We start from the raw sequence: 121896 nt of genomic DNA, 5'->3' as shown, positions 1-121896 counted from the left end.
AACTGAGATATTCATATTCTATTATTTGCAGTGGACAAAGATTCCACATAACGTCAATGGAACTGGGAATACAACTTCTATATTCTCAGGTTCTGCATCTCTAAGAGACTCCAGCAAAAAAATTATTATTTTTTTGGAGAAAACCAAGAACAGCCTCTAGGAAAAAACAAAACAAAACAAAACAAAAACAGTCTTCTAGAAATAATTTTCATTCTTCACATTTCAGAAAGGTTTTGGTTTTTTGGTTTTTTTTTTTTTTTTCACATAGATACGTTTTTCTTGTAACACCAAATGCTCAAAATATTTTCTTCACAGACTCTCTCAACTCCTTAGTGTCCCCTTTCTTTTTCTTACCAAGACAGCAATTCCCAAAATGGAAATCTTTGTTTTTCCACTGGGCATAAATAGGGTGAAAGACGTATGAATATAAATATATGCATACATACATATATATGTACATACGTAGATATAAAAGCACATATATATACATAGATATACTCATATATGTATTTTTGGGGAACAATGAAAAAACTGAATGCAAGATTTTTTTTTTTTATTTTTTATTTATTTATTTATTTTTTTTAACTTCAAAAACTTCCCCACTGTTAAGAAAAGCTGCTTATCAGCAGTTTGTGTAGTAAATCTGAGCAAGGGAATCCTGTTTGGAGGGGACCCATTTATGTCCCATATGGCAAGGGTCCACATGCAAGGCTCTGATTTATTTGTGGAAAATTGAGAGGAACATTTTCCTGCTGCCTCTGTTTTTACATGCTTTTACATAGACAGTAGGTGGGTGCATGGGATAAAGAAATGGTTCAAATTAAGGCAAAACTTTTCCTGAAGTGTTTATTTTTGTACACCCACATGTCGGAAGGCCAGCCTCGTGACTTTAAACAAACACCAGTGCCATTGCTTCCATGAAGTTAAAATGAAGTGCAATAGAAGAATTACAGTCATTTTGTCTGTGATGGAAGGAAGGACAAGTCTTGCTATGGACTGAAGTTAGCCTCCACAGAACAGCACCAGACAGCTGATACTTGACCTTTAGATTCTCCTGAGTTGCCACAATTTTGGGGAAGTGGCACTTGTCAGATGGCCAAAGAGGGTGATGAAAAGGCCAGGCCAATGGCCAAGGGGAGTCACAGGAAGAAAGGTGAGTTTCCCAATTGGTAAATGGTCTTCCTTTGTCCCTGACACTGGGGCAGGAGGAGGCCTGCTGGAACAGCCATCGGTGACACTGGCAGATGAAAAGCTTGACACAAGTGTGCTTGACAGCAGTGTGCACTTGCAGCATGGAAGGCTAACTGTATCATGGGCTGCATTAAATGAAGGGTGGCCAACAGAGTGAAGAAATTGATTGTCTCCCTCTGCTCTGCCCTTGTGAGGCACCACTTGGAGTACTGTGTCCAGCCTGGGGCCCCAGCGCTGGAGGAATGCAGAGATGTTGGAGTGGGTCCAAAGGAGGACCACGCAGATGATCAGAAGGCTGGAACACTTCTCCTGTGAATAAAGTTTGAGGGAGCTGGGCTTGTTCAGTATGGAGAAAGCTCAGGGGAGACCTTAATGTGGCCTTCCAGTCTTAAATCAGGAGGGAGACAAATTTTTTACGTGGGCAGATAGTGATAGGAGAAGGGGGAATGATTTTAAACTAAAAGAAGGGATATTTAGATTAGATACGTGGACGAAATTTTTTACTCAGTTGGTGCTGAGGCACTGGCACACATGGCCTGGAGAAGATATGGATGCCCCATCTCTGTAGGTATTCAAAGCCAGGTTGGATGGAGCCCTGGTAAGCCTGATCTGGAGAGCGGCAACTCTGCCTGTGGCTGGAGGTTTGGGACTGGATGATCTTTAAGATCCCTCTCAACCTAAGACAATCTGTGATTCTATGATTCTATGCTGCCTTTGAACAGGGTGAAGGGGCAGGTGGAGAAAGGGAGATGTCACAAGGGGAGATGTCCAGAAGAAGGGAAAGATTTGTTCTGGCTGTAGGTGAGAGAGCAAAAGGGCTGCAGGCCAGGATGGAGAAAGGTGAAGTTCTGAGTGACTATGCAGCAGCAGGCAAGGACCCTGGGACAGCAGTGGGGGACCTGGCCCGTCCGGTACTGGCCCTGAACTCCGGGAGGGACTGCGGGAGGGACGCGGTGGGGGGAGGAGCGAGGAAGGAGGGAGGCAGGCAGCGGTGGGAACCCTCTGCCTTGGGCCGTCTGCGGGGCGGGAGGGGAGGCAGCTCCCGGGGAGGGGAGGGGGAGAGGAGGCAGAGAGGATATGTTGTTGAACAGTTTCTTACCGTAAGAGGGAGTTGGGACCCAGATCTTTCCAGTTAATCACACAACAAACTTAGATCATCGCAATAAAAAGCAGCTCGGCTTGCTCTGACTCCTTTAGTGACCGGCTGTGCACAGGGTCCTTCCGAGGAGCCATCTCCTCCCCGCCAGCCGCCGGGGGGGGCCGCCAGCACCATGTGGGCTACCCAACTCCTGCCAGCCTTGCTGCTCCATCAGCTGCTGCTGCCTCCCATCTCCATCCCTGCGGCAGGTTAGTTCTTCTATCACTTCTCTAGCGACATCCCCCACCCCTCCCCAGCTCACAGCTGCATCGCTCCCCTCTCTCCCTCTCTCTACCCTGCGCCCCTCAGCTCTACCTTAGCTGCACCAGCACCGGGTGCGGCTCGGGGTGAGGTTCTGGGTGCCGGTGCCCGTCCCGGGTCGTCTCGGGACAACCTGTGCTCGGCGGGGACAAACTGGGTGGTGTAGAAGTGTTGCTGCTTCCATCACCTCCCCTCCCAGTGAGGGGCACTCGGGAGTCCCTCAGGACAGAGAGATCGGAGAGCGGGAGGAGGACGTTTCATCGTTGCCTATAATCAGGGTATGTGGAAACATCTGCCTATAATTTCCGAGTGCTAAGATAAATGTTAATTTAAATAAATTGACGAGGAATACCCAAAGCATAAGATAGTATGCTGCTGAAAGGGAAAGCCCTTGCTAGAGTTCAGCAGCACAAACGTGCTATTTCCAGACTGAAGTACTTGTAATTTCATTAGACGTTCCCGATGAAATCCGGGAGCGGAGGGGGGTGAGTGAGGGGGGAAGGGACAAACAATAAGTAATCAAGTGCTGGAAGCTCTTTAGCTGAATTTCTTTCCTGAAGTGTCCCCCTTGGACTGGATATCTGGAGAGCTAACTCTGTGTTTCTATTGGCCCTCTGGGGAGACGCTTGAGGAAAAAAGTTTGCAAAGGTTCCTACAAACCTTTCCTTCCTTCCTTCCACCAACATTGTTAGGGTCAGACCTTTACACAGACAGAAACAAAAGGCAGCCAGAATTCAGGGAAAGGATCTGCCAGGAGAAAGCAGAGCGAGAGCAGGCACACACAGTGTCTGGGTTCAGGGGCAAGGCTTGAGAGCACCAAGCAGAGGGTATGGCAAGTGATGTCAATGGCTTCTAAGATACAATTAGATTTTCTAGTATAAAATATATATATATATACATATATTTTTTTTAATAGTATTTTAAAGTGGAATAGTTTGTTATCTGAGTGTGAAAAAAAATGTGTAAAATCAATGGGTAAAATCATGTGCAATAGACATGTCATTTTTCCCCTATAGTAAGAGTGCAGTTCTGTCAGGTGCTGAGCACCTCATGAGAGCTTTTGTGTTCAGTCTGCTCAGTGCTGATTGTTTTCATAGGCACTAGAAGCAGGTGAAACAGAGATATAGCCACTACAGTACTACATTTTTCTGAACTCCTTTTCCACATACATTGCAATTTCCATTCTATGGACATGTGAACTTTCAGAAAATTTGATGACTAGAGCTAGTTAGGAGTTTTCTGAGGAAATATTCTGGTGGTTTTTTTTTTTTTTTTTTTTTTTACTGGAAAATGCTGACCCATCAAAACTTTTCCTTTTAGAAAGAAAATTTCTTTGGCCTAGCTCCCTCGTATCAAATGAAAGAAATTTGCATCAAGAAACATTTACAATAGCTTGGAGTACAAAATGATGGTGAGCAGTTCCCACCTGGGATAGAAACTCATCAACTGATGAGCTTGAAAAAAATCAGAACTCATGTTACTTCATCTGACCAACTAGACAGAAACTGGTGTATAGCCAGGTTCATAAGAAGCTAGATTGTGCTTAATCCCTTGATGACTAGGACACTTTCCTTGAAAGAGTCCTTTTTCTGCCTGCCAGTAGTCAGATCTGCACTTTCCCAAATTCAATCTAATATTCTAATGGAAGAGATTGAGAGATTGATACTATGAGCATCAGTAGATTGATGATTATGGCTACATCCTAACCAATGGATTCTTCAGTTTAGTATATGGTTCATCCTGATGTGAAAGGAAATTAGATTTCCTAAATTTCAGAATTTTTCTTGTAGTGTAACTTGTTTTCTGGCCAACTTTCATAGTGACAGTTTCTTGGCAATACTACCTTCCTTAACTTTCCTTCCCCACCTATCTTAATATTAATCAATCCTATTGTTTGTGTTATGGACAAGAAAGATGAATCTTACCACACACTGCCATTGCAGTTACCTTGGTTTGTAAAAAGAGATGATCCTCAACAAATGTTCCATGATTTTTACAATGAAAGGAGGGGGGAATGGTTTTGGATTATTTTTACTGAAAGGTTTTCAAGAAAGATTAATATATCTCTATGTATTTATTATTTTTATATATGAAAAAGCTAAGTGATGAAAATAATCAAATATATGTATAAGAACTATTTTGCTAATACATTCCCATACATTTTTCTACTAATGTTCTATCAAAGTTGAGTTTAAATTTACCTAATAATGAGTCTTTTTTATTCTGTGACTGGATCTTTTAGGTTGGGCTACAGTGTCCTAAGTTCTGTATGAAGACAATGTTTCTATCACTTGCAGAAATAAATTAATCTGAAGCTAATAACTTTTATTAGAATTTTCTTCCTCACTCATTCTTAATATTCAGTTTTCTTAGTATTTCTTTAATAACGTTAATCTAGTGAAACTGAGGCTAGATATGTAATGAAACTGGATTGTATGTTGCAGAAGAATGAATGCTAAAGATTAATCTAAATTAAAGATATTTTTCTGCAAAAGACTGGCATCTGAGTGTTTCCTTACCATTATTTCTCAGCATTTTCTGTAGTTCAGATCATTTGAAAAGTTTATAATGAAGATGTGGGAGTTGCACTTAGTTCCTATAAATAACTTTTGCTTCAAAAAATCCCATACCAATAATCAACATCTGAAAGTTGTGTATTCCTGTGGTCTGCTTAGCTACGTGTATTTTAAAGTTTAATGTGATTTATACTTCCCCACCCCAGCTGTAGATAGTCATTATTCTATATACTGTCAACAGAGCAAAATGCTACTCTGCCAGTTGGAAGACTGTATTCCTTCTGTTTAATGGAATCCTTTTGGTGCTCAGTGCCAGGGGTTGCTTGTTTTGCTCTCGCGTGTAATACGCTCTTACCCTGCTTAACAGATTTTCTGTTTCTATTAATGCCATTTTCATAAGCAACCTAGCAGGCGAACTTAGAGTTGAAAGACATGAGATTAAAATGTTGCATAAAACTCTGGAAAATCGTGCACTGAAGTCAAGAAAGGAAAGCCTCTTATTGGAGGAGTTCATCTGTCATTATTGTAATACTTCAACTGAGGCCAGAGTTGGAAGGGAAATTCACAGACTCCCTCAGAGAGCATAATATCTCCCTTTTGGATCTTTACACTGAACATTAGTTTGCCACTTAAGCATTTCAAACTTTTCTAAGGAGATTCGAAAGCAGGATAACTGGGCCTCTTGATGGGTAAAAGCTTTATGTAGGGAGGGGAGAATTGCCCTGAACTTTTTGCAATTGTATGTCATGAATGAGTACTGGAATTTCACTTTCTCCCATCAGTCTTGAGGTGGGAGTAGAAGGGTAGAGGCTGCAAGGAAGCATGGAGATGAGAAAGAATTGATTTCCACACCTGCTTGGAAAGCTGGAATAGTAGAATTGGCATCCTCCAGATGTTAGCAAAGTTTGTTCATTGCAGTAAGAAATTAGGGCAGCTACAAAGCATTGTGAAGGGGTGAGGATTAATTTTCCCTCATCTCTTTTCCATGCGTTTCTTTGGCAGTCCCATTAGAGGATAGTAGAACTATTCCTGTATGTGATTAGTACCCACACGTAAAGCAGTGTTGCAGTGAAGGAGAGCTAGGAACATGCTCCAGATTAGTCAGATGTTCTGGCAAAATCTAGCTACAGGAGATGGAGCTAAATGAATTGTGGGCCTCCACCCATGTGCTGCCTGATGTGCCTGGCCATGCCTGGCAGTCCTCAGTGCTGCTGGCACAGTGTGGGACTGGCTGCTCCATCCATCTCCCATCAGCTCCAACTCTTTCTATGACTCCTTGCTTTGGCCAGCAACACATTTTTTATGTACACAACATGTAGCAAAGCTCTTGTCACTCTTCATGCCAGTCGGTCTTTGTTTTGCCTAAATCACTGTCCTGTCTGTGCTTTTCTTTTTACTCCCTCCTCCAAACCCAGACGCACTAAGTTGTGGCTGAGACCCCATTGCAAATGGAGCACATAATGCTCAGGGTGCCTTGGAAAAAAGCATCACATATTTGTAAAGATTGTGGAATGCAATGCAAAATAGAAGGGATTTAATTCTTGTGCAGATGCATAGGAAGAAAAATCCTACAAGGGAAAAAGTTCTCTGTAATTTAGCCAGAGGTTAGATACAGCAAGTCAGAGTACAAACTGCAGACCGTTTGTTTCTGCCAATGGGTCTCAGCATCCTGCTGTGCAGATAACCTTTTCCTGGAAGAGAAAGAGCTGTCCTTTTGCATCTACCATCCAATTATAGAACATGCTATCAGTTGTTAGCGTTATCCTTTGTTTCTTGCGTTTTCATGCTGACTATAGGAGAGTTACAAAGAATGGACTTAGCAAAAACTTGAAGTTGGATTCCAAAGAAATTGACAATCTTTGCAGCTGCTAATGAGGGATATATGTGCATGGGTGTGTATGTGTGTGTGGGCGTGTGACTGAGAGCAACATAAAGCCAAAAAGAAATATATTCTTTGCATTTCCTGAATCTGCTTAACAACTAGACCGAAAGCCAATATAAAAATAAGGAAAAAATTATCCCTATATTATGTATTGCAAACTGCTTTCTAAAAATTGCAGATTTTTTTTTCTGTGATGACTCTTTTGCCAAGAAAATAAATTTCGGAAGTTAAGAATAATTACATGATCCTCCAGACACCTTTCTGAGAAACTGTTCAATTGTGACAAGCAAGAGATGACTTCTTGGACAGCTGGTTTTATTTTGGTGACATTCCATTTGTATAGCTTACTGCAGTTCTTATGGGTATGGTTTATAAACTTTTTCATGCCAAATTATTGTTTTATATAAATAACCACATTAAACTTAATCTGGCTTCTAAATCTATTCAATATAAAAAGTTATTTTCTTGGGAACATTTCAGAATTGTTTCAGTTGTTCATTTTATGTCTTTCTTTCCTTCTTTCTTTCCTTCTTTCATTCTTTCTTTCTTTTTTCCTTGTTTCTTGCATTTCTTTTCCATCCTTCCTTTCTCTTGCTTGCTTGCTTGCTTTTTCTTCCTCTCTTTCTTTTTTGCTTCCTTTCTGCCTCTCTTTCTATCTCTCTTTCATTCTTTCCCTTCTATTCCTTCCTTCCTTCCAAATGACAAGTCATTTGGAAAAGATGTTCACTTTTTGCATTCTAGCCAGGAAATTGGACATTTCTGATACTGAAACATGCATAAGGAGAAGTCAAAATAAATGAAAGCAAGTTGAAACTAAGTTAAAAGTAAGTTAAAATTATGAGTATTAATTCACGTTATCTAATTGACTCTTCTAGACTTAAGAGAACAAACTGTCTTGAGTGAATTTGTTTAAAAAACTGCTTCCTAACTATTCTCATAGATAGCAAGTATTTCATGACCCAGTAAATGATTTTTATATCAACGTCCACCTTTTTTTTTTTTCAATTTTTACAGTGACCGTGCTTTTATACAGTGAATCACTGTGAGCATATCATATCTGAAGCCATCTTGTGATACCTACTTTCAAGTTCATTTTCTCTTAAAGAAATCAGTACATTTATTGTATTGTACTGGGGCCTGTGTCAATACACAATTTACCCTTGTTGCTTTATAGCCTTTGAAAAGCATTATCCTGAAGATACATTGCTGAATTTAATTCAAAATATTTCACAAATCATATTTTGTAAAGAAGCTAAAGAGCTCAACACATTTACATGCTATTATTCAGTCCAACTTTGCTGAGAACTCTTGTTTTACTGCAAACTCTACTCAATGATCTTTGCTTCTACACAAGGATTACCAAGTGCACTTCTATGCATATAATTAAAGCTTGTTTTTTATTTTATTTTTAATTTGCTTTTATTAATATTTATTTTCACTGTTTTCACTGAGATAAGGTTTAGCTTTGATATCTCTTTCAAAAAAACATTTGTGATAGTGAGATAATCCATCATTTTGCATAATTGGCTTTGTACACTTTACCAAGTTCTAAAATTTGCTAGTTTCTTTCTTCCCCGCCTACCAGATACATAGTTATGAATATATTTTCTTGAGCATAACCTTGCTGTTTTTTTAAGTATAAGTTTCCTAAAAAAAATGGAGACATTTACTGTGTTGAATACTGTGTCTTCCTTTTATTTCAGATGAAGTTAAGCTTTTTATGCCTTTTTCCTGAAGGTCTTTCATATGATGGTAAATTTCTGATTTCTGCCCCTGCCCCAAGTTCCAACAGCATCTTCCCTTCACAAATTTCACATAAAATTCAGTTATCATATTTCTTTTCTTTTCCCTTTATCAATTGAAAAATTCTGTAAATTCTGTTTACTTTGGCTTGCAATGATGATTGTTCTTTAAAAAAAATAGCTAATTTGACTTGATTATCTGTTATTTAAAAAATAATTGAATATCCTAACTATTCCATCTCTTAACGATTCAAGGTCATTTCATTACAAATATGATACAAAAAATAATGAATATCAGTGTAAAATGCCTGCTGATGCTACAGAAAGGGAATATATCTCTTCTATATATCTGAAACAACACTTTTAAAAACATTTCACTCAAACATGTTTTAAATCTTAAATTTTTCTGAGTTTTATACACAGCATGTGGACAAATACCCTCTTTGCTATTTTTCTCCCCAGTGGCATCTTATTTTGCATTTATTGTGCTATTTGGAAGGATTGCAATCGATACCTGAAATTTATACACTAAGGTATCTTTCTTTTCTTGATTATTTTTTTTTCCCTCAAAAATATAGTTTATTTCTGACATCCATCGAACATCCAACATGAATAATGACTAGTGGTACTGCTATGGGGATGTTATTTTCTTCGTAACTAAAAATCGTAAACATCTTTTTCCATCTACCACATGAAGATCTTCATCCAACTTACTTACATCAGTAGCTATCGTAATAGAAGAAAACATCTTTCATTATCCTAGCCAGTTGAAAGTTTAACACAACAAAACAAATAACCACTTGGGAAATTGCTGAAGTTCTGAAAGATATAATCCAGCTCTGCAAGTGTAAACAAGAAGAATAATGAAATAAAACTCCTTTCATAAACAAGATTTCATTGACAGTCTTGATTAAAACATAAACCTTGAATTTAAGTTTATCTTCTCATGGAAAATTCAGAGGCATTATGTTTTTATTCTTAGTTAGGTTAGTGAAGTGGGATGCAAAGGTAGAAAGAAAGGAATGAGGCTTCTCACATTATTACAAGTCTCCATGATGTGGTTCTTTAATAAAGCATGAACTTTTGCACAGATTAGAATGAGACTTGGAAACCCTGAAAACTGACATGTTGAATACATCACCAGACTTGATTAATAAAAGCCTTGTGTTGTCTATGACATGTCCATAAAAATGAAGATTTTTCAAGGGAGACAGTAGAATGTTCCAGTGCTCAGTAAGACTATAACTCCTAAGCCTATGTATACATTTTAAAAAGTTGGACTGGTAGAGGAAGGAGAAAATGATTACCATTGAAGTAGATAATGTCAGATAATTTAACTGTAAATTTTTCCTGTAGACAATACAAGTAGTATTTTGATCTCATTGTGATGTGCAAAAGTGATCTTTAGGCCTTTTGGTGTCCTATATGCTCTTGATTGCCACAACATTGGTATAATTTAGGTGATAATAGCTTTTTACTGTGAAACAATGATTGGGAAAACAAATCCTTTTTGTGGTCAGACTAAAATCTTAGAGTCTGATACTTGAGTTGCTAAAGTATTTGAGCACTAAGTGACCTGAAATTAAATTCAAACTAAATTTCCTGACTCTGTTATAGCTTACTATCAGACTTAGTATCTTCTACTGGGTGTAACATTTTCAACTGAGGTGTCAAACTTATTCATGTAGTTTCAGGACTGAGTGGTATGGTGATATTTTGAGCACAAATCTCTTTTTGGTGTGGGAAACAGATTCAAAAGAGATAAAGAATATGATTCTGCTGCAATTTTCCCACTAGTACAGTCATAGTGGTTAAGTAGGTTGTAGAATACAGGTGTGACAACCACCTAGTGAGTCTTCTAAGTAATTCTGCAAAATGATAATTTTCTTTATCTCTGTTTACTTATTTGGCGTAGTCCGAAACTACTCCAAGACAAGGTATTTCTTGAAATATTTTCCTCCAGATGTGATATAATTTGGGTAAACTCATTTAATACTTTGTATCTCAGGACACTATACAGAAACTTCATATAGAAAAGGTAGTAAGAGAACCTAAGGTTTTTTCTTGTAGCTTACAGCAACATGTCTTTCATTGTGAGAAATATTTATTTTAAAGTGAATACTTTACACACTTTTAGATGGTGGTAAATGTTCTAGTGAGAAAACTATGAGGATCCTAAATGAGATGACAACATACTCACCCACTGCAGATCCTACTAGAGTCACTATGGTAGTTTCCATTTCCCTGTGCCCTGGCTGAACTCTCTTTTTTTTCTGTCTGACCATGGTTTCTATCATGTTAAGAAGAAGAAAGAGGCCCTGCCCTCATGTTTTTCAGTAATACTTTGAGTCAGCCAAAGGAATATATTCAGTTAGGGGTTGTTTCTGCTGAGGAAAAAAAAGGTGATTTGTATTTGAGTACGTTCTTTTATGCTTGAATTAGCTGCTATTATTTTCAAATTTAAGTGGAATGTCAGACTTCTTTACTAATATAAATACAAACACAAGAAGCATCAGCAGGCATGGCCCACAGACTAATGATTAATGAAAGTTTAAGAAACTGAAATAAATGTCCATCACAAATTAGAAGAACTATATAGATAATATTGCACAGTAGACTTTAATGGAGAACATTTATCAGACACTATTCTATTTGAGATCTTCAGAATTAAAGCACCTGGTTTGAACCAATAAATACTATTTTTTCTTTTTGTTGTTGCTGTTAGAGTTGTAAAATTAATGCTTTGCATTATTCAGATGGTTCTAACAAAGTCACACCATGTATTTGGCACTTCGCCTTTGGATTATAGGCAAAGTCATAGAATGTTGTTTGAAAGCTAAAGTAAATCAGGCTGTTATGAATTGCTAAATGCAAGATCAAACCCATAATCCTCTTTGGACAACTGCTCAGGGAAAATAAAAAAGCTTTACTGTGAACCATGTTTTTCAAGTAGAACAGCATTTCTTGTTTTTTTTTTTTTTGGATGATGTTCTTATTTTTGCATTCTACTTGGTGAGTTTGAGAAGCTGTTATCATAGGGAATAAAGATAATGACACTTATCAGTAGATGGAAAATGTTAGCATCAGAAACTAAAAGAAAATACTTTGATATTTCTGTACAGATTCTTACCTCCACTGGACATAAAAATCTTGGCTGAGACAATATAACAACATCTTATAAGAAAATAGATTGAGACATTCACCACAAAAGCTTAATGGTAGACTTGTTTTTCTGTGGTTGTCTTAAAGAACAGATGCAATTCTTATTACAGCACTTTGGCTCTTCCATAGGTACATTAAAAATAATAGTAATAATAATAATAAATACAAGCAAGCAGTGCAGACAAAATAGTTTCCAGTAATGATGCTAATACTTTAAGTCAGAGTCCTATTATAACAGTTCTCAAAGTATTATGACTCATTTGGGATATATATGTGCTGTGCAAATTCAAAGCTGAAAATGCTTACAATAACTGACATGGATCCCAGACACAGTACCAAAACTGTTAACATTTGAACTTTTCAACAAAAACTTCTTCCTATAAAAATAAGAGGCACTGAAACGGGTTGTACAGAGAAGTTGTGAATGCCCCATTTCTGAAGGTCTGCGTTGGATGAGGTCCTGAGCAGTCTGATCTAACAGGAGGCAACCCAAGCCACAAGGGGCTTGGAACTCTTTTAAGTCCTTTCTGGCCAGAGAACTTTTAGGATTCTATTATTTGAAGGGAAATTAATAATTTATTTTCTGAAAATACTTGTGCTTGGAATTAAAATTATAAGCTATTAGGTGCAGGGGAATAGCATTGCTCACCTTCAGCAGTTCTAAAAGAGGAGTAGAATGGATGAAGAATTTTTTTATAGATACATTACAGCTGTGGTATTATTTTACTTTGATCTTCTCTTTCTCACTTTCTCTCTTAATAACTGAACCTTGATTAATCTACTTTAAATATCTGTTCTATTTTTAGGTGTCTTAGGGCTAACTCACCACTGAGAGGTACGATTTAACTGAATCCAGTAAAAATGTGATCCCTTAGCAATCAGAATGGGAGTTCTGTGAAGGAAACACTTCTGCTTCCTCAGCTTTAGGTATATGCAACTGTCAGTAACTTAGAGTCACAGGGACCTCAGCTATTGGAGCTTTACAGTTTATGGAGTTATTCTGAAATTCTGTGCGGAGTATACCAACTGAAAATTTACTACCTATGTGCACGTTTCACCTGTGTAAGAAATCACCTATTCAGGATAGCAGAGTGCTATGGTGAGGATTCATACATTGGCAAAACTCTGGCAAAATTTAATACATTAGTCCTGAAAATTTGTTTGCTGTCATTGTGGCTGATCCTTTGGAGAAAGTAATAGAAGGACAGATGTGAAAATGGTTACATGGAAAAATGTTATGAAAAATAGTATTACATACGTCTTTAATTAAGGAATTCATTCTTTTTTCCTTCCTTCCTTCCTTCCTTCCTTCCTTCCTTCCTTCCTTCCTTCCTTCCTTCCTTCCTTCCTTCCTTCCTTCCTTCCTTCCTTCCTTCCTTCCTTCCTTCCTTCCTTCCTTCCTTCCTTCCTTCCTTCCTTCCTTCCTTCCTTCCTTCCTTCCTTCCTTCCTTCCTTCCTTCCTTCCTTCCTTCCTCCCCTTCCTCCCTTCCTCCCTTCCTTCCTTCCTTCCTCCCTTCCTCCCTTCCTCCCTTCCTCCCTTCCTCCCTTCCTCCCTTCCTCCCTTCCTCCCTTCCTCCCTTCCTCCCTTCCTCCCTTCCTCCCTTCCTCCCTTCCTCCCTTCCTCCCTTCCTCCCTTCCTCCCTTCCTCCCTTCCTCCCTTCCTTCCTCCCTCCCTTCCTCCCTTCCTCCCTTCCTTCCTCCCTCCCTTCCTCCCTTCCTCCCTTCCTCCCTTCCTCCCTTCCTCCCTTCCTCCCTTCCTCCCTTCCTCCCTTCCTCCCTCCCTTCCTTCCTTCCTTCCTCCCTCCCTTCCTCCCTTCCTCCCTTCCTCCCTCCCTCCCTCCCTTCCCCCCTTCCCCTCTTCCCCTCTTCCTCTTCCTCTTTCCTGAATTAACTATCTAATTTAAAAGATCATCTTGGATCTTTGGGTGAAAAAGGAGAAATAGAAGAAACAGATCAAAAGGGCAATTTATCCTTCCTGAGTTACTCATGTAACTTACAATAATGAGAAACTTCCTCCAAAGATACTCATCCACCTTCACTGATGATGGAAAAGCCTATAGAAGCAAACTGCTTTGTATGAGAAAAACAAACATATACATACATAGAAAATGTATATTTTTTTAGAACCTTTATAGAAAATCTGTGTTTTTCTTTCTTGTAAAGTACAAAGACTTTTCCTCTTGCACTTTAGCCAAACTTCTCTAGACAATCTTCTCTACTGCATATTAAACACCTTTTCTTGAGTCTTTCAACAGAGATATAGGAACAGATCTTTCTGTAGAAATCTTTCTGAAGTGTGGAGTATTTACACACTCTGGCTTCTGTCTCCCCTCCTTTTCTTTAATGTAAGCTAATAATTCTCTTTCATTGACTTCTAAATCCAACACAATACAGTGAATCTTCACTGGAATAACAAATGACTCAAGTGACTATTTTGTGTTACTTCTGGGCTCAAAATCTGTTATGAACTTGTGATTAAAAAGTTTTCTGTTTTAAAACAGCTTATCAGGTTCAGATTTACACCCATCTCATTCTGATTTTAATTCCACTCTATCCATCAAAGAAAGACCTTTGTTTAACTTTGTCACTTTAGTTTTTCATGGAATTATTTACATGATAGAGTTTTCAAGAGCTGGAACAGACACATCTCAGGGCTTCTGAAAAAAATATTCAGATGAAAAACTTTCCTGACATTCAATCCTAAATTTGAAATGAGTTTTTCTGTTTTTCCTACCACACCAGCTTTTAAGAATGGAGATCACTTAAAATAGTCAATTTTTCTCATGTATCTACTTGCACCTTAGTTTTGTAAATTTCACTGTGCTTTAAGTACCAGTACAGCTATAATTCCTTAATAAACGTTATTCGTTTCTAATGCCGTCTGTAACCTTGGGACTCTTCTTTACACTGTTTTTTTTTGTTGTTGTTGTTGTTTTTCTTCCTTGCTTCTTTCTTAGAAGGTAAAGGAAGAAGGAGAAATCCTCTTCATGACTATAAAAAAACAGGCGAGTTGATGCTCATCAAAGTAAACAAAACACTGGAAGTTAAAACCAAGCTGTTAAATACCACTGAGCAGTGTGCCAAGAGATGCAGCAGGAACAAAGGCCTTTCATTCACTTGCAAGTAAGTAATGTATCTCTATTGCTATAACATTTTTCCTAACAGCTTCTTACATAATACTCTTTGGCTGAACATCTTACTGTAATTTTTACCAGCTATGGCTTGTACTGAGGACAACTTAAAAGTTTCACTTAAAAACAAAAAATCGGTGGTGTTCTACCTGCCCAGAGAGTATCAGCCCTTTCTGAAGATTTATCTATCTGAGTTGTCTTAGCTTGTTCGATCTGTGATCCTTTCCACAGTATTGCTGAAAAAATGTACTCATGTTAAGTTGTGGAATACTTGTGCTGCACTGTAGCATTGAGTGAACATTTCTGGGCTTTTTATATCTCTTATAAAATGGATATTGTCACACATCACAGCTGCAGTACTTCAGCACCGCTTCAGACCATATTCTGTCTTCATTCCTTACACATTACTCCCACTGAAGTCAATGGGAACTTCACACATGGAACACAGATACATGCGCTGCTAAACTTCACTGGCAAGTACTACAAACCTGATACAATGGAATCAAACCTTCTCAGCTACGTAGTCATTACAAATACATGCTTGCTATTCTACAGCATCTGCTGTCTCTTACAAACACATAACACAGCTGATTGCTTATCTGCCTAGTACATATTCTCTACTATATTTTGGAACATATCACTGTTACTTTTTTTACGCATTAGACTTGAATTGTCCCCTTGGCCTCTTTTAGACTAGACCATTACCAATAAATGAATAACACGAACGCAGGAGAATCTTGCAGAGAATGAATGGCTTCTGTACTAGTGAGCACTGGGCTAAATGTCAGCTTTATCTTAAAATATAAGAAAATGTACTCTCACTAAAATTGAAGCTAGATCAAACTGATAATGAAAGCTTTCTGATTCTTCTTCAAGCCTTTACTTCCAATGCTGTGAGATCTATTTTATATCGTTTCAGACTGCCTATTTACATATGTAAAAAATAAGCAGAGTTTACAATTTTTTGTTAAAAAATATTTTCCAGGCACTAATATTTTTCACATGGTGCATCTGACTCTTTTCCCTATTGGCAGACCTTTCTCTGATACCATTGCCAAGTGGATCAGGTTGTACTCAGTGAACAAGAGATCCTTAAGTTCTGATGTTCAGCAACAAGAAGTATTGTAAAATTAGATTTCACAGTATAAAAAATGCTGAATGATGCCATGCAAACAACAATTCTATATTCCAACATCTGCTCAAAGAAGTTGTTTGAAGCATTTTGTAGTTGCAGCTGCTCTGACTAGTACATTTATTTTTTCTGAAAAAAATAAGTAGGTTAATATATTCAGTAATACTACTTCATATGAATAATAATCCAGAACATCTCCGCTTTTCCATTAGTTTCTCATTTTTGAAGATTTTTTTCTATTGGGACAGTCAGTCCCTGCTACTGCCTGACAGATTCATTTAGGGGCAAATTCTGCCATAATCAGTCAATAAAAGAATAAAGAGAAACCACGAGGGACCTTGGGAACAGAGCTTGGAAGAATAGTACTCACAGATAGCAGTATTGCAATCAGTCAATAGCTCTTTTGAACTGAAGATAAAAAATAATTATAGATCTGACTGCTCATGCTCTGAATTTCACAATTTTCCTTGCACTTGTTCAGCAGCAAAGCTAGCAACAGAAATGTAGTTGATTACTCTGGGCTGTCACTATGCAGAAAGAGAGATTCTCTGTAACTGGGAACATTATTTGGATTTCCATTTGGTACCAGATGAGTCCTGTTATAGTGTGCATGGTTCTTTGATGCTACTGTAAACACATATTTGACATATGTTCTCATTTAAAGGAACTAGTAGTTATTAATGTTTCCATTTCATTCTCAGGATAGCCATTCTTTAACTTCTTACCAGTATATGGATATTACAAGGTGAAATTTGTTGTCAAATCAAATAAAAATCAACTAGTTTACTGGTATCTGTGGGAATATTAAAAAAAAAAAAAAAAAAAAAAAAAAAGACATAAAATTACTTTTTATGTATTTGATTTTATATACCTGCATTTATTGACATTTTTCATGGCTTGATTCTAGTGATAGTACTGATCCAAACAGTAGTTCTCAATCACTTAAATAATTGCACTTGTTTTGTCACTTCCTTACTTACAAAGATACAGTAGTCTTATATACTGTTATCCTCTTACCTTCTGGTTTGTATTTATATTTCACATTTAGACAGCAAGAGATTGCATTCTAGACCACAAGACTCCAGTACCTGGTCAGAAAGTTTACTGATTATCTCAGTACGTACAGCAACATAAAAATTGTGATCGATAGTATCAGTAAAAGAAAGTCCGAGAATTTGACTAAATATGTTGACTCCAGAACTGTAAAAATCCTCAGGATTTGTGTCCAAGAAAAGTGTGGTAGGAACTATCATGTGCAGAAATAGATGAAGCCAAGCTGGAAGGAAACCAAAAGGCAACCGAAAGCAAAAAATGAAAGAAATGTTTGTAAACAGTGCATTCTGCATTCCCACTTTAAAAGGGAGGAGGGGAATGGAGAATGTAATCGGAAAGGCAGGAAAGGTCAAGGTTATTTTTGTGAAGCTGGAGTTGGAGGCACTTGGATATGCTCAAATTTGAGAACTAGCCAGAAGAGAACAGAAGGCTGAACAAAGGCAGAAGGATGAAGGTTAGCAGGTTGGAAACATTTGGAGTCAACAGAGTAGAGAGAGCAGTTGGATGAAAAATCTGTTTGGTGATGGAAAAGATAATGAAGAGGATGTTTGAAAGAGGGGAGGTTGGATAGGATCTTGTAATATTTTAAACTAAAGCCAGCAAGATCTCACACAGAAAAACTTGTGTGGCAAGAGGAGAATTACAAGGAAATCAAGAGCTATAAGTTGGAGTTGCAGTGCACAGGCAAAGTAAGGATAAAGTGTAAGAATCCATGTGTCTTTTGCATACTATCAGATAGTGTTAAAATGCCTTCTCAAATCAGAACAAAATAGCTGAGAATATTTGGGATTACTGATGGCTAGTACAAAAACTGTATTGCGGTTCATAGACTACAGTATCATGAGAGTGATTTTTTTTTTTTCCTATTGGAAAATTCGGGGAAAAAATTTCTTTAGTTCTTTTATTTCTTTTTCTTTTTTGATTGTTAATTGAAATAAATGTTTCCTCCTCCAGATAATCCTTTAAAAGCCTTTAAAATATTTTGCCTACAGTTAAGAAAACACCTTTCAAAATACTGTTGAGAGAAAAACTCTTTATATTGATAAAAAATAAAAAATAATATTGGCAAAAAGTGGTCTTACTGCTCTGATTATTGTTCAGGTTTTTTTTTTGTTTGTTTGTTTTTTGCCCCTCCTCCTTGACCCCCAATTCTGCTCAGTTCGGCACACTTTGTACTCTATCCTTGAAGACTGTTAAAAATAAGAGAAAAAAAAATGAAGCAAAGCAAGGACAAAGTTTGGTATACTATCACAGTTCAGATTATTTATAAAAATAAAAAATAATCTTGTTTTCAAATAGCTCTGTTGTTCTGGGCAAGAAAGAGATCTTGTGCTTGAATTTTCCTCATGCTGTAAATGTGCTATTAGTGCGAGATAGTTAACTCTTTCACAGGCATATTTTAAGAAAACCAAAGATGTTTTAATCTTCCTTTTTTTTTATTTTTTTATTTTTTTTCCTTCCCAGAAAGCAATGCAACTAGGGACACAAATGCTGTCTCAATCACATTTATCTCACTTTTAAAACAAAGATCTTTAACAACAAGGGAACTCTTAGATTAGTGTGAACAACCAAGCTAGTATTTAATGTAATGGCCACATCAATTTAATTTCTTTGTTTCTTTGTTCTTGTCAACACAGTTGTGGGTTTAAATAGTAATTTGGGCTGTTTCTCTGACTTTCCCAGTAAAAATAAATCTGATGTCATTGCAGTCATTGCATGCTCCTTGGCAAGCCATGTGTCATTATTATAAACCACACAGAGATTTTTTTCTCATCCAGATTTTCTTTGCAGGGCCTTTGCTTATGACAGAGTTACAAAACGGTGCCATTGGTTATCCTTCAACAGCTTGACAAATGGTGTGAGAAAGAAGCAAGACCATGCGTTTGATCTGTTTGAAAAGAAGGGTAACTGACTTATTTATTTATTTTATTTTTCCAACTAAGGGTGGGGGATAAAAGCTGAGGTCAGTCAGTGACTTTTTGGCTGTAGATGTACCCTGGGCATAAGGTGCTTATATGCATTCTGAACATCTTACAGCTTTGCTTGCAAATAACTTTTTTTTCCTCATTTCTTTCTTTTTTTTTTTTTTCTGTTATGCAAGGGTGGTGATGTTTGCATTCTTGTTCATGCTGTTTTCCAACCTACGTATTTGCCTGATATTCCATGTAGTAGTCTACATCATCTTTCTACTTAGAATCCCAGTTGTATGACTTAAAATTATTGAATTGCTATTAAATTGTTATTGCTTTTATTTTCCTAATTAATGAGTGGAGATGTTAAGTCCCAAGTTATGGATTTTTGTCAGTCAGACACTTTGGTAATATTTTCAGTAACGTCCTTTGTCAAGATAGTGTTCACAAATTTTTTAAAATAATAAAAGAGACAAGAATGTATATGGACAACAAAAGTATGTTTTGAATAATGATGCCTCTAAAATGTATTAAAAATGTATTCTTTTTATGTGAAAGATGATGAAGAACTCTATTTTTAGAGACACCGGTAAAGTGTTTAATGAAAGTCCTAATTTTGTTTCCTTTTCTTTCAATAGACTACGTCAGAAACTGTATAATTGGAAAAGGAGCTGAGTACAAAGGAACAATATCTATTACCAAAAGTGGTATTCAGTGTCAGGCCTGGAATTCAATGATCCCCCATGAGCACAGGTAAGAGTTCAGGAGCAGAGACAGTGGGAGTAGTGCTCTGACAGATTCCACAAAGCAAAGCTTGACTTATTAGCAGACAAAGAATTTATGAGAACACTGACCTTAAACAACAAAATCTCTTAGGAGTAGTCTTCCCCGAGAGATGCCATTCTCCAGGTTCCAGAAAAAAAAACCTTCTCAAACTTTCTCCAAAGAGTTCTCTCCAATACCAGCCTGTATGTCTGGATCCCCTCCTCTCCTGCATTGGATTTTTCAGCTGTTTATTTCCTTTTGATCTCTTAGCTTCTGGCAGTAGCAAAACAGCTGCTTTACTTCAGCCCAGAGTCTGGAAGTTTATCACTGTTTTCAATGGACTCCTAGGAAATGGGTCATTTAAAAAAATACATCATAGGAAATGAAGGATGGTAAAAATATCAGCCCACCTATTTGATCAGTATATAATTATTGTTACCACATTTTGCACAGTTACTATTTATTCTGTTCTATTTGCAGAATATATTAAACTCCATAAAGCACTTAGACCAGGCAATAAATACATGAAAACACTAAGCAGATGATTTAAATCCTTTCCTTCATATCGCACAAGCAGTAACTAAAGACTGATCAGTTAAACTTTTGAGTTTAAGATCTGGTATAGTGAGGAACTGACTACAGATTTTACATTCTGAGAATAGCCCCATTCCAACTACATTAGGTAAAGAAAAGAGAAGAAAACAAAAAAAATGGATGCCAGCAAGAGTAATGATAAAAGCAGATGGAACCACAGCAAAAAGTGCTGGAAACTAGCAAAAAAAAACCAAACTGAGGCACTTGTATACTCTTTGACTGTTTCTGTTTGACTCTTTTCATTTGGGTTACAACCATTTAGATGATAAACCCTTCAGAGGCAAAAAAAAAAAAAGTTTTCTCTCACCCGATAGTTTCCCATTCACATTGCTGACTTTTGATCTCTTCTTCCAACATCAGCACTTTGCTTAGCAAGAGCCAAGCTGGAGACTGCTAATGAGGAACTGGGCTGTGTGCTGCTCAGTCCTGTCCTGACCAAATCTATCTAGAGTGCAAGACGAGAACTTGGAACAACTTTAAAAGGCGAAGGATACTTGGGATCTCTCCTCTTATAATGTGTCACAGAGCTGAGCCTCAGGCTTGAACTTGACTGGACTTGATTGCTTACAATATAGATGGTAATGTGTCTGATTTTCAGTGTTGGACCAGACCATGCTTAATTGTGAACATATGATAAATGCCATCAGCCCACACGGCAATGACCTCTCGAGACTCAACACTTTGAGGTACACAATATTCATCTTTTAGAAGTGAAACAATTCTCAGTAATCATGGAATAAGCAGGGATAAGCATTAATTTTATATTATATACTTGTGACTATGTAATAAAATTAAGAAATATGTCACCAAATTACATTTTAATACATAGCAAACATGACTCTATATAGTAGAATTGGAGAGCCACTCTTCTGTGATGACTTTTATGAGAATGACTTTTCTCCTCTCTTGTGCAATAAGTTTAATTTTTAAAAGGTCACTGGATAAATGAGGTGGCTGCTTGCTAATTTTGTTTTTCAACATCAGAAAATATGATTTCATCATCAGAGACATGAGGGAGATGGGAAGAAGCTGACAGTAGTGGTGTGTTTGGAACTTATTATTATGAAAGGCTTAGATTTTTAGGTCAGTTTTTCTCAACAACTGATTATCACAAACTGCCAGTTAGAAAATAAATCTTTTTCTTTTTTTCATATTCAAGGAAGAAATATAATTTACTGATTTTTTTTCTTGATCTTTCCTGCAAAATTTGAAATAGCTTCAAACTTTAAACTTGTGTTTAAGTTTAACTAATAATGCATTTAATTATTTTTTGTTCCAGTAACACCCAAAGACTCCTCATTGAAATCAGGATCAGATTATTTTAGTTCCTATCCTAGCACAGATTACAAAACTCTCTCTCAATTTTTTTTGTTTCCTAATCACCTAAATCACCTAAATGGCTAAATCCATTATAAAATTGGCTAAACCCAATATAAAACGAGTCAAAGAGAAAAGGTCTGAGACTGGACCAGTACTTCACAGACTTTTTGCTAGTTTCCAGCTACTTTAGTTGTGGTTGAATCTGCTTTTACTATTACTCTTTTTGGCCTCATCTTCTGGCTCTGTTTTCTTTTTCCTTGGCTAATGCAGTTGAACTTCACCAATATACAAATTTAAGAGTGGCTCCATTGTATAATTCTGGGTGAGCGCTTAATGTTTCATCTCTTCCTTTTTCAAGAATATTACTTCCATACCTGTTGAAGCCAGTTGTCTATGTGACCCATTCTGACTTTTTAATGCTATCCTTTCACAATTTTTTTTATGTTTTAACAGTAGATCTGACATAATTTGAGATGCCAGTATTTTCTTATGTTCATCATTTTTTAAGCTGAAAACTTTTCCAGAAGCAAGATTAAATATTTTTTTTCTAACCTACATTGACATATCACATGAAAACCTACACAGGTTGTAACACACCATCAAAAAGTTGTTCAGGATTGTTCTTAATTAAAGTTTTTTGAGAGTTGCAAGACTGCAGAGGGAAAATAGAAGCAACAGTTTAATAAGTAGCAGTTAGGACAGAGAAATCATTCTCTTCCAGCAGCAAAAATGATAAAAGCACTTTTAAGTACTACTTCCACATTGCCTAGGCTAGAACCACAGTGTCTTTAACAGAGGTATTTTCCACCTCAGTTAATTCAAAGATTACATTAACTAGAATAAAACATGATTAAAATGTCTGCTTTCATATATTTTCTTATTCATTCATAACATGGCATTTGCCAGGGACAACAGACAATATATTTCTCATTTGCTTTTGTATATAAACTAAATCAGTGTTTGTGTATAAAGGCTGTCCCCCGTGCTCTGCTCAGATTCCTGAGCTCAAGTACCTGCATTTATTCAGAGTAAGTTTGATTAAATTGTAAAGCATTTCTTTCTTCAAAAATATAGATACTCTTGAATTCCCTTAGGGAATAAAAATAATATAAAAGAAGCCAAAAAATAAAAGAAAAAAAAAATTCATTAAAAAGGGCATTTTCAGTATAAAAAGTGTACTTTATTTGTAATGCTCCCATTTTAAATGTATTGAAGAAAAAGTGGAATAAATGTTAGAAATCACAGAAATTAAACTATTAACTATTAAGCTAAATTACAAGCTTTTTTCTGATCCAGAATTTATTTTTCACAACTTTTCAATTAACCAAAAGAAAAAAAAAATGAAAAAAAGAAATGTTCATGCAATTAAGTGTAATTCTGAATTGAATATGGTGGTTGGTTTTTTTAAACTATAGAATTTAGCTGGTGTTTAAGCAACACTGCAATGAATCTGTCAGTGAAGGAGCACTGGGTTTGTCTGCAGTGTGCAGACTGTGCAGTGATGAGCTCTTAGGTTGGGCTCCTTACCATGGAGTTAGCTTTTTTGTGTGTCTTGATCACATAATGTTACAGACAGTCAAGAAGACAAAACCTTGACCCTGGAGAGTTCATATTTGTTGGACTGGGCAATAATAGGAAGGTACCATACTGAAAATATCTGTCAGGACAAAAATACAGTATCAGCACAAATTTCTATTCAACCCCTTCAAAAAACCAAAGTGCTTAAGGTTGCCCTGAAAACCTCTAATGTAATGGAATAATGTTATGTAATAGGCCTTTACACCAAAAGAAGAAAACACAAAGAAAGAGTGAGAAAAGCTTTTGTTAGTGAGGTAGCTCTTAAATGACCCAGTTTGACCCACTGACAAGTGGGTCTTTATTTAGCAGATCCTATGGTGATGTCAGTGGGACTTGTGTCAAAACATGTGGCAAGACATTGAAAGAGGGATTTGGGGCACTTCTGGTACTGGAACAAAACGCAGGCATGGTTTCAGTTAGTGAAAGCATCTTGGCATGGTGTGATGCACTCATTGCTCAGCCATGTTCACTTGGTGCTCAATTCTAGCTACTACCTGACCAGGTATGGGACTTCTCTGTGGTCTTTATGGTGTAGGTGTGCACCAAGCTGCGCTGAGCCTGCTGCATGTGCGCACAGAGTACCTGAACAGCAGGTCTCACATGCCAATGGATCTTACTTCCATTCTTGTAATAAAGTTACCCTCCTTATCCTTCTTCTACAGCCAAATAAATGGCTCAAGATGCCTGAGGAATAGGAATAAAACTTGCTAGGGCAAGCTACAGACTAGAAAAATTGTCCCAGACGCAGGCCATTGGTTGAGTAATACTGACTGAAGATGTGTGTTTGTGTATGGACAGATAGATTTTTGGAAGTGTGCATTTGTGTAGGCAGGTTGGAGGGAGAAGGAAGCAGAAATGTGATTGTTTCTAACTGTTTATAAAAATAGTATGATTAACACTGAAATTTGCATGCTCTGATGCTGTAATGATTGTCATTTTAAAACTAGCTTTTTGCCTTCGAGCTATCGGGGTAAAGACCTGCGGGAAAACTACTGCCGAAACCCCCGAGGGGAAGAGGGAGGGCCATGGTGTTTCACCACCAGCCCAGAGATGCGCCATGAAGTCTGCGACATCCCCCTCTGCTCTGAAGGTAAGGGAGGGCTCATGCCAAAATGTATCTTTTTTGTACATAGAGCAGGTACACAGAACTTCCATTAGCTTCTCTAATACTCACCTATGGACTTTGCAGTAAGGAAAGGCGACTTCTTAGCTAGAATGAATGCTGCTGCACGAAAACTAGTTTGAGGAAAAGATCTTGAATAAGCTTTCAGGATCACTAGCTCTTACTCAGGTCATAGAGAATTTAGAACAATGCAGTTGTGCTGATTTCATAAACATATCTCTTATTTCGTTGTCCAATAGAGTGAATCCATTAACAATTTCACTAGAACTTCTGATTTATCTTCTGTAAAATCAACTTTTCGTCTTTTTGATGAAAATATGTAAGTAGTGAATTACATGACAAATCCTTAAAGTAAAAACATGTTTTGCTTTTCAACTGAATTACATAAATTAGGAAAACATTTAGGAAAGCCAGTCACATTTCACTTTCAAGTCTCAGAATCTGAAATTGAATTGATGTGCCTCATCACATCTGACTTTTATGTTCTGTTAACTTCCAAACCAAGCTCTTACATCTTGCTAATCAGTCAATTCACTTCTAGTCAATCAAGTCATTTAAATTCTCAGGATAGGATGCCTTCAATTTTCCTGCTAATATGTTATGTGCAATAGATGCACAGTGCAGGGGGAATAAAAGGGAATGGAGAGAGGAAGAGAATGATTTATAAGTAGTTTGAAAACCTATTAAGGGCTGACATTTAATGATCAATTTAAGGGAATTCCAAATGGGTTAAGACCTGGAGCTCACTGCAGGACCAAAACTTTGGCAGTGAATGTTTTGACTGAAGAATGAGATATATAGTTGCATAAACTATTATCTACTAAGAGCTCCTTAATTACAATTAGTCTAATTAGGGGGCACTTGAGAAATGTGTCTACAGTTAATTAGGATGAATTTGTTGTATTTTAAGATTTCCATTCCAAATTATGCAGCATATTTTGTTTAATTGCAATTTCAAATCCTTTTTATAGCTTTTAACCACTCTCCCTCCACCTTCCCGCTTTCCTAAACCACGACTGAAAATGTATAATTGCTTAAGTTACCAGAATGAATTAGTATTGAAAAGAAACAATATTATACATAGCTGAAAGTGGTATGAGTTTAAAGACTGTACCTCCTGAAATTTGTAATTCAGGCATTATTCTGCACCTAAACTAGTGCTGCTGTTCTACAGAGCTGTATGACTTAGAGTGATTTAGGATTATGAATACTACTTCAATAGAAAATATCACCTCCAAATAATGCTCTTTCCTTAGCTGTGTCAGTAATCATAACACTTTCATTACAGAGTAAAATCAGAATTCAAACAAATCTCTGTAATAGGTAAGATTAAAAAGCAACTAGGAACACAAATAGCAGCTCACATCTACCTTCTTCCAAACTGTGAGAGTCCTATAAAGTGGTAACAAATTCAGGCATCTGGATTAGATCTGAGAAAGAGATGCAATTCAATTCCGAATGAAATTTCTCATTCCAAGGAGCCAGCCCGTACTTAAAAGATATCAATTTTTATACCTCTCTAAGTTGGTTTCAATTTATAACAGCAGGGATATATATATATATATATTTATGCTGTAATTCACCAGCATAATAAATGACTAGAAAACTATATTTTTTGTTGCTAGTTGAATGCATGACCTGCAATGGAGAGAGTTACAGAGGGCCAATGGATCATACTGAGTCAGGCAAGGAGTGTCAGCGCTGGGACCTTCAGAGACCACACAAACACAAATTTCGTCCAGAGAGGTAACATCCTTCTCATTGCCATGCAAATATGTGTGGTTTTCATTTGAAAATTGTACAAATTCTGGAACTAGCTGGGAAAAGAAGTATTAGCTTGCTGAGATTAATGGAGTTGGACAGTTTTAGTTGTTTGGAGATCTGCCCATGGTGTGTGCAGGTTTGTTACAGTCATGATGGAGATGCAGGATGAAGACTAGTGACTGTTTTGTGCAGCAGTGACTACATCCCAATTCTGTACAGTGCAGTGGCTTGTATGTGTCACATTAGTTCATGAAAATTTCCTCCCTTGCTTCATCATCAGTAAAAAAATTCACCTGTGAATGTTTCTGGATATATCATTATGCAGCTTCAGTCAGCTTAAAATACCTTAAAATATTATGGAGTATATAAGTTTGATTTTTTTTTTCTTTTTAATACAAGAGTTGTTAACATGCTTTGTGAATATAAACTTGCAACATTACCCAAAGATCAATACCTTGAAATATGGAATGTTTTTAAAGCTGTTCTATTCAAGTTCAAGTATCTGCCAAAAAGGACTTGGGGGCATTGGAGAATAGCAAGCTGAACATAAGCCAGCAATATGCCCTCTCCATCCTGGGCTGCAACAAAAGAAGTGTGGTAAGCAGAGCAAATTAAATGATCCTGCCCTTCTACTCTGTTCTGGTAAGACCTCACCCAGAGTAATGCATCCATCTCCGGAGTTGCCAGTACGTGAGAGGTGTGGACCTGTTGGAGCACATCCAGAGGAGGGCCACAAAAATTATCCAAGGGATGGAACGCCTATTCTTTGAGGACAGAGACAGCTGGAGCTGTTCAGCCTGTAGAAGGGAAGGCCTTTCAGCATGTCCTTTCAGCATCTAAAGGGGAGCTGTAGGAAAGAAAGAGACAGACTCTAGCAGGTTCTGTAGTGATAGGACAAGGGGAAAGGGTTTCAGACTAAAAGAAGGGAGATTCAGTTTGGATATAAGGAAGAAGTTTTTTACAGTAAGGGTGGTGAGGAATGGGAACTGGCTGCCCAGAGAGGTGGTGGATGCCCCATTCTTGGAGGCATTCAGGAGGCTCTGAGCAAAATTATCTATCTGGAGGTGTTGCGTGAGAGGTGGACTATATGACTTTCTAGGGACCCTTCTAATTCCAAAAATTCTGATGATTCTATGATCCATCTTATTTGACCAAAGTATTTGCCTACTGCGTTTTACCTGAAAAAGCTGTTCATCTTTCAACATGGATTTATGTTTTAGTAATATCAAGAAAAATTCCCTTCCACTGACAGAAATCGTCATATAGAAAAAAAGATATATTTTCATATATTCTGAAGTGTTCCACTACATTTATTCTGATTTTATGCTCAGAAATACAGTAATGTAGATCACAGAAAGTCTTATTTTTCAGCAAAACATTAAGGACCTACAGTTCTGGAGTTTCTGAAACATAAACTCTTTTTCCTCTTTGCTAAAATGATCAGTTGTATGAATAATTAGCAGAGTCTCCTGTACTTCTGCTAAATTAATATTTTGTATTAGCAGTATGGGAATGAAGATAATCTGTTTCTGAGTTTTGCTATGCACATGCTTTATACCCTAGAATAAGTCACAAAAGGAATTTTGTTCCTTGGGAACAAAACATCTATAGAACTTCTGGGTACAAAAAATAATAACTTCACTGCCTGAAGGATTTTTTTCTTTTTCCACAGATTTTGTTTTGTTCACAAACAAACTTTTCAGACTAGCTGCAGTCTCAGTCATGATCACCTTCCTAATTATAATTCCTATAGTAAACATGTTCTTGATTATTTTCAAGCTGTAGTTTTATTATTATTCTTTTAAATGAAAACCAATACATATTAACTGAAACATCTATCAGTGCTTTCACAACTGTAATAAATAGCATCCAGGACATTTCTAGTATACTGTTGTTAATTCACTTTAGGAAATGGTACTAAAGGTAGTGCCAATTACACTTGGATAATGGTAGCTTTTAAAATAAGGGAGGAGGTTTGGAGCAAATGATATAGCAATTTCTAGAGAGGCATACAATTAATTTAATTAAAATAATGAATACACACCCTTTTCTGTCATCTAAGTGAATTGTTCTAGAATTTTTCCTGTCAGAGTTTAGAGAACAGAAGAAAACTGATAATATCTGTTAGAAGTGATTGAAGCTAGCAGTAGGAATACCCTGAAACAACTCAGGGATGACCCAGTTTTAACCTTTAGTGGATGCAGAATTGTCTTCTGTAGCTCCAGGTCCCTGATCTGAGGGAGATTTATGCCTCAGTATGAAAGAAAGATCACTGAGGATAATAGCTTAGAGAGACATTGAAGGGCATTGAGAAGCAGCATTTCTTCTTATACTCATTCTTCTACAAAGCAATTATGTTGTGGAAATAAATACTATTATTGCAGAAAAGTAGGATTTATGTGTAATATAGGAGTTTAATAATTGTAGATATTCTTTTGTTAAAATACTCTGATTTGTACCCCTGGTATAAAAATTTGCATTATAAAATAATCAATTTTTTAGTTCTGTATGTCTTACAAGGTGACAAAGAGTTAAGTAAAAAGAAATTCTGATGAAGTAAGAGTTTCAGACACTCAGTTTTACTTTAGAAACATCAGAGCTAGACACTGGCATCTGCTATATAGAATAAGCACATCTTCATCTAACATCCTTTTTTTTTCTTTTTTTTCTGAGAAACTGAGAAAAAGTCTTGATTTTGACACCAGATGTGTATCTTCATGCTTCATTTCAGTTTGAGGAGTAAAGTACAGACACTGATGTTTCAAGTGTTCTGAAAGATTTTGGAAACCTTGGACTCTTAATTGGATCCAAGTAAGAGATCTGTACCCAAGCATTCTGTGGGGTAGGAGAATCTGCAGAGCAAATGGACAAGATCTCAGGGAATTCTCCACTATGGAACTGAGTGGAATAGTTTGAAGCCTCATTGTTTATCTTATATCTTATATTAAGCAAAGGCAGGCCTGAGAATGTTGAGAGGAGAAGCAGACTGGGAAGGTTGCTGTTCACATAGATAAGACACACAGACATGTAGATTGAAAGATCTGGACATCACTGTCTGACAAAAATTGTCAAAGATTTATCCTTGAAGAATTATTACATCTATACTTAAGTTCAGAATAGTAAATAACATTTTTGACATACTATACAATACTAGGAATGATATTTGTCTTCTAGAAAGTAGATTCTTTATGTACCCTGTTGTTCTGAATGGCTTTAGGGAGCTATGACTGCAGAGACCTTGCCATTCCTGGACTTACTCTGGTTCTGTGGACTGTTTACGTTACAGAGAACATACAATACCAACATGAAAATTCATCCCTGCATGTAGCAGGTGTCCAATAGCTGTAGTTATACTTTTTGCTTCTGAAATCCTTAGATGCATGTCTTTTCCTTCGCAAATTCTTTTACCTAGGAGAAAAGGAAGTGCTGCTGCTAGGTCTGAAATGACTTTTCATTTCTGTGAGGTTTCTCTCTTTTCTTTTTTTTTTTTTATTCTATTTGAATCCTGTTCCCATCCCTTGCATACATGAAGGAGAGTGTTTTAACCATAAGAATGGGAGATCACGTTGCAAATGTATGAGTTGATATTAGGATAATTGTTTGATAGAAAAAACATCTTAGGAAAAACATATGCTTGTAAATCATATCTTCCAATGCTTGTGTGAAACACATCTGCTTGCAGTTGTAAATGGGTTCAGGTTCCCAGGTAGTTCTTTGTTCGCTTACAATCTTTTCATGTTTCCCTCAGGGGCAAATCTACTTTTTGTTTCTTTTACAAACATGTTTCCTTAAAACTGGAAAACCAAGACAATTTGTATATACGGGAGAAAAAAAAGTACGCATTAATCTCCTTAAGTTTATAGATGTCTGTATAGTACTTTTATACAAAGCATACAAAAAGAACCTCCTTATCTCAAATCTCTTCCTGACAGTTCAATGATGGCAGTAGGAACATGGAAATAGTTAAATGGCAGAATGGTTTCAAATCTTAATGAGATAAACTGAGACGGAAGTTAATTCCTTATTTTTCTCCTTTTTTCTCCCAATGCTCAAAATAAGGGCATGACCTAGAACAAGCTCTGTTACAAAAATGGAGCTATCATTAGTAACAGAGCTATTCAAAATAGATTCCAGTCTGAACCCAGGGCTGTTGCACTGAAGAACCTGCTTTCTTAATGAGTCCGGTCTGCCAGGCAGTGTTTATATAATCCACACTTAATTGGGCTGTTTCAAAAAAATGAGTGGCTTTAGAGTCTGGTCATCGATTGACAGACAAAGAGCAAGAGTTTAGCAATTAGCAGAGTTACCCCATCCGGTGGCCTGTGCATTAGCTCAGCAGGGAAGCCCCTCTGTGGAGGCCTGATTTTGCTGCACACTTAGAAAGAGATTTTATGTTATTAACTTACTAATAGTGTTAAAGACTATTTGCATCCATCTCACAGGATCAGACCGGAGGTTAATAGGAACCGGCTCTTATTTTCTTCTGCTAAAGCCAGTCCTTTATGTACCTTGTACAAACCTGTGTACTACTGCCAGGAAGGCTTGCCTGACACTTTTCGTGTTGTGGTTTGCAGATATCCTGACAAGGGCTTTGATGATAATTACTGCCGCAATCCTGATGGCAAGCTGAGACCATGGTGCTACACTCTTGACCCTAACACCCCCTGGGAGTTCTGTGCGATTAAAACCTGTGGTAAGTTCAAGCAGAATTTATTACTTCCTTTTCCCTTTCAAAATTTGGACACAGACCGTTCAAGCAACATAGGAGCATAGCTATATTAATTGCACTTTGGTGATGGTTTTCAAAGAGAAGTTCCTACAATGACATTATATTTATTTTGGATAAGAAATAAAAGAGATGTGAGATACTTAGCACTTGAATATGTATATGTGCATATCTTATACACAGAAAAGTGTTTAAAAATGTAGAAAAATCAAGAATTAATAAAATCAGGCAATTTAAGCATGAAGATGTCAAGAGCAATAATAGTTTGGCCATGTTGGTTCTCTGCATTTCAGTTTTGGTGTAGATTCATGCATAATACTTTGGAGCAGACCTCCTTCCCTGCTCTATCAACATACCTTTGTTTTACATATTGTGTGGTTCTAGATCTTGGTTTCTGCATGCTATTCAACCTTGTGCTGAAGTTAGAATTATTAATTTACTCATGTGTTTCTCTGTGATGTCCATCCTTTCAATAATTGCCCATAGGCAATTGATTTATTTTCATACTGTAACTGTGAGATGGCTGCTTTTGTTATTTTCACTTCACATACAGAGGATTAAACTGATACTAAGTGATATTAAGATATGCAAAAGTTAGATGTCTACTCTGAGATGCTTTAGCTCAAAATTTGTCAAGATTTTATCTCTGTGGAGTTCATGCTGTGGTCAGAGCCCAGATTCTGCTGATTTTTGTGCTCTGCCAGCTCTATTCTACTGATAATTAGGTAGTCTTAATTGAGAAATACAGGGACAATGAGGAAGGTAAACTTATTGGACTACTCTTAAAATTGTGGTAATTTTTCTAGAGCCTTATGGGAATGTTGGGGCAGAGGCAGCTGCTAAAATTATGTTTTGTAGTGACAAATTTTTATTAGGAAATCAAGATTTGCATCCTTACTTCATTTGCAGAGTGTAACTTGTGCAACAAGTGAAACGTACAGGTGATAATCTCCTCTCTTGTTTTCTATACTTTTCATTACCAGTTCTGGGATACAAATTTTGCTCTTCTAGAACTACCATCCTACAAAGTAATCAGTATGTAAGCATAATATTAAAGACTATCTAACAGTACTCAAAACAGTTTTATTTATTTGATTACCCAAAATACTGTGTTGAAAACATTTTGAGAGTTGAGGCAGTCTGGAAACAAGACATAACTATCAGAATCCCTACTACTTCATGTGCTCAGCCTTGTGGCTGAGCTGCAAGGAGCACAGGCTGGAAAGGAAAACAGTCTTTTCGAATTTTCTTTAGAGTTAAGGTGTAGCTTCTAGGTGAAAATCTCAGTGTCCTGTTAGCTCATGAAAGAGTCAGTTTCTCTGAGGTCTGCAAAGTTTGGGAAATTACAAATTCCTTTGTTGTTCTGCTTGATTTTGACCAAAATTAAGTGTTAAAAAAAAAAAAAAAAAAGTCTTAAAGAACAGACTTTCTGCTTTTCATCTAGCTCATTGAGCTCTAAATGTCACTTCAGAGGACATATATCACTGTAAAATTAATTTAGATCTCCTAGGTGGAGGAGAGAAGACTAGATTCTATAAAAAAGAAAATTATTACACCTAGAACTGAATTTACACGATAATTCAAAAACGAACAAAAATAAAAGTCATTAAAGGAGTAATTTTCATTGATTTTCAGTCTTTAATTCTCAAAGTTTTCTGTATTATTTTTTTTCTTAAAACAAGACAAACAGCTACTAGGATATCTCAAATCTAGGCAAAATAAAGACAGTAATGGACCTTAAAAAAGTATGTTTTCATAATTTAATACTGCTTTTTTTTCTCCCTTAATGTTGGATATATATATGTATATCACAGAATCACGATGTGACTGAGGTTGGCAGGAACTGTTGTGTACATCTGGCACAACTCCTGGCTCCAGTAGGGACACCCCGAGCAGAGCGCCCAGCACCACATCCAGGTGGCTTCTGAAGACAGCTTAAGAGAACAATCTGCAGCCTCTCTGGACAACCTGTGCCAGTGCTTCATCACTGGAACAGTAATGAAGTGATTCTTGATGTGTAGATGGAACATTTTGTGTTCCAGTTTGTGCCCATTTCCTGTTCTCTGGCACAGAGCACCACCGAAAAGAGCCTGTCTCCATTCACTTTGCACCCTCCCTTCAGATGTTTGTTGACATTGAAGTCCAGAAAAACAGTATCTTGCTCCTTTCTTATCCATCAGGCTTGTGATTTCATTATAGAAACTATCTGGTTGGTCAGACATGACTTCTTGATGAATCCATGCTGACAACTCTTGAATGTTTTCTCTTTTATTTTCCAAGAAGGACTTTCCAGGATTAGCTATTCCATCACCTTCCCATGGAGGTGTGGCTAACTAGCCTATAGTTCTTTGAGTCTTCCTTCTTCCACTTTCTGAAGATACAAGTGACATTTCTTTTCCTCCATTCTTCAGGCTCTTCTTGCAGTTGTTACGATTGAGCAAAGATTTAAAGAGTGTCCTCACAGTCATATTTGTCAACTCCATTAGCACTTGCAAGTCCAGTTTGCTTAAATATTCCTTGACCAAATCCTCTTCTACCAAAGATAGATCCATTCAATCCGGCCTCTGGGACCTAGGATTCCTGAAAGTCAGTCTTGCTGGTAAAGATTGCTGGCAAAGGTTTCATACCACAGCCTTTTCAATATGCTTATACTGGGGAGAGAGAGAGAAGGAAGTAGCTCTGGCATGAACCATTATGTATGAACAATGTCAAACTTACAGTGGAAGTATGGGATTCTCTGTTTTCACTCTGTAATTCTTAGCAAACCAAATTTACTTTTTCTTGTGCATCCAGCATTCATAGTTCAGAGTATTCTCCTTGCTAGTTCTTGGCTTAGGCCAGTGCAATGTCTTGGGATGTCAGTCGCTTCTTATCAGGAATGCTTACAATACAAAGTTTGAGATGAATACTCTGAATTTATTCCCTGTCAGGGAGTAAGTGAATTTATTCCTAACTATCATAAATCATTATAAATCCAGTATAAGATAGTTAAAATTAGTAAAATTATTCCACCATGAAAAAGTGAAGATAATTTGCCACTTTGGGTAATGTCTGTAACCAGGCTCTCCAGAGACAGAAGAAACTTCACAAGGCACTACTGCTTGTTTCGTGTTAGGCAGCCATTAAGCTACACTCATGTTGAAGATCTTGCCTGTGAACTACAGTACTAAATTAGGTAATCACATATAGATTTTTTGATAATTTGAACATTTAAGTTCAGCTTTTTCCTACTATAAACATAATCTTGTTTAGCTCTGAAGCTGAATTGTCTTTCATTAAGGAATTGTTTATTTTTTAATTAAACTGAGCTTCCTACTTTGTTTTATTACTATTATTCAATAATACATGAGTCATACATAGCATAATAGAGCTATTCTTTTCCACTGGTAGAAGTGAGTTTATTATGAAAATAAAAATATTCCTAAATTACAGCTGACTGTTTCACAAATGCAACTTTTATAAACCTTTATCCTTTGGCATTTCCTGAGCCGATGTGTCAGTGTTCTGAAGATTCACATCTGGCTTTGCTGGTCACGTAAGCTTGCAGTCCATGTAACTCTCAGTATCTACAGCCTGGACTAAGCTTTTCATTGAGTGGGAGATCTTCTGCAAACTACTGTGGTGTTACCTTTGTCTATATCAATCACAGTTAGACTATAGTTTCAAAGAAAAAGTAATCCCCAAACCATTATCACCAAAATTAAATTTTAAAAAAAATTCCAACATTATATTTATTTTAATGTGTTGAAAATTTTTGTCTCTTTTCAAGGCAGTGCTGATAGCACTAAATGCGAATCCTTTCTTTAAACTTTTATATTAAGATCAAACTATAGGAGAAGTCTCTTTAGTTAATAGAAACTATTTTAAGATGAGTGGAAATTTCACATGTAAAACTGCATTTTCACACCATACAGCATATACAAATAAGAATACAGAAGTAATGGTCTTGAAAGTGCATTATGTAGCTGGTATTTTCAAAGGATACACAGGTTTATGGCCTTACCCTCTACACAGAATGCAGTGCTTTCACTCCTTTCTTTTATAAACTCAAGGGAATTTATTGCAGATATTACAGTTATATCATCAACTCAATGACTGAAATGTGAATATAAAATGCCAGAGCACTGTTTTGAGTTTTGTCATTCTTGAAGCACATAGAAAAACTGTTTTCCCACCTCCTAGCAGGGAGCCCAAAACACTAGACCATTCTGGGTTTCAGTGGCTGCTCTGTTTTCTGAAGCTCTGGCTGTGTACAATTTCGGTACACTAAAAAGAGAACATCATGTGTTATATGTCTTTATAGCTTTGTGGTTTGGATTCCCACACTGATTTTTAATTCTTATGATGAGGACTGTTTATATATTTTACAAGAAATACTAATTAGAAAAAGTGCTCTGCAAATCCAAACCCTTGGACCCCGTACAAAAACGTAGGTGTCCTCTCTTCGGGGGAGTGACCACAAGGCAGCATGCTGTTTGTGGTTTTAGCTACATGTCATGAGTGTTAGTATGCACTATAGCCAAAATGCTGACAACAGCTCATATACAAAATTTTAAGCAAAAAAGTCACTGGAAGGAAGCATTCAGAAAATAAATATGTTTTTAAGACTAAGGAGACAGGAGGGCATTGTAACTTTATTTCCAAGCACAGAAGGCAGCATAAAACATGGTGGCTTACAGCCAAGGCTGTGAGAAAGAGATGACAGGAGCAATTAGGGATTAGAGATGGCTAAAGCTGCAAAAATTGGATCTGGATTAAGACTTCAGGGACCCCAGGATTGGTTTGAAGTTGCTCACATATGTGTCTGTGGTTTTGGCTTGAGACAATTTTTAGTTAGAAGAGAGGATAAAAGAACAACTATAACAGCAATAAGAAGTGTAGGATGAAATGAAGAAATGGAAGCAGTGACAGCAAATAAGAAATAAAGAAAATGGCTGTTACTTTGGCATGAATCATGATATGGGCTACAGGAAAGATAGGAGTGTGAAAATAATGCTGCTTTAAAAAAAAAAAAAAAAAGCTATATTTCTACAGATGAACTAAAGGGTAGAGAGATGCTGAGGCCCAGAAAAGGAGAAAAATGCTTATGTCTATCATTTGAGAGATGCAGAGCTGCATGCAATTAGTATGTTAAGGAAAGTGTTTAGTTGCTGCTTCTGTGATTTCCAACCAACTCAATTGACTTTAGCATGGATTTTGCCTTTGTTGTCACTGCTCATAAGCAATAGGCATGGGTGACTGGAGGCTGTTCTAAAACAATTCAGTAGCAGTCTGGATTCTATGCTGGGTTTGATGGGAGGGGTCAAGTAATGAAACAGCAAAGTGAGAAGTCTGGATGTAAAAAAAAGTTGCAGGTTTGAGGAGTCACAGAATCACCAGTATCAGATTGCTCATATTTTAAAAACAGAGATTTAAATGGACCATTTGAATGTGAAATTCTGATTAAGGAGTTATTTCTTGAATTAGAGTGTGTATACAAATAAACGTAATTTAAGCTTAATATTTATTTAAGATAAAGATGTTTATGGAACAAACTGAGTGAGAAGAGACTGTTGTTTAGTGATAAATAAAACATTACCTTCCACTTTGCTTTAAACAGAAGTAAATAGAAGAGCTCAAGCATGCATTACAACTGCATTACTGTGCATTTCCCCAAATACAGTCTTTCCCTCAGAGAAAGTCCTTTTAAATTTTTCTTACATAGCTTTGACAGTGAGATCTAAAAGCTTTCCTGAACCTGCTGAGATTTAACAATGAAAATCTGAATCTAGGCAACAATTATGAATGAATAAAAACTATATATATGTACATAAATATATCTATATTATATATATGTACATGTATGGATTTAAAGCTTAGTTGTTTGCGTTGGAACAACTCAGAAAGGTCTCTCTCTGTTCAAGGTGTGACTGGTAGCTGTGCAGGTCCTTGGTAACAATGTATTCTTCAGTACTGTGATTCTTGAGCTTGAATCTAATTTATTTCTTCACTTTCCTTTATGTTCTCAGTGAAACGGTACAAAATGAAACAAACTTCTTTTTCTCCGAAGCTACAAGTACAGCATTTGCTCCTTTCTTTGTTTTCCCATGTTTTGCATACTATGAGATATTACACTGAAGGAAATGGAAAGAAAGGAGCTGTCACATTAATACCTTGAACTGCTTGATGTGGGGATGGCTGGAAGCAACCTAACTAAGCATGAGCACCTTATTCCCTGAAAATCACTGACATGCAGAACTCATTGGTCACGGGGGCATTATTGTTTTCAGAATTGTTTCTGGATTATGCAACTCTTTTGAAATCTACCTTTTAAGATCTTTACAACTCTGAGCACATTTTCATTTCATTATGTTCTAGGAAAAATATTGCAACTAGGTAAGCTATTGTAGATTTTTTTTCCTGACAAAATCATTTGGGACAACGTTTCTTTTCCAAATAGATCTTTTCCAACAATGCTTAGATAGCATTACCATGACAGAAGAGTAGTAGTACAGCAAAATCTCTGCCTTCTTTTAAGTTAGTAGGAGTTTATCCATTGACCTGACATTTGTGCAGGATTTGCATCTGGCTGGTTGCTTCAGCTGTAGAGTGACTCAAGGGCCCTGCTGATTCTCTCATGCTGGCATTACTGTGAGAACCAGTACTGAGAAGACTGTGGCTTTGCACATGAAGCTCTGGATAACATTACGGCTCTTTACTCAAGCATCTATGAATATATGAGCTGTTCATTATGAATAGTTATTGAGGTTAAGATATCAAAATAAGGAAGGTTTTATGGAAAAAGGGTACATCCGATTACTGAATTTCCACTGAAGATGTCAGCGTGAACATGTCAAAGTTCAAATACAGATCTGTTTGAATTGCATGGTTAATTTTGGTCTTGCAGAATTTAAAAATAATTACATCAAAATTAAAAAGTGGAGAAATGCTGCTGACATTCAATAAATTCTTCAGTTCATAATGTAGTTTTATACAAGAATAAAATGTGACAATCAATAAAACACAAATAGCAGTTTTTCAGATAATGATTTGTATGTGATCTGCCTTTGAAAGCACTTTTCCTCTCGGTTCAGAATGTTGAACTGGAACAAAAAAAAAGGTATTTTTGATGTGATATCAAAGTACCTGTCTGCATAGAAATTGTGTATCAAACATGAATTCATCTTCCAACTTAATAAATAATGGTTTTCTGACTGAAAAAAGCCCACGGTGTTCCAGGGCCTTACTTTAGAGGAATTTCTAGGATACGGATAGGGTGTCTTACTGATTTCTGGTGTCATTTTGCATCCTGAGAAAATTGGTGAGTGTGCTCTCAGAAGCAGGACTCATTTATCAGTGCTCTGCATGCCTTGTATCCACGCTTGGAGTTATTGTACTTGGCTGTGTGTGTGACAGGAGTAATTAGCCTCAAGATCAAGACCAGTATGAGCGAAGATGACTATTTAAGCTGTAGTCTTAGATAACTTGGACATTTCTTAAAATTTGGCAACTGTACTACGGTCTGCTGAACACCTCTGTAATGCCTAGCAAGGCAATCATTTTTCTCTACACTGTTGCATGTCTCTGTGTGCGTCCAGTTTACCCTTTTTTCCCATGAACAGAGACACTGTTCCCATAGTGTCTGTGGAAATCACCAGCTCAGTTTGTTGAACCTTTTTTGATCATTTCTCAGCTTGTTCTGGGATTCAAAAGAAAGAATGAAAGAAGTTGTTTCTGAGGATCAGAGCCATGAGAACTATAGATTTAAATTTCAGAATTATATTTCATAATATTTTTTGTATAATTTCTCATATTTGAAAACTAGAAGTTTCTAGGAAATAGAGGTGGTCTAACAAGAAGAATTTAGAGAGAGTTCTGTAAACCTTTTTTGAGGAATGATAGAACTTATTTGTTAACTCAAATTTAAAATATTTTAAAGATGCTCTGCATTACTAGAATTCTCACTGAGATGTGCCACAAAGTAGTATTAGCAGCTAATCCATCATGCATTATGGATCCTGAAATAATTTCTCTCTTAGCCATCATAATGTGAAGCATTCCAGCAATGACTTGGCTTTGCAAGTATTTAAGTGATAATGGGAAAGACAAGTTTGTCTGGTTAGAAGTTCATTTAAAGAGAACATTTTAACACAAATTGATGTAAAAGCTGTTCTAGAGATAGAGTTAACTGTCAAGACAGTTATAGTAAAGTTAAGCTCTGTATCTTTAGATGAATGAGAAGAAGAAAAACTCTACAAAATAGTGCTGTGGCAATGCTTAAATCAATTGGTGCATTAGCTGTTTCAATTAAGGCATATAATAAAAAAAGGACAAATATATATATAACCTAATCTAATTATTTTTTTCCATGGCATGACACTACAGAGTAGTAGATGTACTACAATATATAATTAGAAAATTACAGTTAAAATATTAACTTCATATGAATAAATAAGCTCTTTGTATTGAGCTTGCTTTGAGTAAGATAAACTTGCATTAAATTGAAATTTTATGCTATTAGGAAGACGTTTTGCTAGAGTTATACATTACTAACTTTGAAAGTATTGTGCAGCCAGGATGCCATATGTATGCTGAAATGTATCTTGGTGACTGACTTTCTTATTCCAAATTGTACATCATGGCTTTTTTTTCATTTTTGATGAAAGAGATGAATATCTTTTTTCAAAGATAAATAGGTTTTTGAATGTGGTACAGTGATGTTCAGTCTAATCAGTTTCAGAACTCTGTTAGAATATAATTCCAATTTGTTTTCATATATTAGTGACAGTAGAAAACTGGAATATGCAGCTATGCATTTCTAATAGATGTACAAATGTGTCCTTTGTTCTTGTAGTTGTTGTCCAATTGTTTATAAAATGAATACAAATGATTAAAGTCCGTTTGATGAACCCACCGGAAAGACTGCATTTATCAATCTTCAGAAGTCTGCTTGCGATGCCCTTTCCATTTTGGAATGAATTTAGAATTGACAATTCCATTGAAACAGGACAACCTTTGCAAACAAATTAAATTGGAAAGGAAGGACAGGAAATTAATCTGACAATGAAACTCTGATGTGAAAATATGAAGCAGATGAAGAGAAAAAGGAAAATTTTCTGTATCATGTAGAAATGTATAATTCAACTGCACAACTTGACGTTATCCTCTGACAGGGAAGTGGTCTTTAACATAGAAGATTAGACAGCAAATCAACCAAACCCATCTGTTACGACATTTGGTTTCCTGAAAAACCATATTCTCCACAAGTTCACAGAACTGGCTGAAGTTAGTAGGCATGAACTGTATATGAGTAAAACACAGGAATATTTTTCTAACCACTGGACTGTTTGCTTAAAAGTAATTTGAAAAGTTTATTAACATGCTTATTGCTGACAACAATACTTTAGGAAAATTAATAAATTTATTCTTGTGAACAACAGCAATTACCAAAAGATGAACAGTTACTTTAAAAAAAAATTGTTATGGTGGGAGTTTCTGGGGACATTGCAGAAGCATTATTGTAGTGCATTTAATTTTGTACTACTTTGTATATAGCTGATGCAATATCTGTGCCATTAATTTTCAATTATGGAAATTGCATAAGAAATAGAAAGACTTTCAAGTTATGTGTATGAGTCACTTTAGAAACCACTGTTTTTCTGAATTTAGTTCAAGACAACCCACACCAGAATGAATGCAGAGTATATCAACATCTGTAAAAGATCTTGAGTCTGATGAATTTCTTGGTCTTTAAAACATTTGTCCCTGTTTAGAGAATAATGATCTTTGATTTCCAAAAGCAGGACTATTTTTTTCTCCAACTATATGAGGCATACAAAGAGAAGCTTCAAGGAATATTTAGCATGTTACTTTAGAATAAGATTTATCTTTTTTTTTTTTTCCTTATTTTCTGTGACTTGATATTCTGGGAATTCTTTGGAGAAAACCAATTAGGTCATTCTTGTCCTTCAAACTTGTTTTAACATATTTAACAGTGTGCACATGTGTGGTCACTCAATTTTGTAAAGCTAAGAAACAGAGAAAATATTTGCTGAACTGAAAACAATAACTAAGAATATTTCCTGACTTTCAGTGTTATAGAATGAGTCAAGTGTCTAACAAAAGTTCCTAAGTATTACACAGCTTTTAGATTCTTGGCCTACAAGCGGGGAAACTAGCATAAAGCCGAGACCCATTTTGATTTCATGGATGTAGTCAGTGGGGAGACAAGATCATTATTCTTTAAAAGACAGATTGAAAAAGGACTTCAATTCCACAATTTGGACTGCAGTGTAGATTTCAAACCCTACATCCTGACAGTTCGGTTTTATGAAAACAAGACATCACTTCTCTGCATTTGCAGATGTTGGCATTCTGAACAGCACAGAGGCAGTGGCTGAGACAACAACATGCATCCAGGGGCAGGGCGAAGGATACCGTGGCACAGTCAACACCATATGGAGTGGGATCCAGTGCCAACGGTGGGACTCCCAGTTTCCTCATCAGCACAACATCACTCCTGAGAGCTTCAAGTGCAAGTGAGTAGAGACAGTGTGTGTTAATGCTCTGGACTAAGAACAATTCCTGCTATTTTTTTTAAATTCATGCTGCCAAAGTAGGCTGTGGGATCCCTGTCCCTCACTCTGCACAGTGATACATTTCCTCTGCTTGCTGGAAAATATTTGAATATGGGAAAATAAATTATTCCTATCTCAAAACATTAGCTCTAGGTGAATTTGGGTAAAAATGCCAGTGTTTTTGTTTTTCAGTAAACTTTGGCAATACTTTTTTGATATTTTTTTTCAATAAATAAAAATTGATAATACTTGGTATTTGCAATATTTGACAACACTTCTTTTATTTTCAAAAATTTTAATCCTTTTTCCATTTATTTACTAAATGTACTTGCACAAATGAAACAGATTTTACCTGAGGGAGCATTGGGCATCTAAGCATCCTGTACAGTACATAAAAGGAGAGAGACATTCACAGCATGTGAATCTACTTGTTTTTGGCAGTTATCTTAATCTTAATCTTTTAGTCCTTTTTTTTTTTTCACTAAGTGTAGAAGAAACTTAGCTAATTAGCAAAGTGTAACTTTGAATCTTTATAAATATATGTATGTATAAATGTATTTATCAGTGGCTGAATGACAGTGTGGACTTGTGTTGGGATTTAACAGTGCAGAACTTTCAAGGTAAAGAAAAGACTTCAGTTTTGCTTCAGATTCTCATTCTAGCAACACCTCATTTGAGTAGAACAGTTAGGTTTAATAACTTAAGCTCTTTACTATTGTTGTTTGGCATATTGGTCAAATATTGTGTGTAGTAACAAATCTACTGAAAACGTGACAGCAAATAGGAAATTACCCTGAACCTCCTCTGTTAATTGCAGGACCATCTTGCCTTTACTTGTAAATTTGTGCTTGAGCCTGACCCGACAGGCAATTATCAGACAATTTACCATTTAAATCATTTTGTGCTGTACCTATGCTGCAGGCTTAGCCCTTTGTGGTTTTAACAGTTTCTCTAACACTGTGCTGGATAAAAACATTAGGACTTTTTATTCAGCTGGTGTCTGAGTGCATTGTAGCTATTCAGGACAATAGATTGAGTTAAATCAATGGAACCACTTATATGGATGTTCAGAACTCAGAGGAAAAATTACAGCATTAGATCAATTATTTCCATAGTCTGTTATCAGTAAGTGATGCAGATGGAAAAATGCAGTGAAATATGGCATTACAGAGAACATGGCAATGACTGTCAGGAGATGAAAAATAAAACATTTAAGAGGTTTGATTATTTAATTCAAGCTGCAAGAGACATTTAAATATGTTCCCTCGCGGCCAACTTTAAATTTAACAGCTGTATAGGATTTCAACATACTTTTTTTTTTTTTTTTTCATTTCTAAGATTCAGTTTCTTAAGTGAATCACTGACAGTCACAAGGACTTTGTTCCTCTAAGCTCAGCAGAACCATTCAGGCACAGGGAATTTTAAGCACTCTGGTAATGTTTGTGTTTAAAAGCACTTGTAATGGATTGCAGGTGTATCCAATGTCAGATTGCATGCAAATTTTGATGGAGAATCCTGAATAAAAATAAGCTATATTGAAAAATATATATACCAAAATATTGGTAATCTTCAAATGCAATCTTATAGCTAGTCAAAACATAAGTCCACTGAAAATGAATTCTCATAATCATTTTCTCATTACAATTACTACATTTTCTGGTATATGTAATCTTACTTGTTCCTCAAATCCCTGCACTTGACACTGATCAAGTTCCACAGACCTTTAGGAGCCTATATTATTTCTAATTCATAATAAAATCTGATAGAATGCATCAGTGGTTTTAGGAGATCCCTGCTGCGAGCTAACATATTTATTTTTATAGAGATTTGAGGGAGAACTACTGTCGAAATCCAGATGGATCTGAATCACCCTGGTGTTTTACTACTGACCCAAACATCCGGATTGGTTATTGCTCCCAGATTCCTAAGTGTGATGTATCAAATGAACAAGGTAACAGAGGGAAAAGTGATAACATAGCCTTAAGTGAACACTGTATTGTTCCAAATGGTAGATAGGCAAGCATGAAAACTAGAAAAGCTGATCTCAGTACATCTGCATTACACCTGAGTAGTTATACTTCAGTGTTATTTGCATACTTGGGATTCATCATGGTGTAAATGAGATTCATTTCTTAGTTCATGTTTCAGTTCCAGCAGGGAAAGTTGCAGCAAAGATTTGCTGTTGGATCTGATTTTCAGACTAGGTGAATCTATTACCACTCTTAATTTGGAAGAGCTTTCCCTAAGCTGAGATGATTTTTCATGATTTCTTGGTTGACTACTTTTTTTTTTTTTTTTTTTGTGCGTGAGGCCACGAACCCTTGTTTTTTTTCCCCATAAACCCCGTTGACTAAAAGAAGTTGAGTTGAAAAACCACGAGGGATTTTCTATATAACCTTTTATCTTCAAGCTCTCTGTCCATAAAGTCCATACTATGTCTTGGTATTAGTCTAAGGAGTATTATTGCCTCCTGAGAACTCATATCAACCAAGTCACTACCTGAGTTTCAAACTTGCTATTTATTACCTTACTTCAGCATATATTAAAATCTTCTTTAGATTATAAAGAATTTATCTCTTGCAAGAATTCAGTTAGAACAAGGATTATGCTTTGACTTTCATTCTGTGGTGTTTTTTTTTAAGTATCAATTATCAAAAAGTAAAAATACTGATGAATATGAAATGAAATGCTTAATACAGAAGTCTTTAGAGTAATGCTCATTTTAAATAATCCTCTTGAAAAGTCGCAGAAAAAAAGCTTGTGATTAAAGCTTATGAATTAAACATGACTTCTATTGGAGGCAACAGGCAAGATTCTGAATTACATTAAAACTGAAGTCATGCAGATTTTTCAATTTTGCCAAAGTAGAACTTAAATCAAGAATTATGTGCGGTATCCAGAGTTTACATGAAGGTAGGTTGTTGATGATAGGCAGACTGAAAGCCTGTTTTTGAGGAGAAAGGATTAAAGATAGGGTTTGCTTTGTTTTGTATAAAACAGTTCTTGCCAACTTTTAGAACATTCGGTGCAACCATTATAAATTATACACAACCTAACTACTTATGAAAGAAAATGTCCCAGTTTATCTAAGCAAGATGACGTTTAAAATGCTACTGTACTGAGAACAAAGGCCTCAAGCAAGGGATTATGTATCTAAATTTGAAAACTTTCTCCCTTCTTCTTTCTGATTTGATTTATACTGATGCCTGATTTATATCATAAAGTGTTTGCTACATGTAAAACTTGTCTTTAATTATTGAAATTAGTGATGGAAAGGAAGAGTTTTCTTTTCAGTGTTGCACAGTTGCCCTCTACTTTTCTTTGTCTCAACATTTCATATTCAGATTGTTATCGTGGCAATGGAAAGAATTACATGGGGAATCTGTCCAAGACGAGATTTGGACTAACTTGCTCCACATGGGACAAGAATATTGAAGACTTGCGTAGGTGAGTAAATACAAAAGAGATAGTTCAATGACTCCTGTTACCTCCAGATGGCATCTCAATTTCTTCTGTAGTGATTCTAAAATAGCCCCGTTTACCCTGGAACTCTTCCCCTTCCCCTTCCCCTTTTCCCCACCTTTCCCTTCCTCTTCCCCTTCCCCTTTCCCTTTCCCTCTGCTCCCCTCCTCTCCTCTCTTTTTCTTTCTTTTCCAGTCTTTCTTTTCCTGTCTATTCCTGTCTTTTCTTGTAGTGTCTTTTTGTCTTGTCTTGTAGTGTCTTGTTAAAATATATTACACAACATGTCTTTGTTCAAACTAACCACTAATTGCAGGCTTTGGGATGTTTCTTAGTGTTTAGTTTACTGGTCGCGTTTTCCTCATTTGTCCTTGAAAGTTGTTTTTTTGTTTTGTTTTGTTTTGCTTTTTTTCTGTGAGAGAATAGCAGGAATAAAGCAGGAAATGGTTATGTTACATTTGCTCAATATTTATATTTGCCTTTTTCAAAGTTCTGAACACCATAAATTCCTGAGCAATTTGATCTGTTCCCTTAGCTCTTCCTGTTTGAAGCAGGATGTTGGACTTACTACCACCTGAGGTCCCCTGCAAACTGAAAGTGGATCATGAGTCTAAAATCTAATGACACTGACATCAAAAGCCATTAAAGCAAATTACAGTTTCTATTGTTTATCAATGCTTTAGTTTCTGAATTCCAAGCAGTGGAAACAGCAAGTTTGTTTAACTTACTTGTTAAGGTAAGAATGATTCAGCAGAAATTACGAAAGATTTTCTCAGTCACTCCAGGATCCTCAGTGTTCTCTCTGTTCAGAAGTGTAGATTAATAAAGTTCAGGAGTAATAGGATCACTGTAAATCTGTAAGTGAACCTTCAGAGAAGCTGTATTATAAAAAACAGATTTCAGTGACACTGTCTGTAATCACAGGCTGGACTATGTGTTATTTCCCCTACCCAGGGTCAGAGATAGATATCATATATATTCCAGCCTACTTTCTATCTAAAGCAGGAGATTTAAGATCAGGACTTCAGAGAGCTCAGATAAGTCCTCAGTTAGCTGTGAAGGATACAGCTTGAGCCTTGTACCGACTGGATGCTTGATGCAGGTGAATACATGAATACAGATCAGCCTTTCTTCCTTTGCTGCAGCTAATTTTCCACCCAGGAGAGACTGGGAAATTACCTGTCTTACCTCAACAATTATTCTGGTTTTGGGAATGTCAGAAACAGTACACCTGGTTGGTTATGAGCTCAGAGGGCAGCACAGCTTTAACAAGTAACCTGTATGCTCCTGTCTGGCAGAACAGAAATAAACAGCTTTCTTCCCTTCAGATTGTCACCCTGGATTTTCACCTTTAGTTAAATGCTTTGTGTAGGTCTGCTGCTTAGGTCACCTATAACTGGAATTTGATCAGTTCAATTTATTTTTCTCCTAGCCTACTGCTTTGTCTGGTTAACTTCCTTGCATTTTTGCTTCCTTCAACCTACAGTTTAGCTTTCTTCTATGCAGAATCAGTTTTCTCTTCTGCTACCCGCTAATCAGGATGGAGAAGATACCCAAGTTCCCAGGCAGATTTGCTGAATGCAGCATAGACACTTTTCAAATCAGTTTAAGGATTTTTCCTGGAGGTATCCGTGGATTTGAGTTTGAGTGAGAGATCTAGAAATCTCCCAGCTGTCCACTGGACTCAGTGCTTAAAATACTAACCAGAGGAAAGTTGGACCCAGATCCAGCAAATATTTGTCTCAGCTTCCCTTTGATTTTAACCAGCTCTAAACCCTGACCTGCAGGCTCAATCGTCTAATATTACAATGCAGAGTAAAGCAATATTTAACCTTTGAAAATCTCAGCTATAGCATAAAGTTTTTCAGCACTTTGAATTTTTTTTCCCTATAGGCATATACAAATCTTCAGAGAACCAGATGTTAGTAAACTGAAGAAAAACTATTGCCGCAATCCAGATGATGATTTTCATGGTCCCTGGTGTTACACAGATGATCCTCTCATTCCTTGGGATTACTGCCCTATTTCTCGATGTGAGTATTTACTATGCCTCAGGCACTGTCAGCTGTATTCTCAGTGAAGACGTGATGTCACATGCATATGTATATACATTTCCATTATCATTTGTGGCAGCAGAAATAATGTAACTCCAGAATCAAGAATCAGTTGTGCGTGATTGAGAAGGAATGAAGGAAGCTGCTTCTGAAATATATGAACAAGAAGTCCTTTTCCTTAACCAGCTTGGAGATTTCAAGACTTACTTATGCAGTAGGAGCATAAAAGCTCTATTACAGATGGTCATTTTCCAGCAGATCTAGCTATTGAATGAGGGCTGGATGGAGACAATTGTCTAATAGTCAGAGTGCTGGCTATGGCCTTAAGAAACCCAGGGACAGCATTTGTCTTCTGTGCTTCAAAGCTTCATTGTCTGTCTGTGTGTTCTGTATTTGTGTTTAGAGTGAGGATAGCTCACTATAGATATGCTGATGTGTAAATGTCTTATATATATTAGATCGTGCTTCTGGATGTTTGTGGGATGATTTAACTCTTGACAAAAATTAGGAAGATCACTCCCTTAAAGTTGCATATTATAAAACTACATAGTTTACCTAAACAGAAATAAAAATTATGAGGAATTCAGTATTAAGCTGGAGCTAGGTAGAAAAAAATATATTTATGCCTGAAAATGTGCAATTCACATGTAGGTTCAAGATTTTCTTCATTACTTCCTATTTCTAAATTACTTAGCTGTGTATACTGGTAGTAAATTAGGATAGATAACTTAGGATTTTAAATTTATATGTCTGTGATGTCTAGAGTTTGGGGATAATGTTAATTCCATTCCTAGCAGCAATTTGCTGCATTTCCTCATATTCTGAACTACAGTATCTCTAAGAGATGATGTAAGAAATCATAGGTTTTTGTTGTGTTTTTTTTTCTCATTTAAGTAGAGTAATTAAGAAGAGTAAACAAATAATGTTAAATGTTACATAGACAAAGAACAATAGCTGAAAAAAATATAAATTTTATTCACTCATTCTAAGTTCTTTATCTCAATTAATCTATTCCTAAGGAAGAATTCACAAAAGCCATTTGTAGAGTAATGTCAATATTGTCAGTAGAGGCATTACGATTTCTGGATTCCAGTGCCAAAGCTGGAATATGTCTGTTTTAGAACTGTAAGTTGTGTGGACTAGTTTTTAGCTATGAGTAACTTGCCTTCATACTAGTCACCAGTTTAACTGATACAGACAAAACATTGGCAATTGCCAACTCGGTGCCTTTAACCATGTGTAGATGTACAGATACATATACATACATACATACATACATACATACATCTTCATACTAACTATATAAATAACTATATATGTAACCATAACCTTTACGTATATATACAGATGATGAGACAGTCTAACATTTGTTCATTCAAAGTTTCAGCAGCTACACCATACGTCTAGCTCATACCACTGGGCCACATTGTAGACTTTACTGAAATCAAAATTTCTGAATAAAATTTAAGCAATCTTGTAACTGCATTGAGACTTGGACTATATGAAAGAGCAAAGAGAGTTTGGGGAACAAATACTGATAAAGGACAGTTAGAAAATTTCTTCAAAACTGATCTGGGTTAAATTGTACTACTTCTATAGTTTCAGAAAACTTAGAGAAAAATTGTGATTTCCTTTCTCTGCCTTGTCATGTTTAACTGAAATGTGGAAACTGAACATGACAGATAGCCTGATGTATTCAGGATTCAGCCAAGAAACAAAATGCTTTAAACTCCTTTGCAAAATGTTTAATTCTTATTCCTTTCTATTGGAATGAAATTCTTCCATCTTGCTAAAATTGAACTTTTATGAAGTATTAATGAAATTACTGACATTTTAAACTTAATGGAATATTAAAAGTAACAGTATGCCCTTTGCTGTTTGTTATGACTGTATTCAAGTTTAAGATGCGTTTTAATTTTGTATTAAGGATATTTTATTTGTCTGTCTAGGTGATGGTGATACAACTCCTACTACAACCAGTTTGGATGGTAAGTTAGTTTGCTGATTTGCTGTGCATTGCATGTATTTCATCTTCCAAGACTAGCCATTTATTTCCTACTGGGAAGGAAGAAAATGGACAGTTAAAGATATAAAATATGCGTACTAGGAAAAAAATATTTTTACAAAAGGCAAATGTAGAACAGCTTTATTGCATTTTTTATTCTCACGTTTCTGTCTTGCAAGGGGTGAGATATGGTAACAACTTTCATTATTTGCTTTGTAAATATGGAAATGTTTGTAAAATATTTTAAAAGATTTTTTTTTTTTTTTTTTATATTCCTGACTGAATCTATGTGGACTGAACCCAACTTCACTGAAGTAGTTTTGATGTTTTAGAAATATACTTCATTAGCTCAGGAAATAATATCCTATCCTTGATAAATATTGACCTTCTTGTGGTCCTTATGTGTAACTGTACAGGTTTCCTACCGCTGTTTTTAGTAAAATGTGATCTCTGGACCTGCTTTCAGATACTGTCATTCCTTGTGCTTCAACAAAACATTTGAGAGTTGTAAATGGAATCCCAACACAAACTAACGAAGGATGGGTGGTTAGTTTGACATACAGGTAACTATCATTTTGATAAGAAGAACAATTCATCGAGTAAGATGTTTATTTTCAAACTGTAGAAAACATTAATTGGAATAAGGATACTTCTAGACTGTAGTTTAATCCTGTAAAGACATTTACAAATTAGCAATCCTGGAACACCTGGTGATTCCATCTTGTTACATATTGCTCCGCCAGTGAAAAGGTTCTATGTTCATTATGGCTGAGTTACACATGTGAGCTTCTAAAGCATCCATAGCATTCTGCTCTTTAGATGGGCAACTGCATACCTTTTCACATAATTGGCTCCACATTTAGCCTTAAACTGTTTATTTTATAGATAGTTACAAGAAAATTGAGTTTCACGTCAACGTTTACTTTTCAACAGCAGTGCATTTAGGAAAGGATTCAGGATATATACCCATATCTTTTGCTTTCTGTTCATATCATTGCATGCAATTAAATGGTAATTTGTATTAAAAAAAAAAAAAAAAAAAAAAAAAGGCCTTTAAGGAGATCCGTTTTTCACTCTGTAAAACAAGACCCTAGCATGTACATCTGGAATTGTGTATTACATTATGTCACATCTTAGTTTGCTACTGTGTAAAAGCCAGAACACAAAATTATTGCATATTCTATTCATAACTCATCAACTAGAAGTGTGAATTAGTAATGAATAACAGAAATAGGTCTCATGCATTTTTTTTTCCTTGTCTATTAGTAGAAAATACAGTGCATGTTATTACTATTAGCTTATGTAATCACTTTAAAAACTGTGTAGGTATCTACCAATATTCTGGGGAGAAAGAAAACAAAAAATTTACTTTCTGCATTACTTTACTGCTGAAGAAATCCTGGGAGTTGTTACCAGCCCTGGTAATGTTTCCAGCTCCTGGGCTCAGATCAGAACTAGAATATTCTAAAAGTTTAGCAGATTGTCCAGTAATAAATATCTAGAGTAACATCATTAGACTAAATAAACAGGTGGGCTGGAATGCTGAAACTCTGTGGAAAAGATTATCCTGCCACTGTTTTTAAAGCAGCCTTCATGGCTGGGGAACATTTTGCAAGGAAGGGGAATTATACCTGGGTGCTTAAAATTTAAATAGCTAATGATAAGTAATGTTAAGCTAACTGAAAATGGATTTCGTGCTATACTACAGAATTCCATTAAGCAGATGAATACGTAAAAACTGAAGATTATTTTATGAAAAAGAGATTCCTGAAATAATCCATCAAAAAATATATATTTTGAAGTATTACATATAGGCATAAAAATATACTCTTATTGTGTATGCTACCAGGGAAGCAGATAGCCTTTTGTCTGAAACAGTATCTTAATAATTCCATGATTTTTCATGAAGGATTTAAGAGTTTCATAAATGATGCTGTATCCTATTATTCTGAAAAAAAAAAAAAAAAGCTATACATCTTAAACTGGAACTGCAATGGCAAATTATTACTTATGCTTACAAATTTGTGTTCATACTTGGCAACCGAGGTCCACTTCAGAATATTAAATTAATTAATGATATATTTTCCTAAATATCTGATGCAGATTCTGTTATCAGGAATATTTAAATATATTTGGAGAAATTTCATTCATTTCAGGAAATCAGTTCTGGATTTGTGATTTGTTTAAATGAGTGCTTAATATTCTGTATTAGTCAGACTTGTAAAGCACAAGATGCAATCATGTGAAGTTATATTGGTAAATAGTGAAACAAACAAGCAGGAACACACATTTATACTCCTTTTTTTTTTTTTTTGAAATGTTTATAATAAAATTGGGAATCACAGAATCATGGAATCATTTGAGTTGGAAGGGACCTTGAAGATTATTTAGCTCCAACCCCCTGCTATTGGCAGGGACACCTCCCTCTAGACCATGTTGCTTAGAATCATGATTTTATAAAGAATCCAGCCTTTTAGACTACATAGATTGTTCCTCAACTAAAATACAACAACAACAAAACACATTACTCCAACCCCCACCTCCCCCACCCCCACCCCAAAACAAAGAAACAAACAAACAAAACAACCATGACAAAACAACAAAAAACAACAAAACACAATTAAAGCAGTCTAGCATCTCTGTTATTCTGATTTCTTAGAACTCCATGTAGGATCTGGGCTCCTTCCAGCATTTCTTGCAAAGTTCTGAATATTTGTTGATTTTAATTTATAAATTGTGATATTTTAATTTTTTTGTGATTCATTTTTTAAAGAGCTGTAGAAAATAAATGTGACTTTGGAGACACAATGAAGGAAACTAATTAACCTGCATTCCACAGTCATCTTTATTTCTGAAAGAACTGCCATACTTAACTGTTTTAATTTTACTTGATATATTACGCTGCAGATTTTCTATAATTATGTGTAGGATGTCATATACTGCAGATTGTTTCCAACTGAAGTATGTGGGGACAGAAATCTCATAGGACTGGTTACCAAATAGTAACTCTCCACCTTGAGGTCAATGCTCTGAATAATACCTACTTGAAAAATGTTGTTTACATATGGTGGCAGTCTGGGGACTTGTTTGAATGTTTCAGTCCAATTGCTATTAAAAAGAGGCTCACTTTTTAAGTATTATTATATTAATTATATTAAAATATCTCTCATTATAGATCCAACTCTGAAACTAAAGGAACAGAGTAACTGATTTTCTCTTTTCTCTTGGCTCATGCAAATTGGAGCAAATTTGCAAAGCTGTGCTACCACATGTATTCAAACTGTGAGGCAAAGGGGCAGCAAAGTGTTTCCACAGCCTATCATTCAGCCACCTTTCCCTGCACCAGGGGGTTTCCTAAATGAAAGCTTACACAAGTAATCTTTAGAGATTTTGTCTGGGTAGGAAAAAAAAATATCCTTGTTTATGTATGTATGTATTTATTTATTTTACAGGAATAAGCATATCTGTGGAGGTACTCTGGTAAAGGAAGAATGGGTTCTCACAGCAAGGCAGTGTTTCCCTTCTCGGTACAGTAGTCTGTAGTCTTGCAATATTGAAATACATGCATTTTCTGTAGCTTAATAGTACAACACTTTTATTTAAACGCAGCAGTTTTAACTCCTGTTTATCTTTAACGCTGTTCTTCTGATGTCAAAATCCCTGAGAGGCCTTGGCATTTTCAGTTTTTATCATTGTTAATCTAAAGGAAGTCTGGTGGTTTTACACAGAAGTACGAACATGTTATCCAAGTGTAGTAGTTACACAGTTGCCTCTTTGTGGAAATAATCTTATGCTTTTTCTGAACTGGACAGAATAAATTAGAAGTTTTGGGCAAACTTTGAAAAGTTCGAAGGTTCACACTTTCCAAAGATTTAAATGCTTGCATTCTAGTAGAAAACAAAATCACATTTTAGTCACAGCTAATGATGAAATTATGCAGTGGCTTCAGACCAAAAATTTATATTTGAGGATGTTGATTTTGGATTAGAAATTGGCAGTGTATGCTGACTTCTAGTGAAGTGCCGGTTAAGATCTTGTACTGTAATTATGTTAAGCAGAGCTTTTTGGGGTTATTTTATTATCCATGCAGCAAAATCCTAACTTACTTTGCCTAATTTAGTTACAAAGATCTGAAAGACTACAAAGCCTGGCTTGGAGTCCATAATATTAAAGGAAAGGGAGAAGAGAAGCACAGACAAGTTCGGAATATCTCCCAGCTGGTATATGGTCCAGCAGGATCAGATCTGGTTTTACTGAAACTTAGCAGGTTAGTAGCTCTATTGCTAATTCCAGGATTTTCAGCTACTGAATGAAATTCATCCTAAATAACAATGGCAGATTTAGTTCTGTACGGTTGTGATACTGCAGATGACATCTCTATAGGATAAACTTCCAATTATAAGATGTTCATGTCAGTTTTTTCTGGGCACTGGGCACAGCATGAATATATTAAGAGATTGGGAGAATTTCACTTCAAATATCCAGAAATGGTGGCTCTTTTACTCAGAAATCAGATGTTACTTCTGAAAAATTATGCCTTTTTCCCGATTATGACGTTTAGTTTATTTATTTATTTTAATATTCATTGATAAGTATGTGATTTTCATTTATAGAGCAAATAGTAGATTGCATCTAAGATATCTGTTTACATATAAACTTTCAAACTTTCTCAGTGTTAAAAAAACTACACGTTCAAATGAAATGCTGTCATTACTTGCTTTTAAGATGAAAAGCCAAGTTCAACAGCATAAAAGTAGAGACATCATTTCCAGAAATCTCTTGACAGTTCACAAGTGTAATATACGCAAAAAAAGTAGAAGAATCCATCATATTCTCCAAAGATGGAAATGAAAGGAAAAGAATTGGTGCATTTTTTAACTTCTGTGAACATAATTTTAAGGATAGACTCTAGAAGGTATAATAAAATCTATCATGTGTATTGTTTGTTTTCTCTTTACAGACCTGCCATATTGACAAATTTTGTAGAAATAATCCGATTGCCCATTTCTGGATGTACCATTCCAGAGAAGACCAGTTGCAGTGTTTATGGATGGGGATACACTGGATGTAAGAAATTATTTTTAAAAACTAAATGCATACGTTGACAGCTTACTTCCTTCCTCTTGTAATTATAGGTGAGGCTGCTGGTATTACCTGATGCCACATTTGTCCAACACTTTTCATTATGAAATGCAGTTTCAACTTTCTTTTTATTTTTTTTGATTTTGTAAATCTTTATGCATTTTATCCAAGATAAATTAATGTGAAATATTTTTTCTATTAATCCATTCTTTTTTTTTTTTTTTTTCCCCTTGAGAGAAGACAAAATGATTCAAAAATTTCAAAGAACAAACTGCAAAAACTAAATGGATTTACATATTTAAAAAAATCTGGCATAGTTGATTTAAAAAGTTCTAAGCCTGCTTTGAAAAATTCCGATTCGTCTTCATGATTATTTCTGTATCTCAAAGCAGGCCACCTGGTGGAAAAAATAATACAGAATCATACAATACAAAATCTTAAGATAATTAATGTACACAAAGATAGTGTTAGTAAGGATTCACAGGTAGCACTACGTCTCGCATTTCCTAACTGTTGAGTGTTTGACCTTACTAACATTTATAAAACACAGATTTTGTGTGAAGTAAATACAAACTTTTGGTGAAGAGACATTTATTTAGACTTGGTAAGTATTAAATCTGGCTAATGATATGTTGATGATAAAGTAAATAGCTGCCAGTTAACAATAATTACTGCAGTAATTATTGTGCTCAGATTCCATTTTGCCACAGATCCTTAGTGAGCAGCAGTAACATACTCACACTGTCCTGAAAGCAGAGCAGAAACATCATTGTAATCGTAAGGTTCTCTCCCTTGCAAGCATTACTTCAAACATTTCTTAGTGGAAGGCAAATAATCAGTGCCAACCCTACTGTAGATGACTGTGTTTAATGTTCCCAGCATGGCTGTATTAGATATCCTCTGGGGAGAATGGCTGTCTAAGGGAAGTAGGACTGCGGTATGGTGCAGCGTCACAGGAAAGCTTAGTTTAAGAGAACAGATAAAGGAATTTGTGCTATTGTGGAGTTACATAATACCATAAATACATAACATCCATCATCCAAGGACTTTGTACCTTATTTTATATGCTACTTAATGCAATCCTCAAAGCATCACAGTCAGGGAAGGAAGAAGTGCTACATTCATATTTGTACTCAAGTAAACAGGATAACAATTCTGTGAAAGGCAAAGCTGACACTTTTATTGATCACTGTACAGAGAATGGACAGGTCCAGGCCCTCTATTTTAATTCACAGCTTGTACATACTTGTCTTTTGACATGTGAACAAGAAAAAGCTCCATGGGGCTCCTGCTTCCTGACCTTCACAATGATGAATGGAGATTGCATAAAGCTGTGGATCTGCTCTTGCAGGTACAAAGTCATTCAGTGTAGCTGAGCCAGTGCTGAACAAGAAAAATCCTGTACTGCTATGGTATTTTTAAAGTTACACATCCTTCATTAGGCTATGGCAGCCACCATTTCATGTTAACCCTTGTTTAAGGCAGGAAGTGAAATCCTCGCTCTGCTAACAGGAGTGACATTTCACACTTTCCCTGATTTCTGTGATATGCCAAAGCAAGCTGGCAGTAGAATCTCTCTCTTTCTTCCAATACTAAAAACCTCTTCAGATATTCTCAGAGAACTAAAGAGAAATGCACATCAAGACTATTTATTGCAAATTTTGTTTGTAGCAAATATAAAAAATCCTTAAAGGACAAATTATTGATAAAAGTGAGGATAAATGAAAATATGAGTACTGGGGACAAAGTACACTGAATTAACATATAAGAGTAAGTTCATCCAGATTGCATCTTTAATATCTTTTTTCTTTTTTTTTTTTTTTTTCCCCGCAAAAATAGAATAAAGTCTTTATTCTCTTTTCAATCCTAGTAGCTAACTATGATGGTCTTCTCCGGGTAGCAAACCTGTTTATTTTGGCAAATGAGAAATGCAACCAATATCTCAAAGGGAAGATCACTGTGAATGAGTCAGAAATCTGTGCTGTGGCTGAAACCATTGGTTCTGGGCCTTGTGAGGTAAATATTACATTTTCTAAGAATGTATTAAGAGCCATCAACCTTACTTTTTCTTTCTGAGAAATAATTTACTTGAGTTTTTTTATAATTATTCTCTCTGCATCAAACTTGTACACAAAAAAATGTACATGAAACTTCTGCACTGGAAAATGATTAGTGTTTCTAATTATGTATTTGCTGATGAAGTGTGGGAAGAAGTTTCTTTCCATGAGTTACTTTGTGCTACTACTCATGTTAAATATACTTAGGTGCCCAAACACCTCTCTAGACTGAAATAAATTTGTCTTCTGTATAATAAGGCCTACACTGAGTTGTGTGCTAGTAGCACCAATTCATTTGGATTGAGCAGCAACTAAAGATTTGAGCAAATTGAACTCCTTAGCTACATGAGGATTTCCATGCAACATCCAAAAAAAAAAAAAAAAAAAGTTCACTGCTCAGTAGAGTTAATAAAGTTATGAAATAAACAGAAAGATCCAAAAATGTACTGAGATAAAGTATTACTCAGAGGAGTGAGGAGTTTGGTCTACCTAAGAAAGCATGAGCCATATCTCAGTGAGTGGAGGAGAAAGAGATGGTTTGATAACAATAGAGTTTAATACAGTTGGTTTTCTTGGGACTAATGTTGTTGGAGAAAAGACACCTGACACAAGACATTGTTTTATGAGCAGCTTTGATGATACTGACAATTGTTTATTGTTTATAATCTGCTGCCAGCTAGAAAAACAAAAATCAAATCATAGAATCATAGAATGGCTTGGGTTGGAAGGAACTTCAAAGTTCATCTAGTTCAAAACCCATACCTCAGGCAGAGTTTGCCAACCACTAGATAAGGCTTGTTGCTTGTCTGCTGAGCAAGAGAAGAGTGCTAAGCATTAGCTTTTATTTTTTTTGAAACAGCGTATCATTCTGTGATACAAACATTACTGCCTAATTTTGCAGCTAGTTTGCTAGATTCAGTATAAATTTCATCTGGATTAATACTGCAGTGTCTGTGTTCAAGTCCCAGATCTATGTGAATGTATCTAAATTACAGTTTCATAGTAAAAGCCCCAGTATATGGCCTACACCTATGATCCCTCCAAAGTCCATGTAGAAGCTTCCTATTGCAGGCACAACACTAATCACTACTCTCCTACACTAATTAGGAAAGTATGATATCATACAGGCTACCTTACTAATAGGACCCCTATCAGACCATCTAAATTTTCTTTTTCTAAGCCTAGACCTAGAAGGCACACTGATGACCATCTCAATCTGTCTATGATACAAAGACTGCTTATTCATCTGTATGCTACATGGGTTTAGTCATTGCTGCAAGAATAATCCAAACCTTCTGATAATTCTCAGGGCTATAACTGTGATAATCTCCCATAGATTGACCTACTTTGTACTATTTTGCCTAGCCAACACAAACTACAAATGCACACAGCCAAATTCTCGTCCTCACATGAGGTCTACAACCACTACTACTCCTCAAGAGCTAGCTACCTCATGATTGCTATCAGTCAAATCAAACTTCTGTTTTTTAAAATGAATAAAGGTCAAGCACCGTCATTTCTCTAGTGATCCAGAGGAAAAAAAGAAAAGCCAACAATGTTAATTGTTAGCTTTTATCTTTTGACTCTCTGTCTCCCTGTCCAAAAATGTCTGTGTTAGAGTCTAAAATCTATGTGAATATGACTAAATTACAGTTTCACCCTAGTTTAACTAGATGGCTTTAATGCTGAATGTGCCCTTGATTTAGTTGGATGTACACCAGATTTCCACTAAATACATACAGTGGTGCATACATGTCTCATTTCCTCAGAATACTGAACATGACTGTTAAAACAAATTATGTCTCTTTCTCTACAAAATGTTACTTTTAAAAAATTTATTCTGCCAATTAGTTCATAGATTCTCATTGTAGTGTGCTGAAATAGAATTGACTGCCAGATGCATAGGAATAGTAATTACTACTCTCAGTAGTCTTTGAAGAAAGACTGTTATCACAAATAATATGTTTATTTGTCATCTCACTTTCTCCTCATTATAAAAAAAATCATAGAATCATAGAATCACAGAATGGCCGAGGTTGAAAAGGACCGCAATGATCATCTAGTTTCAACCCCTCTGCTATGTTCAGGGTCGTCAACCACCAGACCAGGCTACCAAGCCGGGCCTTGAATGCCTCCAGGGATGGGTCATCCACAACGTCTTTGGGCAACCTGTTCCTGTGCATCACCAGCATCACCATCCTCTTTGTGAAAAAATTCCTCCTAATATCTAACCTAGACCTCCCCTGTCTTAGTTTAAAACCACTCCCCCTTGTCCTATCACTGTCCACCCTTGTAAACAGCCATTCACCTTCCTGTTTATATGCTCCCTTCAAGTATTGCAAGGCCACAATGAGGTCTCCCCGGAGTCTTCTCTTCTCCAAGCTAAACAAAACCAGTTCCCTCAACCTTTCCTCACAGGAGAGGTGCTCCAGCCCTCTGATCATTTTAGTGGCCCTCCTCTGGACCCGCTCCAAGAGTTCCATATCCTTTCTGCATTGGGGTCCCCAGGCCTGGACGCAGCGCTGCAGATGGGGCCTCATAAGAGCCAAGTAGAGGGGGACAATCACCTCCCTCTCCCTGCTGGCCTCCCCTTTTTTAATGCAGCCCAGAACACAGTTGGCCTTATGGGCTGCAAGCGCACACTGCTGGCTCATGTCCAGCTTCTCGTCTACCTGGACCCCCAAGTCCTTCTCCACAGGGCTGCTCTCAAGGAGATCTTCCCCCAGTTTGTATAAATAGCTGGGATTACCCCAACCCAAGTTCAGCACCTTGCACTTGGCCTTATTGAACTTCAGTATGTTTGCATGGGCCCACTTTTCCAGCCTGTCCAGGTCCTTCTGGATGGCTTCCCTTCCATCCAATGTATCAACTGCACCGCTCAGCTTGGTGCTGAGGGTGGACTCGATGCCATTGTCTGTGTCACTGATGAAGATGCTGAAGACCACCGGTCCCACTTGTGGCCACCCTCCACCCTGACATAGAACCACTGATCACAACCCTTTGGCTGCATCCAGCCAGCCAATTCCTACACCACTGAACAGTCCATCCTTCAAATTCACACCTCTCCAATTTAGAGAGAAGGATGTGGCGAGAGACCATGTCAAAGGCTTTGCAGAAGGCCATGTAGATGACATCCATAAATATTGCACTTAACTGTATCTGAAACAGGAGAATAAGAGCTGGTAGTCTGATGGCACTCGAATTATATGTAAAGATGGATTACTTGCATATGAATAAACAAAAGATTACTTTGATATTGGTTCATATAAGTTCTGGTTGTGAAGAAGATGTCAGAGGCTAGGGTTTGTTCTGAGGTAAAGATAATTTTATTGCCTGTTCGTTGAGCTGTGTACAACCCAAGAGAAAGCAAGCAGTAGGGGACAGATGGGCACTGTATCTTGAAGCATTTTAGGTGACATTCTTTTTTTTTCTTTCTTTCTTTCTTTCTTTTTTTTTTTTTCCCCTAGCGTGATTATGGTGGTCCCTTGGTTTGTGAACAAAACAGGCTAAAAATAGTAGTGGGTGTCATTGTTCCTGGCCGTGGATGTGCCATTCGAAATCGTCCTGGAATTTTTGTTCGAGTCTCATATTACTCCCGGTGGATACACAAGATTATGATGACCTACAGAAAACCCTGAAGAAAACTCAACAGCTTCCATTTACAGAGAGATTGTGGACAGCATAGAATTAAGGTGTAATGTAAAGATCAACCATTTTTAAACTACTTGATAGTCAAGTTTGTTGAACTTCTTTTAATATTTATAGGTGTTATTGGTGTTTTGTCTATCAGTGTTGTTTTATAAATATTGAAGTAACTTACAGTATATGCAAGTATGGTGACATATCTCCTGAAGATACTTGAATGGGTAAACAATTTTGCAAAGATATTATTACTGGATGATTAATGGTTTGTACAAAAAGATCACATGAGCTCTTTTTTTGCTGCTCTTCAGATTATCTTAGAAGGGGTAACGTATTATAGCTTTATTTAACACAACTTATTCTTTCTATGAGCCGCACACTTCTCTTCAGATATGACAATAGTTCTACTGAGAGAGATATACATCTATCAAAGACAGCATATATCACCCTATTTCTCATACCCCCTTGAGAGAGGTCAAAAATGTCAATATTTCATTACAGAAACATCCCTTTTGAAATTAATCTTCTCATTGTTGACAAACTTTGACAAGCCTTCAATCAGTGAAATTCTCACAGAAGTCAGTATCACTTCCTATTACAGTACTTGTAGGCTCTTCCTATACTTGGTTCCTTTAGTGTGAAGGTGGTCCCCTAAAAGATATCTCAAAAAATTCTCTAGATAGGCGAAGAGAAGTAGTAATGAACTGGTTAGCAAACTGTTGATCATTTTTTCAAAGTTTGTCATAGAACTAACTGTGAATTTACAATGTTAGAAATTGTATGTGATTGGATTGAAAAAGTAGTCTTGATTTGCCACTGATGGACATTTGCCATTAAAAGTATTTAAACTAAATATGTCCAAATCCTTCTCAAGAGATAAGTGTTAAAAATTGAAAGGATCCTACATATTGATTTAAAAGTAACTTTGTTAACAGTGGGGAAAAAAAAAAATAGTTGAATATGGCACCTGGATGAAAGACAGCAGTAGGAAAATAAGATATATATTAATAAACTTTTCAGAGACTTCAGATATTTAGTAAGATCTTACCTAAATTTGGTCCAAAATGTGTCCCTCATATAGTCTCTTTCAGGACAATAAAATTATTTCAGGGAGATGATCTTGTACAAAATGGAGAAAGTATCACTAGTAGTTAAGCACTTTGTGTTTCCTGCCTACATGTGGAACTATCATTTCCCTTTAGGCTGATTTGGAAAGGGAACATACAGTCAGCATCTGTGAAAAGTGCTTGTTCCCCTTTAGATATGTAACTGTATGTCTGGAATTATAATACATTTAGCAGCTGGCAGTACGCTATAGGTGGCACCAACTACCCTGTAAATTCTAGAAAGTAGATACAACACATATCCAGTTATTTTTACTACTGTACATGCAATTGCATAAGTAACTGCACTATTACTTCACTTGTGACAGTGCACTTGTATATGTTTCCAGTAGCAAATTGTAAGGTATATAGATCATATCTAACTGCATAGCCACTAAACTGACATGATGATGTAGACACATAAATAAACATTTTATTTCATTCTGAAGACGCAGGGCTGAGTTCTGCCCTGGCAGAAAGTAACCATTTCAGAAGAGCTGTCATGGGAGGCCGTTCTCATGTTAACTCACCAAATTATTTTCTTCAGCAGTGCACTTTGGCTACAGTGAGACTTAAATATGCTTACATCTCCTAGTCAACTAGGATGAATTTTAGCCCAAGCTTAAATTGCTTGGCTTGCTGGGGTTTGTGTCAAGCGTCCAGCAATGTCTACTAGTGCATAGGAAGAAATATTTTAGGAAGTAGAGCATCTGAAATTCCTTCTGATGTAAATAGTTTCCTTGGAACAGAAGCAACTTCCCTGTACTGGTAATCTGAAGGTGTGGATGCTACATGGATAGTCTATCTATCCTGGCTGCTTCTGAAGGCTTCATACTCCTTTTTGTCTCTCTTACTCACCAGGCTTAAAGAGGGCAGGATTTAGCCTGTTGTATTTACAATTAATTATTGCAATGTATGTAAAGACTGTATTCTTACTCAGTATATACTGAACGCAGCATATTGAAAGATTTTTTGAGAGAGACTTTTGTGAGTTTTGTTTTCAGTCATTAGTAGAATGTGGATAAAATACATAATTTCATGTTCACTCTTTGTACCCTAGGAATTCTTATGTGCTCACTGTATTATATGTGGCAGGCGTTTTGTTATGTCTATCTAAAAAATTGAATCTTAAAATATTTTAGTTATAATCTTCTGCTGTGCAGAAGGCTGTGATTTTTATATATATACACACACACACACACATATAAATATATGATTAAAAAATACTGTTTTTTGTTAGACAACATGTAAGGATTTTTACCTGTTTGTTCTAGGCATCACCTCAGTAAAAGAAATTGTTCAGAGTTGATGCTCCAGAACTTAACATGTTTGTATGCACTTGCTTATCAGGTGCTCTTGCTCTCCCTATCTCTATATGGAGGGCACACGAGACTCTGAAAAGCAAGGGAAGAGAAGAATAATGATATGCAGTAATGAATTTGTACTTCATTTATTCCTGTGAATATTTCTTGTTGGTACCAATGGTACCGTGCCAGGCAACTGTTATAACTACAGGATTCTCTTAAGAAAGAACACTCTACAGACACTCATTCATTGTTCTAACATATTGCTCTCTAATAACAGGTGGACTTACTCTAGTGCCCATCTAAATTTCTGAAAAGCCTCTTACTAACTTCAGTGGGATTTGGACTTTACTTTGCAGATGTGATTTTGTTCGTAATTATAATTAAAGGATACAGAACGTAAACTGTTATCTAAGGACATTCTTAAATTCCTTTGAATTTTGTCTTCCTTTTCCTTGCTGCAACTTATCTATGGACTCTGAAAAGTATAATAACTGGATACAGAATTTCAAACCTAAGACCTGATTTTGAGCTGCTGAAGTTAGTTTAACTCAATGACTTGTTTTCTTATGGCACTAAAACTGGCTGACACTTCTTCCTTTCCTTAATGAAAACATTTCTCCCTTTAAAAAAAAAGGTTTGTTTTCTTTTTCCTATCTCTTTTTCTCTCCTAAAGCTCATGATTCTCAGAGAAACTATAGCACTCATTGGGAATGTACTGGTCCAAATCTTTGCTGCTATGGCTAAAATCTTCTGTAGTTTGAAATTAAAATTCTGCAGACCTTAGCTGTGTGTAATGCCAATATACTTGACAGAGCTAATCACTTGAGTTAGGGTTTTCCAGACAAGGGTCCAAATATACTTCTGAGGGTCAAAATCTACTCAGGCAAAATGTCCCTTGAAATCAATGAATGTGATTATGAAAGTAGGGGCTGAAATTTGCTCAATGCTTTTCCCTACAGCTGTGCACTGAACTTAATGCATCCTTTTACACCGAAAAGCATACCAGTTCTGGACTACAAAGCAACTGCAAGAGCAGGCAAGGCTTTATTGCCATCTTTATGGAAAGCTGGTTGTAAACCAGTTCACTCCCATGAAATCTATATAAAACCAATAGTATTGGTTGTTTTGTCTTCTTTCCTTATCAGTTGTTTTGTTTTTTTTTTTTCCTCCCTCACATGCACTGGTATATTATTGTTTTATGAATGTTAGGGCTGCTGGCAAGAACTGACATGGCTTTTCATCCTAAAATTTTACAGTGTTCCTTTTTATATATACTCTTGGGCATTTGTGTATGGTGTTTTCTTGTGTGGGATCAATTCAGGGAGCTGCCTGTGGAATTCAGTGTATGATAAGAGTATTTTTTCATATTTAAGTGGGAAAAATAGTGCTTCCATTAATGATAACTGACCAAATGCCTAACGAAAAGGGAACACTGTGATTATAACCTGTATTACGATCTTCTGTAATTAATGGCATCTTCAGTAGTTAATAAAGTTGGTATTTTTGTAACCTTGTTTACTCTTATTATTCTTAATAAAGTATTTTATAAAAAATATCAACCTAATTAGCACTACATTTCTTATTTAAAGAAGAATCTTTGGAACTGCATTATTAGGAAAAAGCCTCAGTAAAATGAATGTCTACCAGTCCTAATTTCAGGAAAGGATTTTACTTGTGTAAAGAGAGCTGGTATTTTTAAGATCTTCATGCATCCAATACTGAGAGCAGCATAAAATGAAAGATAAAACCAAATCAAGGTGTGATCCTGCTGAGCCTCTCCAAGAGGTTTGTGCTGGAATTCTGCATAGACAATGACCCAAGCATACTGTGGGGAGAGTAATTTGGACTGAAAAGTTGTGCTTAATCTAAACAAGCATTTGGCACAAAGCTTATACTTTCTTACAGTTCCACTGTGATAGGTTTGGCATTTAAAATATGTCTCTTAACAAGATCAATTACATTTCAGGAAAGATCCTCCATTACTATGTCATTTAGTATTACCAGTGGTACATAACTCGATGCAAAGTGAACAAACTTAGATGCTATACTAGATGTACTTAATATCAAGAAAAGTCAACATCAATTGCTAGGAAAAAAAAAATAAAAATTGTGAACATTATTAGCATCACTGGATGAGCATCTCTGTCCACCTGAATATGGTCAAGCTCCTGTAGCATCATGGCATTCTGGTTCAGCAAGTTCGAGTAAGAGTCAGTAAGTTCATAGATGTTTTTTCATTATCCAGATGAAATTTCTAAATTCTATGCATTTCTGGTTACACTGAAATTTTGATAGTTTAAATACATATTTGCAACAACTCCAGCTATATAAATAATAAATCATTCTTCACATTATTTCATGTATAGAGTGTTTGAAGTCTGATTATGAATCTTCCATGCAAATATTTAATTATTTTTATCTGTGGAGGATTTTCTAATTGGTTCATAAGTTCAATGAATTTTATGAAGAACTCTTGAAACCAATGGGAAACTTGCCAGTAACTTCAACCATGAGGGCATGCTTCCAAAATTATAAAAATCTAGGTGCAGTCTGTATGTCAAAACTTATTCTTGCTATAGTTTTACGAAGTGTTAAGAATGTTTGTGTCACCTGTCTACTTCCTGGGAGCCACGAGAATTAACTGCTTGCACAACAAAGATCTACAAAGGGATACTGCCTTTTTATTACAATCTCCTGTTAAGGTTTTATCTTTTGCAGTTGCAAGATCACTGTAATCTGCAGATGATAAATGATGAAAACCACACAGATGATCAGTACTTGATTTCTGCTTTTTGTTATTTAGCAAGCCTCATGTAAACAGAGCAGGCCATTCAAAAGAGTTCAGCTGTGTATCAACTCTGCCTTCAAAAGCACCGACTTCTGGACAGCTATGTCCCAATAAAAACCACTTACAATAAATAGGGAAGAAAACAGCTGGGAGGAAAAAAGCAAATCATAAGAAGGTCAAGACCAAAGTAAGCCCTAAAATGAACAGACAAATTTTTCAGTCTCAATTTTTATACCATAGGATATGTGGTATGAAAAGTTGCAACAGAATAACAGCTGTTTCACTCTGGTTCAGGACACTTGAGAAAATACAGTGACACCATATGGTCACAGAAGATGTTATACATGTTGTTGCTTTATATCTGAAGATTTAATCCTACTTGCACTGAAATTAATGTCAGCCCATTATGTAGGTGTAGTGGGCAGATCCTAAAACTTCCTCCTGAACCTTTTGGCCGTCCTCGTAAATGCTGATTCTTTTTCAAGCACTCAAGGCATGCTCCACATTGATCTCCTGTGGCAGAGAAGTATGTGCTTTCATTCAAACATGGTCATTGAAGTTCCACTGAAGCTGTACTCAGTCAAAACAATTTGCTTCCAATTAAAATATTTTTTTCATTAAAATGATGATGATGATAAAAATAATAACAACAGCAACATGATGTATGCAGTTAGTGTATTTTTATTTTTTTTTTTAGAGTAAAAGCAATAAGGGAAAAACCTGTAAAACTGCATAACCTGAGAGATGTTAGGGATGTCTTGAGATATATGTCTATTTAAGATAGTGCTGTCCTCATCTTACTGGGAAAGAAGTTATACAAGACAGTGCAATTCACATCAATTTATTAAAAACAAGGCAGAAAATATGGCATTAGGAGAACAGATTGGATTAGAGGAGGCTATCTGAACAACAAGTGGTATAGTCCTCTTCTCAGTTTAAGAGAATTTTTACCTTAAGTAACATATGAGTTTATGGTATTTAATTCACTTCAGATTATACTAACTGAAAATTTTCCAGATGGTTTTCTTTCCTTGTGGATTAATGTCATCATGATACACAATCAGAGGAAATAGGCATTTACATCAACATTGCTGCTACAAACCATGTCAACAACAGTCTCACGTCTTGGGCGTAAATATACCATCTGCTGCTCAGCGTTGAGTTTAACAGTATTCAAACTTCATGTAGCAGTTAGAAAACTACCACCACCATATAGTTTCTTCTTCTCTCTCTCTCTGTCTTAAATCAAAACTGAGAAAAGCAGCTGTTTCACCACAAGGCAGACGAGTCCCCATGACCACACAATTCTATCATTTATTGAAGTTTAAGTTCCTGTTGAAAAAGTCCCCACATAGTATTATTTTTTCAGCTTTTCAACATCTTCGCTATACATCTCCAAGAATACCTACAGGGTGTGAAAAATATTTGCTGTCCTGAAATGTTCACAGCTACCAGGACATCTGCACAGATGTTCCTAGATTGTGATCGAGTGTATTAACACAAGGGAAAGGTAGATGCTAGGGTCTTCTACATATTCCACATCAGTGAGGCTCAGTTTCTGTGCTGGGAGGTGTTCTGCAGCCATCCATTCCAAACTGTTCATAATAGCCAGAGGCACAAAATAACACAAATTACATGTGGGCACACGACAACACATGCACCACACTCGTACAAATGCATGCAGCTGCCTTTGCAATGCTATCTAGCTGATCACTGCAGTGTTATTTAGCTGATCATTCAAAACTCCTTGGTCCACACAGATACTTCAGGAAAAAAAGTTATAACCTGGGATTTACCTATACTCCAAAATGCCAATTGGAATGCTGTGGTTTAGAAATAGGAAAATCTGAAAGGTAAGCCAGGACTGTTTATTTTTGCCTTATGATTAAGAATAATAAGAGGAAGCTTAATGGTGACACTCAGGAGTATGACTTTTTCACATCCTGATGTTGTGCACTTGTGATGGCAGAATTCTGTAGTGGAAACTGGAACTGGGAGTGATGGACTTGTGTGCCACACTTACCCTCAGCTGATATTCTTCATTTCTGGCTCAATCTTTTCAAACCTAACACGCAGAGCACTTTGCTCAGTGTCGTGGCTGGGGGAAGTGCAGTGTGACAAATGGATAAAATGCAACAAAGTGAGTTCCTACAAACACACTCTGGAGTAGCTGTTCCAAACCAATCCATTCAGTTCTGCCCTGACAGTCTGTTTACATATGTATTTGTGTGCACATATTTCTTTCTGTGTGCAAGCACAAGTATCTGCTTTGCCTAAAGCAATATACAGGCCGTCTCAATGGTACTTATTGTCCTCAAAGCAGATAAATAGATTCAATTAGTATTAAAACAGCTGTGTTCAAGTTTGGACCTGCCAGTGTAACTGTAGGCTGCATATCAAGGCCCTAAATGCTAGAAATGAACAAGCTCAGCCCTGGCTTTAAAGATGTCCAAACTGTCTTGTGGAACAATACTAAACATGTGCACCCACAGTGTTTATTGAAATGGTGCACAGGCCCTTAGAGACCCTTCCAGATGCTTTTTCCCTTTTACTGCACTTTAATTTTGTTAGTTATCAGTAAGGGCGGGGTTTAGTGCTAAGTCTGTTTTTAAAGCAAAACATTTTCCTGTAGGAATCTGCTTCTTTACTGGAGCACTTTCTGGGCTGCTAACCTAATCAATTTAGTTATGAATCTCTTCTGCAGTGCTGGTTGAGTTTTCCAGGCTGACATCCCACTTTATCTTAGCAAAGAGACTGTAACCACGGTATTCTTTAATTATCTTTGGTTCTACTTAGTGCTAATGACTTTCTAGTCTATGCAATTCCATAATGCTAATTGCTGAGTTTAACTTTATTTTATTTATTTTAGTTTTTACTTTACTATTTACTTTATTTTAGTTTTTATTTATCCATACCTTTCTTTCTTTTTTTATGCACGTGCCTTAAAAATTATATATTTTTCTTTAGATAGCCTCTGCATTAATCTACTCCCAAATTTTCTTATCAGTAAGTTTTCCATCATGACGTACTAATCTTACCAACTCTGTCTGCAAGAGTATGTCAGTTTTACTACCATGTTTGACAGAGACCAGGCTGTTTTCCAACTGAAATCTATTTGTTTTCTTTCCAGCCTGCCTCCCCAGGATCCCTCTCTGTGCAGTTTCCTCTGGAGAGGTATTTCCCTGCCTATTTGACTGTGGATTGTGCATTCCCTTTTAAAAGTAGCAGCAAAGTTTTGTACTCTTCCACTTCGTCAGTGTTAGGGCAGACTTCTGAGAGGCTGGTGATCACAACAATTCCAGACTCTCCACACTGAGTACAGAAATTGTTTCCCATTTCACTGTCAATTTCTTCACTTCATAAAATATTCCTTACCTGTAAAGCAGTTTCTAACTAAACACAGGAGGGAGTCTGAAGCTTTTGAGAGCTCAAGCAACCAAGGTTTACTGGAAGACATCTCACCTGGGTGCCAAACAAAAATTTTGGATGTGCTTCTTTCTGAAATATTTAAATGTAGCTTTGTCATTCTCCTATTCCTCCAAATGTTTATTTAAGACACTTAACACGAGTTCATGATTTCACCTCCTGGAATGGAGGCAAAGGAGGTAGTGGTGCTTGCATAGGAACACTGTGGTCCAGGGGATTCCTCAACACCGGTGACAAACAACAACTCAAATTCTTTTTCTTCTCATCTGGGTTTTCTTGCTCGTATTTGTTTGCTTGTTGCTTTATTATTCTATTTTATTGCTGACCAGGAGAAAATAAACAGGGAAGAGTAGGACTGGTGCAAGTGATGTGCTTGATTTGTCCACTGGGTAACACGTATCGCCTGCTAAAGGCAGCATTTTGGAGTGCTCTTCTCTTCACTCCTCTCTTGGCAGTTTTATTGGCCTACTTAGATGTCTGAAGACATTTCACTTTCTCTGTTTCAAAAGTGCCTTTCTCATTATATGCTTAGTAAGAGCAGAAGTGATTAAGTCCTTTTTTTTTATTATTATTATTATTCCTCCCCCTTCTGCATTGCTGTATGTGTCCCTCAGTATAGATTCAGCAACAGTACTGAGCACTTATATTACAGGACATTTTTATTCTGCAAAGTACAGAGCAAAAAATTCCTCGAGCATGATGAAGAATGAAGTGCTGTGATCATACCAGACTGCATTTCTGCATTTGCCTTTCTCTCTTCAAAGACCATGCCTGTAAAGACTAAGCTCTGTGGTGTGTGAAAGAGAAGAAAAATGATACTCAATCTAGAAAAGACAGTAACTTTTAGAAGAGATTGCTCCTTATACAGTTTTCGATTTCTCTTCAAGATGGCCTACCACTTGCACATGAGTAGGGAACTAAAGTCTGACTTGAAATAGAAAAGTTCTGTAGAGACAGAGGAGGAAATATTTTCAGGGCTACACTCAAGGAGATTTATGAATGAAAAAGTAGGACAGTAATTTTAGTTCTCAGGGCACCAAGCTGTAAGAAAGCAGCTTAGGAACCATGCAGGTTTTGATCACAGCTCATGACACCTGTTGCTGTTAGGTCTTTCTCAGGAAGATCCACCTATAAAAAGCACTGCTTAAAGGAAAAATTATAGCACTGACTTCCCTGAGACAAGCCCTTTGTACATGGAGTTTAGAGACATTTGGTTTGGTTTGATTTGTTTTCTACCTGTTATGGGAAGATTGAAAAAACAGCTTGAAGGAGTTTATGTTTGTGTGTGCATTTAGTCAGGCTTTTGTATCCAGTTTAGGAGATGAAAATCAAGGGAAGAGAACTTCAAAAAGAAATGTTTTCTTTCAAGCCACATCCTTTCTCTACCATTTTCCCAGATTCACACATTCATTAAAACTGGAGATATACTGCAGAGATAAAACAAATCAACCCATCCAAGTTAGAACGTATTGCAATTTGATTTAGAAACACTCCTTTTAAGGCTTAGAGTCTATAAAAATCACATCAAGAGAATACTGTACTCTGTGGTCATGTTTCAGGAAAGCTGACAGGAAATCTAAACTGCAAGGATTCTTCTGTAAAGCCAACTTGTTGTAATTGAAGCCAGGGGAAATATATTTATGTGTTTACTTGACCAAGAAGAAAGAAACAAAAACATATTTTCCTCCAATAGTACAGGGGGATTAGATTGTTATTAGTCACTTGTGTGCTGGACTTCCCTCCAGATCTCTCCTAATATTTTGTCTTACATTCAAAATAAACACAATATCAGCTCTAAGGAAATTAAAATATTTCATAGAATACAAAAACCAGGAAGATCTTCAAGTACCTGACATTTCACCTTTAAAGCCCTAGGGATATTGTCCAGTATTTCAAATTATTGAGGACTGCCCTCCTGTAGATTTGTGCACAATAAAACATTGCCTGCCTGCAATCTGGCACAAAACTGCAGCTGCAGAGATGGACAGTCTGTGTAATGGTGTATTAAGGTGTGATTAAATGGGCTAGGGTTTCCCAGAAAACTTGAGTATTTATTCCAGTAAAAAGATAACATGAAGTAGAATTGATCTGATTACAGGAGTTTTTGTCACCTGAGTACTTACTGTAATAGGTGGTAGAGGGTCAGTCAGCTCTATCACATAGGATTAATGTTGCTATTCAGGCAGGTGATCTCTAGAGTTCTACTGTAAGAATCAGTTAAATGATGATGTGAAGTATAAAAATATTCTGAAATATGCCAAGGTCAGGCTCAGCAGCAGATTTTGTCTTTGCTGTGTGTCTCTGATGATACAGAGCTGCCATAAATTTCTTCAACTGCTGTATAGCTTCATGCTGCCACATAGCAGTCAAAAGCAGCTGGCAAATCTCATCAGAGATATTTCATTTGATTAATTCTTGTGTATGGGCAGATGTAGTGCAGTCTGTCAAACCATGGAATTAAAAAAAAAAAAAAAAAAGATACAGCTTCTAGGGACTCTGCTGCTAGCTGTGTGAAGCTTTGGTAGCTAGAAGAGTACAAGAATCAAGAGTGGATATTTCTCCTAACAGGATATCTTTGATGTGAATCCTAACATAACTGCTGTTGGACATACTGCGTGAGAGAAAGCAGTCAGTTTATCATGTACAAGATAGCTGACCAAGATAACTAATACATTAGGTTTCGTCCAATTTAAACATTTCACAGCAGGAAACATCATACATCTCGCAAGAGAAGAATCTGTACATTTTATCACCATCCTGTGTGTTTTTAAGCTATTCAATTCTGTCATAATGTTCAAAGTGTTGAGAGAGAATCTCATATGTAAACTTTGTGATATTAATTCTGTATACTGAGCATGCCTACAGAGATTCCGTCATAATGGGCATATTATTCAGCACCTGACACATTTAGCACCATAATATCAACATGAATGGATAACACAACCCCTTAGGATCTGTTTTGGGTCCCTTCGTAAACATATGTTTAGCTTCAAGCATAAACTTAAGTTCCATTGATAAGTGAAGGCCTTTGAAGACACAATTAAACCAGTTAAATTTGTAAAGTACTGTAACTTTGGGTGAATGTGGGTAACTGCAAGAGGAACTTGTTTATATGCTACATAAGCCAAAAACACCATAAACATAAATAAGAGTTCCAAAACTGACATTAAAAATGTTAATGGTTCCCACACATTCCTTTACTCTTTTTAAAAATATAACATAGTCTGACATTGAAAGTCTCAACAACTGAAACTGTACGGATTAGGGTACACATTCAAATTTACTTTTGGTTTAATCTCAGTTTGCATAACTCTATGTCCAGATAGAGGTCAGTGAGAAGTTGTGTACCCAAAGGGCCCAACCTGGGACCAGTACTCTTTAATATCTGTATCAATGACACAGATGATGGAATCAAGTGCACCCTCAGGAATTCTGTGGATGATACCCAGATGAGTGGTGCAGTTTACATGGCAGAAGGAAGAAATGTCATCCAGAGGGACCTGAACAAGCTCAGAAGACGGACTCATGTGAGTTCAAAAAGGCCAAGTGCAAAGTGTTGCACATAAGTCTGGCTATACTAGATGTGTATACAGATTTGGAGAACTCATTGAAAGTAGCTCTGCTGAGAAGGACTTAGGGGTCCTGGTAGACAAAAAACTTAACAGAGCAAGTATTGTGTGCTTGCAGCCCAGGAGGCCATCAATATCTGTATCACAAAAGGGGGCCCAGCAGGGAGAGGGAGCTGATGGTCCTTCTCTACTCTGTCCTCATGAGTCTTCTGGACTACTGCCCGCAACTCAGGTGATGTGTGGAGCCTTTGGCGTCCAGAGGAGAATTGCAAAGATGATCAGAGGTCTGGAGCATCTCTCCTGTGAAGACAGACTGAGGGAGTTGAGAATTCAGCCTGAAGAATGGAAGGCTGCAGAGAGAATTTATTGCAACCTTCCAGTATTTAAAGGGAGATTATAAACAGGAGGGTAATCAACTTTTCACATGAGTAGATAGTGATAGGACAATTTTTAAATAAAATACTTTTTAAATAAAAGAAGAAAGATTTAGTTTAGATGTTGGGGAAGTTTTTTATTCACAGGTGCTGGCACAAGCTGCCCAGAAAGGTCATGGATGCCCCATCCTGGAAGTGTTCAAGACAAGGTTGGATGGGACCCTGGGCAACCTGATCTAATGCCTGATTCAGTGGCTGGCAATTCTGCCAGAAGGCAGAGGCAGAGGCAGAGGGCTTAGAACTCGATGATCCTTCTGACCAGAGAGCTATTGTAGAGTCCAGAGGAGGGCCACAAAGATGATGAGGGGACTGGAGCACCTCCCCTACGAAGACAGGCTGAGGGAGCTGGGCTTGTTCAGCCTGCAGAAAAGAAGGCTGCGGGGTGACCTCATTGCAGTCTTTCAGTACCTAAAGGGAGCTTATAAACAGGAGGAAAATCAACTCTTCGAAAGGGTTGATAACTGCAGGACAAGGGGAAATGGTTTTAGATTGAAGGAAGGAAGATTTAGGTTGGATGTAAGGGGGAAGTTTTTTACTATGAGAATGGTGAGGTGCTTGAACAGGCTGCCTAGAGAGGTTGTGGATGCCCCATCCATACAGGTGTTCAAGGCCAGACTGGATGGGATCCTGGGCAGCCTGGTCTAGTATTAAATGTGGAGATTGGTGGCCCTGCCTGTGGCAGAGGGGTTGGAGCTTCATGATCCTTGAGGTCCCTTCCAACCCTGGCCATTCTGTGATTCTGTGATTCTGTGACCCAAGCGATTCTCTAATTCTCTAATTCTCTGATTCTGTGAACTCCCATAGAAATAGACAAGGTGCAGTTGCTTATTCTTCAGAAACTTATCATATGTTTTTGTATAGATGAAAGACAATGCAGAAAAAAAAAAACAATAATATATTTACATTCAGCCCAGTTATTTCAGAGTCTGTGGGGACCACCTATAACTGACCTCTGCTCTGCAACAGAATTTAGAGTATATATCTTTCCAGCATCTACATTACTTGTCTAGACACATCTCTTAGGATTCAGAATTGCAAATGACAGATTGTATACCCAACCTGACATTTATTTGATAGAATATAGGGATATATTTATAACATGACGATAGCTACACCTGATACGTGCTTCATCTAAGATCAGAATTTAGTCCAAAACATTCACATGTGACAGGGTCAAAACCTTTTTATGATTACATTATAGAATACAAGTTTACATGTACATGTGCAAAAGTAACAAATCTTGGTATTCTGAACTTAAATTAAACTCTAGTCCACTTAAGGTATATTAGAAATGAACTGAAAAAAAATGTAGAACAAATACTGAAACTAACAAATTGTTTGATGAAGACAACTGAACAGTATTAAAAAAACAAACAAACAAAAAAACCAAAACATCATATTTCATTAAATTAAGCTTGATTCCACAGCTCTAGAAACAGGGCAAAAGCTTTGAGATTAGCATGAAAGATTTATGGACTGAAGGTAAATGTTGATGACAAGTGGAAATTCACAGGGAAGCTATGCTCCTCCTTAGAGGTTGCTGAGTTGAATGGATTCTTAAATGGTGCTTTGCAATCAATGTATGTATCAATTATTTATAATTAAACTTTTTCTTCTCTCTTTTTTTTTTCTTAATACAAGCCATGAAACTTTTTTTTTTTTCTTCTGTTTTTGTTGCTGTTGTTGTTTGGTTTTGGTTTTATTTTGTGGATTTCTTGTCTACGAAGAGTTACTCATGGGCCCTAATGTCCCTGCCTAACCACTAGGCTCTCCTGATCCCACCTATGGCTCGGGAGCCAGGAATCTCTCTCAACTCTCCAGGACCATTAGGCTCTGCTCTTACAAGTTTACAAGACACTGTTTCCAGCTCTACCACACTCCCTCCCCTCCCTGGTCTGTTCAGGCCTCAGCCCACCCGGCCCCAAGGAGGCACCCAGCTCCCCATTGTCTGGGACTGTCCCTGCTGCCCCCAGCCTACCATGCTGCTGGCTGAGGGTGGTGGGCTCTGGCTGCCAGGCCCTGCCCTGAGGCCCAGAGAGGTCCTAGTCCTCTCAGAGCCATTTGGGCATCCATTCTTTATTTTTAAATAATTATAAGGCAGTTTTCTTTTGTTTATTGGAAGTATAAAATCAAGGATTCTGATACAATCTTTCTGCTGTGAATATTTTGAGCCCCTGAGAAGGAATGTCCACCTGAGCTTTCTTTGACATGAAACATTTTTCGTAATTCTTCCAACTGCCCAGTAATTAACTCTTGAAATTCCCATTAAAAAAATAAAAATAAAAAAAATTAAGAATCATTAAGAGACAGATTTTTTTTTCAAAATGGAAACAAAAGACTCACATTAGAAACTGCAGAAATAAAATTGCTTGGAGCTTCCTAAATAATACTTTCATTTTAGAAATCCTCCCTTGTAACAAACATATTTCACCTTAATCAGATGCAAATTCATTAGTTCAAATACAAACATTTCCCTCTTTGAGTGTGAACTTTGAGCTACAACTTTATGAGAACTCTGCATTATTTTTAATGTTACAGTGTTCTATTTTGTTCTCACTAAACCATAAGAAAGCAACAAGCTGTTACTGCCTTAGAAGACATAGCTGAAATCCAAGTCTCTAAGATTTACAAGTGTTAGCTATTTATTGCTAACTTTATTGTAACTTTATTGTAAACTTGTATTCTATACACAGTAAAAATTTTGAATAGAACATGAAAAAATTGAGAAAATCTTTAAAATTTTCCTGTAAGGTTGATAAGCACCTAAAGACTGTTAAATCCCCAATATGCATTTATATAAAAAAAAAAAAAAAACAACCAAACAACAACAAACAGTAAATGCTGTCTTTGTGTTTGCTTATCTTTATTTCCTGCAGAATATTTCACAGATTTAGGAACTGTTAACTAGCTGTGAATTTTTTGTGTTTGACTAACCAAGCAGAAACATTGATATAAATATATGAACAAAAAAGAGGCATAGCTTTCCTTCAGCTCAGTGATTATTGGGCATGATAATTTCAAACATCTATCAGAGAAAAATAATTTCACACAACTTTTTTTTTTTTTTTTTAATTCTTTCTTTTTGAAATTAATTACATTTCCTCCTACTCAACACTAATACAAAAATGTTAAAAGATATTTCAGGATACTGTTGGATTTTCTCCTCACCTCAGACTATTTTTACACAAAGCTTTTTGCAATAACTTTTATACTGACAAACTGAACAATTTTATAGCTAAACAAATGATTATATCCACCACATTTGGTACAGCAGCTATGTATAAAAGTGTAGTACATGAAGTAAAGTATCTGTGTTACACTGTAAGTGCTAGGGAAATTCTAAGGAGGTAGAATGTAACTAACATTGAAAGTTGGCAAAGACATTGCACAGTTTAACACAAGCTGTTCCCTTCTAATATCATAGTGACAGTTTCATATAAATGACATTTTCTGAGTAATAAAATGACAAATACATCATTAAAATTAGAGACAGATTGCTAAATAGATTAGACTGCAAGTATCTTGCTTTTTTCTTGCTTCTTGTACATGCATATTTCATCTTGCTGAAAAATTATATGCCAATGTTGTTCAGATTGCCAGATCTCAAAATGAGTTTTAAAATTCTTTTACTTCTACCATGCAGCAGTTCTTTGAGGAAAGGAAATTCAGAAGTAATTTTATTTTAGTGTTCTTGAACAACCACCCTAGACTGTATTCTGTAAATTCTTCAATGTGAGATGGGACAGTCACTTGTAGGAGCCTGATACAGCACCATGGAATCCCAGAATCATAGGAATTGAAAGGGACCTTTGGAGATCATCTAGTCCCCTAGTGTATTGCACTACATTGCACTGAAGGCATCCAAGTGGGTTTTGAATATGTCCAGAGAAAGAGACTCACAGCTTCTCTGGGCAGTTTTTTCCTGTGCTCCATCACATTGCCTGCATTAGAAATGGTGTGGCCAGCAGGAGCAGGGAGGTAATCGTCCCCCTGTATCAGCACTGGTGAGGCCGCACTTCGAGTGCTGTGTTCAGTTTTGGGCCCCTCACTACAAGAAAGACATTGAGGCCCTGGAACTTGTCCAGAGAAGGGCAACGAAACTGGTGAGGGGTCTGGAGCACAAGTTTTATGAGGAGCAGCTGAGGGAGCTGGGATTGTTCAGTCTGGAGAAGAGGAGGCTCAGGGGAGACCTCATTGCACTCTGCAACTTCCTGAAGGGAGGTTGTGATGTAAAAGGGTCTGGCCTCTTCTCCCAGGCAAATAGTAGGACCCAAGGAAATGGCCACTAGTTGTACCAGAGGAGGTTTAGGTTGAACATTAGGAGAAACTTTTTCTCTCAGAGGGTGGTCAGGCACTGGAATGGCTGCCCAAGGAGGTGGTGGAGTCGCCGTCCCTGGCAATGTTCAAGAGGCGCCTGGATGAGGAGCTATGAGATATGGTTTAGTAGCTTGTGGTACTGGGAATGGGAGGGTGGTTGGACTAGATGATCTTGCAGGTCGTTTCCAACCTTGCGATTCTATGATTCTATGATTCTTTGATTTAAGTAAACAATTTTCTCCTCATCTTCACATGGAACTTCCTGTGTTCCGGTTCGTGCCCATTATCACTTCTCTTGTTTCTGGGCATCAATGAAAAGAGCCTGGCCACATCCACTTGATTCCCTCCATTTAGATCTTTGTAAGCATTGGTAAGATCCCCCCTCAGCCTTCTCTTTTCCAGGCTGAACAGCCCCAAGTGTCTCAGTCTTTGCTCAAAAGGGAGACGCTCCAGGCTCCTAACTATCTCTGTGACCCTCTGATGGACTCTCTCCAGCAGTTCCCTGTATTTCTTGAGCTGGTGAGCACAGAACAGGACACGATATCCCATATGTGGCCTCACCAGGACAGAGCAGAAGGGGAGGATCACCTCCCTTGACCTGCTGGGCACAATCTTTTTCATGTGCCCTTGAATATCATTGGCAATCTTGGCCACAAGGGTGCAGTGCTGCCTCATGGCCAACCTGTTGTCCACCAAACCCCTAGGTCATTCTCCTCAGAGCTACTTTCCAGCAGGTCAGCTGCTAACATGTACTGATGCCTGTGACTATTCCTCCCGAGGTGCAGGACTCTGCACTTTCCTTTTTTGAACCTCATAATGTTCCTCTGCACCCAACTCACCAGTCTGTCCAGGTCTTGCTGAGTGGAAGCACAACCTTCCAGTGTGTCAGCCACTCCTTGCAGCTTTGTATCATCAACAAACTTGGTGAGGGTGCACTCTATCCCTTCATCCTGATCATTGATTAATATGTTAAATAAGACTAGATCCAGTCATCTCGGGCAACCTGCTCTTGGTGACTCTGCTTTGAGTAGGGTTTCTTGGATCAGATGTCATCCAGAGATCCTTTCCAACCTTAGACATTCTACGATTCTATGAATCTGTTAGATTTCTTCCTTAGGAAACTCACCTCTACACGTATATGTAACATCTTTAAAATATCTTTGCTTTTTATTCATTTATTCTCATGAAGCAAATAATTTTGCTTACTGGAGGTTATTCACAAATTCTGCAAAACCCACAATTTGTATAATATATAGAGCTTAGGAATGGAAAAAAACTTGTCAGAAACTTACAGGTTTTTTAGCAGTACCATAAGTTTATCTGCCAGTATTGTGCTAATCAAAATCCTCTTTTGTGATAACAAAATGTGAAATATCAATTATCTTTTCCTGGAGAAACCAATGATCATCTTATCAGGCAACATTTTTTTCCATTTTCACTCCAGTGGAAACAAATAGAGATTCACTTTAGAATTATTTATTACAGGGGAAAGGAAATGAAAAAATATATTTTAACTTGTTCTCTAGCAAAACCTTACTTCATGCTGTGGATATTATGTATTCTGATAATAAAGGCATCCTGCATGAGTAAGCTTATCTCACTTCAGAAGTGTTTCTATCTTTGTTGAATTTGCAAGCTATTTAAAAGGAAGACTACAAAATTAACCATAAGGAAGTATGAACTTCATGTACAAACTATAGATATTTAGGTTCAGGTAGATTCCACTTTTTGTTAGAGGCCTCTACAGGTAACTGCATAGCTATCAGACTTGGCCTTGGCATAGCATTTGTAATCAACTTCAGGAGCGGAAGTCTTGAACATTGTATAAAACTGTCTTTATAGCAAGGCATGAGTGAGAGAAATTGCACTGAAAAGAACTGTATAACCTAAGCGTGACAAGTACCAAGTTCATCTGGTGAAGGACTAAGAGCTCTTGGCTTCATCTAAAACAAAGAACTATTCTGTATAAGGACCTCATTTTGTAAATAATCTTCTGACTATGCATGTTCTGTTTTCCCCTCTTCTGAAATGAGTGTGAGCACATCAACATCTGTAAATGTCAGACAAGTGATCTGCAGTATTGAGCTGTCTCAGCTTAAATCTGCCTAATGCATGCCTTGTCTTAGTGAAGACACAGATGCTTTCTGTGGTCCTATAAAAATGTGCAATTTAATGATGAATGGTAGAGTTTATAGCTCCAATTGCTCTTGTCTCCTTTGAAGCAGGAAAACTGGCAACCCCTTATCTAGACTTTAACAGGTTGAGATAAACCTTGATAGCAAGAAGTATTTGAATTGTCAGAGCTTTTAGCAACAGTAAACTACTTAAACTAAAAGCAGCTGTTAGACACACACACACACAAAACAGAACAGAACAGAACAAAACAAAACAACAAAAAAAATACCCATAATCATTTGTAAGATATTCTGTAATGGCTGGAATAATATTTAATGACTTTTTTCTTTTAAACTCAGATGCACAAACATGCACGCACAGTAATATAAAGCTTTGTTTTTGAAGAAATGTTGTTTAATTAACACACACAAGTCATCTGGAGGAAATAAACCATGGAGATCAGTGTGTTCAGAGAACTATAGTTTAGGTCCAACAGTGTAACACTGAGATTACACTCATTGTTATGAAAATATTTTTGTTCTATCAATGGAAGAATTATTCCCGTGTGGTGTCTAGAACTGTGGAAATGTCCTCAGTGAGAAGTGATATTCTGTCTGCTTCTTTTTTATTCTTAAATGTATTAAAATTACATGGACACTTCAGACTTCTGTCAGGACTTCTGAATCATCATGAGAGTATTTTATTATGTTACGTAAGACAATAATTTTGACTCCCTGTGGGTTTTTTACTTGATTTCTGCCAAGTTTTTATAAAGCTTTCTGGTATAAATTTAAGTCTGTGTCATATTTAATATGTCAAAGCAAAGAGGGAAAGAAACTAATTCAATTCATAGTACATCCTTGTACTTTGTTGATGAAACACTATTCTGCAGTTTAAAAATGCTAAATGGACCTGTTTGGTTGACAGTGAAGCCTTCTGTATTAATGAAATATCTCCATTAGGTCTTTGAAAATATTTATATTATGCACATTGTTACTCTAGTACCCTCTTTTCTTCTAACTGTAAGAGATGAAGTTCTACTTGACTTTAACATGGTTTCTGTGCATTGTTCTGCAAAGATCAGCCAGCTTTGCTTGGATTACAGCCAATTTCCCTTTAAAATCAGTTTGGATACTTGTGAAACTAAGCTCCTCCTCCTTTGTATACTATCTTGAGCCTCTTCTTCTCGATGCTAAATAGTGCCAGCTCTTTCAGCCACTCTTAATCATTGAAGTGCTCCAGTCCCTACATCACTCTGGTGGCCCTCTGTCGGGCTTTTTCTAATATGTCCGTGTCTTTATCACACTGTGAGGCAGTGGAACTGGACACTGTACTCCAGTAGAAATAGAAGACTTTTTTTTTTTTTTATTCTTTTCTGTGAAAGGTGTTGATTCATTTCTGAGAAGTTTGGATCTCTCCATTAAACTCTGATTCTCAATCCTAAATTAATATATTTTTTTTCTAACAGAGAGGAAATTGCTGCATTCCATGGAAAGCTGATTTTTAACCTCACCCTTTTCTTCATATTTAATGATAAAGGAAGATTTCCAGATAAATTTTTTTGTTTTCATATGCAGTTTCTTATTATTCACATGGCTTACGGTAGGAGATGGCAGGTTGATTTGCACTTATAGACTTCCATTTTAGACAGGTACCTTTTTGTTCATGTAAACCAAAGACCAGCATTCCTTCTTTCAGGATTAATACCATAATGTGTTGGTGTCTAGTCTATCAAGCTTAGGCACTGGTTCATTTCCAATTTGAAATATCTGGCCCCAGAAATGGGAAGAAGCAAAATCTGACCCTCTTTAGAGTAACTCCCTGCATCCTATGAACAGTTTAATAAAGAAATAAGCCCTTGTGAATGCTTCTGGTGTTGCTCTAGAACACTTAGACAGATTGCTAGTGCGGTCACCCCTAAAATGTACTGTAGCAGAGCTTTTGCTTGTTTTTAAAACTGTCATCTGTCTCATCAGAGAAAGTACTTGTGATGAAGCTGAAGTGAACTTCTTGTCTGTCAAGGAAGATTGCAAATACAGGATTAGGTTGTCCCACAAAATAGAACTACTGATTTAAACATGGTAGTCTGTGGAGATCTAAATCACATCAAATCTGAATTTTCTGAGATTTTTTTCTTAGAATTTTCTTAGAATCTGAGAATCTTTCCTTAGAATTTATTTTTTTACTCTTTTTTTGTTTTGTTTTGTTTTTCACTCTTTTGTCCTTTATTTTATATTTCCAGCACTGGATGACATTCTGTCCACCAAACACCTGTTTCTGGTAGTTACAACACATCTTGTTAGCTAGGCATGAATGAACTGCATATCATATTTATTAACAAAATCTGAATTTTCTACATTTGATAACTTCAGTTGCCTATTCCACTTGTGCAACACTTCCCCTTTTGCCATGAAATAAGGCATATGAAGATAGCTGCAAGAGTAAAATTTAATTTTTAAAATATGGGTAAAAAAAGAGAGAGAAAAGACAGACAAATACTGCTTTTAATAAAAATGTAGATTAAAATACTGTATTATCTTATTTTCAGAGTTTTTATCAGTGTTATGCCAGAGGTTCTGATCCTGCCTGAGCCAATCAGATTAGATGGGAATATTAGCTTGGTTTGTAGCCAAGAAATAGATATAAAATCATACCTCATTAAATCTTCCTGAAATGTATTGAAATTGAGGCTTATTTTATGCAATATATAATTAGACCATGATTGTAATTATTCCAATTTATTTCACATCAAGACTTTTGCACTGTATCCTTCCAATATCCTATGCCTGAAGGCAGATCAACACAAAATTTGTCATGTCCTATCCATCTAGAGAACAATCAACATTTATTTGTGTCTGTCCTCTGCTAACAACCAACTCCTGATGCCTCAAATGATGACAGAATTTCAAAAGAGCCCAGAATATTTTTTGTAGATGACATATGAACATGGGAAAGGGAGAGCCTGACTTTTCTGAAGGGCCATTTAAAATGGTAACCATCCATTCATTTCTAAATTACTTTTTTGACTGAGTACACCTTGAAGTGTCATTTAATTTTGTCTATGAAAAATGATTCTACAAAACTGAGAAATTAATTTTATGTTTTGGGCTTTTTTTTTTTTTTTTTTTTTTTTTGAGTGAAGCAGAAAGCTTTTTCTATCTGCCATCCTGACATGCATGGCCTTCTTTCTAGAACTATTTTTTGAGAGACTTAAGTTGACTGAATTTGTCTAGTCAATTGAGCAATACAGAACAGAACGCAGCACCTAGAGACAGCATCAGAGCTCTGAAGCCACTGAATCAAAAGTATAGTAAAAACATTGTTTTCCAAATGAAATCAGATAAGCTGGGGGAAGGTACATATGTTGGCAAGGGGGATACATTTCTTATTTATGCTTCTTTCTGCAGCAAAGTATTGTGTTTGTTGTACATGTTTCTTCAGTGAATTCTACATAAAATGCTGTTTCCTTCCAGGTTTTAGCTGTTGAGAACCTTAGCAAACTTTGAAGGTAATTTGCCTCTAAATGTCATAATACTCTTTTCTTTTGGTCATCTAAAACACTTAACCCTGGCACTACTGGGGAGACTTCCTATATTTTGGGGCTACTAGATGTTATAACAGGCTATAGTATTCTGATTTTTGAAATGACATTCTTAAAAAACTTATCACCATTCTTCACTACTCGGATTTTTATTGTTATAGTCCCTACATTTTATCCACTCTGGACATCCATGATGTCCTAAAAAGCAAGTCATGCCTCTGCAACTTACTACAAGATAACTTATTTTTCCCCCTGAAAATGCTAAAATGGAATATACATGATACCTCACCAGTCAGTTCATAGTAAGAACATGCTATATAGTCTCTCTTGAACATGGGCTATTTTTTACTATTTTTTTTTTTAATTTTATATAGTACTAAAGCTGTTTGTAAAATAAAATACTGTATATCTTATTGACACTTTTCTATCATTTTGGGAAAAGGATCATTGGTTATGTGCTTATCTTCACATAATTGATATATAAAGTTTACCTCTAAAATAATGAGACTATTTCAGACTGGGAGGAGGAAATGATTTTTGAGAATGTAGTGATTAGAGAAAAGAATGAAGTATAAAGTCAGTAATATTTGACCTGATTTTTATATGATTATTTTGCATGGTATTATTTTGTATTCACTATGGTTATGTGGTAATAGTATTTGCCATTACATAAACTGCTCAGTGCTACTGAGGCTGTAAGTGCTACATGAATGAAAGTATGAGAACTATCTATTTAAGTAGTGAGATGTGAAGGTCACATCCTAGCTCTTAAAGTCTTAAAGTCAGAACTTTTAAACTTTAAATTTTAAAATTTAATTTTAAATAAATTAAGCCAAATTCAGCTTCATGGCCTATTATATGATTATTCTGTTGAAGTATCTGATCAAAATAACACTGTTTGTGTTTTGGGAGATAAGTCTTGTCAAGAAATATTCTTCATAAATCACAATTGTACTGTTACTAGTAAAAGGGACAGAAGATGAGATCCCAAATCTATTTCTGCACTGACACGATTCTGAGAACACAGCTCAAGTGAAATTTATATACCAGAAACAAATCTTATGGTTCAGTAAAAGATTGTCTAGCACAGAAATTAACACTCAAAAGCAAATAAAACATACTTGATATTGTCATAGAAAAAAGTGAAAGAGCAAGATTAGGAAAAAAAAAATACAAGTAGAAGGAGGAATACACATCACTGAATGTTACAGTGATGTACAGACTACATTCAATAACTAGAACATCTTGTCTTTTACCAGTAGAGTAACACACTTGATGAATGTAATGTAGGGCCTATGTGCCCTCACAGAATATTGCTTTCTTCTGTTCCCTTTTGTTCCACCAACGCAACACCACGAAAAGCTCATTTTTGCCTCATTCCTTGACCAGCTATTTCTATAACACTGTCTTGCTTTTTTTTTTTTTTTTAATTATTATTATTTTTATTTAAATATAAGGAGGCACAACCTGCCTTCAGAGCATCTCTTGTTCCTAGAAACTTAACAAATGCATCTGACAACCTCCCCCCATCAACCTTTTACTGCGTAGGCAACACTTTCTCAAAGAAAGCATGAGGCAGAGAGAAGAATTTGGAGCAACAGATAAGAAAGAAGAGTAATCCCAGATTTCATAAGGATGAGATCTGCAGGTATGTGGAGAAGCAGAGTAGGAGGAATCTGACAAAGCTCCATCTTCAAGGGAGAACACAACACTGGAAATGGAAATGTACTGTGGAAATGGAGGGAAAGTATGAAAAAATAAGTCTCATAATGATGACTCATTATGTTTTTTAAACTATAAGAACACTTAAGAACAACAATATCAGTGCTTTTTGATTAAAGCCCTATTTGCCAAATCAAACAATAAGTCACAAACATTGTCCTTATCAAGATATGCTCGCCTAGCCTTTTGCCTTTAAATAAATATAGTTAGAATGGAAGCTGTGCTGGCTTGAATGACTAAGCATTTCTTCAGAAACTAGAAAAGAAGACACGCAAACTTAGATTGTGAAAGTATCATCGCTGCGGTTTATCTCTTGTATAAACAAATTCTTAGTCCCAGTGTTCTTCTCTGATTGTCAGAGGATGACATGAACTTTGTTCAGTGAAGTTCCCCAATGACTCCATAAGTAAAGTAAATAACTGCTTGAGCCATTTGTCATTATTTCTGGATACCAAAAACACAAGGGTTTATTTTGAACATAATTCCTGATTTCAAAGTCTACATTTTAATTCCACTCGTTTTCATGGAAACTCTGACAATCCAAAGAAACCTTTGTACCATTTAATATTTCCTTTTACTTATCTTTTGACAGTGTATGTCTAGTAACAGATCTGCAAAGAGAGATTACAGTTACTGCAATGGCAACTGAGGTATGTGAAAATCTGCTCCTAAAAAACATGCACTTGTTACCCACATTTGTGTCCAATTTGTGTTAGCAGTACTAATGTACTAATGCAACATTTTCAGCTCTGTAAAAGTAACTTGCTCTTGTATTAAAATCTTATGAGACTTATAGTGTACTTTAAACATGACTTCACACTTTTTTTCCAATGCTGTCAGGGCAAAATGACCACATCTAGTTTCATTTAATTTTTTAAATTTAACACCAGCTTCAATAAATAAAAATAAAAATAAAAAAAGAAAGAAAGAAAAATGAGAAAATGTGCTCTCCTTCTCTCCATTTATGCCCTCTGTCCAGTTTAATAGCTAGCATATTCAATAATTCTTACACCTACTGTAACGTGAAGGGCATGAGTTAAAGTTGCATCATGTGGCAGCAGAGTAAAAAGCTGAATGCTCCATCATCTGAATGATCAAGTAGAAAAAAAAAAAAAGTTGGAGTAGATTAAAAACTGCAGATCATCCGCCTGTCTTGCATGTATTCTGAACTCACTTGTTGGCTGACATCAGAGGGTCAAATACTGCTTTTCTGTGAGTCTGTCAGGAGAAAGGTACAAATTTACAGTATTTTACTCAAATTGAGCACATCTAAATTTTAACAGAATTCTAAATACTTCAAAGCCAAACAGAAAAAACTTAGGCACTTATGTGGGGATTGTGAAAAGTGAATATTTAGTCTAGAACCTTGTATCTAAACCGATTAAAGCTAAGTGAGATGAACTGAAACCACTGGCAGTTTTTAGTAGGAGCTGAACTTACATGTTAGTCTGCTTTGTGACTAAAGCCAAAGTGCCTGTTGCAACTAAGGAAGTTATTTGAGACCTTCTAGGGACTAGATCACTAGAGACTTACTCAAATAGCTGAATCTTCACATTCTCATCTAACTAATGTCAAAGGCACTTCGGAGAAAGGTCAAAATCTTGACCAACTCTTTTCAGCTTATCGATTCCACAACATTTTCCTATTATAGTAGTACAGGATGAGGATTCCTCATTAGTTAAATGGGCTGTCTTAGATTAAAGGTTTTGAAAGGGAGGTCCATCATCAGCTAATTTGTTTGTCTGCCTGGCAGGCTGTTATTTGCTGTGGAAAAACCTAAAGCCCACAGTATAATGGCATTACTGTCTGGTATTCGTAATTCTAGCCACACAGTCCTTTTTCTCCAAAATTCATCTGCTCATTATTTATTGAAGCCAAATTTATTTTTTCTGCAAGATGCAACAATAAGTAAACAACATATGTTGTTGATTCAAAGAATGAACAAAAGAGTGTTTTTTTTTTTCATGCTAAAAAATCCTCTGTTGAGTGTGTGCAACATACTTTCTGCTTTCACTATTTTATTCTGTTTCTGAGTATTTGCATTCAGAAGCTGAAAAGGACTTAGATGTTAATTATACATATGTTTTGAGTCATGAATTGTCCTTCTAAATATACTCTGTATATACTTGTATGGGAAATACTGAGTCACGCCCTGAACCTCTGATTGATCACCTGAGGCGAGCCATGAGTCAGCCAGAGGAGCACAGCTGAAGGCAATTCACCTGTGCTGCTGAAAGGGGTGGAGCCAGGCTCCACCTCTCCTAGACCTGTTTAAGAGCTGGCTACCAGTGGGGAAGGATCTCATCTGGAGATCCCTTCTTTTGGTTTTTTGTGGTGAGCCCAGCATAAGGGTAAGCCTTCCATTTATTCTCTTTTATTATCATAGTCTGCTTTGCCTAACTCTCTTGTTTATATTGTGATTGTAGCATCTTGATATCCATTGATTATACAATACTCACACAAACTTTTTTCTTAATCCCTCTGTCACTGTAGAAATAATGCAAGTCTTGATCTTTAAGAAACTGTTATATATTGTTGGGTAAACTGAAGTCCCTGTTTTGGTCCCCATACTCCGTTGGAGTATGATTTCATCTCTGGATAAGTAGCACCATGTTTAGTGAGCATGCTACTAGTGGCTAGCAACCTGATCCTGCTCTTTCTGAAATTGTTTTCAGTAGAGCAGAATTGCACCCAAATGCCATCACGCTTTCCTTTTTAAGACTCCAGGTATACTATGAATGTGATAGTAGAACTTTCTATTTTTTTTTTGTGTTGTACGCAAAACCATATTCAAGATCATAACACTAAAATCAGTAACATTTTACTAAAATTCATAAATGGAATAATTCCATTTGATTTTTCGATAATCCTTTTCAGCAGGCAAAAGTAGAGATGTAGCTTTATTGTATGCTCAGTTCTTTCCATTAATCTTACCCACCTAGACAGTTTGCAGGAAAGCCTCTGATTCACATATTTATTAATATTCTCCAGCTCCTACTGTGTCCAGATTGTTCTTTGGCTTGGAAGAACATCTCTGTCAATTACGTTTGTGTACGTGTTCCTCTAAATCTCAATTCACAGAACTATTTACATACAGAATTATAATTAAATATCAGTAAACATATTTATGTTAAATAGTGAGCTAGACAGGAGACAGAACCATGTGAGATTTTCTTGGCCAGTCAAAAGTTATGAGTAATCTATAATGAATCATACAAATTTTCAGATAGAGAAGAAGGCAAACTGTCTGAAAATAACATAATACTTAATGTTAAGGTATCGTAAAACAGTTCTCATTTAGTAAAATTAACCTGTACCTTGGCATTTCATAATAACTTTTTCAAAATCTTTTATTTGTCTGAATGTCAAACTTCTTTTTTTTAATGCTCACCATTGTGCTTGTTACTGGCAAAATATTCTCATTTGTAACTCTTTTTAAAAAGGTTATTGTTGTCTTCTAGTAGCCTTACAATCTCTTCTCTGGAAAAACATACCCTTATGCATTCCTTATAGAATGTACATCCCTTACACGTATAGACATACTCTGTAAGACATAATGCACAAATTCAGATCTGTGTAATACAGTAGATGGTTCATGATATTTGGTTCTCTATGTGAATAAGGTAGGTACACTAAATAAATTTCTTAAAAGAGATGATCTTATATTTTTGGTGTTTGTTCTTCAAAATACTGAGATACATATGTAAATTCAGTACCCCTGAAGTATGGCAACAGACTATGGAATAGATAAAACTATAGAAGTTTCATGGAACTGTAGTAAAATATCCAGAAGAAAAGAAAGAAATTGATACAATGAGTTCAACAGTTTTGGGGTTTTTTTTTTTTTTTTTTTTTCTACAATTCTATGACTGTTTCTAAATACTCAATGTTAGGAACATTTTAAAATGTACACTTTCAGTTTGATATGTTTTAGGGTAAATATGTACGTGTGTGTGTGTACATACGTGTGTGTGTGTGTAATCCCATAAAATATATTTTTAGTCTAAAGATTAATAACAAGAATTTGATTCTAATGGTGGTACCCCATCAAAAAAAAAAAAAGTATATAGTAATATAGCTGTTTTCTTGCAGATTTTCACAAAATGTACAATAGTACATGATGTGCACATTGAGTATTATTCAGTTACACAACCATTGGTGAGAAAGTCTGTTTTCATTTATTTATTTATTTTAAAATATATGTATTCTCTGTGGATGCTGTGCTCTTAAGCTATGCATACCCATTTGTATAAAATACTGTCAATTGTTTGTACTATGATGTAGTCTGCATTTCATTGTCTCCATCTACTCAATTATTTCTAAATTTTCTTGACAACTCGTCTAAAAAGCCTTTCTGAAATCAGGCATCTGCTTTTGATTAGAATCGGTTGTGATTTACACATATCAACTTCTAATCTTGCTTAGACACTGGACCTTCGTGTGGTCACTAGTCCCTACTGGCTGAATGATTTCTAATTTGATTATCCTGCATTAGTCACCATCTACCAGATGTAGACATGAAAAATTTCCCAGTGGGTTTATAAAGTCATTTATGACAGGAAGCAATTTTTCAGTGCATTCATCACTTCAGTCTCTATCATGCCATTTCTTTCAACGAAGTGTTTTTGAAATGTAGTACAGAAAAAGGTGAAATGATACAGCTCCATCTATAATTGTAATGGTAATGTCTGCAAGTTCTTGGTATAGCTAAAACTCAGCTGGATTGTTTATTGAAAAGTAAGTTTTCTATTTCCTAAATCATTAATAATAACTTCTGTACATTTCTGGTTTTGTGCCATCTTCAATGATTGTTATATTTGTGAATACACTGAATTTCAGTGATGTCTTATAATTCTGTTAAACAGATAAGCACCACAGAGCCTCTTGCTCACTCCCTCTGTAGTGGAATGGGGAACAAAATGAGAAGGGTAAAACAGAAAGCATATATGTTGAGAAAAGGACAGTTTAATATAACTTTTTTTTAAAAAAAAAAAAAGGAAAAGAATTAATTATCTACTTACTTACTTCCCAACAGCAGGCAGGCAGAAGTTCAGCTAATTCCAGATAAACAGGCCTCAAAATTCTGTCTCTCCAAACAGACTCCCCCATCTTTATTTCACCCAGCTCTTGTCACTGAACACAATGTCATATGGTATGGAACATCGCTTTGCTGATTTGAGGTCAGCTGTCCTGACTGTGTCCCTTCTCAGTGTATGCATCCCCAGCCTACTTGTTGGCAAGGCAATGTGAGAAACAGAGATTATGGTGGCACTATGTAGCACTAAATAAATCATCATTGTGTTCTCAGAGTCACAAAATGACCACCTGGCCAAACCTCTCCTCAAGCAGGGACACCCAGAGCAGACTCCAAGGAGGTAACTCCACGTCTTCTGGATAAGCTATGCCAGTACTCCATCATCCACACAGTAAAGTTCTTCCTGGTGTTCAGATGGAACCTCCTGGTTTCCAGTTTGTGCCCATTGCCTCACTGGGCATCACTGAGAAGAGCCTGGCTCTGTCCTCTTTGCACTCTCTCATCAGGTGTCTATAGACTTTGATTAGAAACTGTTGAGCCTCCTTTTCTCTAGGCTGAAGAATCACAGCTCTCAGCCTTTCCTCAGTGGAGAGATGCTCTTGTGCTTTTATCATTTTCAATACTGTTTTTGTCTTAAGTTCAGAATATAGAACCATAGGAACTGTCGTGGAGAAAATTAATGCTATCCCTGTCAAAACCAGTACAAGTGGTTTATTGACATACTCATAAATGTTTTATTTTTAATGGTATGCAATTAGTATGTCATTAGTTGCCAATCATACAATGCTGGCCATATTATAATAGCTCTGTGTTAGTTTATAGTCACATTTTATTTCTATTTGACTATCGAACTAAAATAATGTAAAACAGAAACCAAATTTTTAATTAATGGATTGGTGTATTGAGGCAGCAATGTCCCTGTAGAGGAACGTCTTTTGAGAGCATCTTAAATGGTTTGAAAAAGTAGACAGGTGTTCTGGAGGAGATACCTTTCTGAAGCAATCCTAAAAGTCAGAAAGAGAAAAGCTACTACCTGTGAAACAAAAAGGAGGGAAGAGGTGTTTACGTGGGAAGGAGCACTAAGTTAGCTATATTGTATGGGAGAGAAAAAGGAGGCAGATGACTTATTTCCTGTGGGACAGGGAAAAGGCAGAAATATAATGTGTCATGATATTCTTGAGAAATGTTAGTTTTCCAAATGCTTGTTAGAGGTAAAAACAAACAAAACTGACTCATGACTGTGTCTTGGATTGAATGAAATGTATACTTGAAAAAAAATATATATTAATCTTGACTTTTCATCCAACAAGAACAAGATGTACTTTGCATTTAAATATCAAGCCTGAAATCTTGTCAGCCATTCAAGACTTCTTTTTCTCACATCAGGAAAGTTAGTTCACCTGTTTTTTCTGGAAGACTTTATTCCCCTGTGCCTATCTAAAGGATTACACAAAAGGAGGCTGACTTGAAAACATTGTGTAGATTTTGATGAATATCTGAGTCAAGACAAAATTAGATTTTATGAAGTTGAGAATGGGGAATGAAAGAAAGATAGAGGAGGTAGAAGCAGCAATGTAATTCCTGCTCTGAATTTTCTTCCTAGTAGATACTGTCCAAAGTCACTTTGCTAATATATGCACTTTTGAAAAATCTTTCCCTTTTCATACAATGATGCAGTAATAATAATAATAAAATCCTTAGTGCTTAAATATTTTTTTGTGCGGTGTGGAGATGGAGAGTCCACATATCTTATCTCCCTGATCTGCATAGTAAAGGGATGGAGAAAGGTAATCACTTGTAGCAAGGAGAATTTCTTCATTTTGTTCCTTTCTTCCTATTATCCTTTCTTCCTTTCTTTCTTTTCCCAATACTTAATTTAGTGCTATAAACTATTTTCATTATTCCTAATTGGGTAAATATAAGTCTTTGGGAAATCTGTTTAGTTGTGGAAAAAAGAAATTTGCAATATTTTCCTGGACCTTGTGAGAAGCTTCAGTTTCTCAAGGCTGTTATATCCAGTCACAGGAGAATACCTTGAGCAGAATGAGGTCCAGCATTCACTGAGTCTTGAATTCCACAGTTTATTTTTATATAAGATAATTAAGTGTTGCCTAGGGCAAGGAGATGTGTGCATCTTTTTTCCTTCAGGGGTACATTGGTAATAGCATGAGTTGGCCTGCTCCTGGAAGGCTTTTCTGTTTATACTCATATTCAGTGCTAGCTCATATTTCTGTTTGTTTCTCCGTGGGCCACTTTGAGTAAAGCAGATATGTATTTACTCTGTGATCTACAAACTAACAGAAATAAGGCACATTTCCTTAGTTGAGACCTGGCTGAATCTGAGCTGAAATCTGACATGTGGTTTATTTTAATGGGAAATTTCTTTTGTTTCACCATGGTATTTGTCATCTCAAAGTAACTGCAAGTTTTGCTCATACATCCTCTCTCATGTGTGGGATTTCCCCTGTGGTGGGAAAAATAGCAGTGTGTCATGAAATCTGAGTACTGAAAGGGAACACCTTTTCTCAGTCTTCCACTATTTGAAACACAAAGTGATAGCATCCCTGCAACAAAATAGGAAGGCTAATACTGCTTTTTTTTTTTTTTTCCATTTTACTTTGACATAATACAAGCAGAATGTCACAGGTGCTGCTGTTATAAAAATTAAGTTCATAGAATCATAGATTTTGAGCTGTTCTTTTTTATGTAAATTGCACTTATCAGTAGTCCTTTTTTTTTTTTTTTTTTTGTAATGGTTCATCACTGTAAGAGTTAAGTATATAATTCTGTGGCATACCTGTGTAATAACAAATGTTTCAGCCAACTGAAAACTAGGTCTCTGCTTACAAAAATTTCCAGGTACATATGAAGTTCCAATTGAGGCATTTTTCTTCATTTTTTGCAATCAAATTGTGAATTTTAAGCAACTCCCACTTAAGAAATACCAAAAGACTATATTTCTAAAGCAAGCTCATTCCTTGAACTATGCAACTTTTACACAGAATTTGTTGTCCTTATCAATGTAAAATGAGAATGGCAGTAAACATGATTAAAGCTTTGTTACAAAGTCTTGGTGCCTCAAAGGAGATCCTCCCTTTGCCACAGGCTCTGGGTTGCCATCTTAGGCTAAGCAGTCCTTCCATTGCAGAAATTTTCTAAGGTCTTCCAGTATGCTTTCCATTAAAGTCCCTAAATCCTTAACCCCAAAAGGCTGTCCCTACTGACTTTACAGTCTATTAGATGGCCACTGTGCTGCTCAGGGACATGATTTAGCCCTGTGTTGTTACAGTAGGGGAAGTATGGTTAGGTTGATCATAGAATCATAGAATGGCCTGGGTTGAAAAGGACCATAATGATCATCTAGTTTCAACCCCCCTGCTATGTGCAGGGTCACCAACCACCAGACCAGAGTGCCCAGAGCAACATCCAGCTTCCCAGACCCTCAAAAAAAAAAAAAAAAAAAAAAGGTATACTAACATTTCCAAACATATGTAATGTTCGACTTCTATCTAGAGAATCTCAGTAAAAGGCCGTTTATGCTTTACCAGTGAAAATCAGGACGCTTTTCCGTAAGATAACATTGTTCAACCAAAGTATGACATTATAGTTAAGGACCTGAAGCCATTGAAAGTACTGACTGGATTATGTGTGTCAGATTTTGAGAGCTGACTTCAGAGACCTAAAAGAGACAATTGTAAGTTCTAGAACCATGACCTATGTAAATTCATGAATTGATTTGAATTTTCAAAGTCTATAATAGCACCTTAAACCCTGTCTGATTTTCTTCATATGATTATTCTTAGCTTGTTGGGTCCTTTTTACCAGTTATGAAAAGCGTTACTGTTTATAAAAGCATGTATTGAAGTGACTTTAAACTGTAGGAAATGACTTTAGACTGGAAAAGGGTAGATTTGGATGAGAGGCCTAATTTTAAACTTCAGTGGGTCAAGGAAAGGGGCAGATACCTCTAGAGGAAAAAAAAATCTCATTCAGATTGAACTCATTTGAACTAAATTATTGCTTTCTCTTCATAGGCATAATTCAAAGGATGAAAATGAATAAGAATATAGATCTGCAACATATAGACCCAAAAAATGAATTAAACTGGATGAAGATTATCACTAATGACTGAATATAAGGGGAGTGATCCTCAGGAATTGTGCTTGGGGTAAAGGGAATTCATTAGAAATTATAACAAAATTTAAGACTATATTAATATAAGAACATCTGTTTTGAGCCACAGACTTATCTGTGCCAATATCACAGTGTTGATGATAGTCAGCAAATGCTTCATTAACTGCTCAGCCATGAAGCTTCCAGTCATCTCTGACTGGTGATTTCTCAAACTGAAGATTGGTACCACCTCATCAGGTTTATTAGATTCTGATGGATATTCCATTCCTAAATTTGTTTAATATGTTTTCAAGCCCATTTACAGTTTTGCAATGAAAGAAATTTGTAGTACTGAGTTCCAAAGTATAATGAGGTGCTATTTGAAAAAGTAGTCCTTTATTCCCTTTAGACCTAGTGCATGATAATTCCACTTGGTTGTTTCTGATCCTCATTTTATAAGACAGAGTGAATGATTATTCCCTTGACACCTTTATCATCCCATTCATGATTTTTCCTGCCTATCAGATCACCCTCAGTTGACTCTTTTCATGGGTCGAGTTCTAGTCTATTTAAAATCTTTTCATATGGAAAGTATTCTTTGCCCCTCATTATCCTTCTTACAGGTCTGTGCCTTTCCAACATTCACCGTATCTTTTTGGAGAAGAGTATGAAAATTAGTTTATCTAAAATGGAGGGCCTGTATTTGCTGCAGATTTCATAGTAATGCAAGTCTCCTTGTTCTGTGTTTATTAACATTCTACTTTTCTCTGAATGATGATCTGATCTGATGGTTACAGAGAAACAATGATACAAACACCTTTTCTCATTGAGAGAAATTTATTGAGACTGCATAATGATGTATAAGTAGATAGAATTTCTTTCAACCATTTTGTATTTGTCAACTTAATTTTCACTTGACTTCTTAATATCCAGTCACCCTGTATCATAAAATCAGTCCTCAACTATCTTACATTACTTCCTTGAAATGTATGAGATATATGTCTATAAAGTTTTTGTTTTTCTCTTTACTCCAAGCCATTTTAAGTTTAGCCAGTTGTACTGAAGTGTGGATCCTCATGGACTACCACTAGATTAATTTCTATATTTATTATTGGTTTTCCCTATTTATTTCCCAACTTTTAACTAAGCACTGATCTATGATGGGACTTATCCTGTTAAAAACTTTGGTGATGAATGTTTGAAAATTCTTTGAAAATCCAGGTGTAACATATTAATTAGCTCACCTGCAATCTTTCTCTTTCTCAAACAATCTGCACCTTCCATAATCTCATATTGACTGTTAGTTCTTATTTATTCATGTTGTTAGTTATGCAAGTGCATTGTTTAGGAAAGAGGATCTTACAGCTGTGCTTTCCTGGATTTCTTCTGACCTATTCCTTGTAAACTCACAGTTTCATTCAGTGTCTTCAGTCTTCCAGAATCCAGGATGATTTAAGTAATTTTGACAATCTCAAACATAACATGATTTTGAATCTTCAAGGGAAAAAAATATATCTTTTTTCATGTTATCAATGATAAAAAGCTCATCAGAACTTTAAAACTCATCTAAGTGTACTTCAGTATGAGCAACTTCCTTGAATCTGTGTGCCATCAAGAAAGGCTCAGCATTAATGCTCACCTATACGCCTCTGTAGTGAACACCAAGGCAAATAATTCACTTACTATTTCTTCTATGAGTGTATCTTGTTTGAATGATTCTGTCATTTATGTTACCCATCAACCCTGAAGAGAACCTGGCAAGCATTCTGGTTTTGATATGTTTAAGAACTTTCATTAGTAGTTTTTACCCCATATGCAATTATTTAGCAAGGAGATTTTTGGCCTCTCTTATTCCAGACTTGACAGACTTTACAGTTTATTTGACTTCCCTTGCTTGAAAGCGTTTTCCTCTCTTTGATGAATATCCCTCCATTTCTAGAACCCCATGCATATCTCCTGTGATGAATCTGTGCATCTCTTAAAGTCTCTTTGAATAAGAGGCTCATATTTACTATAGGTCTTACAGTGTTTTAAAACAATTTCCTTGCCACCTGTAAGGAGTTGTTTGTGGAGAGTGTGGGAGGCACACATCTGTTAATAACATATTTGAAGAAAAGAAACATTTTGTATTACAGAAGCTTAAGTGTATCATTGTATCTAAGACTAGGGTTCACAACTTTGAAAACTATTTTATGCTACCTCTATCTAAACAAAACAAGAAAAACACTAATTTAAAAAAAGAAAAAGAGAGAGAGAGAGGGAATGCAACAGTAGAAGCATTGTTCCAGGTCATATGAAACGCTTGGTATTCCTCCTCCTAACAAAAGGTAAATATATTATCTTACATTTTTCAAGGGGAATCTTCAATAATTTGTTGAATGTGAAGAAAGGATCCTGACTGCCCACCCAGAGATCAGCACAGAAAGGACTGAAAAGGGCTGCCAAACGTATTTCGACAAGGGCTCCAATTTTTAGTTCCTTTTCCAAAGCTCCTTGTTCAAGGAGGCATCATATAAAACTCTGTTAAACCTAGAAGGTAGCTAAGCACCAAACAGCCATTTGCTCACTCCCCCAAAGTGGTATAGGGAAGAAATTCAGAAGGGTAAAACTGAGGAAAACCCATGGTGTAAGAAGTGAAGCAAAAGTACACATGCACTGATCAGAGATAGCTGTAACATCAGTGTTCATTATTTTGATCACAAATCCAAAACATAGCACCACTGGAGCAACTGTAAAGAAAGTTAACTCTGTTCCAGACAAAAGCAATGTAAAATGGCAGAAGCAGCAGAGGGAGCAGAGGATCTGGATGCCTACCTGTGCGACTTGGTTTAGGGAACCTGCTTTGGCAGAGGGGTTGGTCTCTATCTGTAGAGGTCCCTTCCAACCCCTACAATTCTGTGATTCTGTGATCTTATCAGGTGCACATTTTGCTCACAGATTGGAAGATTTTTTTTTTTTTTCCTTCAAATCCATACAGAAGTTGTTTCAGAAACTCAGATGAGCAGGCAACATCTTACACTGGTAGTTCCTCTTCTTGAAAGAGGAATATGTTTAGTAGAGTTTACTTTTGAGGATCTTTGAATCCAAGTTTCTTGCCTCAGTATATTATCTGGGACTGAGGAAAACATCAAGAAAATAACAGTTTTTTTTTCTCTGGCAGCCATTTTTCTGAATGAATGCCTATATTTTTTATGTTTTCAAGAGAAATCAGCACTTCTAACTAGAATTAAACATTTTCTGAACCTCTGAGCCAGTTGTTACAGGGAAAAATCTTTTACGAGATATGTGGAATGTTTGACATAAGGTATTTTATTTCAGTTGACAGTTAAAGGGGTCAATCAAAACAATATAATAAATACTCCTCATTTAGGTTGAGAGTTAGCCTAAAGTTTGGAGAAATATTTCCAGTGCTTAACTTAACTTGATTATGAGTAAAACATGTTACTTTTGTTAATACTTTCATTATGAAAAAGAGTTCTGTAACCCACTTTTCTGACCTGTGATTCCAGATTAACATTTCTCAACATATGAATCCTTCTCCCTAAATGTCTTCATATAGACATACTTCCTAAGAGTCTTCATATAGATGAACCCCAATTAGATCAAATCTTATCTGTCTACTGTATAGTAAAAGCTGCTTTTAACTAAAGCATTATATGAACTAGAGAAGTAAACAATATTTAGACACATATAGTAGACAGAAAATATATTTCTTCATTGTCAAGAAATGGTCATATGTTTTGCTATATAGTAATAATCTTTTACATTTCACTAGGGGGAAATCATTAAATGTAAAAAACATTCTTTTATTATTATTATTTTTTTTTTAATTAAAACAGGATGATTCCACCTAGTTAACTGTCAAGAGCTAAGAAAATAAGCATGTTCCAATTTCCATTTTGTATGGCAAATCATAATTTCAGATTGGCTCTGACAGTCTGGAGCAGTAAAGTCCTAAAATTAGTATGGATAAAAGGAATGGAATACTACTAACTTTAATGATCTCTTGTTCTCTACGTGGTCTTATGTATTCAGGAAGGACAGTGCGTTCTACAGCTTTCAGTTGTTGATTTTTGGGTTTAGTCTTCCTTTTTAAGATTCTTTCCACTCTACGATTTCTTTAGAGCTGCAATCAAGAGCCTAGATTTTTCTACAAAGACTGTCAAATGAAGAGTTAGCATAAAAAGTTTAATTAAAAAGAAAAAAAATGCTTAGAGATGCTGAAATCCAACATTCAGAAACCAAAAAATAAAAAGGAAATTCCTTTAGTTCTGTTGAATTAGACCCTAAATCTTAATGAAATTCAACTCAGCAGTGTGTTGCCTAAATTCAGGTACCACAAACATAGGGAGAGAATTCACATTGCAAAGTTATACCTGTACTCTGATTCCTGTGTACTCAGATGGCAGTAGGCTCTGAAAATGGCACTAAGTCTGTTAATAGGAAATTCCAAAGATGGTAGTCTAATTGATACCCTAGCCTGAAAGTTTTTTTTGGCATACAACTTAATGCTGAAGTTCAAAACGTTTATGAAACTACAGTTCAGTGTTTGAAGTGCTCTTCCAGGTTTAGGTATGAGCTGTCTATTTTTTTTTCTTATGCATAGAGCTAGTAGTGGAATTATTTTCTCATTTTCACTTAATAATTCCAAGTATTTCTTAGGAAGATACTAACCTCTTTTACCAAATCTCCATCTTTTCATTATACAAGCTTTCAGAATTACTCTTCAGCAAGACATGACTTTCCCAACTGTCTGTTTTTAGTAAGTCTAAGTCAGAAAGCTGGTTGGATCTTTGAAGCTCTTGATCTAACTCTTCTTTGTCGCTAAAGACTGTGGAGCACAGGCTCTGCCCCAGAGCACTAGTACTGGTATTTCCTGAGAGAAGGGTGAAAGTGTGAAGAAATAACGTATTTTGTACAAGTAACGGGTGATTCTGCCATCTAACAGTTCCACATCTGGAAAGATCTCTCTCTCTCTCTCTCTCTCAAAAACAAAAAAAAGCAGAACAGATGTGCAGGACTTGTTTGTCATCACTGTCTAGTGTCATTTCCACTGCTGTATGCATCCTGCTTGCTCCACAGCTTCTGTTTCAGGGAAACCGAGGTCCCACAGGTCGTGTGGCACCGGGTTGCTAAGCCACAATCCATCATATCTGAGAAGTCATGGCAATCTGGCATAGTTCACAGTGACTGAAAAAGAGGAAACATAATCCTCATTTTTATAAAAGGAAAAAAAAAGGAAAAACAAAAACAAAACCAGGGAAACTACAGGCCAGCTAGTGTCCTCTCTGTGCCCAGCAAGAACACGAAGCAGATTCTCCTGCAAATAATTCTAAGGCAAACAGAGAAAAGCGGGCTTATTTGTGATAACTAAAATGGCTTCAGTAAGGGAAAATCATGCCTTTATCATGAGTTTACAGCATTAGTGAGTGAGGGAAAAACAACTGATGTAATCTACCTGGACTTGTGTAAAGCATTTGACACTATCCTGTATGTCATCCTTGTCTTGAAATTGGAGAGGCATGGATTTGACAGATGGACTACTTGATGCATAAAGAATTGGCCGTATGGTCATGCCAAAGAGTTGTGGCCAATGACTTGATATCTAGATGAGGACTGATGCTGTTCTTCAGGGATTAGTATTGGGACTGGTAATATTTAACATTTTTATCAGAGACGTGGAAAGTGGATGCAGTGCACCTCCAACAAGTTTGTGGATGATATGAAGCTGTGTGGTGCAGCTGACATTTGGCAGGGAAGGAGTGTCATCCAGAGGAACCTCGAAAGGCTGAAGAATTGGGCCTGTACAAACAGTGTGTTGTTTAACTAGTCCAAGTGAAAGGTCCTACATGTGTGTGGAAGAAATCCTAAATGTGAGTACAGGCTGGATGATGAATGGATAGAGGGCAGTCATGGGGATACTGGTGGATAAAAAGCTCAACATGAACCAGTAGTGCACACTTCCAGCCTAGAAAGCCAACCATAACCTGTGCTATAGCAAGATAAGTATAGCTGGTAGGGTGAAGAAAGGCTGAGAGAGCTGAGGTTGTTCACGCAAAGATAAGGTTCCAGGGAGATGCTGAATGTTAGGTGTTAGGATGTTTAGACCCCCCTGTATTTATACCCCAATAAGCATTTTTTTTTTTTTTTTTTTTTTTTTTTTTTTACTTTTTTCATAGAAAATCTTGTCACCTGCACATGCAGGAAGGAAATCACTGCAGGAACACTTTATAAATTAAATTCCTTTCTTATGTGAACCATTTAATGCAATGGGTGGTTTACTTATGCTTTGAAGCCTATAAGCTTATGTTTTTGTATATGATGTTTTAATTTATTGTGCATGGCCTTAAAGCTTTACCACACAGGAAAAGGAACACTGTGAGTAGGCAGAATGCTGATATAAAACAATTTTCCCTGAAATCCCCTGTACATAGAGGATGATTAATTTCACAGCTGTGAAAAAGGACTGGCCTTTTTAGTATATGCAGTCTATAAACAATGTATGTACAAATTTATATGTAGTGAAACAAATAAAATAGCATAGAATTTACTTGGCAAAGAATAAATATTGCATCAGTCTAATATCCAAAATTCTCTAGAGATAGGATGTAGTTCCCAGCTTTTCAAGATGATAATTTGATGGTCTAATAGTTTTTCATATAGCTGTTATAATAATAGGCAGATGTTTAATTCCCATATAGTCCATGGTATAGAAATCATGTGTTTCATGTAATATGACTATCACCAGGATGCAATAGATGCATTTGGCTTTAATCAGGAAGTTTTGTTTTCAAGCAATGTACTATTTAAAAAACAGTGCAGAGGATAAGAACACAATGTTTTTTAAGTTCTCTCAATCCATTCTCTTTGATTGAGAGAAGTGATAAGAATAGCATTACATTTTTGAGATAATTTTTTATAAAAATTCAGAAAGTAAATATAGAAAAAAAAAATAGGACTGTGGGAAATATATATGTTAGAATATAAACGACCATCGGGTGCCAAATGAGACATATCCTAATAATGCGTCCTGTATATGCTGAAATATCCTTTACATGTATTTATCATATATTTTAAGTATTGAGTAAAGCATATCTCATGTCTTGTATCTTTTCCATTCTTCTGATTCTCTTCCAAGGTAATGAGAAAGACATTAGTAAAGTGACAGAATTATAGAATCATGGAATCATGGACTGGTTTGGTTTGGAAGGCCCTTGCTACGGGCAGGGAAGTGGGTGATAGGTGTTATCCAATAGGCCAGTGGCAGAGACAGAACGAGCACCTAAATCTCCAGAATCCCCTACAAGTCCTAATGGATGCATAAAATATGTAAGGGTTTTGATCGCTTTGTGTGTTTATTACCTAAGGTAATTCTGGAAATTTCAGTCGTCATGTTCAGAATTTAATTTCATCTTTCTCTTAAAAAATATTAATTTTTTTTTCCATGTTCCAAGTTAATTCATGCAATATCTTGACAGATGAATATCTGGTTAACACTGAAATCTGTGGATTTAATGAATGCAATAACTATTTCATGTTTGGATCATTGAGAGGAAAAAAAAAAAAGAAAAAAGAAAGAAAAACTTACTTTTATCCTTGGACTAAGTTACCAGTTAAGTTATCAGTTCAGAAGATCTCCAGTTGTTCAAGAAATGTTTGAACTTTTGCTGTGAGAGAAAGACGACAGAATGATTCACTGACTGAGTCAGAGCTCCCTTTCCTTTCTCCCTCTTCCCCTCTCCCTCCCCATTACTCTCCTCATGCACTCCTGGCACTCTTAAATGTTTCTTTCCTTTTGAAAGCCGAAAACAAATGATTGTTAGCAGCAAGCTACTTGGCTACTCTGCCTCAGTCCTCTGTTCTTAGTAACTGATTCAATCCTGTTTTCAGCTGTTCTGGGGAAGTCTGAGACTCGCATGTGATGGTGAGTGCTGTCTGGAGTAGTCACTCTGCATCTGTGTGTTATAATCCTGGAAAAGCACAGCTAGCCTGAGGTTAGATTGTTTTTATGTGTTGAAAAACGGCAACACAGGTTGTGGCATACCCAAGCCACTGAGTACCTGACTGCAACGTAATGTGATTTTAATGCAAGGGTTTTATTTTGATGACAATATTGTGTATAAAAAACATGTGGGAATCTATCAACCTCATTTGAATGTGTGCCTGATAACTTTTCAACAAAGCCTGAAGGGAAAATTCCCACCTCTTAGACAAGCATTTAAAGCTTTATTCACATCTGATTTCACCTATCTTTTTGAATGGCTTCAGTGATTTTATTGTTATCTAATGCGAATAAAGGAGACAGAATTTGAACCTAAGTAGCTGTGTGTGTGTAAGAGAGAGAAAGAGAGGTTGTAATTTTTCTGAAACCAGAGTCTCAAGTGATTATGTTCACTGTTCTTGTCTGTGGTACAAATTCTTCCCCTACAGTCAATTCAAAGCTTGTTCAAATCGATGGGCTTTGGATCTCTGTCATCTGCAGCTATGGCAGACAAACAAAACAAACTGCTATCAACTCTAATATGACCTAAGTATTTGCAGACCCCAGGAAAAAGAAAGAAAAGAAAAAAAAAAAAAAAGCTTACTGGAATGTTTGTTTCAATTGTGTTTTGTTTCTAAGCAATTTCCTATGAAGAGAGCAGGAAAAAAATATAAGTTCACATTCAGTTGTTCTGAGTGCCTCATGCAGGAGCAGGTTTGTACAACTTTAAAACAATATTATTTCCTGTTCTTCTGGTATTCTTAGGCAATCTTAGCAGGATTTGAGGACAGAAAATCATCAGATGTCCAAATAAAAAAATTAGAAGAAAAAAAGTAAAATTTGCTTGAAAATATCTAAAGGAAGTATTACATGTTGAGTTGGCCTGAGCAGTTGTTTCTTCCTTGAAACACTGTTTGGGACCTAGCTCTAAGTATTTCATTTCATCTGTGTGCTTGAGATCTATGGCAACAAGGCCCTGAGCATATCATTAATCTTTTTTGTGAAAGTGTAGATATTCTGGATATGAAAGAACAAAGCTTGAGATGGAGTAAGCAACTGACAAGCTTTAGTTTGTTCTCTATCCTCTGCAAACTCTTGGGGTACCTCTTCATTTGTAACTGAAAGTAACTAGGTAGTTATTTGCTCTTTGAAAATGGATTTCTTGGTAGTGGAGTGAGAGAAAAGATAGATATTACCAAGATATTTTGTCCCTGGCTGGCATAATGCAATCAATGAGTTCACAAATATAGTATAATGAGATACAACACAAAAAGTGTAATACTGAAAAATATTTAAAGTAATTAAAATAAGCTACTAAACCTCACTGCTTTGCCGGACAGTCTGGAAGTGAGTGGCAGAAGAAATATATTTGCAGTTCTGAAACTAGAACTGCTGGTGTTGCACAAATTTACTTTTACTGAGGCATAAACAGATTTGCTTTTGTTATCCCTGGTTCTGTTGCATAACTTCAGGCAGGGAAAAAAAAAAGGAAAAAAGAAAACAACCAAAGCAGAAAGATGAGGGGTTTATGCCTTAAACTTATGCAGCTGCTTGGTCTGATGCAGGGGCATCAGAGCCTGAGTAAGATGTTCAGCTGGGAGACTAAGCTTAGGCCTTAAGGAAGAACTTAGTTCAAGTGCTAAGTTACACCATTCAACCAAACAAAGATGTTATTGTCGTCTTCTTCCTTTAGAAGTGTTCTGACTTGCTCCGGTCTTTATTTATCATGACTCCTAATGTTACAGCTGATCTCACTATTTATCACTGGCTCAGTGAGCCTCAGAAAGATGAAGCCTACAGCTACAGAACTAAGCCAAACTTATGATCCTGTTGCTGTTGGAAGGAAAAAAAATCTTACCAAATTGTTGGCAGCTTACAAGAATTCAACACTGACTGGAGTGAGTTCTGGATTTCCTTCATACTCAATCACTTAAGAACACTGGACAAAGTCAAATTTGGAGTCTGCGTTCATTCCATGAACACAGCTTCCAAAATATTTTTGCTTTACAAAAGACATTCCACAAGCATGATCAAGTAGAGCACACTCCTATTCTACTACAGGCTACTTCACTAAAGGAAACTTTAAGTTTATGCAGAAGCATCAGAAGAAATAGGCAGAAGTCCTTTTAATGAGCCACAGTTCTACAAGATCTCAAGCCCCTCAGGGATTTTTACTATTTTAAAACATGAGGTGCGAAGGTAGGTTTATAATTGTAGTTTATAAATGGAAGCCACCTGGACTGTGCCATTGATGTGCAATCTCAAATCAAGGTATGAGAGTATTTAACTAACAGAAGATGTAGTAAACCTTACCTCCCACGTGCCTTCTTTGCTTCCTGAAGTCTTCCGCTTGAATTATGACCTAATTATATCTCATATAAATTCTCTTTATAAATGTGAGCTTTCAAATTATCTGGGAAGTATGTGAAATTCTTTTAAATACCATATTAAAAGAAAATACTTCAGCTTTCAAGAGAAGTACACACATTTAGAAAATGTGCTCATTTACATCTTTTTACTCAGTTGTTAGTGTCATTACAAATAACAGCAGCATTTTACTGATCTTAAAAAGCTGTGAACTGACTATCTGAACCAGCTTCTTTTTTTTCTCCATTGGGAAAGAAAGCACTTCAGAATCAATATTTTTTGTTTCCTGATAAACATAACTAATTGTAAATTTACTGAAAGAATATGTGAATGGCGATGTTGGTTTTTTCCTATCAAACCTGTTTCCTTTGCAAGTGGTGAAATATGAAAGATCTTTCTGAGAGGAAAAAGCCCTGCCTGCCTTATGTCAGAGACATACATCATATCTTTTAAGAAATGATCCAGGAACTCTCCTAGGATAGTACCTTAGGGGGAAGTTCCTAGGCAAGCATCCCGTTTGGCCAGTTTTAAGACAGTCATAGAACAAATATCATTGTAGTTTTTAGTAGCAAGTACAGCTGGGTTTCCTCTGGAGCACAAAATCTGGCCAGGAATGTACTACCAAAGGTAGATCAGGTATATAAGTGAAAATTTGGTGATTAGTTTTGACTCACAGACAATTCTGCAATGACTCTAATTCTCATGCAGCAGTAATGCATAATGAAAGTCTTGAAATATCCCAGTTCTTTTCTGCTACCACTTCTCAACATAATTCTTGGAGGCTTAGTCCCTATGTAGAAGAAAATTTCAGACCTCACGAGCACTCAGATTTTGATTTGTCTTTGAGAATGCTCAGAATATATTGACAATTAGCTAGTGTGCATTGTAATTATGTATATCTTCATCCACTGACAATAGTTGGAAATTAAGAGCTCTTAGAGAGGAATTCAGTATTTTTCCTGATTGCTAATTCAATTTAAATAGCTACAGATTTTTCACATCATATATTGAGCTCATCATTTTAACGAAACTACGTTGATAACTCCCTGCTGTTATTATCATAAAAATAATTTGAGATAAAATCTGATTAATGAAAATCAGTTAAACCAAACAAATGTATTTACTTACTAGCGATATAACAAAACTTTAGAGTTAGGCTTTAGCTCTGTCCAGAATAGCTGTCATATGATTTCCAGTGCAAAATTTAAAATAAGTACCAGAACTTTTGGAAAATTCATTTCTCTTGGTCTGAAGTTCTGAAGCATTCTTCAAAACAGTTTTGAAACTAAAGTCTCATGAAACAGTAGACATATAAAATTATATCTGCAGAGGTTATATTTTATTTTATATTTTATGGTAGTGCCTATGAATATATGTACTCTTTAATTTAGAGAAAAATACATATTAATGAGCATTACACAATCTTAAGAGTTTACTCTGCAGATGAGAAATTTGAAAATGTTGACAACTAAAGTGGGAATAGGATAAAGAGAATAATGTATCTGTTCGTTTTGTCACGATTGAAAGAAAATTGCTATGTACAAGTATTAGTTGATCACTTAGAAGCAGAGAGCAAATAGGAGTTTCCAGTAAGAGTGACAAAATAGTATACATCACATTACTCAGAGAAGTGGATATATGTTTATAGTCAAATGAGTGACTAGAGTTTTATTATTTAGAACAGGGTTATTCTTTCAGGGAAGTAATTCTTCTCTGAAAGAGAAGATGTTGTTGAAAATTGTGACTACAAAAGACAATGTATATAGAACAAGCTGTTATTTAATATTCAAACATATTTCATTTCACCTGGTAAAAACATTGTTCACATAGTCTATTTGCAAAAGTCTGGTTTGGGAATGAAAGATGCCAGAGCTTTCTCTAGAGCTAATAAGCCTTTGATGTCGATTGTTTCTTGTGCATTCTGTTAATGTGACAGAAAGTAGACCTGCTGGAATGAATCTAAGAAGACTAAAAGGAACTGACAGAGATGCAAATAGTCTTATCACCTGTTCATTTTCTGTTTAACAGTGTTTGGCTTGGATATTAGAAAGTGCAATACTTTCTATGTATGAAAAAGATTTTGCTTTTTACAGACTTTTTAGATTCATAAGGTGAAAGTTCATTCAGCACTTAAGAGACAAAGAAGTCGTATTAATATAGCAAAATTTTTTCATTATAAAAATTTACTCACTGGATGATTCAGAAGTTGAAAATACCATGAGGAATGCACAAGACGCTAATCTCATTTGTGACAGTGACAACTCCCAGAGTTTTTTAATACCAGTAAATATTCTCATGTATTTGAAATAGAACAGTATTTAATATGGATAGAGTCCAAAATACCACAGTTCTTCACATTTTAAAAGCATTTTGTTGGGTTTGTTCTTCTAACTCAGCTGGTAATCTTATATTTTGAGACCAAAAATAAATTGCAGGATGATTTTGGTAGATACTTGTTGTCACTGAAAGTCAGCAGAACTAGAACAATCTACCCAGAGGAGTTACAGCTGAGGAACCACCCTAAACAGTTGCCAAAATATCTTCTCTACTGAACAGATTTGATAATTTTCTCCTTTCTGCAGCATAGCTCTTTGAAGCCCAGATGTCTTTTCCTGTTTCTGAAACAGTATTATAAGCTGTTCTTTATTTTGCACGGTTTCAATACAGTTACTCATGCTTTTTACATCATCTCTCATGTTAAACTTTTGATCTTATTTAAATATTTTCCAAATAAATGATCTTCTAAAATATTTCAGTTTTTGAATGAACAGCATTTAAGCCTTAATTCAATATTTTCTTGATTTCAATTCAATAATAAAACTAGTATTTTTTTTCAAATGTAGAATTTCTAGAGTTCCAGGGATTCTTCATGGCTTTGATAAAATAAATGTCAGCTAAGAATTTCAGTACCAAAATAAATTTGTTAGAAAAGCAAGAATTAATAGCAATATTTCCACCTGTTCATCACTGCTGTACTGTACTACATTAAAGTTATCACAGATTTCAGATTAAAAAGCATGTTGATAATAATAATGAGAATATTGCTGGTTATATTCATGTTCAGAAATATACAAAATAAAATATTCAATAAAAGGAACAGTCCATAACTGGAAACTTTGATGTCTGTTCTGCTTTGAGTCTGTAAATGGCATAAAGCAGCTATGCTCACAGTAGGCTCTCTGGCAATTTCTCTACTGTGAAAAAGCGTTAGTTGCACAATACAAAGATGTGCTATATTGATTATCAGTATTTGAAGTGGCACTTTCCATAAACTTATTAGTGATACATTTTATTTTTTGTCTTAACCCTTCTAGTAGATGTTACCTAAACTGCTGTTTAAAAAAAAAAAAAAAAAAAAAAAACTGGTTTCTGCACTTAAGATGTCCTAGTGGCAAGAACTGTTTGAAATTGATTTTTCCATGAAGCATGCTAAACCATTGTAAAAAAAAAAAATGCCATTAGCTACTCTAAAATAATAATAATAAAATGATAGGCCACCATTCTCAGATATTAGCAACAGATAAAATTGCTACCATCACAGTAGCAACCAATGATGTCATCTTATTCATTTCCCTTCCTAAATACGAAAGTAAATATCTGATAAGTAGCATGGTACATCATCTGTCTGTTAGAAATATCGAGAAGCCCAGTGTTCACCCAGTATCTCTGAAATTGAGAGATACCAGACTTTCTAAATTTCAGTCTATGTACTAACGAATAATATTAATGTAACATAAATTAGTGTACAGGGAAGACTTTTATAAGCTATTGTCTTTCATAAATCTCATGTCGCCTTTGTTGTATAAAGAAAACTGAAATTGCAGCAAATAGAAGGTTGTTAATATGACAAGGAGAAAGCAAATCCTACACCATAAAAAGCAAAGATTAATAATACAAGGTAATACCACTATACCTAACATCATGTCTGTTCCAATAGCTCCTTGAGAAAACTTGGGTCTAGTTACAGAATTCAAGTAAATTTAGTCTATTTAGGTGGAGCACAATGGAACTGAGGATCTGGAAATCATCCCTGCCAAAATGAGAGTAAGAATATATGCCTTTTGCACAACCCCTCACTTCAGAGCCACTTTTCAAAACATTGCCTGGTTATATCCACTTTTTGCTAGCTCTGCTAAGAGTATGCGGTACAGGATCTGTTTGAACAAGTGCCCTGGATTCTCTTTTGAGGTATTAAGCCAACCTTCTGTAACAGCCAATGTAGATTTGGCTTGAAAAACTTTTCCAGGGTACAAAAAACAAGTATGCTGTGCAAATTCTTACTATACTCTCTGTTTTATTTGCGTGATATGTATAATCTCTGCAATTTGGTAAATGCAATATTTTACGAACATCTGATAATCACTGTCATGAAGACAAAGCATCTACACAGACAAAATGTATATTTAACAATGAAAAGCATATCAATGCCTTACAAAAAGTAGGACCTTGTTCAGTGGTCCAGAATGATAACATGACAGCTGTCTGGGGGTAAAAATTAATTTCTGAGCTGTAGAATGCAGTTTGATACAAGAAATATGCTACAGAAGTGTGGTTAATTGTGGGGACACTTTATAATGAAGTGTCACAATTGTAGTCAGCTTGCAAATTTTCTGGAGCAGTTTTTAGCTAAAGGGAAGCTTTTAAGGAACAGAATAGAGGAACATCATGAGTTAGTAAGCCAAATGTTTGTGGCAAGTCCTTTCTAACCAAAGCAGATAGGTAAGTATCTGAACAAGGTGGTGATGTGGAGTAACACTGTAAATACAATGGATTAAAGAGCAGATATTCTGGGGCTAAATGAGAAATAACAGGAATGGTATATAAGAGATGTTTAAAGTGAATACACTTTCATCTACCCTGAAGGCAATAAGCAAAGGACCTCTTCCATCATGGATCGTAGAATCACAAAGTAGTTTATGTTAGAAGTGACCTTAGAGATCATCCACTACCACCCCACCGCCACAGACAGGAATACCATCCACTTGAAGACAGCAAGCTGGACAGTCCACAGTAGCTCCTAATTCTTCTTCTGTCTTACCTTTTTGTTCTGAGAGGTGTTAAACTAAAATAGTTCAAGTGAATAATTGTGTTTGAGGCATGAATTAAAATGCATCAGTAGCTTCAGCCTTCAGATTCTGAATTGACTTTTACTTGAAAGACTGTAATTTTACATCACATATTGCCTTTGTTGGCATATTTAATTGTGCTTGGGTGTTTATTCATTTTTCCTCTTTCACTTAATTAAATCTTTTTTATTTTTAATTTAATTGAAACCAATTATTACTTTGCTAGCTTTTGTCTCATGACCTGAAATATTCAGTGCTGACAATACTTCTGCAACATATATTTGTATGTAAACAAAATCAGACCTTTCAAAAATTAAGGGAGCAATTCACTTGCACTAGGAAAACTTGTTTCAGTCAAGCTAATTTGTCCCAACTGCTATTTTATTGCCCAGATATTTCAGTATTGAGTCTTGAAATGTACGTGGCTTCAGCAGTTGTCTAAGCAGTTGCTGCATGAGATCCATATCCTAAAGAAACCATTGAAATAGCTCGTAAGACACACTGAAATAATTTCCTACATACTCTGCTGGGCACTTTTAGTCAGACTTCTCATTGGCTACGCCTGGATGGAGACCTTCCTTGTGGAGACAGGTAAAATGAAGTGCTATGAACCTTCTTCAGGAGATGGAGTTGCTGAGACAGCACTTCAGAGTTTCTGTGCAGCTCCACTTGAATCATAGGTGTGCTGTTTCTGAATAGACCCTGGGGAAAGACAAAGATAAGCGTAAGTCCATCTAAATCCTTGCGAACAACAGTGAGGGAAGTAGCCCTGCTAAGATGATGTAGCCTAAGTCTGTCAAATTAAGCTTGAGTGCCATTGGTTGAAACAGTGCTTGAACAGATGCATTTTTGAGCAGAAATGCTATTTAAATGTAATCATTAGGGCTTTCACTTCTCAGCATAGAACACATATGTTGTAAAACATAAACTTTACTTAAAGAATGGATGTTTGGCTAATTTTATATGTGGCTAAATGAAAATGTTAATTATTTTAATTAATGCTTTATGAAATATTTATCCTTTTTTTCCCCCTAGTTCTTTGCATGTACGTTGCAGTGAAAATTTGGCAGATATCTGTTTGAATGCAACTCTTTGATTTCAGCACGAAGTCTATAGATACATGAGACTGACAGAATACATTGTAGGATCAAGAACATGGAAATCTTGCGAATTTTCTTAACTTGTGTTAGTCTTTTAATTACCTTAAAATAGAACAAAATGCCACTTTGGAGATTTTATGTTTCGATGTCACCTTTTTTGTCTTTATAGTCAGTCCAGTGTTGGATAGTGAAGCTCATGGTGCTTTGCAATGGTTCACAGCAAGAAGGTGGTTGATTGTTGCTGGTTAGAAAACTGTACCCAGAGAGTAGCAGTCAATAGTTCAGTGTCTGGATGAAGATAAGTGACAAATGGTGTCCCTCAGGGATCAGTACTGAATTGAATACTTTTTATATCTTCATCAGTGATATTGGTGGGACTGAGCACACTCTCAGTAAGTTTGCAGAGGACGCCAGGCTGTGTGGTGTGATTGATGTGCTCAAGATATAGACAGGCTTGAGCAAAGTATCCAGGAGAACCTCATGAGTTTCAACAAAATTTCTGAACATGAGCCAACAGTGTGCCCAGGTGGCCAAGAGGGCCAACAGCATCCTGGCCTGCATTAGAAATGGTGTGGCCAGCAGGAGCAGGGAGGTGATCATCCCCCTGTACTCAGCACTGGTGAGGCCGCACCTCGAATGCTGTGTTCAGTTTTGGGCTCCTCACTACAGGAAAGACATTGAGGCCCTGGAGCATGTCCAGAGAATGGCAAAGAAACTGGTGAAGGATCAGGAGCACAAATCTAATGGATGGACAGGGCTCAAAGAAATGTGATCTAGCTGTAGGTGTCCCTGTTCGTTGCAGTGGAGTTGGACAATGGCCTTTGAGGATTGCTTTCAACTCAAACAATTCTCTGATTGGTTCTCTGAAGTGTATGTAAAGTGCAGACATTTTCTTCAAAATTGTTTAAACGGTTAAATATACTTGAAACAAAAGAAAACTTTTATTATTTTATTTCCATTGCTAGATGGAAGTTTTTTATGCTTATGCAGGGAAAGCAGATATATTTAGTAGATGTTTCTGTGCTGTATTTGAAACAGCAAGATCCTCTGCATGCAAAGGTGAGAGTCTGAGAATTTGTTGATGAAAATGATTATTTTTTAATGTAAGTGCACAGTAGTTTGTAATGGGAAACAGTGACTCCAGTCTACAATAGAACTTTGGATTGAACAACAGCAACAAAAAAGGACTTAACAGCCTCAGAGAACCAATGTCCAGACTGAGAACAAACTGTGAGTAAAGTTCATACACAGTCATGTAAAACTAAGAACACTTGATCCCCTTCCTGTGAGTCTTACAGTAACTTGCAGTTACAAAACAGAAACAGAATGGAGCATACGACTCAAATATATTGTAATATCATTCCTCTTTTTCTGAGCCAAGAACTTTATTTATTGTTCAAAGTTCAAGTAAAATAACAGACCAGATCTTCCCAATCGAGTCTGACTAGTCATACCTAAGCAAGGGCACTTTCATATATTCTTTTGTTATCACATTTGTATAAGGAAAGATTTTCTTCTGCTAGCATGTAATTCCAAACAGTAGAGCATACAAATATGAAACAGATTTTCTTCTGCATTCATAAATCCTAAGACTCAAGGGCTGTAAAATAAAAGGATTTATAGTTCTGAGCATTATCAAAAATAAATGTTACAGTATAAAAATGGTTTGGAAGCATGGAAATCAAAATTCAATAGGATTCACAGTCCTTCTGAAGTTTGAAACTGGATCACTAATCTTTTTTTTTTTTTTTTTTTTTTACGTGATCTGTCCTCATATGATTAATACCAATTCACAGAATGTTATTTTCAAGAGTACTTTCTAAAAAGACATGAGGAAAAAAATCATATTGTTCATTTAACCATTTTGTTTTTCATTTTTCTTTGCTGCATTCTTTAGCTAAAACAACTGCATTCTTTTTAGTGAATCCAGATAGTGAATGATTTATAAAAGTTCTGAACCAGCTCTGGATTATGAAACTGACTCTAAAGTAAGACTACAAAATGATCTATAAAGAATGTTTATTCCAAAAAATATTGTTTCTTTGTTAAACTCTCCCTATCTCTTTCTACTGATTTCAAAAAAGAATTTTGCTTTAAGATAAATTGTGCAATAAAAATCCCATGAAAAGGGTAAGAATGTTAGACAATAGGAGTGGCAAGGTTTCAGAAAAAATTTACTCTGTTTCCACTGTCTCTTATTGTATATGACACTTACCTTGTAGCTTAGCAGTTAATATGTAGTTGAACTTAATATTTATAAAACCATGTTCTCAGTTCAGAATTATATGCTAACGTACATTTTCACTACAAGCTCCTCATAGGTGAAGCTGAGGAGACATGCTTTGGACAACCATACCGTACAAAAACAAAGATTTGATACAAATCCAATGCACGCACTTGGGAGACTTTCTGTTGCTCTCAAACTGAATCACAAGATATTTAATGGCAATTCTAAATGGGTTCTGTCAAAAACATGAAATACTAGAGAGTATCAGAAGACTATCAGAGAGTATCAGAGTATCACTGTGGCAAATATAAGATAATTCAGTGTGTGGAATGCACACTATTAGAGCCTGCAAAATGGCAGTGGAGAGGAAGACACATAGAGGGAAATGTTTAATTGAATTTTAGATGATTAAATAACTAGCTTTGAATTAAATAATATTTGTATTTAGTGGAACCTATTTCATTACTCACATCCTCGGAGTGCCTAATTTTTCACATTAACCACAATGAGTTTGTTTTTTTTTTTACTTGGTCATAAATATTAGTCTCCCTGAAGGTATGATGTATCACACGTGTCATGTCATGTGTCCGCAGAGGCAGAGCTGGCAATGCCATCTTTCCTGGATCTCGCTGGGCACAAGAAAGAATGCAAGAACTCTTTATAGCTGCTCAGAAGAAGGGAAAATTATAAATTATTTGGGAAAAGCTGTATACATTATAATATCTTTGCTTTCTAGTTTATATGACTTCTTATATTAATTTCTCTGATGGCTTTACATATTTTAGTCCTGTTTTAACTGATTCATCTAGCATGTTCATATCTGTGTTTTCCCCTGAAGTTCTACCTGAGGAAACCAGATTATACAGATGAACATTTGGACAGCTATTCACATATATATATAATGAGAACAAGAACACATGAAGGGGAATAAGTATCCAGTGGTAATTTAGAGTTTGTCTTGTGGTAGTACAAGTAGTAGAAGTATGTGCTTTTTCAGTGTAGTCTTTTTAAAGCAAATGGTAACTTTCATATTTTCATGAAAGGATCAGCTTATGAGTAATTTTGGTGCTGGTCAATATATACAAACTCCTGACTGCACAGCTCTCTCAGTAATATCACATTTTGATAACTGACCAGGAACGCTTCTTGTAGAGCCAATTTTCTGGAAAGGCAGCATCGAGTTTTCCCAGAAAAATCTGAGCTGTTGAGTCCAAGTAAAAAAAAAAACATTAAAAATCCCAGATAAATGCATTCCCTTTTCTGTCTAGTGTCTTCTGGGAACTCTAGAAATACATTAATATGCAATGTGTAACATATCTAATCTGCCCCTTTATAGCCTCTCATCTTCTGCTAGCATGAGCGGTTTCTTCAGCTCTCCCTACAACTTTGATAAAATCCCATTTCTCAGCTTTCCATAGCATTGGTTCAACCAGTCCAGCTTTGGGAATTTCCTATGGATGTAACTACAGATATACATCAATTGCTTTCTCAATTCCAGTTTCTGACTCCTCTGTCACTGTATTTTCATATCAGCATGGAAGGGCATAACTAATCAGGGAGAGAAGAGACTAATCATAAAATCATAGAATTGTTCAAGTTGGAAGAAACCCTTGAGATCATCAAGTCCAAAATTGGTGGACGGGGGAAGGGCAATGGATATTACCTTCCTGGAATTCTGCAAAGCCTTTGATGTGGTCCTTCTCCACATGCTTCTCTCTGAATTGGAGAGGTATGGATTTGAAGGGTGGACTGTTCAGTGGATTAGGAACTGGTTGGCTGGATGCAGCCAAAGAGTTGTGATCAATGGTTCTGTGTCAGGGTAGAAGCCAGTTACAAGTGGTGTCTCTCAGGGGTTGGTCTTGGGACCGGTGCTCTTCAATGTCTTCATCAGTGACACAGATGATGGCATCAAGTGCACCCTCAGCAAGTGCAGTTGATACACTGGAAGCAAGGGAAGTCATCCAGAGGGACCTGGACAGGCTGGAGAAGTGGCCCATGTAAACCTAATGAGGTTCAATAAGGCCAAGAGAAGGGTGCTGCACTTGGGTTGGGGCAATGCCACCTACTTATAGATCTCCTTGAGAGCAGCCCTGTGGAGGAAAACTTGGGGGTCCAGGTGAATGAGAAGCTGGACATGAGCCAGCAGCAACTGCTTGCAGTCTGGAAGGCCAACTGTGTTCTGGGCAGCAGGGAGAGGGAAGTGATTGTCCCCCTGTACTCGGCTCTTGTGAGGCCCCATCTGGAGTATGGCCCAGGACAAGTGGGAATGGTTTTAAACTAAGACAGGGGAGGTTTTGATTAGATATTATGAGGAAGTTTTTCACACAGAGGGGGTGACACACTGGAACAGGTTGCCCAAGGTGGTTGCGGATGCCCCATCCCTGGATGCATTCAAGGCCAGGCTGGATACGGCTCTGGGCAGCCTGGTCTGGTGGTTGGCAACCCTGCACATAGCAGGGGGGTTGAAACTAGATGGTCACTATAGTCCTTCTCAACCCAGGCCATTCTATGATTCTATGATCAACCTAACCATGCTACTCTGACAATCCAACACTAAATCATGTCCCTGAGCACCACAGTAGTCATCTAATAAATTGTAAGGCTAGACTGTAGGGACAGCCTTTGAGAGTTAAGGATTTAGGGACTTTAATAGAAAGCAGACTGAAAGATCTTAGAAAAATTCTGCAGTTGAAGGACTGCTTAGCTTGAGATGACAACCCAGAGCCTGTGGCAGAGGGAAGATCTTCTTTGAGGCACCAAGACTTTGGTGTCATGTATCAGATTTTGTAACAAAGCTTTAATCATGTTTACTGCCATTCTCATTTTACATTGATAAGGACAACAAATTTGTGTAAAAGTTGCATAGTTCAAGGAATGAGCTTGCTTTAGAAATATAGTCTTTTGGTATTTCTTAAGTAGGAGTTGCTTAAAAGTTACAATTTGATTGCAAAAATGAAGAAAAATACCTCAATTGGATCTTCATATGTACCTGGAAATTTTTGTAAGCAGAGACCTAGTTTTTAGTTGGCTGAAACATTTGTTAATACACAGGTATGCCACAGAATTATATACTTAACTCTTACAGTGATGAACCATTATGAAAACAAAAATCAAATGACTACTGATAAGTGCAACTTACATACAAAAGAATAGCTCAAAATGAAGAATGTTTGAAGAAGGAGGTTATTGTTTCTGCATATATATCATTTCTTTTATGCACTTTTAACATTTCCAAGTAGTAAGTTGCTGTTACAGAGACAAAATCTATAACAAGAAAAATCAACAAATAAAACTCCTAAATCATACACTGATTCACAATGAGGATCAAAGCCGTAAATTATGAGGATGCATTTTTTGCATAGATAATTACTTCTTGTATCATCCTTCTGGGAATACTGATCTAAAACACATTTAAACACATAGTAAACAGACAGCTAAGAAACCTTTATATCTTCTTCTTACTTTTTCTCTTCATTAGTATTTTAACAAACACAAATGTTCAGTACTTTATAAAACTGTATTTTTCAAATTTGAAAAAGCCATATTTTAATCACTTCATCATAATTTAATCAATGTTTTCTTGTCCTAGTTACAGATGTTAAGCGATTCTGAATGACTCATGATATGAAAAGCTGATAAATAAATTAATTACACTGCACTGAGCATACAGACATCAGCTTACATAAAACCAAATGGTGTTAGGCCTTAACCTATTTTGTCCATTTCATGTACAGATTTCAAAGGAAATGTACTGAAAATAAGGAAGATTAGGAAATAATAAGAGAAGATAAAACACAGAAATATAGAAAGATACTGAAAATGATAAAGCAGGAAAGAACGAGAGCTTTATCACAAAAAGGAAGAGAAATGTAGAGAAACAGGTTATTTCTCCATGTCTTGTAAATATGGCTCTCAGCCCTCAAGGATGAGGCTGAGATGATGGCACATATTTAATACTTTTAGAAGAAGTGTATTTCCAGTAAAGGAAAACAACAACAAAAACACAAACATATCTATAGGAGTGTATACTGATTATTTTTACTTTGGAACATAATTCCATGGTCATTGAACTTGCAGACCTTTGTTGCACTGTTCGGATTTTTGGAACTTCTTGAATACGTCTTTCTACAAAATTAAGTTTCCAAAACGTTATTATATGCTTTTCTGACCTGAAGATTTTTCATATTTATACAGCTTCCATTTAGAATAAAAATTGCATAGTTAGCTTGTAACACAAATTTTACTTTATAGGAAAGAAAAAAATATTGCATAAATTCTGGCCAGGACAAATGGATGTAGGAACAATCTCTAAGCATATGGGTTAAATTAGCGCCTGCTGAGTTGCAGTGCCAGCATTTGTCTGCCTAATGACATGATTTTAAATAATTGGAGGGGGGTCTTGAGCATCCTCCATGTGATTTTCTGATGGATTAATTTTAAACAGAGGGCCAGGGAACATTTGGGACCACTAGTATGAATGTGTTTCTGTTGGTTAACAACTAATAATTGGCCTAGTTTCTTGTCCCATTTCTTCTCAGGAAAACATAATTAATTCAAATGTGCAGGCCAGTGATATTCATAGCACGTGCTGCAAACTGTAAAATAAGGGGAACCTCTGCAGTAAAACAAAGCAGGTCAGGTGGTCAGGAGTGGGACAGACAACAAGATTGAATTAAAAAAAAAAACAATAATTTGATCAAGTTCATCTCTCACTTCTTCTCAAGACAGGAATTTTTAAAACTATTAAGAGTTTACAACTAAATGCTAATAACAAAGTAACAAGGAATATTAGAGATGAAAATTTAGATCCTGATCATGCTTCTGGAGTTCAGGAGTGAAAAGAAGAAGAGGAAATCTTCTTTTCCCGGTGGCTGAAGAGTTAGAGTTTCTCTAATAGAGAGAAGAAATAACCTCAATTTTATTTTCAATTTCTGCTTCAAAACAGTTCTTTTAATTCAGATTTAAGAAAAAAATTTCTTCTGCTTCTTGATGTTAGATATTATTTGGTTTTAAAGGTGTGCTTTTCAAATTCTTACAACTAATAAAATATTGTAATTACTGTTCCCTTATTTTTGCTGGCATACAGAAGCAGCTATAAATCTGGAGTTTCAGTTATGTAACTGAGGTCAGAATCTGAAGCAAAAGTTGTTCTACCAAAATGTTTTAATGGATTATAATTTTCTGTGTTGAGCATAGACAGCCATTAATGGAAAGTGAATATTCTAATCATATTAAATCATAATCTAATCACAATGCTAAATCACTCAATTCTTTGGAAATTGTACTGGGTAGTAGTAGAGTTCTTAGATTAACAGCATTTGTCAGAGATGCAGGATACAAATGTAACTGTGATATTATGAACATACATAGAAGGCTTTTTGCATAAGAAGATAGATAATAAAATATATTCCGTTGTATTTCAGAAACTATTACAGCACACAAAAGAAAAAATGTGGCTTTATTATATTGAGCTACATCTTTATTAATCGTTTTTAGGATATGGATATCTGAGACCATGAAAATCAGCACATTCACTGTATGTCCAAAACTGAGCTTGTAGTGTGACCTACAGTGCATTAATAACAATGATTATAGCTTGTCTTAATACTTAGCTCACTTTAAAGTCCTTTGTGGATGTATTGTGTATATATTCTTTGTTTTTCTGCATGGTGATACTGTGTTTCAGATAAAAATATGGATTATTAGAGTCCAGAAATAAAAACTAGACGGGTGGGAGGCTAGATACTTACTGATTTAAACACTTATGTCATTGGTTGAGTATAATTTTGAAGCTTGAATAGCACATTTAGATTTTATAATTTCTACTGGGCCAAATTATTACTTTTCCTGAATAGGATTAGATTTACTGACAGGAAGTATAATTGTGGCTTATTCAGTGAAGGACTTTAGCTTTTTACTTTTGAATATACTTTCAGACTGTATGAAATTTCACATGTTCATGGTTATAAAATAATTTGCCCTGTATTTGTGTCTGATTAGTTAAATGTTGTAATACAAAAAAATAAAACAAATGGAAATTTCCCATTTTCCAAGTGGAATTCCTTTAATTTCAGAAATATTTTTTTTAAGAAAAATTGAAATTTTCAGAGCAAACAGGATAATCTTCATTCACTTAAAAATTTGTTGGTGGAACAAATCTAACACATTATGGCCAGCAGTAATGGCCTAATTATGATCTCTTACATAAATATAACAGAAACTTAGAGCAGGCAAATCAGACTATTAAGGTCAAATGTTTACGTTGCTTTTTTTAATTATTATTTTACACTTGCTCACAGTTGGAAAACGGTAACTTTTATTTATGGTAATTGTTGTTTAAGGTAACTGTATTATACAGTTATCGTATAATGGCTTGATCTGCTTTATTTTGAGATAGAATGTACAATATATTTTGTTTATTTATTCTGGAATACAAAACCATGAAGCTTAAACTGAAGTTTTATGCAATTTAGATAGTAGTATTCATATTACCATGCATAGTATAATGTTATAGACTTAATAGGAAAACACTGCCCAATCTCCGTGGTTGTCATAAGGGAGCTGAGACAGGGTCAAAACATCTTTTTAAAATGTTACTGAACTGTTTCATATGACACATCTTCCCTCAGTGTGAAAGTTTGTTATCTATATAAAGTACATGCATAGAGGAAATCTAAAAAGAAAAAAAAAAAAAGAATCACCAAAAATTTGATGAGGATTATGATGCCTTCTGTAAGTTCTATTCTTCATGTTCTCTGTTCTCCCTCAGAGCTTAATGACCACAGCGCAGTGAACTTAAAATAGCTCTGTTCTGGCCATGTGCAGACCATTTCCCTGTTGTCCATTTTGCTTCAATTGCCACATGGGAGAGTTCCTAGACGTGTTAGGCCATGGAACAGTGAAGTCATGCTATTCTTAATTTTCCTATGACGTAAAGTTTATTCCAAGGTTGTTTTTTTTTTTTTCCAGGCTCTAAAGGCCAGTTTGCATGGATCCATTGCATTCCTAATGAGTCCCAGGATCAGATCCCAGATGCACTTACTGATTTTTTTTCCTCCTAAAAATGCAGTTTGAGGAATTCAGTAGTGGTAAACACAAACTCTGAGGACAAAAAGCTTTTTAGAATGAATCCTATATTAAAACCCAGAGCACAGACAAGATTATTCACATGGTATAGTAAGCAATGGAGACTAGCTTAATTTCAGTAGCTTTTTAGATCACAACTGCAAGTATAGCAGATAAAGCCACATGATTTATGTTAAGATATTTCCAGATCTCTTCACACAAACAAGGTCGATGGATAAATTATTTCTGTTTCCATACGTTAGACTGCATCTAAGAAGTGTACTACAAAACTAAATCTGTGGATTTTAGCCCAGAGTAAAATAAATGGATAAATAAATTTTAAAAAAATGCTTGAATGTTTGATGATTGCATAGATTGAAGGAGACTGTTTTAGAACTTCTCAGCTTTAAAAATCACCTTTGTAGACCTGGAAAAAAGCTATGTGTTTACTGCTTAATTTTAATCTCTTAAACAGGCAAAAGATTAAATAATTACTGACAAGATCTGAAAAAAAAAGAGTTTTGTGTAGCTGTTCATGTAGGCTTCATGTGCTTTTTCCTATATGAACTGGCATATACAATGCTACAGTCAATGTTCAAATAATTAAAACAGGCCTTTTCCACTTCAGTAGTTCCTTGAGTATTATGTTCTACTTCTTTATGGCTCTACACAGCATACTTCAAAACAAATTTCAATACCCATCTGATTTATCTACATATGTATTTAATCCCTTATAACATAATATTTAGATTTTTTTTTTAATTATAAAAACACTATAATTTGTGTTATGAAGACTTTGCTGCTTCTCATGAGAGTGCTTCCGTAAGGGCAGTGATAGCAGTAGAATGCCTTTTACAGATGCAAAAGTACCCGCTATTTCAAATAATGTAGATAATAAGCCCTTTTTTCCAGATTTTTTCTGTGTTCTGTCACCTCGCAACAGTCTTGAATGTCAGGCTCACATCAACAATGCATTTTGCATTAAGTATACTTGTGAAAATTGGAAAAATAACAAGAAAAACACATGGCTTCTCTGCGTAAGACACAGAGACTGTATTTGCTTCCAACTCATTGAGAGTCAGTTGCAGCAGATGGAGTCCATAATTCACTAGGTCTGGGGCTTCCATTAACTCAGAGTGAAATTCTCAAGCCAAATACTTATATTTCTTTAATTGTTTAGTTAGCTTTTCTAGCAAAGCAATCTACAATGAAAACTGTCCCTTCTCAACTGCTGTTTGCTTCTCCAAGTCAGTGCTGATAGTCAGTCAGGGTAGAATTCAGCTTATCATGGTCTTTCTGAAGAGAAAACATTTTTTTTTAATCTCTTCAGTTCTCACAGCTCAGATGTACCATGGATGTTCAGTGCTGTGAACAGAAGCAAGTGTTTATAGCCTTTTTAACAAAGCAGTATTATCTATTATTTTCCTCGTTTTTCATTTGTTTGTTTGTTCCCTGATGCTAACTTCTGTCATTTGGCATCTCGTTTTCTTTATCAAGTCATAAGTTTCTTTACAGATGTTCATAATGTCACAAAGTCAAAAACAGCTGTGGATTCCCAGGGATGCTTTCCTCAGCTAGGTAGGCAGGATCCTTTCAGATCAATAATCTGTTTTCATAGAATATGGAGATTTTGTGACAGCTGCAACTAAATACCTTTTTAATTACAACACATGGTCAGGAGATAAACTGTGATTGTATGTGTGCTCACATAATGTTTATGGAAATAAAGTTTGTGGTCTCCTGAGAGCCTGCTCAAATGAAATAGCTACCTTATTTTTCTATCTCAGGTGAACTGGTGACGCTATATTAATTTTAATTATTATTTTTCAGGAAGACAACATGTCAAAAGTTGTATTACCATGCCTGTATATTTATAGGAAAGACCAAAGCCCTGCTGATGATAGCCTTCTTAATGTCTTCCTCAAGCATATAATGTTGACCTTCCCAAAACAGCATGACTCCAAGTCCTCCTAGTTACCTTCCTGAGTGAGGCTAGAGGTAGAACAGACTCCAGGAATGTTCTCCCTGTGGATTTAATGCTTTGTGATTTTTCTGATTTAAAAACTACTCCATCTACTAATGAAATTAAAGTAAGTATTTCAGTCATATTGCCTGATTTATGATGACACTTGCACATAAATAAATAAAGTCTGTACTGCTTATCTTTCACTCATGAGAGCAACTTGTGACTTCACTTGGGATGCTGTTCAAAGTGATGAGAGAAGGGCTGGAAATACTCTATATAATGGAAGAGGTTTGTTTGAATGGTGGATGGGCATGCTGAGCTCCTTTAACCTCTTCAGCAATTTCATGATTTCTCATAGGAATGAGCAAGCACTTTCCTTTCAAAGGATTCATTGGCAGAGAATGTGCATGCATTTGTCTTGTCTATCACCTCCACAGTCCGCAACAGTCAGTTTAGTGGCATAGCTGTGAACTTTCATCCTTTAAAAAGTTGCAACAATCTCACTCTGTTTTTCAGTAAACTCTAAGCTTAAATATTAATACATTTTAGATAAATACTGGTAGAAATGACTGAGATTTTTTTTTGTCTTTTGAGACTGCTATGAAAATTGACTTCTTACTTAGAATTAAATTCATACCAAATTGGCATCTTAAAATGATTCTACACAATTACCAGCTAGCATGGTGAGCACATGCTGAAATGGAAACATTTTGGATCACTCTGTGAAGTATACTAACACTAGGTCTATACTAGCAAATAAAACAGACATCTATTTGACACTTTTAAATAAATAGAAAAGCACATGGGATTG

The 121896-nt window shown here is 36.1% G+C and overlaps 1 protein-coding gene across 4 annotated transcripts; it reads left to right on the top strand.

Moving 5' to 3' along the window:
* The first annotated feature begins 2261 nt into the window (after positions 1–2261).
* Positions 2262–63808, top strand: HGF (hepatocyte growth factor). 4 transcript variants are annotated; one of them, XM_052680882.1, is made up of 19 exons: positions 2465–2538; positions 7695–7812; positions 14850–15015; positions 19000–19112; positions 19757–19871; positions 24323–24465; positions 26124–26244; positions 30837–30955; positions 41331–41505; positions 43368–43495; positions 44889–44991; positions 46897–47036; positions 49007–49045; positions 49529–49625; positions 52515–52589; positions 53183–53329; positions 54023–54129; positions 56015–56160; positions 59669–63808. In XM_052680882.1, the coding sequence occupies exons 3-19, from the start codon at positions 14906–14908 to the stop codon at positions 59837–59839; spliced, it is 2049 nt and encodes a 682-aa protein (XP_052536842.1). In that variant the 5' UTR covers positions 2465–2538; positions 7695–7812; positions 14850–14905; the 3' UTR covers positions 59840–63808. The 4 variants fall into 4 exon arrangements, with proteins under 4 accessions (XP_052536841.1, XP_052536840.1, XP_052536839.1 ...); XM_052680881.1 differs by lacking the exon at positions 7695–7812 and having other exon boundaries at positions 2262–2538; positions 24338–24465; XM_052680880.1 differs by lacking the exon at positions 7695–7812 and having other exon boundaries at positions 2262–2538; positions 56018–56160.
* The last annotated feature ends 58088 nt before the right edge of the window (positions 63809–121896 follow it).

The sequence above is a fragment of the Tympanuchus pallidicinctus genome, unplaced genomic scaffold, assembly GCF_026119805.1.
Source record: "Tympanuchus pallidicinctus isolate F22 unplaced genomic scaffold, pur_lepc_1.0 scaffold19, whole genome shotgun sequence".
Lineage (NCBI taxonomy): Eukaryota > Metazoa > Chordata > Aves > Galliformes > Phasianidae > Tympanuchus > Tympanuchus pallidicinctus.
The sequence above is the reverse complement of the archived record's forward strand: the minus strand, read 5'-3'. Positions and strand labels throughout refer to the sequence as shown.

Excerpts from the sequence above, each read along its gene's own strand:
- HGF (XM_052680879.1), top strand. The coding sequence starts at position 2,463 with ATGTGGGCTACCCAACTCCTGCCAGCCTTGCTGCTCCATCAGCTGCTG. Across the intron at positions 2,539-14,849 it reads CATCTCCATCCCTGCGGCAG|AAGGTAAAGGAAGAAGGAGA; the intron begins GTTAGTTCTTCT and ends CTTCTTTCTTAG. Across the intron at positions 19,113-19,756 it reads TGATCTGTTTGAAAAGAAGG|ACTACGTCAGAAACTGTATA; the intron begins GTAACTGACTTA and ends TTCTTTCAATAG.